The 144,179-nt window shown below is 36.6% G+C and overlaps 1 protein-coding gene across 1 annotated transcript; it reads left to right on the top strand.

Moving 5' to 3' along the window:
- The first annotated feature begins 24,289 nt into the window (after window positions 1–24,289).
- Window positions 24,290–138,131, top strand: ARAP2 (ArfGAP with RhoGAP domain, ankyrin repeat and PH domain 2). Its single transcript, XM_058804342.1, has 33 exons — window positions 24,290–24,339; window positions 28,931–29,851; window positions 36,070–36,140; window positions 37,067–37,146; window positions 41,721–41,803; window positions 42,602–42,958; window positions 45,925–45,994; window positions 51,816–51,936; window positions 54,594–54,775; window positions 80,363–80,478; window positions 81,673–81,872; window positions 82,619–82,704; window positions 83,388–83,570; window positions 85,249–85,423; window positions 86,897–87,031; window positions 90,577–90,721; window positions 92,982–93,084; window positions 93,701–93,899; window positions 95,867–95,930; window positions 103,487–103,650; window positions 105,086–105,298; window positions 106,893–106,998; window positions 108,855–109,002; window positions 109,699–109,767; window positions 112,032–112,106; window positions 113,121–113,238; window positions 117,713–117,841; window positions 123,135–123,274; window positions 128,318–128,400; window positions 129,779–129,814; window positions 130,296–130,359; window positions 134,924–135,055; window positions 137,414–138,131. The coding sequence occupies exons 1-33, from the start codon at window positions 24,290–24,292 to the stop codon at window positions 137,762–137,764; spliced, it is 5,169 nt and encodes a 1,722-aa protein (XP_058660325.1). The 3' UTR covers window positions 137,765–138,131.
- The last annotated feature ends 6,048 nt before the right edge of the window (window positions 138,132–144,179 follow it).

Below are 144,179 nucleotides of genomic sequence, written 5' to 3'. Positions count from 1 at the left end.
CAAATATTAAAATGAATATTATATGTGTTGTGTTAGAAAATAATGCTGTATTAATACTCTTAAGTACTATGTTAAATATAGTTTTAGGTTTTAAAAAATGTTAAAATAGAAACTATGCTATGTAGGATACTTTTTTAAAGGAAGGACTCGCAGCGAGATAGCAGCCACAGGACACCTGAATCTTTCAGAGAAAAAGAATTTATTGTCCTCTTATCAGAAGAAATGAACTTCTTCCCGCCTCAAAGGCGCTGTTAGGATTAGAAGGAAGAAGTTGACGATGCCCAGACAGAATCCTGTGTTTGAATGGAATTTATGCATCATGTATGAAATGTATGAATTTGCAACAGGCTGTTGCTTTTAAGGGTTAATCCTTTGTTAACGTGGGTCCTTTTCTGTGCTCGTGATGCCCAGGAAAAAGTACCCGGACGTCTGTAACTCTTTGTCTTTATTGTCTCATATTGTCCTAATTTAATTTGTCCAAATTATTATTACTCTAATTGTATTACTATTTTTAATAACCATTTTATTACTATTAAACTTTTAAAATTTTAAAAACAAGTGATTGGCGTTTTTCACAATATGAAGCTCACTGCCATAAGCAGGCAGTAACTTCCACGGGTATTTTAACTATTAAAAATGCTGACTTGTATTTCCTCTGGGCACAAATGACTTGGCCCATGTAGAATCCACTGAGGCTGTGAATTGCAATCCAGAGCATCTTCAGGCTTCTGGTGCTCGGGGCTGTGGTGTTTGTTGCGCAGAAAACATCCCAGGCTGTCCTCCCTGGGTCTGGATGTGCATTTCCACAGTTCCTCAGAGTGGGGAAAGGCCAAGAGGCTGCTGGCAAGGGCTTCCTCCCAGGCCTGGGCATCCTCAAGACACCTCAATGTTTGTTGTCTTTTGTTTCCCAGCCCAGGGCTAAGCTGGAGAAAAGGTGGAGAGAGTAGCAAGTGAGACCTCCCATGTTTTGATCCACCCTTGGATTCCAGGTTCTCCCGGTGGGTCTGTGCTGCCTAAGGGAAGGAAACATTGTGAGTACCTGTTTGTTCACCTGTGCAGCTTGGAGGAGAGACTGAGCATGGAATTGCAGGGAAGCTGCGCTTGTGTAGTGGCTGGAGGAGAAGCATATTGCCCCACATGTCTGTATACCTCTGTCCTTACTGTGTGTTTGGCACTCTCTTTTTCTCTGTTCTTCTCCATGCTTCACTCATGTTCCTTTTTATTCTCTGGGGTGCTGCCCGTGCCATTGTTCCTCAGAGGATCCTTGTGTCCCACTCCCTGTTCCTGTTCTTTTTTAAATGCCTCTCTGTTGTGCAGCCCATCCCAGTTTGTTTTTTTGTTTGTTTGTTTGTTTGGGGGGTTTTGTTTGGGTTTTTTTTTGTTTGTTTGGGTGTTTTTCAATTTCATCCTGCACCCTGTTCTTCCTTTTCTTCCTGTGTCCTCTCTGCTTCCGCTCCCTCTTGCTGCCCCTGGCTCGTAACAGTGAGGTTGGGGAGGAGCCTCAACCCTTCTGGGGGCTGCCCCCCCTTTCTTATTGCAGCAGAATCCCTTTCTGGGGGGATGGACGTGTGGAAAGGGCTTGGAGGAAGCGCTGCGCTGCTGTCCGGGGCAGTCGGACTCATTCTGTGCCTTCTTTGGGGGTCAGGGAAAGGGGGTGAAGACTCGGGGCTCTGATGCCATTGGGGGCACCCCAAGGTCCCCGGGAGTGGGAGCCCCACTGTGGTGCAGGAGCAGGTGGGTGGCGAGCGAGGGGCATCACGCTGGGTGCTGTCCCCCAGGGGGACCCAAAGCTGCCACCAAATTCACAGGGAGAGGTGGGTGTAGAATGCTAAAACCTGTCCAGGTATTCGTTTTTATAGGTATTGGTAAAAAATAGGAATTTGTCCCTAAATTCATATGGAAAGAAACCCAGAGCAGCCTCAGGTGTGAGCTGTGAGGATGATGGGGGCTCGGAGCAGTGCCAGCTGTGAGTGTGAGGATGATGGGGGCTCGGAGTAGCCCCAGCTGTGAGTGTGAGGATGATGGGGGCTCAGAGCAGTGCCAGCTGTGAGTGTGAGGATGATGAGGGCTCGGAGCAGCCCCAGGTGTGAGTGTGAGGATGATGGGGGCTCGGAGCAGCCCCAGGTGTGAGTGTGAGGATGATGGGGGTTTGGAGCAGCCCCAGGTGTGAGTGTGAGGATGATGAGGGCTTGGAGCAGCCCCAGGTGTGAGTGTGAGGATGAGGAGGGCTCGGAGCAGCCCCAGGTGTGAGTGTGAGGATGATGAGGGCTCGGAGCAGCCCCAGGTGTGAGTGTGAGGATGATGGGGGGTTCGGAGCAGCCCCAGGTGTGAGTGTGAGGATGATGGGGGTTTGGAGCAGCCCCAGGTGTGAGTGTGAGGATGAGGAGGGCTCGGAGCAGCGCCTGGTGTGAGTGTGAGGATGATGGGGGCTCGGAGCAGTGCCAGATGTGAGTGTGAGGATGATGAGGGGCTGGCTCCTGCCGGGGGGAGGCTGTTTTAGGGGGAGGCTTTGCCTCAGCTCCCTTTTGCATGGAGCTGCTGAGTGGAGAGATTTATGGGGGGCTCCCGGGGCTGTCTCATGGAAGGACTGTGAGAGCTTCTTACAGGGTCTGGGGGAACACCTGGATTCGCGCTTGGATATGTGGAACATCGCTTAAAGGAGGTGCCGAAGGACGAATCTTTGTGCCGGGGAGCAGCAGCCAAACAGGTGAGCCCGTGTGGATTTGGAGCGGGGACTTTTGTCCTTCCCCTTGTGATAAATAGGTATGATTCGTGCTGATAAAAATTGAAACAGTAATTGATATTGATACAGTAATTAATATTTGAGCATAATAAATAGTTAAAAAGTTGTAATGCCAAAGAAGAGAGGGAGAGGAGGGGCTCCACCCCTCCCTTCCCAGCAGATGTTCTCAAGGACCACAGGAAAGAAGCTGAAGATACAGTTGCTAAAAATGAACAAGAACCTGGTTGAGTCCCAGAAAATGCTAATTATAAGGGATTTATTGCCTTGATATGTAGATGCAGTGATACGTTAGTCTTGGCTTACATTGTACTGGCTTGGTGGTAACCCAAAGGTGAATTAAGGGACAAAGAGGAAGAGAAGAGGTCTTCATCCAAAACGACCCCCAAAGACTTGGGCAACCACCAAACTGAGTGGTGGCGCGTGTGTGATAAGGGTGGTAATGAAGGCGGAGATAGAGATATGACGAACCGAAAATGGGAGATGGCATTGACACATGGCATATAAGGGGTGATTTTCACTTGGCAAGCTGGTACATGAAGTGGCAAGGGTTACAGAACTCTGCCCTCCGTACCCCGCGGTTATCTTTTGCTCATGCGCTATTATTGGAACCAAATTATCCCTTATTTTAATAGAATTATATTGTATCCAATTTTATATTTTTTATTTTAACTATTCAATTAAAATTGTTACTACTTTTAATATTGTTTGGCTTTTTTTTTTTTTTTGATGGGATAATTGGGCAAACATAACACCCTTTTCAATTTCATCTTGCCAGTCCCTCCCCGGATCCCCAGGAACAAAAGTGGAGCTTATGAGGACAAAAGGAATTAAGAAGAAGGAAATAGCTTCTCTTCTATTATTGTCTGTGTTTGAACTGAGGGGATCCCTCTTCACTTGTGGTTTTAAGGGTCTTGATTGCAGGAAAACCTGCCTTTTCCAGTCTGTTAGGGGTATCCCAGGGATGACAGGGAATCCCTGCGTTCTATTTTAAGGGGAATGGGAAAAGTATTGTTGTGGTATTATGGGTTTGATTTGAAGGTAGCCACCCCATTTTCATCACCCTAAGGTTTAAATTGAGGGGGTAGCCCTGGTGTCCCTCCTTTTGAAGGGTTTGAATGGAGGTCGAAATCCCCCTTTCCCATCAATTGAAGGCTTTCATTTGAGGAGCACCCCTTCTTTTCTGCTCTCCTAGGGGACGAAATTGAACGGGAGAACACATTTCTTTGCCCTTGTTGAAGTGAGGTGAGCCCCGCCTGCGGCGTCAATTTCGGGGTTCAGTTGCAGGAAGCCGCAGCTCTGGCAGCGTTTGCAGGGCTGCAATGGGGCTGTGCCGCTGCATTCGAGGGCGCTTCTTGTGCCCGTGGCCCGGCCCGGAACGTTCCCGCTCGGGAGCGCTGCTGGCACGGCCTGGGCAGCTACCGGGGCGCACGGGGGATTTGGCGCGGCAGTGGAGGAGCCGCGCCGGTGCGAGCAGTGCGGAGCCGAGGGGAGCCGTGCCGGGCCGGCCAAGGGCGGCAGTGGCGGAGCGAGGGGAGCCGTGCCGGGCCGGCCAAGGGCGGCAGTGGCGGAGCCGAGGGGAGCCGTGCCGGGCCGGCCAAGGGCGGCAGTGGCGGAGCCGAGGGGAGCCGTGCCGGGCCGGCCAAGGGCGGCAGTGGCGGAGCGAGGGGAGCCGTGCCGGGCCGGCCAAGGGCGGCAGTGGCGGAGCGAGGGGAGCCGTGCCGGGCCGGCCAAGGGCGGCAGTGGCGGAGCCGAGGGGAGCCGTGCCGGGCCGGCCAAGGGCGGCAGTGGCGGAGCGAGGGGAGCCGTGCCGGGCCGGCCAAGGGCGGCAGTGGCGGAGCGAGGGGAGCCGTGCCGGGCCGGCCAAGGGCGGCAGAGGCGGCGCGGGCGCTGCTGCCCCGGCCCGGGCGGTGCCGGCCGCTCCGTCCGCTCCGGGCACGGGGCTCGGGCGCCGCCGGTACCCCCGGGCCCGGTGCCGGCCCCGCCGGGCAGGGGCAGCGGGCGGGGGTCTCTGGGCCCGGTGCCGGCCCCGCGTGCCGCAGGAGCCGCTTTCCTGCCGGGAGCCGCGCTCCGTCCGGGGCCGGCAGCGAGCGCGGGGTTCGGCTGCTCAAAGTTCTGGGGTGTCGTGGTTCGGAGGCGCTTTGTAGGCATTTATTGCATAGTTTTGTTCTGTTTGCAGTTGGTGTACGCTGAGGGATACGGTGTTCTTCCTGACTGGTACGGTTCTCGGTGCAGGTGCGGATGATAAAGGCTTGCTTTGGAGTGAGTTTTGTAGTCGGATATTTGTTTTGCCGGGGTATTATGTTTTGAAAGGCGTGCAATGGTTTTTACGGGTCGGAGCGTGAAGTAGCATTTGTGGTGGCTTTTATTAGCGTGAGTGTGTAGTGTTTGTTTTGGTGGGCTTGAGGTAGCGTCGTGTCGTTAATAGCATCAGGTTTTTAAGCTTTATAATTGCATTCGTGTTTATTGTCTTCCAGGAATTTTATTTATTTGGATTGTTTGCTTCTAGTGTATGTTTTATGGTTACGGATCATTTGGGAGACATTGTTTATGGTTACGTTTGTCTTTAGGCTTTGTGTTGGTTTCTAGGTGGTATTTTTATTTTGATAGATTGAGGCACTATGGGTTTATTCAGTTAGGAATAAATTTTTTGTTGTAAATTTAAGTTTATTTGGGTTTTTTTTTTGTGTGTCGTTGATGTATTTGGTTGTTCTTTATTAGTTTTATTTTTGGGAACATGGGTATTTATATGGCAGGTCTTTTAAAGTAGTTTTTATTTGGGTAGGAACTTTACATTTTAGTGGTTGAAATTTTTTCCCATTTCGTTAATTAGTTTGGTTTCTAGAGTTAGTTGTACAGAGTATTGGTTATTCTTTGAGTTAGTGTAGAGGCAGAATTTTGGTTATATTTTTTAATAACGTTCAGGGTCAGTGGCACTGTTTGGAGTTTAGTAAGTTGGTTTGACATTTTTTTAGGGGTTGTTGTGATTTGCTGTGTGGATTTCTATAGGGTTTTCTTTTATTTTGGTTTCATTTTTCCAATGAAAATGTGATGAGAACGGCTAGTGAAAAGAGTGTTGTGTGTTTTTTCGCTGGCAGTTGATGGGCTCGTGGAGGTATGTTGATGTTTTTGGAAGATATTGGTGGGAATTTAATGTTGTTTGTTTTGTCATTTTATTTAGGAATTGGATTTTAAATGTAAAATTATAACTATAACAATAATTACACAAAATCAATATATGTATAGAAATGGGAATAAAAAACTAAAAATTGAAATATCGACCGAATATATAAAAAAAAATTCCATGTAACGTAAATCATTATATGTTATAATAAGGTATGATATTTTTTAATACAAAGTATTATATATGTTTATATATATATAAATATAGATTGTAAGTAGAAACGAAACACCAATCAAAATATAAATATAGAAATGTATGACAAATATATACAGCCATATGTAGCAATAGGAAATATTAATGAATATAGAAAAAAAACCTTGATACAATACATAATACAAGTCATACAATATATACAGTGTTATAATATATTATAGGAAATATATAGAGAGTATTTATAAACACAGTGCATCAATATGTTATCATATAACATTTATCAATTAAAAACATAAATATGAACATCAAAAATATAAATATATTTTTTAACATACTTCAATAAAGATGGTTTTTTATTTCCCAAAATGCAAGAGTTTGACTATAAAAAAAATAAACAAAACAATATAAAGGTAGAAATTGAAGTATAGAAATATGTCATAATTATGTAGAGATATATAAAATATAAAAATCTAACAAAAATGAGTTATAGTGATAGATAGGACAAATACTTCAAAAATTATTTAAATATATTTTAGAATTTTGAATATATTACATATAATGATTCCTATACAGCGTCAAAACACACAATAAATACAAATCTGAATATAATTATACAACATAGAAATGAAAAAATTTCAATGTCATTTAAAAGAAGGAAGGGGTTTGAATTTATTTCTTTAAACACAAATAAAAACTTTGAATTCCTTACAGGAAGGGAAAAGGAATCTTGCGATTTCAATGGGGACCAATAGAGGAATCTTTGGTGCTTGTCCCTGCCCTTGATGGCATGCCATGTCTTTTGATGGCTTTGACTTTGGGCAAGATTTTTTTCTTTTTTTTGTTTTGTTATAAAGTGTCCATTGATATAAGAAGAGAAAAAAAGGAAAATTTGGGAAATTTGGAAATTTAGTCACCATAAGAAAATGGCGCAGCATTATATCAGGGGCAGTGCAAAGGACCAAAACATGCCAAAACTAAGCTCACAGATGTTGCAAAAGCAGGGGAAAAAGACAGAAAGGAAGACAAAACTTTGAGGAGAAGATATGAGGGACATGGCACAGATACTTAAAAAAAAAGGAAAAAATTTTTCCCAAAGTCAAAGCCATCAAAATGCAGGCAGGCCATACGCCATCAAGTGCAGGCACGTGCAGCAAAACTTGCCAAAACTGATCCCCACTGAAGGCCAAAACAGATAAGAAGGACTTACAAACACGCTGGAATGGAGATACCATCAAAGGAATTGCAATTGGAGGAGAAAAAAAGAAAATGTGGGAAATTTCGTGACTCTAAGAAAATGGCCCACGATTATATCACGGGCAGTGCAAAGGACCAAAACATGCCAAAACTAAGCTCACAGATGTTGCAAAAGCAGGGGAAAAAGACAGAAAGGAAGACAAATTTTGAGCGGAAGAGAGTCATGGCATGGATAGTTAAGAAAAATAAATAAAAGAAAAATTTCCAAAAGTCAAAGCCATCAAAATGCAGGCAGGCCATACGCCATCAAGTGCAGGCACATGCAGCAAAACTTGCCAAAACTGATCCCCACTGAAGGCCAAAACAGATAAGAAGGACTTACAAACACGCTGGAATGGAGATACCATCAAAGGAATTGCAATTGGAGGAGAAAAAAAGAAAATGTGGTAAATTTTGTGACTCTAAGAAAATGGCCCAGGATTATATCAGGGGCAGTGCAAAGGACCAAAACATGCCAAAACTAAGCTCACAGATGTTGCAAAAGCAGGGGAAAAAGACAGAAAGGAACACAAAACTTTGAGGAGAAGATATGAGGGACATGGCATAGATACTTAAAAAAAAAGGAAAAAATTTTTCCCAAAGTCACAGCCATCAAAATGCAGGCAGGCCATACGCCATCAAGTGCAGGCACGTGCAGCAAAACTTGCAAAAACTGATCCCCACTGAAGGCCAAAACAGATAAGGAGGACTTACAAACACGCTGGAATGGAGATACCATCAAAGGAATTGCAATTGGAGGAGAAAACAAGAAAATGTGGGAAATTTCGTGACTCTAAGAAAATGGCCCAGGATTATATCAGGGGCAGTGCAAAGGACCAAAACATGCCAAAACTAAGCTCTCAGATGTTTCAAAAGCAGGCGAAAAAGAAAAAAGGCAAGACAAAACTTGGAGGGGAAGAGAGACATGGCATGGATAGTTAAGAAAAATAAATAAGAGAAAGAAAAATTTCCAAAAGTCATAGCCATCAAAATGCAGGCAGGCCATACGCCATCAAGTGCAGGCACATGCAGCAAAACTTGCCAAAACTGATCCCCACTGAAGGCCAAAACAGATAAGAAGGACTTACAAACACGCTGGAATGGAGATACCATCAAAGGAATTGCAATTGGAGGAGAAAAAAAGAAAATGTGGGAAATTTTGTGACTCTAGGAAAATGGCCCAGGATTATTTTAGGGGCAGTGCAAAGGACCAAAACATGCCAAAACTAAGCTCACAGATGTTGCAAAAGCAGGGGAAAAAGACAGAAAGGAAGACAAAACTTTGAGGAGGAGGTATGAGGGACATGGCATGGACTCTTCATAACAAAACCAAAAAAAAGAAAAAAATCTTGCCCGAACTCAAAGCCATCAAAAGGCATGGCATGCCATCAAGGGCAGGGACATGCACCAAGGATTCCTCTAAAATTTTGGCATGTTATTGTTATTTGCAATGAAGCCGATTTCCTCTCACCCTATTGTTTGACATAACTGAAATTCCCAATTTTCTGCTTTTACGAGTTGTATTTCATTTGAATCTATCTCCTTTCCAGAGTGTTTGTAAGCCTTTCTTTTCAGATTTTGAAGATTTTTTTCCTTTCCCGAAAGAAAAATAATGCAATTTCAATGGGGACCCATATAGGAAACCTTGGTGCTTGTCCCTGCCCTTGATGGCATGCAATGCCTTTTGATGGCTTTTACTTTGGGAAAGATTGTTTTCTTTTTTTTGTTTTTTTATGAAGTGTCCATGCCATGTCCCTAATATCTTCCCCCCTAAGTTGTGTCTTCCTCGTTGACTTTTTCGCCTGCTTTTGCAACATATGTGAACTTTGTTTTGGCATGTTATGTTCCTTTGCAATGCAGGTGATTTCCTCAGAGCCTGGATTTTGAAGACATGAAAGCTCCCAATTGTTTGGTTTTTTTTAGATTTTTGCAGTTGTATTTTTTTTAATTCTGTATCTTTTCCAGAGTGTTTGTAAGCCTGTCTTTTTGGATTCACTAGATTCCTTTTTCATTTGTGAAAGGAAATGAAATTTCCTTTCTGGAAAGGAAAAGGAATCTTTTGATTTCAATGGGGACCAATAGAGGAATCTTTGATGCATGTCCCTGGCCTTGATGGCATGCCATGCCTTTTGATGGCTTTGACTGTGGGAAAGGTTGTTTTTTTGTTTTTTTTTTTTTTAAATATCCACGCCATGTCCCTCGTATCTTCCCCTCTAAGTTGTGTCTCCCTCCTTCACTTTTTCTCCTGCTTTTGCAACGTCGGTGAGCTTAGTTGTCGGATGTTCTGATCTCTTGCAATGCAGTTCATTTCCTGACAGTCTGTTTTTTGAAGCCACTCAAACTCCCAATTTTTTGGTTTTTTTTAAGTTTTTTCAGTTGCATTTCATTTGATCCTAACTCCTTTTCAGAGTGTTTGTACGCCCTTCTTTTTCGATTCGCAAGATTCCTTTTCCCCTCCCGATAGTAAATTTCATTTCCTTTTGGGAAGGGAAAAGGAATCTTGCGATTTCAATGGGGACCAATAGAGGAATCTTTGGTGCTTGTCCCTGCCCTTGATGGCATGCCATGCCTTTTGATGGCTTTGACTTGGGGCAAGATTTTTTTCTTTTTTTTGTTTTGTTATGAAGTGTCCATGCCATGTCCCTCATATCTTCTCCTCAAAGTTTTGTCTTCCTTTTTGTCTTTTTCGCCTGCTTTTGCAACATCTGTGAGCTTAGTTTTGGCATGTTTTGGTCTTTTGCACTGCACCTGATATAATCCTGCACCATTTTCTTATGGTGACTAAATTTTCCAAATTTCCCAAATTTTCCTTTTTTTTCTTCTTATATCAATTCCTTTGATGGCCTCTCCATTCCAGTGTCTTTGTCCGTCCTTCTTTTCTGTTTTGGCCTTCAGTGGGGATCAGTTTTCGCAAGTTTTGCTGCATCAGTCTGCACTTTGTGGATTTTGTCCTGCCTGCATTTTGATGGCTTTGACCTTGGGAAAGACATTTTTTTTTTTTTTTTTTGTTTTTTTTTGTTGTTTTAGGATCCATGCCATGTCCCTCATATCTTCCCCTCCTAATTTTGTCTTCCTCCTTGACTTTTTCCCATGCTTTTGCAACATCTGTGAGCTTAGTTTTGGCATGTTATGGTCCTTTGTAATGCAGCTTATTTCCTTACAGCCTATTTTTTTAAGATACTTCAAGTCCCGATTTTCTTTTTTGAGTTTTTTTTTCAATTGCATTTCATTTGATCCTATGTCTTTTCCGGAGTGTTTGTAAGCCTCTCTTTTCAGGTTCAGAAGATTACTTTTCCCTTAGAAAAGAAATACCTGAAAGTATTTTTTCTAATACTTCCTCAGTTTCTAATTGAATTAATAGACTTGGAATATATTTAAAATAAAAATAAGTGAAAAAGATTGGAAATATATTTTTAACCCATTGTTTACACTGGTAGTTTCAAAAAGGAAATACTATTTTAGTGTTTTTCTACGGGGACTTTTACAGTAATGAAGAAATTCTTGATGGTTTATCAGGACTGTGAAATAGAAAACGTATTGGAAATAACAAAGCTTTGTTTGCAGGAGAGGCTGTAAAACCACTTCCCAGTTTCACTGTAAGGTAAAGGTCAAACTTATGGAAAAGTCTCAAAATTACGTTCCCCCCCTCAATTTTGCATTCTCTAAAGAAAACAAAAAAATCCTGAAACAAATTGTACAGCCCTTCAAACTTCCCTAAAATAAAATTTGAAGATAAGAGGGTACTTCAAAACGATGGCATTTTTGTGTGCTGGAAATGTGACTTTTCTAATATGGGCAAGAAAAAATATGGCCTTGTAACCATATACTGTCTAATTGGTTCACATGTAAAGATATTTTTCCCATTCAATTACAAGGTTAATAATGCAAAAAAGTCTTCTTTTGGGGTTTTCCCCTCCCCCATTTATTTTCTAACACTTTGTTTTTCTGGGCTGTTTCTTATATTTGATCACACAGCTTTAGAATAATGAGGTTGTTTATATGCAACTGTCTCCAAACCTCTTTGCTGAGTGTTTTAAGGGATTTTTTCAGGGGAGGAATAGGAGCTTTTTTGAAGAGAATGATTCTTGGAAACCTGAGAAAAGAAGAATTTTTAAAAATCACATAAACCATGAAGCCAACAGGACAGGTATTTTGCTTGGAGCCTAGAAGGAGGCTTTTTAAACTCCAATCTTTTGTTAGTATTATAGACTTTTTAAATCTGTAGGTTAAGACTCAGAAACACAAGCATAGCTAAACATTTTTATCTGTAATCTCTTTCTTTCTCTCTCTTTGCATCATTGAATTATTATGGATAGAATGGTTTGGATTGGGATGAGATGTTCTTTAAGGTTCTTTCCAACTTTCCTTCCTGTCATGGGCAGAGACACCTTCTAGTAGACCTGATTGCTCAAAGCATCATCCAGCCTGGCCTTGAACATTTTCAGGAATGGGGCATGCACAAGTTTTCTGCTTACTTCTCCCTCTTCCTGTGTCTCATTACTTTCTAAGTAAAGAACTTCTTCCTAACATCTATTCTAAATCTCTCTTAATTTAAAACTGATCCCTCTTATTCTAGTACTGTATTGTGATAGCGGCTATGTAAAAAAATCTCTCTTCCTCTTTTTTAAAAGCCCCTTTTAAGAATTAGGAGGATGCAACAAGGCATACCCAGAGCCTTGTCTTCTTCAGCCTGAACAACCCCAACTCTCTCAACCGCTCTTAAAAGGACAGATGCCCTGATCCCTCTGATCATCTTGGGCCTTCCTCTGCACCTGCTCCAACAGGTGCATATCCTTGTGCTGGAGACTCCAGACCTTCATGCAGTACTTCAGGTAAGGACTCAGGGTGGAATAGGGAGGGAGAATCACCTCCCTTGGCTGTTGGATACTCTTCTCTTGAGGTTTAGTGCTGCAGCCTGAGGAGGACCCTATGCCAAGGAAAGTAGATATTCCCTGAAAGAACTGCAGTCTGTTTAGAAGCCAATTTTTGCTGACAGGAACTGCAGACCATGGGAAGGATCCACAGTAGTGAATAGAAAAGAATAAGCAGGAAGAAATATAGAGGGAACTGTTATGGGCAGACTGCTGCCCTTGTTTGCCATTGCCCTGCACTCCACAGGAAGGTGAGGAGGTAAAGGAATTGGGAATGAAGGAGTGAAGTTGAGCATGGAAAATAGAAGGGGTGGAGGAAAGGTCTTGTTTCAACGTTTTGCCTTTGCTTCTCAAGATCCAGATCTATTTAAATTGACAATAAGTTAATTTAATTTGTTCTGTAAATTAAGTCTATTTTGCCCACAATGGGCAAAATAGTTAATTTCTATTTCAAGTAATAATAATAATTAATAGTAATAATTTCAAGTAATTTTCTCTATATCAATGCAGGATTCTTTTCTATCTTATTTTCTTTCCTTTTCCTGTTGAAGAGGGGTTAGTAAGTTACTGGGTTGGCATCTGGTGTTGGGCCAAAATAATCCCACTAAAGTATAGTGTACATAAGACTTTGAACAATTTTGTTTAGTTAATTTTACTTTAAAATTTTTTAAAATCCCTTCACCATTTAGCCCTGTGTGATCCTCCCATCCTCATACAGGTGTTGCTTCCTGTGCAGGATCAAAGTCTAACCACCAAACACTTCTGGCAATGCTCCAGGACCTCCGAGCCCCCCAAGGGTTGCCTCGGTGACTCTGGACATCAGGAATGATGTGCTGAGTTCCCACACTACACTGTTTAGCATTTTAGCCTAAACAGAAATTTTAAAATTACTGTATTCCACAAACCAAATTCTAGCTGAGAAACACTGAGCTGATGTTGACTATTAAAAAGTTACTAAGTGAGAGGAAGAAGTGGCTGTTCTGTAACCACAGGCAAGGATTGCCAGGAGATGCCAATTTACACCATGCACCTTTAAGGGAGGTTATGTAGCAGTGACTTAAAATTTCAGGATATCTGAGCAATTTCTTACTTCAGTGGCTATAAATGATTGGTACTTATGAAATCAAGTTTAATTGGTTATTTACAATTATATACAATGAAACAGACACACAGAATCACTAGAATTGAAGAGACCTTTAAGGTCTCTTAAGGTGTCTCTAACCCATGCCCTACCACCTCAACTAAACCATGGCACCGAGTGCCACATCCAGTCTTTGTTCAAACACATCCAGGGATGGTGACTCCACCACTTCCCCAGGCAGACCATTCCAGTACTTTATCACTCTTTCTGTAAAAAACTTTTTCCTAATATCCAACCTAAACTTCCCTGGGTGCAGCTTGAGACTGTGCCCTCTGGTTCTGTCAGTTGCTGCCTGGAGAAAGAGACCAACCCCACCTGACTGCAAACACCTTTCAGGGAATTGTAGAGAGTGGTAAGGTCACCCCTGAGTCTCCTTTTCTCCAGGCTGAGCACCCCCAGCTCCCTCAGGGGTTCCTCACAGGGTTTGTGTTCCCAGCCCCTCTCCAGCCTCGCTGCCTCCTCTGGATGTGCTCAGGTGTCCCAAGGTCCTTCCCAAACTGAGGGGCCAGAGCTGGACACAGCACTCAGGGTGTGGCCTCACCAGTGCTGAGCACAGGGGCAGGATGACCTCCCTGCTCCTGCTGGCCACGCTGTTCCTGGCACAGGCCAGGATGCCCTTGGCCTTCTTGGCCACCAGGGCTCCCTGCTGGCTCGTGTTCAGCCGGCTGTGAGCCAGAGTCCCCAGACATTTCCTTTTTAAACACAGGATTGTATACCAGATCTCATGACAGCAAATGAGGCAGTAATGGCCACTTAAATTACAGTTGACGCTTCCAGGTTTTTACTCTTCAGCAGTCTTAAAAAGAATGTATATTAGGCTGTCTGATGACCTGATGATCAGCATTTGAAGGTCTCTAAATCAAATTATTCATATAGGAAAATCATTGTTTAAGTTAAAAAAAAAAAATAGGCCCCACATCCTATCTTAATTTCAGTACCAGCGCTGGACTATTATTTTGCTATAAATTCTGTTTCTCCTTGGTTGAAGAGTGGTAATAAATTATGTAGAGGGAATTTCTTAATCTTTGATGCTGTTCACTGAATAATCTTATAATTTAAGGCTTATGTTTATGTACCATATTGAGAGGTATTAGATAATGTAACTATAGTCTTTGGGAACAGTCATGTGGTTTTTATTTGACATAAACTCTTGCCCAAAGAGATACAGTTGGTGCAGTAGTAGCTTTCAGGGCTCTGCATGTCCCCATGGGGTTTCATGGTCCAGATCAGCTGCACCTGGTGAGTGCATATGATTAGTTATGATATACTTTGAAGTTTTCTGAACACTACAGATTGCGAAAGAATATGTTGCTGCAATTAGTATACTATAATTGGAAGACAGGAAGGGTCAATAAAGTAGGCAACACAAGTTATTCAGATGTACTACAGTGTATATCCTCTTAAAATATATGACTGCCTATAATATATAGTATAGAGTACACTCAAGAAAATAATATTGTAATATCACATGTGAATTTAATGCAATATGATAAAGAATTTAGTATAAAGGTAATTTAGATAGAATAAAATTCTATCATACAGTAAATGCTGGAGTCACTTTAATCTTGTACTTTTGTGAAGTTAATTTAGCCTGGATTAGTGACTGAGATGGTGTACTGTGCAGCTCACCAGTTACAATGAGGACGTTGAGGAATAAGCAGACTTGATAAGTACAGTATTACTCAATTCTCCAGTAGTCAAGTTTAACAGTGAAACTATAGTTTGCTCTTTCAGCCTTTACTGCAGAAAATCTGAGCAGAGGAAAAAAAGACACAGGTACAAAGAGACACATGAAACCAGTCCAGGGATATCTGATCAGAACTATCTCTCTAAGATTTGGCCACTGCTGGATCTCAGCCTTGCTGGAAATCCCTGCCTGAAATACATTCTTTAACGGAGAAAGAATCGGGCCCATAGTGGTAGGATGAAGACACAAGCAGTCATGTTATCCACTGCCCATGGACAGGAGTTAATTACTATTAAAACAACAAACTCACAAGAAAAGAGACACGGGTGTCCAGCAACCCTATTTTTACAGTAGGGATTTATGTCCAGGGGGTAATGTAATGCAAAATGAAGAAAAGGAATATCATTTGAATATCATATATGTAAGAAATAATAGTGCGAAATCAATTGTGATAAACATAGAATTATTATGAGATTTTGTTTCTTTCAGGTCTTGTGATGTTATTTATTTATTTATCTATTTATTTCATGTGAAAGAACTAATAACAAAAGACCTGTGCACTCATTCTCAAAGTTTAGTTATCCACTGAAATTTCATTTTTTAAAGAGTGATCTTCAGCAAAGCTTCATCAGCAGGAAAAAAAAACCAAACACAAATTGGAAAAATTAGCTCTGTGCTTGATTTTGTTTTAAAACAATTCCTATTCCTGGGTTACATTCACATTTAACTATATACTCTAAGTACTTAAAAAGTCCTTTTAAAAAAGAGCTTTTTCATCCATATTACATAATAGCCTTGGATACAGGAAGAACAAAATATCAAATTTAGAAAAATAAGGATGAAACCATACATTCAAATTAAATTACCTTTTAGCAGATATTCATGTTCTTTTCAGAGTACTTTAGAAGTGCTGCATGGCTGATAACAAAGGAAGTGGACTTTGTTCTGCTAGGAAAAGATATTAGAGTGTATGGTGCAGATCCAGTAAGTTCTGCCTAAATACTCTGCATATAATTCAAAGTTCAGTATGTGACAATGAATGTATTTTGGTGTGTTTATTGATCTATTCAAATTTGAACATAGGTGCAATCGTTATTCTTCCCATCTCTGGTATTCTAAGGCCCAAGTTAAAAAGCAATAGTAATATAAGAAAAACTAAGCAAATGCTACAGATGCACTGTGCCATAGAATTTTTATCAGATGTTGACGTAAATACTTAATTTAGCATTCTATTACAGTGACCAATACTGGCCACTAACATAATCCCTTTGAAATACATAACTATGAAGTAATTAAAAAAGGTATCTCTGAGTGCAGTCACAGGACTTGACTTTAAGCAATCTTAACGACAAATTAGGTGTTGAACAGACTCACATTAGGAAAAGCAAAACTCTAGAGTTGAGAGGAGAAGGAAATCTGAGCTACCTACGAAGTACAGTGAGAATGAAGGAGAAGATAAAAATATCAGTACATACTCTCAAATCCATAAACTGCGTTATCCTATTCACAGTCTTCTACAGGGAAGAATCTTGGAAATCCATCTGAAAATCTACTCTGCCTGAAATCCTTCTTGAACTGTAAAATGCATAAGTAATAGCCTAATTATAAGCTTTGGGAAAAACTAATTCTTGAAAGAAAAATGCCTTTTTCATGTGATCAGCAATAGTATTTTGTAGTTATTAAACACAGGAAAACTGTAGGCTTTTCTATCCAATATTGAAATAATACTTTAATTGCAATATTAATTAAATTTTAGAAAGGGAGAGGCTGTTGAAACATTACATGAAAGTATCGTTTTTACTTGACAGTGTTTCTTTCTTTAATGAGAAAGTCCCAGTCCATTATAGTGCTGTCCTCAATACTAGAGTTAGACCTTCATTGCCCTTAAGAGATATCTTTGGTGTAAAGAAATGTTTGAAGGAAGTATGACATTTCCTGTACAGAATAAAGTGAAAAAGATAGAACTATCTAGATATAGAATGTTGTGCCAACAATCAGTAGACTTTGTAGCAGAAACTGAGTATTTGAATGAGATTTCCTAAATGTCAATCTAATTCAAAATTGTAGGCAGAATACTTACGCCATCATTTGTTTATCTAAAATAACAAAGGTTACTGGTAGTTTCAGTACCACCTGGTACTACCCAGGTAGTTTGTCTACTTTAAACAGCTGGCATTTTGCCTTTGAGGCTGTAGCTCAATTTGCTATTGCGAAAAGAGACAGAAAACCAAGGAAACTGTTTGTGAAATTGGACGTATACAGTAAAACATCCAAGACTGAGCTTCTAACTTAACCTAGTAACTTTACAAGAAATTATTTATAGACAGATGGGGTATCTTCACTTTGAGTTTTTTATTCAAGTGTTATTTGTATATACAGTAAGCTTCCAGTTTAGCACCTTTGATAGCATCAGAACACTAGGAAGTGAGTCAGCCATCATGAGTTGCTTTCTTTGGTTGGGCAGAGAGCAGCGAGGAAAAGAGGAGAGAAGACAGGAGAGAACAGGTTGTCCAGAGAAGTTACTCCAGAGAACACTATCCCTGGAAATGTTCAAGTCCAGTTTGGATGGAGCTCTCAGCAACCTGGTCTAGTGAAAGGTGTTCCTGTTCCATGGCAAGGGGTTAGGACTAGATGATCTTTGAAGTCTCTTCCAACTCAGACCATTCTACAACTTTGTGATTCTGTGATAATGTGTTTAATCATACCTAAATAACAGTGTGAAATTGTATTTAACTACAAACAATTTCAATTGTGATTGTACTATGGAATATTTTTTCCTCTATAAATAGTTCTGTGATGTCTATTATATTTCATTACTTTCAATGACAAATTTGCTTAAGCAACAAGTAAAATGAAAGAGAGAAGCAAGTGCCTGAAATGGCGACCTTTAAATCTAACAGCATAGTTAAAAGTTTCAAATGTGGTTTTTGTTGAGCTCAAATAAGCCAGTGCTGTGGAGATAAAATCTTAATGATGTGTGATTCCTTACAATTCAATGAACTGTGCAAAAGATAAATATGGAAAAAAAAAAATAGCACTTTGCTATGCAGGAAATTTTCCGAAAGGGATTTGTTTTCAAATAAGTTAAAGAATGCTCCAATAAACTTCTCAAACATGACACAAAGCTATATCAAGGTAACCAAATCTCCTAAATGAGAGAAATAGCAAAGAAATAAAAAAACCTCTGAACATGCCACATACTTTGAAGTGCATATTCAAAAACAACTTGAAAACTTTTAAATATAAATGAGAGACAGAAGAGCTAGAACAAGGTCCCACTTGTAACACAGGTACTCTAAGAAAAAGTATTAAAGCCACTAGATTTAGATTTTCTCATGACAGATTTCTTGGAGAAACCCTATTCAGCAACTAGAAACCTTTCATTTACAGCAGGAGCTTAACTCCCTTGCATTGCTAGAATAAATTGTCTGCTTTCATTTCTAGGCTTTGTAATTCAATAAAGCAGTACTGCAGAAAAGATTCTCAGCTTGTCTGTAGGTTAAAACATGTACCAATTCCTAGGGAAATGGGGGATCACATGCCCATACGGCTGTATCCAGAGGTTTGGGTGCAGGCCTAGGATAGGACTTGGAATGGGTTAGTCCAGGCAAGTGTCTATCCAGTATTGTGTGCTTTGACAAAAGACAGCAGATAAAGGCTTCTTAACTTCCTGGAACCTCATGTTGTCCCAGGGAATGTATTTTGAATTTCTATCTTTGCAGACTTGTGTTGAAAGTGAAGTCAAGTTCAATGTTTCTAATTCACCCATCACCACTACATGAGAGGTTGCTAATTAATTTTACTGTTGGTTTACAAGTAGCTTTGTGATAATTAAGAGTATGTCAATTAATCTAATAACTTCTTGAGAGAATTTTGCATGTGCAGTTGAGTGTTGAATACAATATGTAAGCCAAAATTCATTCGGACTTCATTATCACCAGAATTGGTACAGGAAAAAAAACATCAATACATTGTAAAAGTAATTATTAAACAGTACTATGTGGGATCACTTTTATACATTTGTTTCAAAAGTGATAAATCAATATCAAAATAGCTAAAGGGACTACTTCATGAGTCCATCAGTAATTTTAACAAAAACTTACAGCCATCAAAAGAAGATAGCAAAACTGAATATCATTGTGTTATCATACCTGTGTAAAATTACATTAATAGCTTATAAAATGATAGTCTCAAAATCTATGATATGGTACAGGCAACTGTCTTACAAAGCTTACTGGAAATCAAACTGACTATTAATTACATTAAAATATGGGGTATGGGTTGAACTGGCTTAAAGGTCAGAGTAAAAATGGCGGCTGCTATTCAGTATGACATACAAAAATAACTGACTTATAATGCATTGAGTAAGTGGCTGAGAGGAATCCCAAGGACACATAAACAATTGATAAAAATGCAAAAACTGAATTTAACTCTAGTGCTTATTCTATCTGCAGTCCTATAATTTTTCTGAAGCTTTGTGTCATTTTGTGTTACCCTGAGTGAAATATGTTACCTCATGATAGAACTCTGCCTATGGAAAGTGTAATGCATTATTTAATTTCCAAGGTTATTTTTCCTGATATTTTATCAACAATAATATCAATGTTATACTATAACAATACTAGGGAGGTTCAAATCATAAAAGGCCTAGATACTCACCTGCTGATTGATTGAGGTATAGCTAACATTTCATTTCTTATAATGCTTCATAAACTCCAAAATCTAAATATTTAACCTTCTCAACACCTTGAGGAGACTGGTAGATGAATTTTATTACCTCTCTTTTGAAGAGGAGCAAACGAGCCAATCACAGAAGACCGAGTTCAGAACTTAGACCTTGCTTGGACTGTGTTCAATAAGAATATGTGCATTGTTTGTTTTTTTTTTTTCCCAGGAAAAAGTGAAATAGTCTCATTAAAAGCAATAAACTCTCACAAATAAACTCAGGTCTCTTATGCATTTTTTGGTAGCTTTTTGGTAGACAAACTTCATGTAAATATCAGAGCTATTTGTAAGCCATCCATAAAGGAAGGAGAAGCAGTTGTTTCCCCTATTTTATATTACCAATTGGCTGTTTGTGCAGCTGGATTTGGAGTTCTTAAATAGAATGAACAGGCAGCAAGTAGAATTGATCTCTAGTTTTAAAAATATACATACCTAAAAGTTACAATATTTGAATTTGGAAAATGTCTGATGAGTAGTTTGAATCAGTTTCATTATAAGCTTAATGAACAATTAGAAATGTGGCAAAGATCTATTCTGATGTTTGACAAACCACAAAGAGTGTGGAAATCTGGGATATATTTATATCCTAAGGATTAGCTCCGGTACAGTTTGTGATATTATCCCATCTTTGCTTAAACATAGATTTTCAGGGTTATCCTTATAGACTGATGTTAAAAACAAAACAAATCAGGTCATTATCAATCACTGGGAAACAAGCTTTCAAAAGGGCTTTGTAATGATAAGTATGAGCTGGAAGGTATTCCTAGCATGTTTACTGTAGGGGGATAGAATGCAAGTAAATAAAGATAGTATAGAATGCAATCTTACCACCTAAAGAGTTGCAGCTCAGCTAATTATTAATGATTAGGAGCAGGCCTGACTTTACCAGGCCAGAGCTGTAGCCAATAAGCAGAGTGTTATAAACGAGTGGGTTGGTTGGTTGAGGGGAACTGGAGTCAGCTGGCTGCTGTGAGGACATGGAAGAGTCAGTGCTTGGAGGAGATGCCTGCAAGAAACATCAAGGAGGTATGGAACTGTAGCAATATGGAACCCTTGCAATGTAATGACAACACTTTACTATGAATGACGTTTTTATATGATATTTGTATTTTAGGATTCAAAAGCCCTAATATCTTTTAGAGAATTTAGCGGAAGTCATGCAGCTCCTATTTATAGTTAGTTTATAGACTGAAATTTTGTCTTGATCTACTAAAACACCTGCCTACCGATGACTTATGCATGACAGCAACATAGAAGCTCAAAGGAAGAGGAAATTAACATCAGATAACAATACCTCTGCAGTTTCCAGGCCTATCAGCAGATTTTTCAAAACTCAGTCTTTCTTATCAACAAGTCTTAGAGTAGTACTCTGCCTTATGTCATATCTGAGTTACACCAAAATTAGTAAGATGCAATTTCCTGCTAGATTTTTGTAAGACTTCTTTTTTACTGTAGTCGTAGAAAGCTGCTATTCCATGGTCATCAGAGAACTATATGTTGTAGATAAATTAGAGACTTGAGAGCTTTCTTAAAAGATTCTATGTTATGCTACTTCATTACTAACAGAGTAAAACATTATATATCAAATTATACTTCTTTATTTCTAACAAAGGAAAAAAATACTATATGGGTTTGTGTGGTACCAATAACATAATTTAGACATACAAAACATGCCAAGAAAAGCCCCTAAACCTCTAATAGCACAGCATGACTTAACATGATATTGTGTATATTGCAATTTTTCTGGACGTAATGCAAACAAAAAGAAGTAAGCACAACTGGGTATATGTTTAATGCTAATTTCTCCCATTCCTTGCCCTTTCCCGAGAAATGCACTGAAAAAAATGACCTCAGTGATAATGATGTGATGTGATCCAGTACTGTGGTCAAGGAAACTAAGTCAGTAAAACTCTGGCTGAAACGCAGTGTGTCAGGGTACAGAGTCATGCTGAGCTCTGAGGGAAGATACCACTACTATACAGGTATAAATAAATGTGCTGAGGGCAATCTCTTCCAGTGAGTTCCATGTAAGGATCTGACACCCAATTTTTAAAGACAAATGCTGAGCAGACTGATATCTATAGTCTCTGCCACTGGCCCAGTGACATGGGTAAATCACATGGGTCCCTGGAAGAGGAAGAAAAGTGGGCTTTGTGGAAGGACTTGAGAACTTCTTGACAGAGAAGAGAGATGAGCTCAAGGGTACTAATCAATGACCATACCCTTAGACTTGAGGAGAAAGAAATTCTAGCCCACCACAAACTGCTAATTAACTGAATTTTTGCATGGTGAGGTAAGCCTTGCAAAGGAGGCCAATCTTTTGTTGTTTACAGGGCCTGACTCTTTCAAATAGTTTAAGTTACTGTGGTTAAAATTCCTTTTCAAAGTTAGTGTTCATTGGCATTCCTAATGTTCTAAAAGGAAGCTAGGCTTAGCTGGAAATGTTAGGCAAATTTGTGATCAGATAACTCTGTGAGTCATTAGTTTACAATCCAGAAAGGCTATGACAAAAAAGGGTGTTAGTATACTTACCTGAATCACATCTGTGCACATCTATGGTTTGGAAACATATCAACACCTTAGCAAATAATTGGAAATGACAATTCCTTGTCTGAGATAGATGCTGCAAAAGCATTAATAAAAGGACAAGCAAGATCACAATAAATTTCTTTTGATTGTCAAAAAAGGCAAATCCAAAAATTTCTTGCATATTAAAAATGTAGGAGGTAAAATTAACTGGGTTATTTATTTTTTTGTACACAGATAATTATGTATCTAATAATTAGCACTTGCAGCTGGATGTTTAAAAGTGCTTGGGCACTGGTGGGATTGGTGCTGTAATACTGAAATGCAAACTTCTAATCTGGAAGTTTTGGAGAGTGAAAAAGCTATTTGCATTCAAAATTGTGATCCTGAAACCTCACTTTAGTGCCATGGCACCAACAGTTTTTAACAGTCCCCCTACTAGTAAGGCTGTATTTAATGTGTAGGAAGCAGTCTTAAAAAGAACCCAGATTTACTTGCTCCTAAATTAGCACCTGTATAATTGGCCTCTTTATCTCTGTATATCTTTGCTTCTGTTTTGCTTTGGTAGGGTGAGCGGCAGACCTCAGACTTCAGCTGCAACACTGCAAACCCTCTGAAACCTCCTTGGTTTTAGACAAGACGAGAACCGAAGTGTCAATTAAAGTGTCAAGAGGATGTGTATGTTCGCCAATGAACTACATTAAAGTACTTTCTGTATCACTCAGTGTAATAAAATGCTGGTTTCATCTGAGTGACAGTTTTTCACAGACTGAGTAAGTTCCAAGAACTGGGGAATTCATAGAAATTACTGCAAGCTTAGCATCTTTAGGATTTTTTTTTTTTGTTGGTTTTTTATTTTTTCCCCCCAGCAAGTGCTCGCAGCTGTGTCACTACTGGCAGGCCGTCCTGCTAGCACGCAGCACAAGGAGCGCTGGCCCTCAGCGCGGCTCCGCGCGGTGACAGAGGTGGCGCCGGGCCGCCCTTCGCTCACTGCCCGGGCGGGAAGGGACACTCGCCGCCTGCCCGGCCCGGGCTGGGCAGCACGGGAGGCCCGTGAACTGATGCGCCGGTGCACACAGCACCCCGGGGTCGAAGCCTGCCTGCGGGTTTCCGAGTGACTCCTCCGGAAATATGTGGCCCGGCCAGAACGCCCGGAGCCGGTCGCGGAGGGCGCGCCGCGCCCAGGTGCGGCCCCTCCTGCGGCAGGGAGGGACGGACGGAGGGAGGGAGGGAAGGAGCTTCGCGGGCGCGGCCTGCCGGGGAGCAGCGCGGGGGTGGGGTGGGGTGCGGAGCCAGCTAGGCAGGAAGGAAGGAGAGAAAGCCAGCGAGAAAGTAAGCGAGCGGGGAGCCGGAGGGAGAACTGAAAGTTGAAGGACTCTAAAGCCCTGCGCTTCCTTCTTCTGCCTCCCTGTGCCTGTGGGCTGCTGGCTTTTGGCAGAGGTAAGGCGGGCTCGGCGGCTGCGGGGTTTGGGCGGGCTCTGGCCGCTGCCGGCAGTGATGCTGCCGCTCCGGTGCCGCCGGCAGCGAGCCCCGCGCTGCTGCTGCGCCCGCCCTGGAAAGCTGCCGGAGCGTGCCCGGTGTCTGGGACGGAGCATGTCCCACATGAGCGACACGTACTGAAGCTGGGATCGGAATGGAAATAGTTGTAGGCCGGTAGAAAGTAAGGCGTGTATTGCTGTCTCTTTTCTTTGTACCTTCAATTGTTTCAACTGTTTGTATGTAAATGTCATGCTAAAGAGCAGAGCTTTAGTGTAGTGTGTTTATTGACTCTATGAATCGTTTTTCTGAAGGCAGACGTGAGCAGACCTCATGTTAGCTGCCATTATATACCTGCAAGTTTTATCAGAAAACTTAAAGTCAAAGAAGCTGTAGTATGTATGGATGGAGGATACGAATGAAGGGTACAGCACCCTAGTGTTCCCACTGCAACTTCCCAAAGTTCCAATTCCACCCTGAGTTTGCTTATTCATGGCATGCCGTTCCTTACTCCAGCGACTCTGCAAGTTGTTCCACTGGAATTTCTTGCAGTATGAGGTTTGACTCCGAGGTAACGAAAGTTGCTGAACCTATTTCTAGAAGGTAAGTGCTCTGAAATTAAAAAAAGAAAAGAAAGACAAACAAAGAAACAGTTTGACAGAGGATGTGATTAAAGTTATTTTGTAATTATCCTCTAGGTTGGCCTATGCTTAGTAACTTCCTTGTATTGGTAGAGGCAATAGCTCTATCGCAATTGCTGCAATCAGTATTTTTCTTTTAAGCAATCTATATGCTGATTGTATAATGTCGGTTTTGGGAAAGACCTTTAATCTACAATGTTTTCTATGTTAATCTTGTCAGTTTTTGTGGAGTCAATTGCAACGCGAAGATGAAATTTACTACTTGCACGTTTTGTTCCGCTCCATGGTAAGACCCGTTGCACTGTTTGTTGGGCCTTTTTTTTCTTGTTTGTTTTTTTTGGTTTTTTTTTTTAATGTATTTATTAGGATCTTCATCTAGTATGTTGTTTAGCAGAAGTTGGGAGCAAGCCTGAACTTGCTTGTGTCTGTTGAACTGATTGCTCACAGTGTGATTATATTGGCATGTACTTTTAGAGGTTTGACAGTTTCTTCAGGCTTGTGTCTGTATTGATATTAAGAAAAGGCAAAAAAGCCTAGTCCCACTTGAGTGTTTCTGTGTTCACCTATAACCTACTGTTCACACAATTATTAAAATTTTGGTTGCTTGCTTGCCTCAACAAAGATTTGTCTATCTCCCAGGCAATTTTGTCTTCAAGACTTTTCAACTTGAAAAATCAGAATTAAAGAATTTTAAAATTAGTAGATAGAGCTTTCCAGAATGCTAGACACAGGTGCTTACCCTCCATGTGAGGAACGGTTCTGAGAATTAGAAATGCTATTTTTATTTGATAGCTATTCAGCTGTCAGTTTTAGTAAAAGAAAAGACCTGTTAGGCCACTCTTGAGTTTTTTTGCCACTCCTTGCCTAAGTCTGTTCCATAAGATGGGAAAAGGAAGAAATTAACAATCAGTTTGTACGTAAGTGTGAAAAACATCTTCTGTAAAAGAAAGTTGTATGATTCTGTGAAAGGCTTAAGATGTGCGACACGCGTTACAATTCATCTGCTGCTGAAACTTTTTTCTTAGAAGAAAAGCCCAAATGATTTTCCTTGTGTTGCTTTTTTCACTTAGCAGTTTAGGTGTTTTGTCCATATTTTGATAAAATGGAATAGTCAGGTGTCTTCCAAGAAGTTTGATGTTTTTCTTTTTTTTTTAATAGCCATTATAGCATTTTCCTGCTTTTAGTAACCACGTTGAGAATGGTGATTTTTGTCTTACTTACGCTACTTAAGATAATATATTACAAAAATCAATTTTATTTAAGCAAGTTCAATTTCCCCTTGCATTTTTTTTGTTTGTTTGTTTTTTTGTTGTTTTTTGGGTTGATTTTTTTTTTTTTTTGCTATTTATTTATAAGTAGGAAAGATCTGTTTTGCCTTGCTTCTGAGAGGAGATTTGTTTTATGGAGTGTATGCAGCCATGTGCACTAATGTTGTTTACAAATGCTGAATTTGTGGTGGTATAACTATGGATGTGAAAGCGAATGAATGTATTTGTACAAATGTGTATGTGCCACTCCATTTCTAATACTGTACATTCTTTAGGGTTTATTATAGATTACTTTGCAATCAAACCTAAGGAGGAGATTACATTTTTTTTTAAATTGATAGCAATGATATCAAAATAATGTATTGAATAAGGTGGTCCTTGAGTTCTGCATTCTTGAGTTCAAACCTTATAAAACGTTTTAAGAAATGATTGCGTATTTATGTTCTGGCCTGTGAAACACTCACCAGTGTGTGCAGATTTGTTTAGCTGTTTGTTACATTAATCTTTGTGTAAGTAGTGAAACCAAACCAGGTGTCAGTACAACCCTTTGCTTAGGCCCACAAAATATGTGATCTTAGTGGTATTTAACCAGTGGCATAGCTAGGCCAGATCTATAGCATGTCGTCAGAAATCTTGATGGATGCACTGATAGCTTCTGCCATAGACAACTACAGAAACAGAAAGTACCTTGGGCTTTATCTTGCATCGCTGTTGGCATTTTGTGGTCAAAATGTCTTCTCAGCAAGCAGTTCCTTCCTTCCTCTGCTACATGCTTTGTTCATAAAACGTAATCATTCTTACAGATTTGGACGCAGCTTGTTCTCTGCTAGGTATCCCTTAGCATTGGTGTGTGGTTTATACAAAGATGGGTTAGAGTCCAAACAGCTGATAGCACATGGCTATTTGAGTTCCTGAAGTAACCACGCTGCAGGTGTTCTGGAATAAGGTGTAGGCAAAGCTATTGCATGTAGAAAAAGCAGTATTACGATAGAGAGGAGAGAATGTGGATATAAATATTTTTGTTTATCTATAACAGATATATACTTATTTATAAATATATAGCAGAAGCTAGTCTCCCAGATGCACTTTTTGTTATTATGAAAGATGGAGGGATTGAGAAGATGCTACTGTCTGAACACTAACACCTTAGGGAAAAAGTAGACAAATGTGATCATGAAACCCAGAACTGTCAAGGAAGGTGGAGATGGCTGACATAACCAGCTGCAACTTTACATTCCTTAGACTGATATGCTAGTGCTATAGGGATTTTATATACTTGAATATGTGTGTGCTTTGGTTGTTGTTGTTTTTTTGTGGTTTTGTTTGGTTTTTTCTTTTTTTCCCCCCTTTTGTTTGTAGTCTGTTTGATTGTGTTTTTTAATTACTGGTTATCTGAAGGACTATTTTCTGTCCCACACAGTATTTTTTTCCTTGATAATTAATTTCAGTACTATTTTTTAATCCATTCTGCACTCAGAATGTGAGAATATTTACTCATCTAGTTAAGAGGATATACATTTACATTTTTCAGAGTTTAGAGATGGAGGGAGGCCATACTGTTGAATTTTATCCCTTATGACTAGAGGCTGCCATGAAAATTTTGAGGAACTGCTGAGTTTTCAAATTTTTAAAGGAATGATGGAAGTTTATATAAGCATCTGGGTTAGGATGGGTAAAAGGTAAATACAAAAGTGGATTGTTAATCTGTTCAGATCAATCCAAAGCTTTTTGAATTTAAATGACCTGGGAATCTTTAATTGAGGGTTAACTCTGTAATGAAGTTAATCTCTCTTGAGAGGCTGATATCTGATTGACCTATAGAGTTGTCTGTCTAAAAGGTTTTAATTGTATCAATTTAATATTCAAGATAAGTCACTTCTGAGAATTGTGGGTAGTGATCGAAGCTGATAAAAATATATCCAGAGAAATGAAGCTGGAGACTAGAGAGAATCCAATTATTTATTTTAAATCAAGGAACATTTATAGCAATTGGTACAGTAAAAATGTAGGCAATGTTTTAAGCTTAAATTCTACATCATAAGTGCTGCATTTTTTGTCGTGAAATACTTTGAAGAATTGGGTATTGATGCCTACTACCACAGACAAATTCTGGTCTTAACATTTCTCCGCTTTCTAAATGCTACTTAAATCTTAATGCTCTTCCACTGAAGCTGTTCTTTCTTTTCCAGGCTGCTTAAGGCTAGTACCTGCATGCCAGGACAGCTGTTACAGTCAGCAGATTTCCCCAAGGCCAAATTACTCTTTATACAGAAAGAGAGAGGTGAAAAACCTGTTGAGTGTTGCTGATCTTAAACCTTCTTTGAAGAAATATTTTTTCGGGTTGTTTCAAACACCTTCAGAACAGTAGCATCTGGCTTTTGTAAATTATGAATTTAGATATGGCCCTGAAAGAAAGAATAATTCAAACAGATGAAATCTGCAGTGTAAGAGCTGAGTTGGAAAATACTAAGGAAAAACACATGAACAGCCAGAACCTGCCTATGGGCTCATGCCTGTTCCCTTTGTGGCCAAGGGAAAGCTTCCTTGTCAGAGTTGAGATGCTGGTGCTTTCCTCTATTCCTGCTGACAGTGTGTTTGAAGGGCTGGCTCTACTGTTGAAAACCATGTTATTGAGGATAGTACTTGTTCAGTTGGATTCTCAGTTGGAGAGGGCTTGAATGCACAGTTCACATGGAATGCTCTAGGTCATTTTTCCTTTGTTCCATTGCAGGTGTGTTTTTATGTTAAAAGGATTTTGAGATAAGGGAGTAGAAGCCCTATTTCATAATTGATTTGGGTTAGTGTGGAAATAGGAAAGTTTTAGGCTCCAGCTATGGTCTTGGATAACTCTCCCTGATAGCCAAGTACTGTGTAATAGGAGTGTGTGTGTAGATAAGTGATTCATCTCTTTAACTGTTCATCTTAATGTTTAACTACTAGGAATATGTGTTTTAAGTCTGTATTACTTGTGCTTAGACTTTGATTTTGCTATTTTCTTTATATAGGCTAAGATAAAAGGATGGGTTTACCCTTGTTGAAATTATTGTGTACAAACAATTAAAAAATATTCATGTTCATCTGACAGGAGTCTTTCACAATTTTATTCAAGGTAATTCTGAGGTTCAGGTGAGAATTGTTTTTAATGTCTTTTTTCTTTTCCGTATGTTTGCAGTCTTTAAAAAAAAATCAGTTTGAACTGAAGAAACTTGAAGAGGTGTTGTGAGGAAACAAATATTTTCTGCTGGCTGGTGGACACCAAATTCAAGAGTTTGCTTGCTAGTGAACATGCACGCAACCTGACTATTTCTACTTGACTGTGTGGGGCAATATACGGAATGAAGTCATGTCATCCACAGGCAATGGCTCTGATATTGAAGAATTTTTGGTCAACATTAACCTTGCACAGTATCTTCCTAACTTTAAAAAATATGGCTATAACACAGTGACAGATTGCATGGGAATCAATAACAGCGTGCTTCAGCAAATGGGAGTGTTGCCTACAGGACATCGCAGAAGAATTCTTAAACAGTTAGACAATCTTTTGGAAATTCAAGGAAATTCTCTTTTCCATGAAAATTTAAAACTCAAAGACTTGAAAGGTTTGGAAGAGAAGCAATATTCATCCTCTGATCAGGAGTCTCCTGTAAGCAATTCAGGTGTAGATCAGACTGGCTTGATACCTGTAACATCATCAGTACAACTCCTTAAAAAATCTTACGTCAATAAGGAAAAGTTTGAACTTGCAGAGCAAAACTCAATGGAGGCAAATGATGATAACTTTACAGATTTGGATTTTTCTAGTTTATACCAGAATTCAGACAGCATACTAAAAGCTGTCAGTCAAAATAGAAATACTAACATGAATAATCAGCAGGATGCATCACTGACAGAAGCTGCTGCATACCAAGCTGATGAGCACTTGATTGGCCCTTTGGTGTTCCGTGATCCTCCTTCATTTGTTCGTTCATGTGAGACAAAATGCAAGGAAAACAAACAGCAGAGGTTTGCAGATGAGGGTGATTTATCTAATAGCAAACCAGGTTCTCCATTCTATAAGTTTAAAGGAGAAATGATAGACAATGACTTATATGATTCCTGTGCGCTAAACTGCATGAAAGTATTTCCAAGAGCGACCCGATCTTTTATCTTAAGGCATCGACCTGTACCAGAAATTCCCGAGTCAAGTAAAGTTCAACCTTCATCAAGGTAATTGCTCTTCAGTACTAATGAGAAATTACTATTTTGGTAGAACTTACAGTTTGGGGTTTCTTGATTTTTATTTCCTTATGTCTGTTTTCTTTTTTTTTTTGTGTGAATTTTTTAAATATGCGCTGTAAATGCACTGGATTTGATATGAATGTTGCCGAATTAAGTGAAGAAGGATTAAGCTTCAGTGTACTTTTAAAACAAAAATGATAGTGTAAAGGGAAATTTTAGAACCGTGTGTCCTTATAACCTCCTCAATTTTCTCTGCATCTACATATTCACAGATAAAGCAATCTTTATTGATTTAGGTATAACTCTTACAAACTATAAAACATAAGCAAGAACTTCAAGATGGCTTTTGGGTTAATTTCTGAACTGATAGTCATTTAATTGTTAACTTTGGAGAATGAAGGCAACCATTTATTCATATTATGTGTTGGCTTTTGCTGGTGGTCTCATAACAACAAAACCTTAGCTTTTAATGATGTTTCTACAGTAAAAATATTTCTGAGACATTCCAGCAGGGGAAAACAACAGTAGAAAAAGGAGGAAAAAAGAAGACCATAGCTGTGGATGGTTTTTCAGAGTTTATGCCATCTTTTAATTTGTTTCTGAGTATTCAGGTGATGTGACTGTGTCTTTGTCTTCCTTCAGAATGGTTGAGTTCATAATTTGAAATCAGAAATTACTGAGTGGCACTTATTTCTTGAATAAGCATTAGTTGTTATAGCTTGTCTTGGAAAAATATGATAGCATGTTGAGAAAAATATCTGCTGTTGGGACTTAATTCAAGAGCTATCTTGATAAAGGTATAATTGTTGGAATGTTAAAAATAATAGGCATTGAATATGTAGCAATTAAAATACAATATTGCAGTCTTTAAGCAAAAAAATACCTCCACACAGGTTAATTTGTAATATAGGTGGATCTATTAAGTAAGTTTTAGTTGTCATGCTGGCTAAGTGTCTTAAACAGAAGAAAAATTAATGCAGAGGCATATGCAAAGTTTTTTTTTTTTTGTGTAACTGTATCCAGATCATGAGGTTGCATTTTTTTTTTTTTTCAATTTTTTTTGAACCACAAGCTATGCCTGGAGGGGACATGTCTAAGAATGTTTTTTATTTATCTTGAGTTTTTCGTCTGCATATCTCAGCAGTTAGAAGCATCATCGAGTTTATACATGCTCTAAATGCAGGGATTTCCCAGCATTTATTAGTTTTTAGATTACTGAGCAATGTCAAAATTAATCTTGTAATGCAGTTGTTTGAACAGGTGGAGAGGCAAAGTTTCTTTGCAACAATTAGTGATTTTTTTTTTGTGTGCCTTAAAAACTACTTCATTGGTGTCTTCTAAATGACAAAAAAAATGTCCTCATTGAAAATTAAGTATACCTATCCAGTAAGGTATACTGCTCCAGTGAGGAGCAGATTTATATTAACTTTTGTAGAATGATTATACCTACTTCATGTAATAAAGCTATTCGTGCTGAGACAAAATGGGATTCTTAACCTAAAACATAACTACATACTAAGATTATAATAATCTTGCTGATTTTGAGAAACAGTCATCCAGTTGAGAGAATATATAGTAGTCTTCCCACCGCTGGAGTAAATCCTGCAATTCCGAGTCTGTTAGTGATTGATGTGTGACTGGGTCACTGACTTCATTACCCACCATTTTGGCTTGTGAGATCCAGTATCTTTTATTGGTCCTTATGCTCTAGTTGTAATAATATGGAAGTCCTGAGGGACCAGTCTGTCTGCCAAAGATCAAGGCTAAACAAGAACTTCACAGCAGAAGTGTTAAACATGGCAGAAACTCTCTTGATAACCTTTCTGACAACCTTTTCAAAGGGGTAGAGAACTAATACTAATACAGAGAACTTTAAAATGGCATTGTGCAAACATCTTTAACCTCAGGAAAGATTGTATCTTTGTCACAGAATTGCATAGGCAAACAGCCTCAAACTGGCCTTATTGACAGATGCTGGTTTCATCCTTATTACATTGTATGAGGGCTGTACCATAGCGGCAGAGAAATCCTGCTGAAATCTGGGAAGCTCAGCATTTCCTTCTAGTCATTCATGGATATAAGTCATTAAATTTTTATGCAAGGAATACTTTTCTCATTGCCTCCTGTGTACCTTTAGCACAAAAATTTCTTACAGTGGGTCTCCTTGTGCCCCATAGTAGAGCTGTAACCGTGTCATTTTCTATTACTAATAATGCACTTACATCCCTTCCAATTTTATCTGCTTCCCTGTGCTTCACTTCTGCTCCTGACTCTTGCCTGTGACAAAGCATGCTGGCATCTGGAAAGACACCATAGCATTTTAGAAGTTGAAAATACCTTAGGTTTATTTCTTTTTTTTGAATTTGGCACTACAGTGTGGCAGTACTGTAACACTGGGGGGGTGCAGAATTAAAAAAAAAGGAAAAAGAAGAAAAACGTGAAAATTACACTTTTTTTTTGTAAATAGTGGGGTTATTGTGCAGGTTTTAGTACTGGTTTTTGTTGCTCAGTATTGATGTGTAGTTATACTAGATTATTTTCATGTATACTTTTCCTTATTGTATCACTGTGAGCTCTCTGTTGTTGGAGAATTGTCAACAATCGGTCAAAAGGTGTTTAAAACCACAAAGTGAAAAATACAAAATAATGAAAGTATTGTAATGAATGGAACTAAACACAAATGTGTCTTTAGAACAAGATTAAACATAATTAGTTTTGAAATAGTTTTAGATGCTTTGGATACTTTGGATAATGTCAACTGTCAGTCAGTCTTCTGTGAAATAGTTACCCTTGCATTATTCTGGGAAGGAATTTGTTCAAACAAAAAGCTGAAGCAGATTTATAACATGGTAGATCTGATTTTTTTACAGAGTAATATGCAGATAAAATTTCAGACTGACGAATTACATAATTTTTTAGATGTTTTCTTGGCATCTTTCCATCTTCGTTACTTGTTGTGCAGTAGTGGAGTTGTTCTTATTCCTTAAGAGAAATAAGAAAAGCTAGACCAAAATTCAGAGTAATATCCTGCTTATGGGCGGAGATATAAATAAGTAAAATAGATAATGGTGCTTGGCTGAGCAGGCACCATTTGTTTTCTGCAGTTGGCAGATCCTATAGTTGGAATTTCTTGCTTGGTGCTGATATCCTTTAGACTCCATTTCTCAGCATACAAGTGCTCAAGATTGCTAATGAGGTGCCATGCTGGTGTTGCTGTGTATCTCTACTGTGTTCTGCCGCACAAAATAAATTTTTTAGAAGAGAGAAGCTGCTCTCTCTTTTCCTGTGGGAAGGTGTCATTATTACTTTACCACTGCTAGCAGTCTATGAACCCCAAAGCTTTAACACAGCATGCTAGAGCAGTTTTGATATGTTTGCATTTTGGGAGGGTTAGGTCTTGAGATAGATAGAAAAGAAAACACGTCTTGAATGAGTTTGGAAACAAAAGCTGCTTTCATTTAAAACACTCAGCAGATGAATGCCCAGTAAAGACTTTGGGGCACTGACTGCTTGCACTGACCTCCTTCCCTCACATTTTTGCAAGGTGACAGGAGTATACTGAATGAACCAGCTTGGTGCAAAGTTTTAGCTTTCCAGCCTTTCAGCATTTAGCAAGACCAGTCACTGCCTCATCACATCTTTCATCCTGTTTATACATAATACAGGGCTGCTAGAGAGGTGTGTGCAGCCTGAGCTGCATCCGGTACCTCTTAATATATGAAAACAAGAAGTCCTAATCACCACAGCTGGAACAAAGTCAACATTGAATGATAATTGAGATTATTAGTGTATCTTTGAAAAATATGCACGCTTTGTGATTGGCAGACTGCTTGCGTTAACCTTCCATTAAAGAGCAAAATAAAGAATATTATCGATTTTGGTTGAGGTACTCAATTTTTGAATTGAAAAAATTCAAGAGAAGAGGTATTTGCTTTCTGAAATGGCTAAGAAAAAGTAATGAATTGATACAGTTATAAGATTTTTTTTTTTCAATTTTTTTTCCTCTGACAGATGCCTTCAGTATTTTTCTCTCTTTTAATCCGGGTATTTAATCTGTACAACAACTAGTTTACTTTTCTATTAAGCATTCACAAATTATTATAATTTTATAGCTTGCACTGTTGGGTTTTTATGACACATAATTGTTCAAGCAGATACTCAAAGTGAGCTCATTTCATTCATTTTATATCTTCAGATAGATAGTTTTTAATTTACATGAGTTTGAAATTTGCTTTCCAAAAATGACAAGGAGGTGTATTTTTGAATGCTGGAAAAAAGACTATGGTTGTTTTTTCAGCAGGATTTTGTGCCATGTATACATAAATGTAGGTGCATGATCAAAAAGAATGCACAAGTTCTGAAAAGTATATGGATTTTAAAAAAAGTGTGGATTATTTTGTGTGTGTGATTTTTGTTTGTTTGTTTTTTAAGCTGACTGATTTTTTATTACCTGGTGAATTTATCCATCCACCCTGAAACTAAGCAAATGACTCACTGTTTTACATAAGGGAAGCCTCCATAATCTTAAAGGCTCTTCAAGTCAACGCTGTTTGTCTTTAAGTCTTAATTTAGTTTAATGCTGCTAGTGCACTTCAAAAGATACCAACCTACCAACAAAAAGCTCTGATCTGTGTTGAAATACACTAGGTTAGGTTTTGGGTGTTTTTTAAGCATATTAAGTGCACACAAACACATGAAGTTAGTTTGCTGATGGAGCTTCAAAAGGTGTAACTAGATGAATTTTAGTAAAATGTATGATGAAAGAGACTTTTTAAGTATTTGCCATGTATTTATTGTAATTATGACTCAGGAGAGTAGGCAATTATATATGGGAACTAGGCTATGATCCACTTTTACTGGCCCAACTCACTCTGTGTTTTCTAAACCCAGGATTTTATAAAGTAATCATTGGGGAACTTAGCTTATGTAACCTGGATAACATTTGAAATGTCAAGTAACTTTATAAGCTGTGGCTTCCATCTTGAATTTAATCCAATAAAATTTTTGAGGCAGATTTAGGTGTGGAGTAAAAATTATGTGAAATAGTAGTTCATGAACGCCTGCCTTCTGTCACAAAGAAATATCATTTTGTAGTTAGGAGTAATTCAAGTTGGACTTCATGAGACAGTAGGTCTAAAGTGCTGAATGTAGCTTATCTTAAAATACTAAAATTTCTCAATATGTTGAAAGGGGAAACAAAAGTTAGGAGATTGATAGTTTTAGTAGAAGATAATTGCCTTTGGCTTTAAATGATGGAGGACCCACAGACTGTTAGGAAAACCAATAAGGATCTTACATGGCATTTATAAGCCTCAGAATATTCTATAAGGATGCATGAGAACCTTCAGTACTCTTACTTTAAGCAGAGAAAATGAAAGTAAGAGGAAAAATTGATAATTAAGTTAATGGGAGAATTCAGAGCTTGACTGAAAAGACCTGTAATACCGAGCACTGGACAAGTGAAGGTGGATTAGAAATTTTCTAATTCACACTTTTTTCTTCCTATGTTCTGATAATAAAGCTGTCTTGGCCTGAAATATAAATAGTAGCAATAATATTACACTGTACTTGAAATCACTGAAATACATGGGACCAGCACACCACTAATAAAATAACTTTTCTGCTGTGCATGGAGATGCCTTCTTACCCATGTGCAAAATGTGTAGTTGTCCCTGGCAGTTGCAATGCAATGCCACTTACCTCTTGGTTTTAAAACTTTGTATAGGGAAATAATTCTCTTAAGGCAATCTAAACTTTACAGCAATTTTTTTTTCAGTGTTTGGGAGCGTGTTCTGGCTGGGTTCTCCGGCCTCTTATGAGTTTAATGTTAAAGTAGATTTTCATAGTACATCCTTTTTTAAATACAGCCATTGGTATTTATTGTGAAGGGGAAGGGAAGGAAAAGGTTGAGGAAAACTCTGGGATCTCCATTCTTCATACAATCTGAATGTTTTTAATATCAATTTAGAACAAAAAACCGCCTGAATTTGGGATGTCTGCTAGGATCAGAGAACTATTTAATGTCATAAGGGGAGGAAAACACGTTGTGTGACTTTAAAAAAAAAATCAGAAAATTTCCCAAGATTTAGAATTTATTGTTTTGATATTTGTATAAAATTTTAATTGTTTAACTGCATGAGATGGTTCTGCTTATTATCTGGGGAATTTCAATTAATGTTTTCTTTCTGTGCTTTGTTTTGTTCAAGTTCCCTTCAGAGAAGAAGAAATATGGGCCTTGTAAATATTTCTTGCACTGGGAGGCAAATTTCACAAAACAGTGAGTTAAGCATGCTGATATTTATATCTTGAATAGTACAGAAAAATAAACCTTGAACTTGTTGTCTAAAATAATTATTGCTTACCTATTTTAAGAAATATTGGGCATCTCAAAGGTCTAGAAGAACTGATTTATGTGATAGGAGAGGATTGAATCAGTTCTCCATTTTTACTTACTTTTTGAATATGTCCAAATAAAAAAAAAATAGAAAATCTACTCTTCAAGCCCCATTTATTTTAATATATATATTTAGACTAGTGTTTAAGTTTCTAATATTAGATCCAGATTTTTTTAAGCAGAGTTAATTTCTTGAAAGATATAAGAAATGTATTCCTGACTAATGCTGCTTAAGTTGTTTATAAGCGCTCATAGCTCCTGGAAAGAACAGGAAATTTATTGTATTAAATAGTTTGCTGAAGTGTTTTGAAGTCTTGTGCAGTCAGCTGGAAACTTCTTTCATATTTAAAAAATGTCTTTTTTGAAGTTATGTGTTTATTTTAAGAAATACTTGGTGACAAAATGAAGATGGTGCACAAAAGAGTTGTGTGGTGGTTTACTTTTGGTATTTTTTAAAAGTCAGAATAAAGAGCTTTGGAGCTATTGCTTCTTAGACTAGACCATTGAAGGTTTTTTTATTGTAACTTGATGCAGAGTAGGAAAGAAGAAAATCCCTGTATGCCAGTTATATTCAAATTACATAATAATGTTAATGTCTATGGTGAAAAGAAGGTATCTGGAGTTCATGTAGAAATAGGACATTGTTTCTTGTTCCTCAAAGTTTTTTCTGGGAAAGACAGAGAAATTGCAAGCTGCACAATCTGTTTCCCTTGTTGATTTCATTATGACTGTAGCAGGGCATTTGTGACTCACAGTAGAGCACTGTGTGACTGTATCTATTTATTTATTATTTATTGATTTGCTTTAAGATACATCCATGGAAGAAAAGCCACCCATTATCTCTCCATATGGGGAAACCTTTATTTGTGACAACGCTAAAGATGCTAAAGTAAGTTGAGAAGCCTGAATGTATATAGTCTGTCTTCACTTTAATCTTCATGCTGGGTATTGCATACTGGCTTAATTTTTTTTTTTTTGTGTGCTCTTTTAGTTGCCAGTCCTTGATTTCTGTCATTTTAGGTATATGCAAAGGGTTTATGATATAAATATATGAGGACTAATGTAATGAGTTTTGTTAATCCCAAGAAACACTTTGGATGTTTAGTAGTAATAAGAAGCTGCAGTGTATGTTTTGATTGTTTCTTGGCTCATAATTGAGGTTAAGCTGTTGAAATTTGAAACCGTTAGAATTTACTAAGAATGCTAAAAGTGGCTTTTCTTCTCATCTGAGAATTGCAGATCAAGACTGGGTGTCTCTGCACAGACTTTTGCATATCCTGTGAAAGCAGCTTGCACATTAGGTTAGGTGATATGATGGTCACATTTGGCCATGCCCTTTTTCAGTTCCTGTATATGAAATTCTCAGGACTTTTAAGTTCTTGCATGATTTTGATGCATCCCCTAAACTTGCTGTATACCCCGAAAGTCACTTTTCTGTTAAGATTCTCTGAAGTGAATATTTTTATTGGGGTTGGTAGTTGGTGTGAGTGCCACAGATGACATGTGGACAGACTTCTGAATCACGTGCAGGGAGATATGGGAGGTAGGTTAGCTTAGTGAGGCATCTGCCCAATGCCATTAGTTTCCAGCTCCTGCTTCTGTCTCAGCAGGAGACAGACCAGAAATTGTTGATTCTGTGATTGCTTATACTTTTTCCAGCCAGTCTCAAGCCACAGAATTAAAGATAACAGAAAATTCTTCTGCCCTGGTCTTCAGTCTAATGGTTCATTTGTAAACTATTGTAAACTATTGACTAAAATAAAAACTACTCAAATGGATGTCTAGGATTTTTCTTTCTCCCATTCTAATTTCTTTAGAATTGATCAATAAAAGTAAATGGTTCAAATTTTGTCTTCCAATGAGAGTTAGGAAGACAAAATTTGAATCTCCTATTACTTTTATAGGAATAAAAGTAGTCTCTTTTTGATGCATACTTTGTTTTGGATGTATACTATGCTTTTTTTGTTCTTGTTGACCTTTTAACACAGTACACATAAAATCATACCTTGCCTTTCCTAGTTGTTCTTGTTATGCACACGCAAAGCTGACCTTTGAGCGTTCATTTTCTTTCCTTGAATGCAATGCCTTGTCTGTGCTAGTTGTTGTCTGTGCTAATGTCTTTAAAAATTCAAAATTTACCTCTTGTAATTGTTTCAATGGTCTAAGCTGATTTTGTAGCAGTTTCCTAGGTCTCTTGTTGCTTATTAGCATTATTCTGTACATTTCATTGAAATGGTTGTTTATGAAAAAGCATATCCAGAAAGGTTGTCGGCACTCTTTCTTATCTTACAAAGGCACAAAGTACAAAAATACCATGCTGTTAAACTGGGTTAACTGCTTGAAACTAAATTGCTATTTTGCTGGTTCTAGAATCATGATTAATGCAGTGTATTATGACATCCTTTACCTGAGCTGAAGATTTGGATTTTAATATCACTTCCACGTATGTGAACAGTTTCTTACATTATGTTTATCACATGCCTGTTGGAAACATCATAGCTGATTTTAGTTCCATTAGCACTTAATTGTGGCAAAGGTCATAAAGAAGAACTATGTAACAAACATCTTGAGATACATTTCACTTTCAGATTTTTTTCAGCAGAAGCAAATAACCTAGGAACACATAAGAATATTTAGATAACACTGTAAAGTGTCTGAGATTTTAGAGCTTGTTGCTGCTGCTTCAGGTTAAGTCGTGAGAGTGTAGTTTGTCCATATGAATAAAAGGTGTCAGGCTATTATACTTAAGACTGAAATTTGTTCTAAGGCCTTGTAAGGTGGCCATCACCCTTCCTTCTCTTTCATTGGTGTAAAGAAAAGGCTTCTGTAGGCTTTTGTGAAGGGAGTGACTGTATAAATAGGTAATGAGTCACTACCGACTGGAAGTAAGTGAGCATAAGAGAACAGGGGAATGAAGGTTATAAAGAAAATATACCTTTGGTTTGGGTCAGGAAGAAAGATAAGTATAAAGAGAAACTTCTGAAAGGCAACCTGAAGAAGGAACTGGGTTTTTTAAAATGCTGATTTAAAAACAACACAAAAATTCAAGTGTTTTAGCAACATTTTGTTGTTGTGTCTAACTAAAGGAGTCAAGTATATTAGAATTCCTCCAGAGGAAGACTGAATTCTAATGAGTTTAGGCCTCATGAGTGACATACTGGCTTTATGTCTTGCTGTAGACAGACTAAATTAAACATGCAGTCTGAGCTCAGTAAATTGTGTGAGCTGGGTATTGGGATACTGTGGAAGGCTGGCTGCATTGCATTTCATGAGAAAATGCTTTGTGTAATACCTCAGACACTTGAAGGAGGTGGGGATTTTATCTTGTATTGAGCCCGAGCATCTTGCAGGATATTTCTGTAAACAGGACAATGCAAATGCTTGGGTTTTCATTTGTTTGAAATAGATTTTTGTGAGCAAATAGAACTTCCTTTACCCACAACTTGTCTTCATTTGTGGACTTTTACATTTTAAATTCTTCTGACAATAGAAATGCATTTCTTAGTTATTGCTTGGAAGTTATCTGACTCTCTGAATTCACTTGCTCAAGCACTGAAGATTATGGAGTGAGCAGAAGCAGGACATCAAACTGTTACTGTAGTGGTTCTTGACAGGCAGGAAGAGGTACTGTCATGTAGCTTCAGTGGGTATGGATTTCAGTTGTATCCTCATAAACAAATGAAGATAAAGGACACTGACTGTTTTTACTCTGAGGATGTTTCATGCACCATGATATTAGCCTCTTAACTATTGTGCAGAAGTGTGGGCCTTTCCCCTTCTTTTGGGAGATTCCAGGCAATGGAAATACTTGATAAACAGCTGATAATTGCTTTTGAGTTTTCTATTTAATTTGTCTACAAAGTACATTGATGCTTTTTGCTTAGTTTTTTTATAGGGTTTGTTTGGTTGCTTTTATTGATGTGTTGGGGAGTTTGTGTTGTTTTTTTGTTGGTTTTTCTTTTTTTTTTTTTTTTAGCCCCTTTAGCTACAGTGCAGTACTGGAATGTGTGGGTGGTTAGGTTTTAGTGGGTTTTTATTTTTATAATGGGTCTGGTTGGCAGAGGAAGACAGACATTCACCTAGATTTATCCTAGCATCAGACTGATTTCTACACTTTTGCTGCACACTTCCTCTGCTTTGAACTATGTCTTTTTTTAGTCTTGCCTTTCCATGTTACCAAGGTACAGTCCTCAAGTACAAGATTACTTTCTGCTACTCAGAAAACAAATGGCAATGTTGTGAAAGCTTATCCACTTTGTTTCTGCCATTGTTCAGCTTCATTACATACACATAAAAGCTTAAATGAGTTGATTAAAACACTTCTTCCAGAAAGCATGAAGATGTTAAATTTAGGGGTTTTTTTTTTAGGAAGAAAGACATACTGAAAAGCCTAGTAGTGCAATATGATTGTCAGGTTAAGTTTAGGAAGTGTGAAATAAAATGTTCACGAGCAGTGTTAACCTTGACATTTTGTACACTGCAAGCAGTTTGCAAAGCAGTGTGATAAAGATTTCTAAGCAAAAGTTAATAGATGAGCCTTTTAGGAAGAAGTTCTTGGCAAGAAATAACCCAAAAAACCCTAATGACATATATTCAGTGTGTCTGGGTTCAGTTTTGCTTTAGGATTTTGATTTTGCCATTGAGTGTTCTGTGAAGGCTGTACATTTATTTCAGGAAGAAATATTGTTATGAAAGATAGGCTAGCAGTGGCAAATTATAAATGGTACTTAAGCTGCATGGAACTTGTGACTCTTGAGCTTAAAAAATATTCAGTTGTGGTTTAACCCCAGCTAGAATTGGAACACAGCTGCTTGCTTGCTCCCACTGCAGTGTGGAGACCTGGAAAACAAGTGACCTCTTAGATGGTGGAATAAGGCCAGCTTAATAATTACTACAAAGCATAAATGTAATTATAATACTAATGCTGATAGTAACTCTAGTGGAAAGGAGAGAGCATGAGGCTCTGTGCTATGGATCATCCCTTTGGCCAGTTTGGCTCAGCTGGCCTGGCCATGCACCCTCCTGGCTTCCTGTTCCTGTGCTCAGTGGCAGAGCATGGGAAACTAAAGTCCTTGACTTGGAGTAAGCTGTACCCAGCGACACCAGTGTGTTATCAACGTTATTCTCATTCAAATGCAAAACGTAGCTATGTACTATCAGAAAATAAACTCTATCCCTGCCAAAACCAGGATGTCAGTGGTGCCTTTAGGAAAATCAGAGCAGTGGTATTTCTATACACTGAATCTCTTTATGTGATTTGTTTGTATCAGGTTTTTTTGGCCATGCTTAAATGTTGGAAATAACATTTCTTAGAATACAAAAATCAGCTTTCAAGTGCATGTTTGAAAATGGGGGAAAGAACAGTGCTGCTAGCTAGGCTGTTTGTGTGTGATTTATATCTACAGTAATTTAAATATCACTTTTTCAGTTACAAATGTTTGTTACAATATATTTCTTTTCTAGGAACTTCATGGAAATGATTTCCTGGCTTGTGAAAATAAATTGGATCTAGGAATGAATGAAGAATATTCTTCTAAGAATCTATGGTATTAAATAAGAATTACGAGAAACTCAAAGTGTAAAGAAGAAAATGCTATTTACTGATGTCACAAGTCGATCTTGTGGGCACAACCATGACTATATATTTTTTGCTTCTGTTTGAGGCTTTACCCCATCCTATATAAGGCAAATCTGGGCACTGTGGCTTTTCTGAGACTATTTAAACTAGGTTTCAGAATCTCTTGTGAATTTGGAGAGTGTCCCTGTTTTCCCCAGTCAGAATAAGTAAGACCAAGTTGCATTTTTGTATGTCTCATAGCTAGGTGTGTCTGACTGCTTGCATAATTTACTTTGTCATTAGAGAAAAACCAACTCATCCAAACAAGCACAAAACTAAAACACATTCACCACTCCTGTCCCGAGATGGTGGCCAGTGGCTTGATGCAGTGGGAGCTAATGTGCTTCTCAGTTTCCAGTCTGCACCAGGCTCCTGTTGAGTTGGGAGAGGGAAGAGAGAGGTGATACTGAAAGTTGTCAAAAGTATTCAGAAGAGCAAAGCTAGTTTTCTGAGGAAGGAGAATTTACTTTTAAATTTCTGTTCAGGCTTCCAAAGGAGTGTTATCTTGGCACTATTCCTGTCGAATGGAGAAAGTAGGATTCAGGGTGGTCATAGTTATAAGATAGGGTGTGTTTAGCAGGTCTGTGGTTCACTGTGATTATACAAGTTATAAACATAATATACTTTACCAGTATTTGTTCTAATTACTAATTTTATATTACTCATTTTATATACTTGTGCATTGTAGTTACACATTTTAAGAGTAAAATTCACTTTTTCTTTCCAGTTACTTGAGTAATCAGAAGGAGAGGACAAAAGAAATTGCAAAAAATGAATCCTTGTCTCAGGAAGACCCATCATTAACACCAGAAGAATCTGAAAGTGAATCTCTATATTCTACTGTGGAACAACATACTTTGTCTTTAAAAAAAAGGAAAAGTAAAACCAAAACACAATCACCATCTTGCAGTAAGATACAAAGTGGAGATTCTGATCGCTTGGCCAGTGAGCAAATGAATTTTTGGCAATTTGGTGGAGATCAGACTTTGATTGGAAATGAATCAATAACACCATATGCTTGCTTTTATGGACCATCAGTAAAGAAGGTTAAAGCAGGATGGCTGGATAAATTATCCCCTCAAGGGTACGGTATTTGCAGTAGTTATTGTGTAACTGCGACAGTGTATGCTTGCAGGAGAGATATTAAGTTCGTATTTAGTCACTGCTTAATGTTTGTAGTGGAAGGGGAAAGGGTATTGTTTTCATTGAAAGAGCACCAAGCTTTTGTGAATTTAAAAGTTTTTAGTGAAGTTACCTATTCTAAAGTTTTTTTATGAGATGTACTCCGGGAAGATATTTTTCTTAAAATTGTTGATCTCTACTCATGAGCTATAGTGGAAAAATACAGAATGAAGTTGTGCCAGCATTTCCAGTTACTAGATTTTTGCTGATCTTTTGTGGTCCACAAAGTAAGTGAAAAAAAACTCTGGTTCTGAAATACTACTTTACTAATTTAGCTGTGGATTATAATTTAATAATTAGTGTGACTGGAAGCTCTGTTGCTTTCTGTCTGTGTTATTTGAGCTTTGAGTTTAGAATTCAACTGGGCTGAATTCCTCCTATTTAATTTAATTCTTGTGCCTAAAATTTGATGGTAGAAATTTGAGCTCAATTCTCAAGATTACAAATAATGAAGAGAAGGAACCACAATAGAAAATAAATTCTCTCTGTCACATTTGGGAGTTAGATGACAACAACAATAACAACAACAACATATCTTATATTTGATTTCTGTTATAAGTTCTTTGTTTTATTGTAGCTGATTTTAAACTCCAGCTATCATTAGACTGTTTTTCACTAAAGAATGCTTTGTTAGCGGATCTTCCATCATAAATACTTGCTAACTCTCATAAGTTGTTCTGACTTCCTCCTTTTAAATTGTAGTTTTCAGTTTCTATTTTTCTTATAACCTATGTTCTTATGAATTCTGTGAATCCTTTTTTATAATCGAAAGTGGCACAATTTTACTTTTTAAGTCTGTTTCTGATCTTCACTAGGACTTAGCATCTAGAAATTAAACCTGTTGTACTTGTTAATGCTATAATACATCTACTGCATTTCTATTCAAGCCTTAATAGCTCTGCATTCCTTGTTATTAGGACAGTATACTGAGCTGTGCTGAAAAATATTAAAGTTTTTGGCCTTTCCTTTGATTATTTTTTGCCATAATAATCGTCAGCAATATAATTCAGTATATATAATATATAATTATTTAAAGTGGGAAATTTATGTTATTATGCTATTGTTTTGGAATAAAATATTATTTGAACTCACTAGAAGAAGCTCTGTTGTATAGCAATTTCCATTTTTCTGTGTTCCTTTCTAGGGAATTGATTTGACATTATAAAATTTAAAAATTTTTTTTGTGTTGATACACTTGATACTTTGTTGAAGGTGACTACTAAGATGGAATAAAAGGTTTAATAAAACTTTTTTACCATCACAGAATTTCAGTGTGCTCAAAACTATTTTCTTTCCTTTTTAAATTATTTTGAAAGTTTTGTCCACATTTATGGATTGCCATTATTCACCTTTACTAAAGACTCAAAGGATAATTACCCACAGAGTGTTTCCACATTTCTTTTTTTTTTTTTCAGAATTATTGGGATATTGAACTCTTGGAAAGCTGCAGTTAGCTGTAACTCTTGTTCTATTTTATTTACAGGATTTTTTTAACACTTTTGGCAGTTAGCTAGCAGAATCATGAAAAGTATAATTCTTGATTCCAGCTGGCTTGTCTTGCTCCATTTGAAGGGATAGAGTTGAGAACAAGTTATGAAAACTTCAAGGAAGTGCCATGGGAAAAATTTATTATTTGGAAAAGATAATGAGTTAACCACAAAATTAGTGGTGATTAGTACTGAGTAGAAGAGTGGCATGGTCATTAGCCTTGATGCAGTGACAGTCCACAGCTACATTTCAAGGACTTTGTCTCAGGGGTGGTTCAGTGAATGATACATTTTTGTTTCTTTTACTTACAATACCATTTCTCAAGTATCCGAAGAATTAAAAAAACTCAGCCGAATTCTAAAAGAATTTTTTTTTCAAACTATTGAAGCGCTGTCTTATTTTATTCTCATTCTTTTTGTAAAGCTCCAAGTTACACCCAGAAGTTTGTGATTCCTTGGGAAAAAGAATATGTACTGTTTTCTTAAATTGATAGAAATCATGCAATTAAAGTATGGGCTCTCTTTTTTTAGTTAATTCACTATAAATTCTACAGCCTTTCAGTTTGCTCACATTGTATGTGGTACTTAGGTTCACTCGTGCCTGTATAATCTTGAAGTTTATTGACATTTTAATGCAAAATAGATGGTACATTGGCCTTTCCAGGTTATGAAAAATGATGATTTATTGTAGTCATATAATGCAAGTTAATTAAGCCAGAGCTGCTATTTGATTAAAGTTTTGATAAGCTATCACAGTCTACTAATCCTAAAGCAGAGCACTCATTTAAAAGAAAAGGAAATAATGTTTGGAAAATACATTAGTGGGGTCTTGTTCTTGCCTAATTAACTTATTTAATAGATTTTAGAATGGAGACGTTTTTAGATGATAACTAACAAGCTGTGAACATTTTTAGCGAGTGTAATGGACTACTTCAGGTTAATGTAAAAATATATTTTTAGAAGGTCTTTATAGAGTGTGAGTTAATGGCACACTGAAAGTTTCCCATTAATGATGTCCAGTTGATAACAGACATTGAAAATTAAATTTCATGTTGTACTTGTTGGGAGATGTGGTGTGCTGCTATCCAATCATTGGCCAGAAAACAGAGTCCTGGGGAGCTGTGTTGACGTGGAATGGCTGGAGGTAGCATACCAGCAAACAGAGATGTCCTTGTCATAAGCACAACAGTGAGATGGCCATTTGAGGTTCTCAGCTTTCATTTTTGGAAAGTGTCTTAATAGAGCTTGTGGTGACTAAAGTTATGCTTTATGTTCCGAATATTCATTTAAACAGAAATATGACCTCTCTATAATTTGTGATTGAGACATTCTTAAAAACTGTGTTAGCTGTATATTGATTGTGTTAATTTTTGATTTGCAGCAAACGTGTGTTTCAGAAGCGCTGGGTTAAATTTGATGGAGAGAGCATTTCTTATTACAACAATGAAAAGGTAAGAGATGTGTTTTGGTCATGTTTGGAACTAAATGCATCTGTGTAATACTCAAAGTACTGTAATTAGAATCTGAGGAATTAGAAATGAATAGCCATCCTAGGTTAATTTTCAATTCTAAAATACTAGGGTGAGATGTAATTAAGTATTTTAAGGTGTCCATGTCTTCATGTATTGTTCATCCTTGTATTTTCTAGAAGGGCTTGTATTACTCACCTTTCCAGGTAGATATCATCAGATTTGTTTTTACTTTAGTGAGAGACTGGCACTGCTGCTGTTTTTGGAACAGAACAGGATCATGCTAAACACTTTCAAGTAGATGTTATTTGATGGTTTTTGAAGAGTGCCTTGTCATGCGAGCCTAGCATGCTGGAGATTGTGAGAGCACCATTAAAAGTAGCATGGAAGACCACTTAAACAAAACCAACCCAAACCTATACACTTGTTGACTCTTTGATTAAAAATGTCTTTTTTCTATTTGTCTTTTGTGCATAATTGTGTGTCATGGAACTAGGTTAGGTTTGAATGGGAATGTTCAAAACCAGTTCTACAATGTATATGGCTGGTTTTGTTTCTGTACTGAGGATTGAATCCTGCTGAAACGTTTGCAGACACGTGAGCTGCTTTGATTAACGTAGTTCACTTCTTATATGTGCTACAAAAATGCATTTGTAAATCATAGTTTTCAGCAGAGTGTATTCCTTGTAATTCTCTTAGAGTTCCATGGGATTACCCTTCAGAACACTACAAAATCCTTTTTCTTTTGCTCTGTGATTTAATAATTAATATTTCTTCTTGGAAGTAGTGAAGACCTTCTTAGACTTAAAAGTGATAGATGATTTTACAATATGCATGTTAAGGGAAGTTGCAGTTCCCTTCCCTGTGCATGTGTGTTATTTTATTTAAAGGCCATTTCCTGTTGAAGATGCATATTACATTAGGAAGAAAATACAATTTCAGGTAAAAGTTCTGAAACAGTGTGCTGATTGGTGGTAAGAGATCTATAGATGCCTTATGATGGGGTGAGGATGTAAGAGCTGAAGTAGGATGAGACTGAGGGGCTGGGGAACTAAGAAAAAGCTCAAAGATATTTACATCAGTCTTTTTGCTTACTGATTGCAAATTTGAAACAATCTGTTTTTACTTGCTTACTTGGCTTCACTTACAATAGAAGACTTGATTTTGTAGGTAAAGGGAACAATAGAATAAGGAGAATAATGTTTACATTCCAGTGACAAAAAATGGTACCCCTTTGCAGTATTGATCCCACAACTTCAGAGGAGCAGAAAAGCAGGGTTGATCATGAAGAATGACTTGAGAAAAAATAGAGAAATGGGATTTGCCTAACACTGTCTGTAGCATAATTAGGGAAAGAAATGCTAATAAAGAACTTAGTCTTTTATCTGCACTGGGAATTTATTTTTATTTTTTTTCTTCCTTTTGAAAGTCACTGGAAGTGTTACTTGGAGGTCAGTTATGCTAGAATAGCATTTGTTATATGTCTGTTTGTCATAAGAGATTCCTGAAGTATTCTCTTCTGCTGAATTGAATGTTTAGTGTGTCACACGAGGCATAGGAAGCCACCGACACTGCATCCTCTGTTTAAAAGGTCTGTGTGGTAGGTTAGGCTATCAGCAGCTTGGCAAACACTTGTGTGGAAGCCTCTTTGTCTCACTTTTTCTGGAACCTGAGTCCAAGCCTCACTCTGGGTATTGAAGGAGAGGCTGCTTGGTCTCTGTGTATAGTTTGACCACATTTGTGTGTCTGACTTGCTAACTTGGTGAGTCACATACGTGAAGAAATGTTATATCTGAGAACTGCAAGGCCTGAAGCAAAATTCTGGGCACCGAGGATTTGGTGAAACTCAAAATAGTTTGCAGGTAGGAGGAAAACATAGTTGGGTACCAGTATTTCTTAGTGCCCAATAGGATTGTGCTGAACGAGCAGCGGTGTCACTCAAGAAAACGAGTTTTTGGTGTAGTGGTCTCTGCTGGATCACTGTCTCCACACCTAGGGTGTTCATATTTCATGTAAGATGGATATCAGCCTTTTGCTGCTGTTGCTTGTGTGTTGTTACCTTGACATTATAAACAATTATTTGCAGACCCATCAAGACCTGTGTGCAGCTTGAGCCCCTTGCAAGGTCTTGCATGTCCCCCTTCCTACTACATAGCTGGCCATTTATGTATTTAAATGGGGAAGTTGTTTTAATTTTAGAACTTAATGGCAAGTTCTATCTATTCTAATCTGTGTTTGTCTGAGGACGTTCCTACACAGACAAGAAATTATACTTTCAGTTTCATGTATATAGAAGAAATTCGTGTAATAAAGAAATTATACTTTTGGTTTCATGTATCAATTAAAAGTAGTTCTCAGAAGGAAACCAATCCATACTTGATATTTTTCTTATTATTACAAGCAGAGAAGGTTAGACTCAGTGGAATGGAACTGTTTATTTTACCCAGAAACACTACTGATATTCAATAGCTCTATTTGTCATTCAAATTAGGAGCTAGAGTGAGGTTCTCAAGAAGGGGAAGTGTACTACATGGCTAATGAAGAGTGAAATAACCAGAGACTATAGGAGGAAGACACAGAGAATATTATTCCTGAAAATGCCCATATGAATACTTCTTTGAATGATTTAAACACCAATTTTATACATATTTTTCTGACCTTGTTTTAATTGTCTATCAACTTCTGCTTGATAGAGATCTCTTCTTTACTTTGTATACTTTGTATCTGCATACATGAAAAAAATGATTCAGCTTTTAACAAACAGCATCTGACCTAGGGAAAGTTTTGGGTTGAATCTGTGTTTCTCTCATTTCTTCTGTGTTCCTGGTCCTGAGAAAGCTGATGCAATCAGAGCAACATCCCATGTGGCTTCATCTCAAAAGAGTGTCGTTTACTGAGGAGGGGAAGGTAGAATTTGAGTTGTTTTTTCAGCTACCCTATATGCACAAGTTTTGCTTAAAATTTCTTCCTACTTTAGGCAGAAATCTGGTGTTTTACCACACACTTTACAGTAAGGCAGAAACTTCTGGTTACGTTGAAAGTTTTTATTTAAAACAGCTTACCATCCCTGACAATTATATTAGTGATTTAGGAAAAAGATTTCACACTTCAAGTGGAGAACTTCAACATTTTGTTGTGTCACAGTACAAGTGAACATTACAAAGGGCGAAATTCACTGCAAAACAGATGAATCACTGTCATTCTTGAAATACTTCTGTTGTAGAAGTAAAACCAAAGTAGTCAAAAATGGTATTTTCCATGATCCGTTAGCTCATCTCTGAATCACGACCATCAAGGAGTGATATGGTGGGGCTTTATTTGAAAATTAAATTTTCTGCCAAACAGCTGATACAAAAAACCCAAACATTTTGCTTTTCCCTGCTGGAAATTTTTTTGTCAGAGAATTCTTAGCAGCTTTAAAACTAGTTTACACCACTCAGTAACAGAATAAATAGCTGTGAAGTTCTTGGCTGTGTTTGTTTTGGTTTGTTTTCTATATTCTTAAATAATTCACCTAATTTCTAGTCTGGAGTATTTCAAAGAGAGTTATTGTATCTTGATCTACAAGAGCTTTTTAACAGGCATTTTTTTGCACATGAAAGAAAAGCTGCTGCACAAGAAAAATAGATTGAGAAATTATTATGGTTTAAACTGTATTTGAAAATATGTATGCCTTGGAGAACAAAGCTTTAAAAAGGATTATGGATGATTGTTTAAATAGCAAAGCAAAACTATGCTCAGCTTAAAAGGAAATTGACTTTTTTTTAGCAAATGAAATAAAATAGTTGTAACTTCCAGCAGTCTGTTATTCTCTCGCAGTAGTACCGAATACAGCCAGTAGATGCCTGCAAACACCATAACATATTTATAACTGAACGCCTACAGAAACAGTAGATGTAAAAATTTTGTTTTACCAGGGAAGGATGAGTAGTTAACTTATATCCAACCTCATTAACATATGTTAAAATCACTCTTTTAACAAATATAGCCATAATGAAAATAGCTATGCAATTCTATCTATGGTCATTTTGACTATTCCTTGTGTGTAACTGTAATAACATGCTTGCTTCTGCTATGTTTCAATATTTCTGTTTATTCATCACTAAACTACCTTTGCTGACATGTATTAGTACCACGAAGTGAAACATTAGTATATTAAACTCAGTAAACAAAAAATGATCCAGTGTATCCTTTCTGCTTCACATTTACAATGTTCCTTGAGTGCTTGTATGAAGTCTGTTATAATAATTTATACTTTTGGAGGGAAGTTATTACGGAGCAATTTCTTTATGGGAAGCTTACTCTGACTATTACTGCATCTGAATCATAAATTTTATCAGGATATCTGACTTGTCTTGGTCAGAAAATGAATTTATGAAAGTGTAGTGGAGACAAGAGCAGCATTAACTCTGGAATCCAGAAATAATGCAGATGTATTTCTGAAGTGCACGTCTGCTTCAGCTTTCCCTCCTGTCAACCCCCACCCCAAACCCTTAGGGTAATTAGTTTAAAAGGTGAGCTAATTGAAGGAAGTACTTGTAGCAGTCCCTTTTTCCCATCTTGCATTTGTGTTCCATTCAGTTGTCCTAATACCTAGTTGGTAATCTAAAAAGATTGGGAAAATTTGTGGTGACCCCAAATTATTGTGGTTTAACCTCAGCCAGCAATCATGCCCCACACTCACTCTTCTCACAGGTAGGATGGGGAGATAATCAGAAGAATAAACATGGGAACTTGTGGGTTGAGATAGACACACTATAGGAGGTAAAGGAAAAGCTGTGCACAAGCAAACCAAGGAGTTCATCCACCACTTCTCATGGGCAGGAAGGTGTTTGGCCATCCCCAGCAGAGCAGGACTCTATTCTGCTTAATGGTTACTTGAGAAGACAAACTCCATCACTGTGAACATCCCCCAGCTTTATGTCCTGAACGTGCTGCCCTGTGGTGTGGATGTCCCTCAGGTCTGCCGGGCTCAGCTGTCCAGGCTGTATCACCTCCCATCTTCTCGTGCTCCTCCAGCCTGCTCAGGGGTGGGGTGGGATGAGGAGCAGAAAAGGCTTTGATTCTGTCTCAGCACTGCCCAGCAACAGCTGAAGCATCCCTGTGTTGTTGTGAACCCTATTTCTATCATCAAGCACAGCTCCATGCTAGCTACTCTGAAGGGAATTTAGCTGTATCCCAGCCAAAACCAGCCCACACATATAGCAGAAAAGCATATACCTGACCCAAGCTAGAGCATTCTTGTTAGCACTGACAGGACAGTGTATTTTTCCAGTGTGGTGCCCTTGTTTGTGTTCAAATTTAGGGATAAAATCAGTGAATTTGTTTCTTGTTGGCTACCCACTGAAGTGGCAAGGTGCAGGGGGGAGCAGCAAGACTGTTTGGAATTATCTGCCTGGAGGAAGTATAATATTTTTCCCATGTCTGATTCTATCATACAAGTATAATAATTATATATTTTCAAATAATTTTTCTTTGAGATAGTAAATGTAATTTACTTTGGCATAAAATTGTAAATTAAAGTCTTATGTTTTGCAATATTAATGTAATGAGATAATTTATGGAGCTGAATCTTAGATATGCACAATCTATCTCATCATGGGATTTTATTCTATTAGTAGAAGGTAGTAGATGTTCATAGATCCAGAACAGTGAAGTTGGTGATAGGTAAGTAGTGGAGGTGTTCACTTACTCAGTTATATTAAGTGTGGTGAACTCCCTAAACATCATGACAAGTAGTGTTACATCAGAGGAATTTAAAATTCTCTGAGAATGAAATATTTTGACTGCCTTTTTATTACAGGAAGTGTTCTCAAAAGGAATAATACTGCTCTCTGCAATAGCAACAGTAAGAGCTCATGGGGAGAATAAGTTTGAAGTTGTCACATCCCATAGGACTTTTGTTTTCCGTGTGGATAAGGAAGGTAAGTAGAAAATGTGTGTTTCTAGAAATTGTCAAAAAGCCATGTAATCACTGTTGATAAATTCTGTTTGCAAAATATAGCTTGTTTTATTATGAGAAATATTTCTGGAGTTGGTTTAAGCTCATAAAGTGAAACTGGAGATAACTCTGAACCTTGTTAGAACAGTGGAAATTGCTGGGCAATGGCTTTTTCAAATATCAAAATGAGAAGACTGTTTTCCTGACTCTTCTGCCTCCTCCCCCATCCTTCCCAAAGATTAATTTGTCTGAACATTTCTCAAGTCTCACTAGCAGCTCTTACAGCCTGTGTGCTCTCAGACATCTCTGAGTTACCACTTGATAAGAAATTGACAAAGAGACAATGAATGATGCTTGGGATGTGTTGCTGTGATCGAAGGAAATCCAAAGTTTTCTGTCTTAAACAGTATTTTCAGCCAGGTATTGATAGAGATTACAAATGTAAATTGTAGCAAGGAAGTTAGTATGCCTTCTAATTGAATGCTTTATCAACCTACAGCTGTAATATGTGGAATCAATATCAGTGCACGTATGATTTATTTATGGAAACAGTCAAATAAAAAGGAATGCCTAGAAAAAAGGAGTTGTGCAATATGTATTTACAGAAGTACATGCCAGAGCCATTATAGCTCTGGGGCCTCTCAGCATTTCCATTATCAAATCCCATTTTTATGGGTTATAGTTGGTAGTAAACATTTGCTGCAGGCTGTAACCGGAGTGCAGCATCAATGAACAAATCCTTCTTATCAGGTTTGGCTCAAATAATTTTAGTCATTTTTATGCTCTTAGCTGAGTTTAAAAATATATATTTCTTTATTATTTTTGCATTTCTCTTCTATATTTATTTTAATTTTTTTTTCATAAATTATAATATAGCCATCTTGGTGCAATATGTTTTGGGGGTCTGCAATTTTTTTTCTAGGCCTTTGCCTTGGATACTATAGAAGTGTTAAAAACTTATGCTGACTTGTAAAATATATTCAGAGTGACCACTTGTTATACATGGAATTCCATTTTCATACAGTGTATAACCATCTTTGGACATAGTAAGATGTCTGTAAAGCTGTTCACTTTAGGTTAGAGATGCCTGTTGTGTAAGGAATGTGGTCCAGAACTGGATGATGTATTCCCAGTAAAATATATAAATAACCCTCCTTGATTTTTGTTGTGTGCTAAAAACAAAACTGTTACTTGATGCTATTACTTCTGTGAATTTGTGTTTAGGAATTGCTCTGGGACTATTCAAAGGGGACTTAACTTCTTTCAAAGATTTTGAATTTGAGACCTTTACATATATTTTGAGATATCAGAAATGCATTACTTTTGGATGGATTTAAATATCTAGAGGAAAAAGCACTATATGTAATGGTTCGGAAGGTTTAGGGGCTTTTGGGGGCAAAAGGGATAGCAGTGAATTAGAGTATAACTTGCTCAGATGCAGTGAGATTTTGTTTCGCCAGAGTGAAATACCATTAAAAAAAGACACTTCTAGAGTAATTTGATGCCCTTAGCTATACTAAAATACTTTGAAAATATTACTGGAGTATTTCAAGACAGCATATATGTATTTTAAACCAAATTTTTTACAGGAACACTTGGATCACATTCCCTGTGCTAATTTGTCAGGCTGCTGTCTTCCTTTTCTACACAGTATTTTATGACACCTAAATTTGTGTATTTGTTGCTGTATGTTGCACATACACCGTTTATGGAGTAAGCAGGTTATTATTTCAGTGGTGCCCCCTACAGTCTTCCAAGCTAATTTTGCCAGCTTCATACATGCTGTGAATAGAACTTCCAATCCCTCCCTTCCCCCCTCTACATCTCCCCTGCCCCCAATATATTTTGTGATCTGGCTCTTTCAGAGCAAACAGTTGAAATATTCATGATATTCCAATCGCATAAGGCAAACCTAATTCATTTGGACTACTCAGCATTAAAGTATATTGATCTTAGTCCAGTCAAATGTCTGAACACAATGAATGAGACTGAGAGAAACTTTATTACTTCACCTCCTTGTGTTCATGTATTTGTAAGATGTTACATTAATAATGCATGCAAAGATGCTCAAACACACGTTTTCTTAATTACTCAGTACCCTTGACAATGTCAAGCTTAAACACCACACCTTAATGGAATAGATTGTAAGTTACCAAGCATTTTTTTCTTGAAAGCATGGTCAAGCATGGAATAGCAGTGGTGCTGATTTGCCTCTTCAGTGGCAGATCATATTTAGGCTCTCTGGTTTCTGCTTACACAACTTGTAATGCTGTAGTTCTTTCCCATTGATCTGGCTTCCAGAAGGTGCCAGATCATGCCACCTGTCTGTCACCTCAATCTTTAAGCTGTCTGGAATAAAGTGTCTCAGAACTAGCAGTCATGATTTTAGGAATCTCGATCATCGGTTTGTTTGGGTTGGTTGTTGGGAGTTAATTGGATGTCTGTCCTTCTAACACCTCCACTGATACAGATTCTCATTATTTTTATTTACACCTCCTTGTCAACATGGATGTTCTCTCTTATTTGGCATTGCTGTACCATCAACCAACATAGCAACAATGTTGGGAAAACCAGTGTGCAGAGAAGAATGAAACTACTGCTTAACTAACTGTCTTTGACTAACTTTTTTTTCTTGTTTAGAAGAAAGAAATGACTGGGTTAATACGATGCTCAATGCCTTGAAATTGATGTCTGATAATAACTCTCAGTCTCGAACTTCTGTCACCCCTGAGAAAAGTGGATATCTTGAACTGAAAGGATACAAAACCAAAATCTTTATTCTGCTTCAGGGGAGTACTGTATGGATCTGCAAAAATGAGCAGGTAAATTTTTCATGTGCTTTTTTGTGAATGAAAGCTTATAAAAATGGTTTTAACTAGTGAGTTGGAAATTGATGGCTCTTTGTGAATAGGTGCATTTCAATATAAATGCATATCTCCTTATATGTAGTGCTTTATTGCTGAAGTTCTCAGAAGGCTTCACAAAGCAGGCAAAGAATCATTATGTCTGTTGTACAATAGAAAAAAAAAGAATATATAGTGAGGTGAAGTGAAAAGCTCTGAATGTCAAAACATGTTAGTGTCAGGGCTGGGATTAATTCACTCTCAAAATGTGGGCCATAAGCACTCAACTTAATCAGAAGGCTTATTTTGTGCAGTGGTTTCAGTGTTTTATAATACACTGCCCTGGAAAGTGTACTATAAAACACTGAATACCTCGTGGTATTTAACTGATACTTCAGGGAAATGTTCAGAAATGATGTTCTTTTTGTTTCCAAGAATAGAGACTGGCCAGATTCTGTTGTGCACTGCAATACTTTAAACAAATTCAGTATTAAAAATGTGAAGTAGGCCTGTCTTTTCAACTTCCAAAATCTAGGGCGTTTTGTTTTGGGCATGACTATATGATAATATAAAGTGGAATTCTCTAGGGTGCCGTAGGCAGGGAATAAATGGGGATACTTGGGTTCAATGAATAATTGTGTGAACTAGTGGAAGAAAGATCTATTGACATTAAATGGCAGGTGCTATTTTTTTGTGAGGCAATTCACTACCCTCAAGTAGCTGGAACCTGGGATGGCATTGGGGGAGGTGTTTTTACATTCTTGCCTTGTTTTTTCAAAGTTGTCTATGGGCAAATCCCTGTCTCAAATGTCTCTCTTGGAGTTGATCTCACTTCCTCTCCTGTTACTCTCTCTGTGAAATTATTTAGGTGTGCTTGAGGGTCCACTTAATGTTTGATACAAAATCTTATCATTCTTTCCCAGGCTATGGCAGGAAATTAGAGACTGAGGAAGACCTGTTTTTCTTTCTACTTCCTGTACTTCAAGGAAGTTTTAGTTGTTAGGTACATTATTTGAGGTCAGTCAACTGCCAACAAATCAAGAATGTTGTAATTGGGTTTGCATGGCAAACCTGAGGAGGGAAGAGCAGCAGAGACAAAGTGTGATGAACTGACTACAACCCCCCATTCCCCATCCCCCTAAGTTGCTGAGTGGGGAGGAGGTAGCGAAAATCAGGAGCAAAGTTAAGACCATTAAGAAGGGAGGGGTGAGGGAAAGGTATTTTAAGATTTCATTTTATTTCTCATTATCCTGCTCTGGTTGGATGGGTAATAGAAAATAAAGATTAAACTAATTTGCCCAAGTTGAATCTGCTTTGCCAGTGACAGTAATTGGTGAGTGATCTCACCTTGTCCTTATGTTGTCCCTCAATACTTCTCCTACATTTTCTCTCTCCTGTCCAGTTGAGGGAGAGGGGGAGTGATAGAGAAACTTTGATGGCCATCTTCCATCCAGGGTCAACCCACCACAGACATGATACAGTTCATGAATTTCTGCTGTTCTGTAATTATAAAAAACCTCCATAAATTATTTAGATATGTAATATGATACTAAAAGTGTATTTGCTGTGTGTCATTTGAATTTAAACCCACAGCATGTGTTTTGCTGAATGATCATCAGGGAGAAAAATTGGTCTTCATAGCTGAACACAGTACTCTTTATATAGACTGAAATCTTTAGGCCTGATTATTGTAATGAATAGGTGACCTGTCAGTTTATTTAAGTTCACAGCTCATGTTTAAGGAGGAGCAAAACCAAGATGCAAACACCACCCCTCCTTTCTGAGATCTTATATTTACTGAAGTGCTCTTGCACTTCAAATGAAGTTGACTGACTTCATAGTTGTTGCTTGTGGGACTCACACCATGAGAGTGCTCAGTGTTACTCTTCTGTCATGGCACTTCCAGGTATTTTATCTGTGAGGGTCCATGGAAAGCATTCTCATCCATGAAAATCTTTTTGTAGATGTTCATTGTTAACAAGGCACTTTTCTTTTCAGGACTTATGCTTTTTGGATCTTATGCCCCTGAATATTTTTGAGTGGTCCCTGTGAATGTTCTGAGCTTTTTTGATTGAGGAGTAAAGATATCCAGACTTGTGAAGGCATTTGTCCTCCAGAGTGATAGGTCATTTGAAATTAGTTATGTCCGTCTTGAGTACTGCAGTACCAGGCATCAAATTTTTGCTTTTTCCCTTTGTTCTTACTCTGCTTGAATATAACTGTTGGGAGCATCTCTCTTGCCTCCAGTTGTGCTTTGAACTTCCTCTGTTTACATGGGGCATTCTCAGCTCTGCCTATGTGCTGAGTCAGTTTTTCTGACTGTATGTTGATACAAAACAGAGCCATTTACTCCTGAAGGGTTCTTGATTGCTCTTTTCTGCATTTTCAGAGTGCACATTATATGATTCAGATACCCTAAGACTGCTCCTCTCCCCCAAATCTGTTTCTACAGATTTTTAAAATATTTTTGTGTGTGTGTGTGCATGTGTGTTGGTTCTATTGCTTGTGCTGTTGTGTGGCAGGTTGTATCTGCTCTGCCCTTTCAACATCATGCATTTCAGAATTACTTTATGTGATCATGAAAGCACATCCTTATACAGCCCTTTTCCTAGTTATATATTCCCTTCTAATACATGGATGCTCTGCAAAGATCACTGACTGCAGTGCAGCAGAAGGCAAACCAAAATCAAGCCCTGAAACAGAATGGTTAGAAGTGCTGCCAGCCTGTTAACTCCTCCTGTGTGTATGAATATTGTAAATAATAGTGCAAAACTATCTTCTTTTCAAAGCCGACTTATCTAACCCCCAGAAAATTAAAATGATCCTAAGATATTTCTTTGCAGATTCTGCATTTGAACAGTATCCTTTCTTCATGCAGTTTCTGGATGCTTGTGAATCAAAAGAAATACCTTCTGTCTCTGGGCTTTCAAAGTCTGCAATTCTTTGACTACCTCTGGTGTTTCAATTTCCAGTCGGAAAACAGAATGATTTTTACTGCAGTACTGAAGAAAACTGTCACAATACAGCACCGATCCATTAGAGGGCGCTGTTGATCCAGAAATCCTTCCCTGCCTCAAGTTTGCAGTTGAGCCGGTAATTATTAGGCAAATCTGTCCAGGGATGTCCTCAAATCCTGTTCATATTGGAATTCACATCCATACTAGGCTCCTGGAGAGCCTTAGAGGGGTTTATTATAACTGCAGTGCTAAAAGACACCTATTTAGACTTCTTACAATGTTGAAATGAGATTGGATCGAGCTTATTCATTGATTTCTAATAAACTTGATAGAGGAGAGTCTGCTGTTACTTTAAAAAAAAAACTATTCAGTGTTAAAAGTGGAGAAGATCCTAAGCCAAATGCCAAATTGTAACTTTACCGCCATGAACTTTGTGAAGTTCAGATTGAGATCAGAACATCATGTCTCAGGCCTCTTTCTAGTTAAAAAGTGATTGGTTTAGCTTGAACTTGTGGCAGTGATATAGTGCTAGTACGAAGCCATCAATTTCTTTGACTCATGTAGTGTAAATTTCTTAAACTTCCTCTCTTGAGCAGAAGTGAAAAGTAAATCGTACTGGATCAATTTGTTCAACCTGCAGCTTGCTGAAATTCCCATTTCTCTTTCATTCGTGCTTAAATAAAAAAACGAAGTCTGATCATTCACGGCAGTTCAAACATTGGCTGCAGTTCAAAATGTCAGTCTGCAGTGGCAGTGCCAATCTTCCCTTGGTTACCATCAGAAGGAGTCTGACAAATGCTTGTCTGGTCTGTTTGAATATATCTCCTTTGTAAGGCTATATTTAAGATTTATTGGTATCTAACATCAGGGAGGGCCTAGGTGTCATGGTGTTTGTGCTAGAATTTGGCTTTGAAAAGAGAAATCAGGATAATCTTGTTACTGCTTTGGGGTGATTAGATGTATTTAGCTGGGATATTTGAGGAAACTTAGCCAAATAGAAAGATGGGGGCTGGTATGGCTCTGTGCCATAATAATTTGTGACATGCTTTCTCCGTGCCTGACTCCAAGTTCAAGCTACAGTGGTGATGAGTATTCTCTCTGTTATGTATAAGCAATAATATACATTAATTATTAAAAACCACTTGTTTCATTTTGGCTCAATGTTCCTATTGATTTCAGAGGGTGTTTTGTTTAGAGAAAGATTTAAATGATGTGCTCTGTGGCAGATGGAAATGTTTATTCATGTTGAATGAACCAGTAAGGGTGCATAGTAATTTTAATTTCTTCTGTAATGCTAATGGTGCATTTAAAGCAAAACTGGACAATACTAAAGGATGTATTAGGAGAAATGATATTAAATAGGCAGAAAATGGCAAAGGGAGGGATAATGTAGAGACCTATACAAAGATAGCTGAAAGGACAAGCCAAAGCTGATGCTTGAGATTGGCATTGTGAAACAGAGGAAGTGATGTGAATGTCAGTGGAAGGAAGCAGAAGGGATGTGTGCATGAATCTCTGTCTGCATAAGAGCAGAGATATGTCCTTATCTCTATTAAGAAATACAGGCTTAAAGGGGAGCATTTTTCAGCAACCTGATCTAGTGAAAAAGATGCCCCTGTTTCAGGGGGATTGCATTAGATAATCTTTAAAGGTCCTCTCTTACCCAAACTATTCTGTGATACTATGAAATACATATAGACATACATACAATACCAGAGACGTTGAGATTGAGGTTCAGGGGCAGACTTGGAAGTCTTTTGGTATACAACAATGGGAATTTATAATGGTACTCTGGAAAAGGAATTGTTTATTGGAAAATGTTCTGGTTTTACTTGGAGAAAATGGTATCCTGATTAATAATCAAGCACATAATGAGTGAGAGAGAAATCCTTTTTAAAAAAAAAATATCGCTAAAGAACAGTCAAAAGTGTTTAACAATGGAAGGTTACCAAAAAAGAACACTTAAATGAAGTCCTGAAGATGAGCAATGATGACTGGTTGTCATGCTAAAGCATCATGAGAAATTCTTTTCAATGTATGTAGATTCTTTGGTGTATTGTCATGGTTATATTTGTGAATATAATGAGTACAAGGTGATGGAAACAGCAATACAAGAAAAAATTGGGGAGAGGAGTTGTATGCAAGTTGAGCAGCAAGGAAAATACTTACAAGTTTTGACATCTAATGAGGAACCCTGAGAGAAGCAACCGAGTTCTGAAAAGGATGCTAGGGAAAAAGATAGGGGGGAGTAAAGGCAGCAAAAGGAAGCAGGAGGAGGAACGAGACCATTTGGATGGCTGATAGAGAAGGAGGGAGAAGTGCCTGGTGTGTATGGGGTGTGGCAGTGGAAGGAGGAATTACTGAGAATGAGACAACAAGAAGTGCAATCCTTGTAATTGTGTTTCTCCTGTTGCCCATTCTCATCCCACATCCCCATCACCCTTGCCCCAAGAGCATCTGTGCTTTTAGAGATTTTTATGATGAAAAACTGCTGTTTGTAATAACTGAGAAACTCTAAAGAAACTGTGATGTACTTGATTGCTAGTGCAGACCATGATCAAACATGGCTACAAACATGGTTACAACTGAGCTTGTCCTGGAACACCTTAAATAGGTGGAGGTAACTGAAAAACAAAGGAACATTTGCTATTTGTTTTTTGATTCATTCCGGCTTTGCTCTTCTTCATAACAATACAAATCTGTAGCAAATGTTAAAAAGCAAAAACAGAACAACCCAAAAATGTACCAAGTACATTGCAGGGGGAAAGAGTAATATGAAGTATTTTAAGGCAAAATACACTGATACATTGGTGACTTGTAGTGGAATTGAATGATCCAGCGTCTTTTAAATATAGTGATTTGCATCAAGCTGTAGTTGAAATGATAGATTAAGGTCACATCCCTAATTTTCTAGCAGTTCCTTGCAAAAAATTCTTTCTGATTTTCCACACTCAAAAATATAGCAACGATCAATTGCTGTGCATGACATAAGAAACAACTGAACAGGAAATAACTTGAATGGTGTAAGAAAGCTTTAAATCTTTTTTCTTGCTTGTTATAATACAAAATTAATGATTACAAGAAATCATGTTGAGTGGGGAAAAGGTTTGTTGTTTTTATGACAATTCTTCAGTTTTAAACTAATTGCATCCCTACTTCAAAAAAGATTAAAAAATAGATTTAAAATAATATGCTGCTGAAGTGGCTCAATCAGAGAAGACAAATGTGTCAATGACCACCTTTATAGGGAAGATCTGCATTTTACATTCAAAAATAATTTTTTGTGTTGTTGTTCTAGGTTGTGGATATTAGAGAACACAGAGAAGGGCATAAACAGGACTTCTTAACACTAACTCTTACTTTTTTTTAATAGTTCTTCTACATGCAGCTAAACTTTGGCTCTGAGGATTTTTCCTGCTCATTTTTTTTTATGCTAGATCTTGTTGAGATGTAAGTACACCTAAAGTAGTCATGAAACATGGTAAAAAGTGTAATGCTTCCACAATGATAAAAAGCTTCCTGAAAATCTGATTTGGAGTAAAGTTGTCAGTTTCCAGTAATGCTCCATCAAGCTTTATGGATGACTAATACATATATAGCCAGCTACCTTAATCACTTAGAAATTAACAGTGAATAAAAGTGGGATTTGTTTGAATATCATGAAGATTTTAGACAGTGGCAGAGCACATGCATAAGCAGTAGAAGAACATTTCAGGTCTACTTGCCATAAGGCTGTTACACAATTAATGCAATGTTGGGGAAATCCATTTACTTCTAAGAGTACTGAAATTTCCTAAGATCATTGTCCATCACTAGATATGTTGCTTGTTTTTAAGAACTGTTAGCTTGGCTTCAGCTCCCAAGGTAGAAGAAAGTATTGGGTCAAAAGCCCTAAATAGAGGAACCAGAGCATAGTTATGGGAACTTCCTTTTATAATTGTAGACTGGCTTTGCCTTTATCTTTTTATTTTAAATCAGATGAGAAAGTTATTTCTGCATTCAGTTAATCCAAAAGGTTGTATAATCAGCATATATCTGTATATATACACACTTAAATAACAAAGTCTTCTTTTTTGTATTTGTGTGCAAGAAGAAGGTTTGAGGTGACAATGAAACTGAAAAAGAAAGTGTTTTTCAAGAACATTTGGATCTCTCTTCTCTCAATAGTTTGATATACTGTTGAATTAAATGCAGCTAGAACACTGTTTGATTTCTGTTTAATTGTAAACATATTAGTCAGCCCTCATAGGAAACATACTGAAAAACTAGTCAGTAGCTTTGCTTTGCATTTCTCTTTTAAAGTGAAGACAACGTAAAACAAATTTTCCCCATCCCTCTATTATTTCTATGCATTTGCTGCATTTGGTTTAGTTTACTGATTACTTTCTTTCCTCAGCCTTTTTTTTCCTATACTTTATTTCAAATATTAAACTAATTAGGATAGCTAAAATACTAAATACTTACATAAAATTACATGACTGTTACAGCAGTGAACACCAGAGCATTTCTGAGGCAGTGTAGACAACAAATCTTCACAGAAATATTTGTTCCACAAACTTAGGTGCAAACACCTGGTAAGATCCTCCTAGAATCATCATAAAATGGTTTATGTTTGAAGGGACCTCAAGGGTAATCTAGTTCCAGCCTCCCTGCCATGGACAGGGATGCCACCCTCTAGACCAGGGTGCTCAAAGACCCAACCAACCAACATGGCCTTGCATGGCCTTGAAGGCTTCCAGGGATGGGGCATCCACAGCTTCCCTGGGAACCCTGTTCCAGCACCTCACCACTTTCACAATAAAGAATTTCTTTCTAATATCTAATGTAAACCTACTCTCTTTCAGTTTGGATCCATTCCCCCTTGTTCTGTCACTACATGCTGTTGTAAAAAGTCCTTCTCCATCCCTTTTGAGGCTGCAGATAGTGTCACCCTACAGCCTTCTTCAGGCTGAGCAAACTCAATTCTCCCAGCCTTTCCTCATGGGAGAGGTGCTCCATTTCTCTAACCAGCTTGGTGGCCCTCCTCTAACAGGTCCATGTCCTTGCTGTGCTGTGCCCCCGGAGCTGGCTGCAGCCCTGCAGGTGGGGTCTCACCAGGGCAGAGCAGAGCAGAGGGGCAGAATCCCCTCCCTCCCCTGCTGCCCACGGGGCTCTGGGTGCAGCCCAGGACACCTTTGGCTCTCTGGGCTGTGAGTGCCCATGGCTGGGCCATGTCCAGCCTCTCACCCACCAGCATCACCAAATCCTCCCTGGCAGGGCTGCTCTGGGTCTGTTCATCCCCCAGCCTCTGTGGATACTGGGGGTTGTCCTGACCCAGGTGTAGCAGCCTGCACTTGATCTCATTAAACCTCATAGGATTACTGAATGCCCACTTCTCAAGTTTGTCCAGACCCCTCTGGAGACACTCCTGTCTCTTGGGAGTTTCGACTGCACCACTCAACTTGATGTCATCCTCAAATTTGATGAGGGTGCATTTGATCCCCTAATCTGTGTCAATAATGAAGATATTAAATATCACTGGTCCCAGCGCAGACCCCTGAGGGGCACCAGTTGCCATTGATGTCTGGTGGGTGTCTGAGCCATTGACCAGTACCCTCTCAATGTGACTTTCCAACCAATTGCTTATCTGCTGAACAGTCCGCTCATCAAATCAGGGTCTCTGCAGTTTAGAGAAGAGAGGTTGTGGGGGACTGTATCAAATGCTTTACAGAAACTCAGAAAAATGACATCTGTGACATTTCTCATGTCCACCAATGTAGTCATTCCATCATGGAACGCCACTAGGTAACTTAGGCAAGACTTTCCCTTGAGGAAGGGAAGCTGGCTGTCTCAAGTCTCAGTCTTCTCCTCATCTGTTGTCACCAGACTTCCTTGATAGCATATGTGAATTCGATGCCATAATTAGTTAAACATACCATAGTATGCTACTGCAAATTTTTTTTAGTATATAAATTCTGTTACAAATTTTCCAGGTTTGAAATCTGTTACAACTCAAGTAGATGTGGTTTCTGAATTCAGTCTATACTTCCTGTGGCAGAAGTCAGACAAGTAATGTCACAGAAGGATGTTTTTCTTTTTTGGTACGTTGCCTAACATGAACTAAGTTGTATGGATATCCTTCTGTGCAAGGTAACAGGTGGGGTTATTCTTTTGTCCAGACTGAAGGGGAAAACAAATATTTTTGAAGACCAGGATTTGCCTAATCTATAACAAGTATCATTCAGATGAGCATTGGCAGTCACTCTATGATGATTAAAATTTTCTCCTTGGTTGCAAATCTGAATAAAATGTGTGCACCTGCAGGAGACCAAAGTACATGTCTGCAATTCAAGCCTTGTAGCTGACACTGTAACGTTTAGAACTCCAAGCACTTACAAACAAGTGATTGATCATAATGCATTTAGCTTGCAATAGCTGATCATGCAGGAAATGCAGAGTGTTCATAAAGAAAACAGTTTTGGCATTCATGGATTTCTGTAGTTATTCAGTGGTGATTTTTGAGATTGGGTGGTTTTACTTCAATCTCTGTTGGAGATCATCAGAGTAAGGACCGTTATAACCTTTTCAAAATACCCAGAATTTGTAGTACCCCTCCCTTTTTTCCTCTTCATACTTTTTCAGCTTCCACCCCTTTTTGTACAAAATGCTTAATTCAACAATAGACACTTGCTCCAAAACTGTTCTATTCTTCACAGCATGGACTTGAAATGGGAACAGTAGCTTTCATGGCAGTGCAGAGAGAGTAGGTTAGAGTTGCTATTGGACTACTAAAATAATTAGGCCATTGGAGTTTTTATTAGTTATGCAAAGTGAATGGTTTAAAATAAGAATTATAGAGATGATCCTTAAAATACTAAGATCCTTAATATCATTGTAGCTCAAGTGACATTTTAATATTTTTGGGCCATAAATATTTTATTTTTCTTTGTCTGTGCTGATTTCTTTATGTTGTTTGGTGCAGTATGGTATTGTTTAGGTAATAAACATTATTTTTGATACTCCACTATCCTATATCTACAAATTTTCTTCTAAATAAATGAACCATTCTTATAGCAAAGGAAGAGAATTTATGATTTACAGCTTAGTGTGAATGTGGGGAATACCCCAGTGTGCCTTCTCAGCAATAATTACTGTCCCTAGTTAATAAATTGCTAGGCCAACAAATTTGAACTTAATCAATTCAGACTGAATTCTTACTACATGAAACACTTCAATGCCGTGGTTATTAAATTAAATTCTCTCTAAGATATTTTGCATACAAAGTAACATCTTTTTAGGGATGGCATGTTTAAATCTCATTCATTAAAAACAACATCTTAGATATATTTCCAAAAAACTTCACTCAAAAGTTACTTCCATCTCAGCATGTGGGTTAGGACCTCTCAGAGATCCATCAGAATGACTGATTGATATCTAATGCAGGTGAAAAATCTTACATGCACTGAGGGGTTGTTACCTTCACTTAGGATGGAAGGTTGTCAAAGCATTTGGCTGTGGGCATCCAGCAAACCATTTGAACAGGCCTGGACAATGGTTGAAAGAAAAATATATTGAGCAAAATACATGAAAAGCTATGATTCAGGAAATAAATGTAGAAATAATCTTGCTTGTATTGTGAGTCATGCCTAGTGATGTACACTAGTATGTTTTGTTTTCAAGCAACTTTTATTTGGTTTGCCTTGTTTTCCTTGGTTCTTTTTTTCCTCTTGGTAGACCTTTTCATTGTACCTCTGTGGCATTCTCAATAAAATTACTTTGAAAAAAAAGCTGACCCAAATAATACAATGGGTGAGGAGTGTGTTTTACTCATGGAGATAAACACTTTCATTGTTGACTTTGCTTATCCTTTTGGGGATTCTGGTATGCAGTATTTAATTATTACATTACATAGATTTTATGTCCATTTCTTGTTTAAGGTGGGTTAGGCTATTAAAAATAGTAAAAAAAAAAAAAAAATCTCCTGCTGCTGTCTGTGGATATGTCTCTATTTCAGTTATCACAAAATTGTCTTGTACCAGCCAATGTTTCCAAACCGTAGAGGGTTCTATGCTCTGCAGGCAGAGGGGAATCTATATCCACTTCATTTGCCCACATTTATCCTTGTCTGTGGTTTAAGACCAGGATGCAGACCTGTGTTAGAGATATGAGAGTGAGGTTTAAAAAAGATTTGAAGCAGAGTGGCTGCATTGGTATAATAAATACGGCTTTGTGTCCTGCTTCCTGGTTCACAATCAGCCTGTCTGGCACTTACTTGAGAGGCTCTGCAGGATGTTGTATGTATGATGCTTTTTCCAGCCAAGGGCTGTTATTCCTTGCCATGGGGTCATAAAGAAGTTCAAAGGCAGATAAAATGACAGCAGTCAGCAACAGCAGCTCAGTTCCTGCAACACAGGAGTAATTGCAGCCCATTATTATAATTGGCTGTCTCTTCTTTCCCCTGAAGGAACTGAGCAGCTGCCAGTTTAGTGGGCTGCAAGAAAACTGATGAGACGGGAGATGGGGGTCATAACAAAAGTTGAGAAACCGATCAAGGCAAAATTCATTAGTCCTGAGTAGCTGTAAGAGAGGAGAAGGAGACAGTGCTGTGACTGGTCATCACCAATGCCCATGTGGGAGGTGGAGTCTGACTTCCAGGTTGGTTTGTTTCATCTTGCACTTCTCTTTTTTTTTTTCACAAAGAAAGGCAAGGTTGATTCTACAATCTTTCATCTTATTTTATACAAAACAAACCAACCACAGAGCAGAAGGCAGGAACCTCTTTATAGGACTTTGCTAGAAAGGGTTGATTTCAGCCTTAATGAGTGCATCAGTTAGTTTTTCATGTGTGCTGCAGCTAAAAGGGGGATGACCTACAACTTGTTTAATTTAACAGCAATGTGTTGATGTTGACAGTAATGATCCTTAGGTACTTGCTTATGGTAAATACGTACAATTAGCAATGTGAAATGTGTCTTTGTTGGTGTTCTCAGCAATAAATGCTAATGTAGAAATGGTAGCATGACATTTAGGAATGAAAGGGTTACATCTGCACACACTGTGTAGATGTAACTTTTATGTTTCAGAAGGAACAAACTGTTTCTTCATCCATCTCTCATTGATGAGGTATGGAATATCAGAAACATATTTCTTAATACGTACAAGTGGGGATGTAGGGGAATTTTACAGGGAGAAGAAAAAGTAAAGGTTAATAGAGTGCACTGTAGATACAAAGCCAGAGGATGTTATCACAGTTCTGTCTGATTCTGTGGTGCTCTTCAGGTCTTCTATTTGTGCAGGTCTTTTATCCTCACACCTAAATTTCATTCTCCTTTACTGCATGTAGATCTATTTTAAAATGAACCTGAAGAGGTGTGTGCAGATTTTGTTGTAGCTGCTTGTCTTTTTAAATAGAAAAGTTAAAGATGCATTGCATTTTTAGTATTTATGGTGCTGTATCAGGAAAGCTGTTTCTTGTAGGATCTATGTACAGATACCTGGGGTGAATTTCCATCTCTTTGAATGTCAGTTGGAGCTTTGCCATTCATGTCAATTGCCAGTTTTTCACTTTAGTGCAGTATTTTGTTTCATTCCTGAATTCTTCTTCATCCTGGTTTCTTAAATGACACATTCATGCTGAGAAAATATACCTCCTTGTAAGTTCGGTGTGTTTCCAGATTGCAGCTGCCCATTCCTACTAATACAGAAGGATTTTTTGGTAAATTTCCTGTTCTTAAAAATCATTGTAGCATGTTACAACCCTCCTCACCCACAAATGGTACAAAATGCTGCTGCTGGGTTTCTGAATATCCTAAATTGGAGTGATTTTGTAATTTTAGTTCTATTTTTACTGTTTGTGACATTCTCTTTATATGTTATCTTGATCGAGTCATTGCAATTTTGATGCAACTTTTGTGTGCTGAGATGCATCTGCATGGTTTTAGTTCTGAGCCGGAACAGCATTTTTATCCCTGTGCTTCCCCATGGCATGAAGTGGGTTCAGATTGCTGCTCTCTAGGTCGGGATGTTGCTGTATGAGCAGCCTGTAAATCAGTGCTTCCCTGTTTGCTTTGGTCACTTTCCATTACTAAATTGCCACTACAGGTGCTGCTCTTCACTAACCACTGATTTGTAAAAGGCATCTTGACTAATCTGAACATAGCAATGTGTGTTTCAGAAATTATTATTTTTTTAATCACTGTGTGATTTGAAGGTTATTCTAGCACAGCGTTTGGGAAAGAAAGAAGTTGTAGTCTAGGCCTGTTGCCCCTACCCAAGAATGTGCTCTGAGGCACGAGTTAACATTGCTGTTGACAAGTTCTGTTTTTTCAGTTTCTCATTAAATTCAGGTGAGTGAGATTTATTTCTTGCTTGTAAGGATTTGGGCATGAGAGAGAGACTGGAGAAGTGAAACGAATGTAGAAGACAGGTGGAATCAGTATGCTACAAAGGAGCCACGTATCTGTAGCTTATTGTAGGTCCTTAAAGACCTTCCTGTATTTTTCAGTGGGTGGCAACAGGAAGTTTAATGAAACAAGCAGAAGATAAATGTGTAAATGGAGATAATTTGTTAAGATTTTATTTTTAGTGTTCTTTCTATTAACTAGCTGTCTAGATAGTAATGCAGAGTGTAAAGTTCATTTGAAAGATGTATGTGGAGGGCTCTTTTGTAAGGATTTTGGTTGCTTTCTAACTTCTAATCTGTTGAAGTACATTTTTTTAGAGAATAGTTGTTCCATATTTTTACAATAGTTTGTCCTTTTCTGTTAGATATTAGCCTTTGCTTCTCATTATGAAGAAAATAATTTCATTGAAAGCTTGAATTTACTTTGTTTTTACATAAGGTGCTTTTAACTAAAAATTTGTGATGGGAGGTGATATTCATTAAAAAATTAGATTACATTCATTATGACAAAGGCATTGTGTTCGTTTGGAAGGGTATACTAATTCTACACACAGTCCTGAAACATGAATGTAGTGCAGATATTTTAGAGCTGGATCCTTCTTTAGCTGTCATAGTTGCCCATCTTAGCTTTGATAATTGTAAAATCAAAATTAAAAAAAATAATCACTAAAATCAAATAGCAGTGGCTTTTACATGGACTCATAATAAAACTTATTTACAATGGATTTACTAGGAATTCAGTAGTCTCTATACATATTTAGCACTTCAGCCACTTCAGTATTTTTAAGTAGTGAGAAGTAGACTGCTTATTTGTAAACTGTACTAATTCTTGAAACTCTCTTTTAAATATTTACTTTTATATTTTTTATGCGACATCACTACCTTCATGGCATAAAGCCTAGGCAAGTATGAAAGTGAATCGCTGCTAAGCAGTAGCTGTATGTGTGTCCAAGTGATTTTGCTTTACAAAAATTCAAAACAGTTTCTCTGCATTTATCTGCTATTTTCATCTTTGTTTGTCACATAGAAAGATATTAGTATGAGTGAATCTATAGCCAGCAGAAGAAAATATTTATAAATAAAAACAAGGAAACCAATCCCTCAAACAAACAAAACTCCAAGCCCACCCCACTCTGTTTTTGGCTGAACCAAATGCAAGGAGGATGTCTAAGCAGGAGACATAATGCTGAAATGACTGAGTTAGGAAAGATTCAGCTTAAAAAAGCTGTGGTGCAGCGTTGCTGTTGTCATGGCATCAGCCCTCCCTTGGTCCAGGCACAGAAGAATGTGTGGCAAAACTGTTGGTGCTGCTGTCCCTTCACTGTTTTAGAGTAAGCGTTACAGAAGTGGGAAGAATTCACAAATCATAATATGGTCTCCTTAGGTTGCTGTTTCTAGGCATTAATGGTAAGTTTATACTTTACGTTGGCTTCTAGAAAAAGTTTGAACCTCCATGAAGTCTGACACATTCTTCAAAGTTAATGAATATGTGTGCACGCTCTCAAAATTTAGATCTTCTACTAAATATTTATTTCTGTATTTCCGAAGGAAAAACATTATCTTTTTGGTTCAAGTAGTCCAAAAATGTCTGAATTTCAAATTTTAAACAAATCTGAAATTTTATGGCATTTGATGTTTCTTTCCTGCAAAGGTGAGAAATAAATAGATGAGAGTTTATGGTGTGTGGCCAAAGGCTTTTGTGAGGGTCTGTACCCTCCTTGGCTTATTCTTTCCTTTTAAATTTAAGATCATAATGTCAGCTGTTAAAGTGAAGTGAAACATTTTTCTTCATGGCTCTCTACGCAGAAGGTGTCTAAAATCTCCCAAGCTGGAAAAAGCGGTTAGCACAGTCTAGAGCTCTGCATGTTTCATGTAATTCATTCATTTATTCTTATAAGGTCTGTGGGTATGCGTGTGTTTTCAATATACACCATCTCAGAAGAGAAATTCAGTTTGATGGGATCAGAAATTTAAACTGCTTTTTTTATCAACATCAGCTGGAAAGTCCCATAGGGATCCAGTCATGAGAAAATGGAGTATGTTTGGATTATATTCAGATAGCCATAAATACATTTTTTTAGATGTGAAAATGTCTATAATAATTAGTGCTCTTTTTATGGTGCTCCAAAAACTTTTGAAACTTCTAAAAAATATTAATTTCCCTTTGTTATTATTTTGAGCCATGCAGATTAATTGGAAATTAAAAAGGTCTGTGAGTAAAAATAAAGCTTTGGAAAATTTCTCCATCAGGAAATGCTATTTTTGTTTGTGGTTATTGAAACATCATGAATTATGTTAGTTATTAAATATTTTTACTTGTGAAATACCACATCATAGAATTAAATTTCAGTTTATTGAAGAAGGAGGTAGTAAATAAATAAGAAGTCTTGATATTTACTGTGAGGACTGTTTGTCTTAACACCTTGCTGTTTATAGTCAGTAAGTAAAAGCACTGTGCTCGGTCATTGATACTTCTTTTGTTAATATCAAATTTGTTTATCACCATGGGCAAATTTTGGAGGAAAGCAGACTCTCCATTATTTGGAGGCTTTTTTGGTTCATTAGGGAATTTTGCCAGTGGGGATGTCATAACAGTTTTCTCCCTTGTCTAGTGACTACTGTACTAAAAGACCAGTCAAAAAGTTTGTTATTTTTGCATGACAGTGGTTGTAGATTTTAAGGTATTGCAAAAATGGTCACGATCTGTCCATCCTGTAAGACTTCAAACACTTTTTCATCAGTTTTTCTGGATTATGAATACACAACAAGATCTTTGGAGTGTGTGTAAAGCTTTGGCAAGAAGATTATGTAGATATGAATTCAGAAAATTACAGCTATATGTGGTATCTTAAAATTCACAGATCCTTCTGGTCTCCAGAGAACAGTCTTGCTAAATCTAAGAAGTCTTCCATTTGTGAAGCGCTTCCAAAGAAGAGTCCAGATGGCTACTTTAAACTGTAATAGTAATATCTATGTTTAAAAATGTCCTTGTATGAACAGGAGTTTCTCTGGGTGCTTATTGCAGGGAAGTGTTTAAAATAGTGTGTGAATTTGAGATGGTGACTATAGGGATAGCTGTTTCAGCTAAATGGAAAAAAAAGTTGGAAGGGCTCAAATGCTAAAATTGAGGAAAATTGAGGCATTTCCACATAATTTTAGAATTTGCATATATTAAACTGGTATCCCTTTGGGATGAAAAAGATGTGAATTGAGTAGCAAGAAATGGGCTCTAAAATGGAATGAGTTTCTGTGTGTCAGAAGTTGTGCATCTTAAGGAACATGATTGCCTCTTTAAAGAAGAGGCGATGTTATGAATAGCTGTTGGAAATAAAGTAACGGTGAAAGCCTTGAATGTAGGCTGTACTTGCTCCTGACAGGCGTTGACTTTTATTTACATGTTTATTTAGCTGTGCCATCTTTATGTCATCTCTTTATTTTTCATGAAGCAGCAAGGTGCTGATTTCTGAGTGAGCTCCAAGCTGCAGAGGAGCCCTGCTGGAAGGGAGTTACTGTAGTTGTTCAAACTGGAACTTTGCCTACGCTTCTCTTATGAGTGTGTGCTGGGGGAGAGGGGGACATAACACAGGAAGCAGGTTTGTCTGTCTTGCTTGGCTACCTGTCAGGGTATTTGGGAAGACAGCAAGGAGGGTTTTGTGTGCAGTATTAGCAGCTTGCTTTTGATGCTTGGTTTTGTGTGCCTCAGATGTGACATCTTGCTTTCCTAGTATGTTGAGTGACAAGAAAAAGAAAACATATGTCTGAAGAATGGAATATGGTCTGAATCACATTTTCTGTGTGAAAGTGAAAGCTGAGCTCTGAATTGTGGAATAGTTGAAGAATTCAGGTCCTTTAGTATATTTCTAAAGCAGGAATGTGAATGATCTTTAAGTCAAGAAATCTACTTTCCACTAATAACTTTAAATTGCTTTGTGTCAAAATGTACATCTTTATGTAGAATTCAGGTTCTTAGATTGAACTTGCATATGTTGTTTCTGAAGTACATAATTTGCATACATACAAATTATTTGAAATGGCATGGTTGAAGCATGGATTGTTTCTTCCCTTTTAGCATGTTTCAGCACAAGTGAGAAACGTATATATATTTGGAATTATGATCTTTACTCTCTGTTGTCTTATTCTCTCTTTGTTTTTGAGGATTAAGAAATAGAAGCTTTTAATTGATATATTTGTGTTTGTGGCTGGTGACTTTGCACATCCCTTTACAGATTGCATCATCTTGCCTCAGTTCACTGTGACCATACTGTAAAGCCTTTTCTTATGGGACTGGGTAGTAAAGATGTGGGGAAATGTGGACTCTATGTTCTCTGTTCTGAGCTACTTTCCTTAAGTCTTGCTAAGACCTGAAGATTCATTGGCTGCTATTATGTTGAAATTGATCGAAGCCAAGGATCTTTCTAGAGTAAAAGCTTACTTGGGGTTACATGGGGAGACAAATGCTCCTCTGTTGTTTAAACCTAATTTTTTTGAAGAACTCAGCCAAAAACCTTTGGTAACATTACCTCAGTTACAAACTTTTGTCCCCCTCTACTCATGGGAAAACTGGTCTTAGAAATAAGACCTTAATTTCACTTCATTATAATATTGTGTAGTAGATACTATAATGTATTATTTCCTTCCACAGGATCACTGCCTCTTTCAGTGCATTGTCTATTTAGTAATTGTTTGATAATTTCAATTTCTTTTCATGGTATAGCCCATGCCTTTTTTGTAGCACACTGTTGATCTTGTTGAAAAGTGCTTACATTAAAATTATTCCTTCACGGATAAAGGAATGTTCTTTGAGGAGCAGTGAGGACTTTATTTTTCATCGGTTCCTGTAAGTTAAAGGAAGATGATTTTCTCCTCCATGTGACCACACAGTTCTGAGAAACAGAATGAAGGATTCAAATATCCATATATTTAGCATTCTCTGTTTTTCTAGTCTTTTATGGGTGATTGGGAGGGAATAGTTCTCTGTCAAACTATACCTGCTCAAAATACTGCTTTCATAGGTCTTGGCTGGAGTTCCAATTGCTCAGCAGTTCTGCAAATCAAACCCTAGAGCATAAAGTCAGATACTAGGAAATGAAAAACGTATAGTGAAATGACTGTATGCTAAGGCTTTGATTTACACTGAGCAGAAACTGGAAAAGGCAAAGATAAGAGCTAACTCTCCAATATAGTATTCAGTCACTTCAATTATGTGGTCCTCCTCATCTTTTTTTTGTATTTTGCAGCCTATAAAGGAAGGGAGCTTTCATCTTCATGTGTCCTAGATCCATCCAATACAACAAACGAGGCATGGGCCTGATGGTGCATAATCAAGCAATATAAAATTGTATTGATAGTGCAAAATACATACATATAACTGCTGAAGTGAGGATTCTGAATTGCTCCTGTAGTAAGTGAATAGAGAGATCTCTAACTTAAATGAGAAGTGCCATCTAAGGTTGTAACTACCTTAGAGTGTTCATCAGGAATGCGTTTTTTAAAGTAATCTCTTAGTTATTCCCACTTCTTATGTACTGGCTTTTATCATAGAGCCATCTCAAAGTGCAGGTATTACATTTTTTAATAAAATAATGATGTGGAATGATACAGAGAAGGATGTATTCCAGCAGTATATCCAAAAGACTGCAGGCAAGCTTACTACGTGGCACTTACTAGAGCTAGTCCAAGTGGCCCTTCTTGTCATTTGCTGTCTCCCTTCTTTGTAACCACTAAAATTTTGGATGCCAGGTTGTCATTACCATTTTTTTTTCAAAAGTAGCATGAATCATTATTTTTATTTTCTAATGGGAAAAAGAATTTTTTAGTTAACTGAAGAACTTAAAACTGATGATGTGACTACCTCACGTAGCATAACAGATGAGCACCCAGCTACAGAGCTAACATGCACAGAACACTGGAATTTTAGCATCTCCTTGCTCATCAGGGCTTGAGTTAGCAACCTTCATGTTCTTTTAACATTATTTTTTGAGTGTGTAATTATATACTGTATGCTTCACTGTGGTTGTATTTTGGGACCTCATTAGAAGACGGTAAGACAGAGTACTTACATGGGTTTTGAATTACAGTCCACAATGTGTAACTGTCACTGGAAATCTATATTAAAAGGTTTTGGGCTGTGATGAGGGATGTAGAGAAGCCTGATGAAAAATAAATGGGGGTCTAAGCTCAGTACATATATAAGGAGAGGAAACCAATATAAACTTGTGTAAACTTAATATCATCAAAGCAATTTGCATTACTAGTCACTCTTTCTTAAAGTCTTTAATATATAAAAAGGTCTTAATTTTTTTTATTAATATGGAAGCCAGTTTTTTCCCATATTTCTGTTGCAGAAATTAGCCCTCCTTAATAGCTGGAAAGGCTGAAGTGTAATGCCTCCAAATAATAAGGAGAGGAAAGAAACTATGCATACTTCATTTGAATGATTCTAGTTCTGGCTTTTTCTCTCTCTGGAATAATTTGGTTGTTTGGAAGAAATCAAATATCATGGGGTAAGAATGAAGGAAAAGACTAAATCTAAATTGCTAAATTGTTAAGGGAATGTTCAGATCTTGCAGGAGTAGTGTGGCTGTCACAAACTTCGTGGTAACTTCCCCAGGGTAAATCTAAAGAGCTGTTGCAAATTAAGTGGTAAATTCAAGGAACCATGTAAGGTCCTGTTTTGGAACTCTGATCAGAGATACTGTGATTAAAGGTCAAGATTGTTCTGAGTATGGGCAGGAGGACAAGAGTAGTTTTAGAAATATGAATAATCTTTTTATAAATTAGTGTTAGGGTGGTATGAAAGATAGCTGTTAAAAAGGAAACAAAAAAATGTGCATTTATAAACACATACATACACGTTTGTGTGTGTAAATATATCTTTATATGCAATATAATGTTCTCCATTTGTTACTTCTTATCACTGTTGGATATCTATCTGTCTGTCTGCATGCACACTATTAAATATTGCATGTCTTCAAGATTTGACAGCCAAAGACAAAAAAAGCAAATGCACCTTGATTTCATAATACACAGGAAGGAAACTGATGTGCAGTGAGAATACTCAATTGATGTAGAATTTCCAAAAGTGTTGTGTTCCCAACATCTATCAGTGCTATTTCTGTACTTCAGAGTTCTGTACTTCTGTATTCTTTTTATTTCAAAATAAGCTACAAACACGCATTTATATATTAGGATATATACTTATGTATGTATATGTATGTGTGAGTGTGTAGGAACATAGTCTCTTGAACTCATGTAAGCAATTTTCCTTTTTCTCTGCTGTTGCTTTTATCCAGTTAGTCCTCTACCAAAAAAGAAGGAGATAAAAATATGGATTGATATTTCTAATATGAAAGTAGTAGTTAGCTAACCTTTTATTTTTGGTATTTATTTTATTTCAGTATTTTAAGTTAGTTAACTTTTTATTTTTATGTTAGGAGTATGGGTAAAGTTATAATTGTGGCTGCATTTTTTTGGTTTAATTTCTCTGAGATGTTTTCCTGATGCAAAGATTTTTTTAAATCAACTTCATACATTGGAGAGCTAATGTTAGATCCATGAAAGACAGTGCATGCAAAGACATAGAACTCCTGTGTTCAGATGAATTTTGGTCTGACTAAACCAACAAGAATGCCAGCCCTAGTGTACTGGAACAAAACCAAGTGGAAGGGAAAAAATAGAAAGAAAAATAATTTTCCTTTATAGGTAGCAGAAGAGAATATTTATAGGTATATAAATATACCTATAGGTATGAAGAGACATTTATAGGTAGCAGAAGAGAATTTTTAGAAGTGCCATTTTTTGGAGCAAGTGTGTTCACTGAGAGTCAAAAGGTTCAGGCTCTGATTAGAAATTTATTTACGACTTGTAGGCAGAAAGGTGCCCAAGTCTGTCTTTTTAAGACAACATACTGAAAGTTAGGCATCCAGCAGCTCTGAAAATTTCACTTGTTCAGATATAGTTGCATGATTTTATACATATATACTTCAGTGTTCCTTAGCCTTGGTGTTTATTTCTGTGTCTGTAAAATGGTGGTGGTATGTTAGAAAAGGTATGAGACTAATTTTGAATCTTCATGAATTTCATCCAAAATAGAATTGAAGAAATGTTAGCAAAGCCTGTCATGGGACAGCTTTTGCCTATGAAAAGATAATGCATAATAAAGAGGACAGTTTTGTACACTGAGAGGCTCTTATAGATACACGTTAAAGGTATATTTAAAAATAAAAGTTAAATAATTTCATTATTTATATACAGATGACTGGTTTTCATAGGTTATGTCTTTTTCAGACAGGGATGATAATGACAGCAACAATTCCATATTATAATAATACACCCTTCAGGAAGGAACAACAGCTAATCAGAAAGCCAGTACTCACCCTGATATTTTTAGCTTTCAGTTAACTGTGCTGTTTAGTGAATACTTTGGTTCTATTATTATATCTATGGAGAATTTTTTGGTTTTTTTTTAAAGCTCTTACTGTCAACTCATTTTTCAGCTTTTCTTAGAATTCATGCAGATAGTATAACTATAGACATTTAAGTTGTATCTATATTTAAATTAAAAAAAAAAAACCAAACAAACCCAACCCTCATCTTTCTCTGTGCATTTTTGAATCTTAAACTTTTCTGCCTTTGTCAGAAATCATAGTGCAGTTCAGTGTATCTGAAACAATGAGCTTTCAGTGGGTAGAAGCAAGACAATTCTTATTCTGAAAAGATACTGCTTGCTTTTGCTGTCGATACTTTTTGTATAGTTCTTGAATAGCCCAATTGTCCTTCTGTGCACTCAAAGTGAATGAATTCATCTTTCAAAGTGGAGCACTTCTTTCTTCTCTGTACCAATTCCCACTTCTGTTTCTGAAGTAGAGAAGAAGACTGCACTCCTGAAAGCATACAATTCTGAGCGCTGAAATTAAATTCTGCTGTACCTGTCACTCACAAAGCCCGGTTTATGCCAAATGTTGTGCAGTTACCCTAAGGAGTTTGTTTGGACCATTATGGAAATAACTTCACTCTAATTCACCAATGAAATTGCTTAATTTGCCACCATATTCTGTTCTGAAAAGTAGATTCAAGTTTCTTAACGTTTCTGACCTTCCTCACACTGGAATTCAGCATTGTAAGTTCTCATGCCCTTGCTGAATGTAAAGCATAATGAGTTATTCTTTCTTTAATGGGGTTGTTCAGACACACAAGTGCAAATTTTGACAGGTTTGTGCAGCACCTAAAGGTAAAGACTTTCAAATTAATGTACTTTGTTTCTAGAGTGCTTTCTTGGTTCTGTATTGTTAAATGAAGTACTACAAATTTTGGTGTCTGTTTTCACAGACGTAAATATTTGTGTGATCTTCACGAGGCAGGTTGCTTCCATGCAGTTTGCTCTGTTTTGCTCCAAGGAAAGGAGGTGCAACCAGCTGTTTGAAGGCATAAGAAACAGTCTGAAAGGAATATAGAATAAATATTTTCAAGAAGAAACATTATGGGATAAGAAGTTAATGAAATTTAGTTAGCGTTTCTTTCCTTTTATGTTATGTAATGAAATTCTCAGTTGTCAGGCAAAAAATTGAAAATTCTCAGTTATCATAATATTAATAATATATAATATTCATATACAAAAGGAATTCCTTTTTTTACAACCAGTATTTGGGAAATTTATGAAGTAAAATCCTACAGAGACCTCAAAGCATGTTGTTGTTGTTGGGCTTTTAATTCTTTGAGAATGTGTCTGTCAGTGGCTAGTAAGTATAATCTTTGCTGCAGCTGTTTGTTTAGGGACTTTTAAGTACATAGATTGCTGGAAGCATTTTTGGGAAGATGAGCATATACATTTTCTTATTTGCATTATTTTTATGACTGTCCCCAGTAGGAAGTGCCTAAAGGGAAGCTACTCTACAAGGGAACTTTGATCATTCTTAGTAAGGTAGTTATAATTTTGGTTGTCTTTGTTCATCATTTACCTTCAGTGAACTTTATTCTGGACCTAGAAGTGTATTGAACACCTTTTAACCATGGCTTCTGGTGGTTTTTCAGCTGTTATTTAATAAACAAAGAATGCATTGCACTGTGCAGGTTCAAGGATGGGCTTATTACCTCTCATTAAAAAATCAGGATTTCTTAAGGCAAATTATTTTAAATAATTTGAAATACTTGAATCAACAAATGAAACTTGCAACCAGTTTACATCTCAGAAGCATAAACCGTTTAATTCTACAGAGGTAATGGTTTTGAGTTGTTTTGGTAAGGTTTTTTTTTTTTTTCATTTCACTGACAGAAATTCAAGTTTTGTATTTTTCTTTCCTTAGCCTTTTGTTTTTCACTATTTCATGCTCCTCTTTTTCTCACTGGTGATGTGAAGTTAAGAATGCTTCACTGCTACAGAGGATGCTGTCAAGTTCACACTCAAAGGAGGTTTTTCTGCCCACTCTTTTCCCATACAGGGTGAATTAGGGACTGTGTAGGCTTAACAGAAGTCTCTGCTCTCTTCTGAGGCAGGTGTGTCAGTATGAAACCCCTTGATTTATACACAAAGAGAGTGGGGGCTGAAGATGAGGGGAGAGAATAAAAATGCTAGGTTACAGAATAGGAGGGTGGAAGAAAAGGGGAAGTATTTAAAATCATTTCTATTTTTTGTCTATTTTCTAAAACAAATTATTTGAGGAGTAGCTAACATAGATTACTTATTGAAACGCTTCTACATTTTATAAAGATTTGTGTTGAAATTCACACCTAGTTCCCCACTGCTACTGTCAAAAATAATGGCATGTAAAAAAAACCCCAAAAATTCTTAATAAGAAGTCTGGCAAGGAAACATTAGCTAACTTATCTCAAAGTATATTTAAATTGTAGGAATTCTGTCATTCTAAAAATCTCATCTTTTAGTGGATGTTATTATGCTTTTTGGGGCCTTCTTCTATTCAATGCCTCGTGTGATACAATTGATACTTCTGCTTGTGCATGGACACACGCATATATGTGGCTTTTCTTGGATTTAGCCTTAGCAATCCTGGATACAATGATAGTTTTATTTGCTCATGCTTGAAATAGGGAAATAAAATTAGAAGAGTTTTGTGAAGGAAGTTCTCCATACTTCTTAGTGCTCAAAAATTTGTGAATCTTACAAACAGAAACTTGCGAGTGATGCAGGTTTAAATATGTATTGACTAGAAAAACAATCCTCTCTTCAGAGGCAGGCAGCTCTGAGTCTTTTACCCTTCAGTGCTTTTATTTTTATTAGTCTGTACCCAACTACTTGTTATGTGAGAGGTAACAGGGAACATGCAAATGGTAAGATATATGAATTTGGCTCTTTGCTTGGGTGATACAGCTTGGTTTTGGTTCTGATTTGTTTACTATTCTCAAGAAGTATGCTAATATTTCCAGAAATTACACTTGTGGAAGTGACTGCCTTGAGATCAACATGTAAATAAATTTAAAGGAGGAAATGCAGATGGTACTCCAAATAGATAAGAAATAATGTATGCATTCATCTGATTTTCCAAAATCCATACAGTTTGAGAGGCCCTCACAGGAGCTCAGTGTGAGCTCACATTTTATTTCACAATTCTGCCAATACAAAAGTTTTTTTTTTAGTGCATTTTTCCATGTATAAAAAAACCCCAAACAATTTCACTTGTTTCACGTGTTCACTTAAGATAAAAATACTTTCTTATTATTGAATCACAACTAGCTCTTTGTCTATTTTAGCTGCTGCATAGGATCTTTTTTCAAAGACATGTTTAGTTCATGTTCTACATCAGAAGCATGAGGAATCAATGGTTTAAGAAAGAATTTTACACACATTTAGTTTGTTAAAACGCTCAGTCTTAAAGCAAGAAAAACTGCTGTCAGTTAGAAGGATTTAGATTTCTAAAGATTATTTAGACACTAAATCATGATTTAAGCTAGATCCTTCCAGAATTTTGCATTTACCTTTTCATGCAATCTAGTGTTTAACATTTTTTTTTATTCTTTCCTTTATTAATAGTTTGATCATGCATTTTTACTCTTACCAACGATCAAGTAAGGTCATTATAGCAGTTGAAAACTTTTTGGTTGGACAAAATTTAGTGGAGGTTTGTTTATCCATTAAAAAATTAGAAGTGGCTTATATACTATGGCAAAGATGTCTGATACTGATCTCGTTTTGTTTGGACCATGACGAAATAATTTTTCTTTACATGTTTTATTCTTGAATGATAACCTTCTAAACATTTATTATCTTTTTTCTAGGACTTTAAGACAGGATTTGGTATCACTTTAATCCCTATGAATGTGGCAAATGTAAAACAAGTGGATCGGGCTGCAAAGCAATCTTTTGAAATAATTACTCCTTATAAAAGCTTTAGGTAAGAAGTTGAGTATTTACTTTACAAAATATGCAATTAACTAAGGCACTAAAGAAAAGCTGATTTCATACTGCAGTGCTGTAGCTAGGTTGGATGAAAAGGTAATGTTTTTATTAAGGATGTTCAGCAGTGTTTAGAAAAATGGGAGGATGTTCTTTGATTTGTTTAGTTGTGTGCTTCATCTCTTAGTTCCTGACTAGGCATATTATGTCCACAGGTTTGTACTTTTATGTAACCTTCTTTGTTCATTCTCTGCCAGGGCAAAAGGAAAAAAAAGAGAAATTAATTCCTCCACTTTCACAAATTGACTTCATCCTAAAGAATAATAAACTTCAATAGTGAAGTAATGCTGCATCCATTTAGTCGTATGCATTTTATTTGAAAAGAAGCTTTCATTTGCTATCCCTTGTAGAAATCCTAGGTTGAAAGTAGTTGAATGTTTTACTTTGACTGATTGCTGAGACTTGTAATGATTTTTAAGGGAATGAAAGTACATGCTAATAAAAGCCTTTTGTTAAGTGTTGTAGTGTTTCTTAACTGAAATGTTGTAACGAAGTAGGAAATTTCTTTGTTCTCCTGGGATTGTTAAATGTTAGGAAATACTTTCACTCTCAGTCAGCTAGCAGGTAAATTAGTCTTGATCAGCAATTTGAATCTGTTGCTAGTTGGTAGATAGTTCTTTGATTTTTTTCTTAAGACAAGACTGTGTTGATTTTTTTTTTATTATTTAATTTTTATAAAGATAAATTTAAATGAAAAGCAAGTATTTTTTTAATTCTCAGTAATTTTTTTTAATTCTCAGTAGTTTTTTCAATTCCCAGTCTTTTTTTAATTCTCATTTAATTCTCCATGTTTCCTGATGTCATTCTATGCTTTTGTTAAAGTTCAGTGTTTAAGTTTGGTAATGGGTAACATAAAAAGATTGAAATTAATTCAGGCATGTTACATGAATGTTACAAAAGCTACATACCTTATACTAGTAGTGGTTTTGTTGAAAACAATGCTAAAACAGAGCAAGTTTCATTGAATTCAAAAATACAAAATAATACATTCTATCTTAGGATTTATATCTGTGTGGAGGAAGATTTTTGACTGTGATTTTGGGTGTAAATATAATAAATAAAGAGGCCACAGACCATGTTTAATTGGGCTTTCAAATAAAGATCAATAACACAGAAAAGTCAATTGTTTCAGCTTTACAGCAGAGTCAGAAGGAGAGAAACAAGACTGGATTGAAGCACTCCAGCAATCAATAGCAGAAACTCTATCTGATTATGAAGTAGCTGAGAAGATTTGGTTCAATGAGTCCAACAGGAGCTGCGCTGACTGTAAAGCTCCCGGTCCTGACTGGGCATCCATCAATCTCTGTGTTGTCATTTGTAAGAAGTGTGCAGGTAGAGTAATTAATGACAAGCTGTGTGGGTTCCACAAAATGTCATATTTGCATATCTATGTATGTCCTTGAATTGACATTATTTTTTGATTTTTTTTTTTTTTATTTTTGAAGTGTTACTCTCATAGAAGTTTTGAGAAACAAAACGTGAGCATAACTTTTCTTTTTAGTACCAAGGTCAGCCTTATTCTAAAGCACTTCCATGCATAAATGACATGTCTGTAGTGATTGAATTCTCTCAGGTGAATCATCCTTCACAATTAGTGGAAATTAAGACATGCTAACACTTCATGGGAAAGAAATGGCTTTCGCAAGGCTAGATGCCAAAGAATAACAATTTTCAGTGTATAAATTTTGGGTATTAATTTTTTTACATCTGCACATATTTTACTGCCAATAGGGATAGCTTTTTCAGATACTGCTCAAAATACAGTTGTCATGTTTTATATTGAAATGCTTAAGGTGTAGATTCAAGGAAATAATTTATAATTCTAGGCTTTCTTTCAAATCAAGCTATCCCAGAAACAGTCTACATGAGACAGCCTATTTTTTTATTCATTACTATCAAATGAAATTAACTTTTTTTAAAAAAATATATTTTTTTATTTAAATTATTCAAATGTCAAACCCCACCTTTTTTAAAAACAGCAAGTAGAATAAATCTGCCTTCATGACTTTTTTTTTTATCTAAGCAGAAGAGAAGCCCTGTTTAAGTGCATTAGTTAAGTAATGCTGTTGGATTTTCAGGACAACACAGGTCTTTAGGACCAAGAGATTCCAAGGTCCGGAGTCTAAAAATGGATGCAAGCATTTGGAGCAATGAACTTATTGAGGTATGTTGTGATATTCTAACTCTTTTTTCCATCTTGAAGCCTAGTGTATGAAAGGGAGGTATTTGCTGCTTTACTGTTAAGGAAACTGAACATACAGCTGCTAAACAATATGGTGTTACAGTAGACTTGATGCTTTTGATGTTACTGTGCATCATGTACCTCTCAGGAATTCCAAATATTTGTTTTGCCAACAAAATGTAGTTTCTCTTAGTATTTCTCCAAGTACCTAATATTTCAGGGGAAAAAGAAATCAAATGCTTTTGGAGAGCACTCAAGATGAAGAAAGTGGAAAAGAGAGGAAACTTGTCACTACCAGTTTTGCTGCTTGGGATGTTAAAAAAGGGTGGTGGTAAATAGTGGTCCTGACAGAGAGGGTTGGAGCCATCAGTGTTTTCTTTAAAACACATGCTACTCTTCTCTGAACTTGAACTAATATTTTCTAATATATAATGAAGTATTGTAACTGAAGCTTGGCTGCTATTGATGGTAAATGATGGCTGCTGGCTTTATTATTCATTTGTAGATGACCATAGGCAGTGACTGAGAGAGGCTGCTGTCTCCTGAAGGAAATTTTCTTTTTTTAGTAACTTTCTTCTTCAACTTTTAGCAGCTGAGAACTGTTCAGAGGCTAGCTTCATATCCTTCATACTAATTTGCTGATTTATTCCCTGCATCTCATCCAGATCTTTATCATCATTGGAAATAAGAGGGCAAACAGTTTTTGGGCTGGAAATCTTCCTCCAGATGAAGAATTGCATATTGATGACCCTGCAGAAAAAAGATTAGCATTCATTACACAAAAATACAAAGAGGGAAAATTCAGGAAAACGCCTTTCCACTACAAAACCAAGGAGCAGCTGAATAAGGTAACACAGCGTGGTTAAGCCAATACCATGTTTTGGATTGTATTGTATCTGTCTGCAATTTGGTCATCTTGTTAAACTGGTAAGAAATTAATTCAGTGTCCTGAGTGACATTCTGACACAGTTGAATAAGGGTTATTTCGGAGCCTTTGCAGTAGTCATTGCATAACTACCTAGTTTATTATTTTTCCTGTTGGTTTATTTGATGAAGGTTATTGTAGTTCTTCCTATGTTTTCCTGAGCCATCAAAATTTGGATCTTTATTTTAATGTAACCATAGTCTAGGGATGCAAATTTCCACTTCATTTCTTTGGATTACTTCCTTCTGTGTTTCGTCTGACATCTAACATTCAAATATAGTAGATGATTCATTGTCATTAATGGTGAAAATAACTGATGCACACTTACATAGTAGCTTATTGGAAATGTAAAAGCTTAAATTAATGATGGAAAATGTATGTTCTCTACTTTTACAAAAATAATAAGTTCTTTAAAGTTGTAAAATAGAGAACTTCAATTTTCAATGTCTCTGTAGAAATGATGTCCATTTCACTGATTTCTAAGATCTGATGGCTTGAGTAGTGATTTTTCAGGGTTACTGAATACAGAACAGTTTTAATGCATTCTGCAATTCAGTGCTCTCAATTGCATGAATCAAATTGTCTCAAAGGATATACAGAGATTGTGGGGTTTGTTTTTTGTGGGGAAGGATATATGTCAAATAATCATTTAAATATTGGATAAAGTTATCAACTTCTCTGCAGAGACATGAAATTACAATGTAATAAGGCATTAATTGTAAAGTAATTCTAGAACTTTTACTGAACTGTCTTTGTTATCTTGTGCGTCCTGGGTGTTTATGTGTTTATTAGAACAGCTAAATTTTATAGGAGTAATCTTCCTATTTTGAGTGACTTTTGCCTTAATCATTTAAGAAAAACTCATTCATTAACTAAATAACTTAAGTAAATATTAAGTCATTTAAATTTTAATGGAATAAGTTGCTCTGTGTAACTATTTTTGGTTTTATGGTTTTGGACAAATCTTGTAAAAAAAAGTTTAAGTTTATTATGTTTGTCTGTGTATTCAAAAAATAAAAGGAGACTCATGATTTAGGATGTGGTGAGCTGTTTAAATTTCAAGGAAGATGAACAGGTATCAAGATACAGGTTAATAAAAAGAGTGAAAAAAAATTAATATATATTAATTAACTTAATGTGTCTTATAATACATCTTAATAAAAAGAGTAGTTTGCTTTATTGACTGATGGGAGTTTTTAAAAATCTACCTAGGAATTTCAAAATGAGTCCCAGCAACAGAGTTTGAGAATCTAATCTCATCTCTTTTGTTGAACTTCTGAGGTCTGAAATAGTAAGAGTTTTTATTTAGTAGTTTGATGCAAATAAACAGCAAGCTTCCTCTCCAATTGTATTTACTCATGTTATCTTTCCAAAGTGCAATTTGTGAAAGCAATGTTTTGCTGGGTTTGGGCTGATATTTTGGGATATTTTTGTTGCTGAATTCTTCTAGATTCGGCCAATACTTCATGGTTTCTGGTACTTCTCAGTGTTCATGGTACAGCTATATCAGAGTTGAAAGGATTTGAGTCTAGGTTGCACGTATTTGTTGCCAGTAACTTTCTAATTTAAACAGACTTCCTGTGTCCCCTCTCTCTGATAAGGCCCTGTGTGCTGCTGTAGTCAAGCAAGATGTGCTCGAAACTCTGATGTTGCTCTTCAGTGGGGCTGATGCCATGTGTGCCACTGGAGACCCTGTTAACAGCACCCCATACTTACTGGCCAAGAAAGCTGGACAAAGACTGCAGATGGAATTCCTGTACCATAATAAGTTCTCAGGTATGATGCATTTTGTTCTTTTGATCTAATTTTTTATTATGACAAAGAGAAGGAAATAATTCAGAAGCAGAATTGGCTTTGCTGTGAAGAATAGTGGTATATCAGAGAAGCAGTTGTGATGGCATTAACTATATTTTATTAGAGCACAATTTCACTTGCGTGCAGTTTTGCTGTTTTGCTCAGACATCATGTTTAGGACTTAGACAACACAGTGATAAGTCATAGATCTCATACCCTTAGTTATACCACAGAAAAAACCCATCATCTTCTTGCCAATATTAACAGTCTTTTACCAGAAAAAAAATGGGTACACAAACATATGTCTAAAGAATTAATCTAGTGCTTTTTCTTCTCCTTAAAGGATATTTAAATTGATATCCACTCCTACTGCACACAGACCTAGCTGTTTTTTTCACAAACTCTCTTCCCAAAATAAAACTCATCTCTTGAACCTGCAGTAAGATCTATCCTAGAAACCTCCTTTTCCCATCACAGCTTCTGTTGCAGCTTGGAGCAAATGATAAACTTTGGCTTGGAAGTGAACAGTTCTGTTTGCAGTGTGTGGCTGCTATGAGGCTCTTGAAAACAGAAAGCTGCTCTTAACAGTAAATGTATTGAGGTGCATGGATGTAACTGAGCTTTTCTTTTAAAAGCGCTGGGCAGTGTCTGAAACCATCAGGGGCTGAAAGTTCACATACTGATCTACACTGAAAAAATAAAAATATGTGGATGTAGTCCTGGACCAGCTTTCTCTTGGCTTGTGTCACTCTGCAAAGTGACAATGATTCACATTCAGGCTGAGCAAAAAAAGGATTAGTGGGAAACACAGGAATGAATCAAAGCTTCCAAGGGCAGACACAGTGTCTAAATTTCTGCCTGAGTACTGCTCAGGCCAGTGCCATGCACTGGGTCATAGGATGTGGAGCTCAGTCAGGTGCAGACATGTGGTGATTTCTTTGCTACCTATGGTCCCAAGTGGTCCTAAGGTTATGGAGAGAGAAGTTTACTTGTCTTTTCTACTTTTTTTTTTCTCCAGCCAAGGTAGCACCATCATGTTCTTATCTTTAGGGGAGGGGAGACAGTGTCTGTTGATGATGATTCCCAGAATTGTTGTCTGTCTGCTGCTGGAGTTGCTGGTAAACTCTATATAATCCCCCAAGAGAAGCAATCTCCTTCTGTAGTATGTTACACAACGGATGAAAATCAAAGTTCAGAACATCAGGAAACAGTATTTTATATTACCTTGGCAAGCAGTGGATGACAATGGCGACATTGTAACAAATGTGAACCAGGTTTTTTAATGAACCTTTTTTCTTATTATAAAAATAAAACCAGGAAGTTTTATCAGTGTTGTAGTAAAGATACTGCAGATCAACTGCATATTTGCAGACATGCATTTAGATATGTGGAAAAATGGCTTTAACTGATATAAATGAAGACCTGTATAGTTTTTACTCCTTTGTCTTTGAGCAGATTTCCCAAACTATGATCGTTGTTGTGAAAGTGGCTTCTCTGAAGATTCTTCACATTCCACCTTTCTTTGTGAATTCTTGTACCAAGTTTCTTCTAATGCGGCTAAGCTTCCTTCAGAGAAGAAATTAAAAGAAGGTATTTAACTTTCAATTTATGTATTTGAATAACACATGAATATGTATGATTTGGATTAATTTTATTATTTTTAACTTCTTGCACTACTTTTTTTGAGATGAAATGTCTTTGATAAGAAATGTCCTCTTTTGATTCAGTAGACCTCTTTCAGATAAAGAAAATACTGTTTGTCTTGATCTCTTCATTCAATAGTTGACAGAGGAAGAAAACTGAAGTTCTGAAAAATTGTTCAGTAAACACAGTAATTGATAAATAAGAAACAAACAGAAACACTTCTTGCTTTAATTATATTTAGATTAGTGCCAAGAATTAATTTTCATCTAAAATGATTCTATTACTGGAGTCATTTACAAGTAGCACTGAATTTTTAGTAGGGTGTTTCTCAAGCTCACGAATTTACAAAATCTTCCAAGTGGAAATGAGCATCTACAATGACTCTATGACAACTTGAGCTTTGTGGGGGGGATAATGCATGTATATCACAGTAGATATACACGGCCCCCTGTGCATATCAGTTTACTGTTTTTCTTTTTTTTTCTGAGAGAGGGAGGTATTATCAGGTAATTTTTCCCTTTTCTTCCCATTTGTCTTCCTATATTTTTCTTGCATCTAAACAAATAACACGGATTTTTAAAATCTGTTATGATTTATTATTGAATTTATTACTTCTAAAATCCGTACATGCCATCCTGCACTAGTGTATACATATTTTTGTATGATTGTGTCCATTTTCTCATGGCATATGCCTTTAATATTCTTAATGGATATTAAAAGTATGCTAAAGCATAGAAATTCTGTTTAAATATGCTTTTGAAGAATCTGTATGTTAACGTGGCTCCAAATTCTTGAAAGCATTGGGTGGTGACTGTGCTAATGCCTGATCACAGGCATGTCCTAGCAACTTGGCAATTCTTGACAAACAGGCCTGTTTTGACAGAGGACTGCTGCTGGATAGGACTTTATCTGGGATTGCTCTGAAATTGCGTGGAGCATATTTGGGAAACAATGTATTAACTGAAAAGCTCATTACTACTTGCTCCAAGTTCAAGCCTGATCTTCTGTGCTGTGGATATCTGTATATATTCATAAAGAAGTTTATTAAAAAAACCCAGAAGTCAGTGCTTAGTCAAGTGGAGAGCAGATACAAGGCAATCTCTTCTGACACAATGCCATATTAGAAGTGGCACATTTCCAAATACCTGTATAGATTGAAGATTTGGCTGAAAGTGCTCACAGAATGGCTTCTGTAGCATTTTGGGGGGGAGATGTACTGCGACTGAGCATTGTTAGTAGGATTTCTTAAAATTTATAAGGAAAGCCCCCAGATAAGAAATTTTGACTGTCTTCCATTTCAAGTCTTCTGTGGACAGAAATGAAGCTGCTTTGAAAGTTTGTAGTCTGTTATTTACCATTGCACTTACTACTTGAGGGAGCGTACAATAAATGGAAAGGAACCAGATTTCTCTGAGGTCAGGTTTTGTTCTCTGAAATTGTGATTGTGTCTTGAAGATGGTAGGTGTTCTACTGTTTGTTTTTTTGGGCGTGGGCATTTGTTTACTTTGTTTTTGTATTGCTGTTCAATTACCCATGGGTTTGTCAGGACTGATATTTCTGGGATGGGCTCTTTACAGATACATAGGAGATAGTTTCCCTGACCTTTTGTTCAACGAGACACAAGGGAGGGAGATGTAATGACGTACTTTAAAAAACAAAAAAAACCCTGCAACTTTGAATGAGAAACTGCTCTTACCTTAGTGCTCTAATCTATCTCTGCCATGTTTAAAAAGCAGTATGACATAAGTACTTCTTGCTACTCAAAATACAAAATATATAATCTTTCTTTTTCTCTTCTTTCACTACGTCCAGAACTGTTTCTAAATCTCACTAACATGAAGTAATATTCATATTGCAAATTATTGTGAATAAGTGGACATACTATTTTTCATTCTCTTTAGGAAGTAATTTGAGGGTTGGAGTACTAATGGGGGAGAAAATTTCAGTTCCTTCCTCTGCCTGTAGATATTCAAATAAGGTCATGTTACCTCAAAAATCTGACCTAACTATCTAGTTGTAGAGAAGGGAACTCCTGCTGAAGCAGTTCTGACTTGCCATGAGTTAATTGAGGCCTTTGCAGCCCAGGGGGAGCACCATTTTCTCCCAGCATTTAGACAAATTTCGGGCCTTTTTTTTTTTTATGCTGTATGTGGATAGGGCTCCAGATCAGAATCCTGTGAAGCTGTTTAATCATTAGAATTAAGTTCTTCTTCCGTGTTAGGAATCTCTGAGGCAGGGGACAGTCTTGTCTTCAGCATCAAGGGCTGAAAATTTAAGTGCTTTCTTGTCACAGAAAACTGTTATCCCTTTGTAGACTGGGCCCTAATGGTAAAGGGACACTTAAGAAATCATTCAGTGCTGTGAATTAACCAAGGTTTTGTCCCAACCAGGTGGAACACCTGGAAGTACAGCCTCGTTTTTCATTATGTGTGTCTCAGTACAGGGGAGAGCCAGCTCTGTGTGTACTTCTCATTACAGCAGCATCAGTGTTTTCAGCAGGGGTGCGTGCATTTTGAGGAGAGTTGTTGTTAATTAACAGCTGTTGATATCAGCGGGAGGAGAGCTCAAATGTTGGTGCTATTCTGATGGAGTGGATCAAAAAGTAAAGCTTAGAGGTTTAGGGGCTCAAGTTTGATTTTTGCTTTTGTTTCTAGTGTAAAAGGTTTTTTGGATCCCTTTAAAAAGCTTCGATATTCCAAAATTGTCCTTGAGAGTTTAATAGTTTAATGAATATTGAAGTAGTGAGCTGTTTTACAGAATAGGTTTTGGAAGATGAGGGAGGAAAAGCTGGGGGACAAAAAGCCCTGAACATTCAAAACCTTAAAATTTGGTGCTCAGCTCTCATAAATGAATACGTTACCAAGCCATTTATTTTATGTTTATTTTAGTACTTAACATTTGTATTTAGACAGAATATAGATAGCACTAGATAGCAAATAGCATGATATAAAGAAATATTAATAAGTAGTACAAAATATTTATAAAACTTATATAAACCATATAGAAAACAACAGAAAAAGCATGAAATATCAGATAAAATAGTTAATATTTTCAGATTACAACTGGGTTTTGTTGTTTGATTTTTCTGGGTTTTTTTTGCCAGATCTGTTTTACCAAATTCTCAGAAGTACTTTGCCAGCTGTATAGGAATTTTTAGACAGTGGAAAATAAGAAAAGTATTTTCTTCTATGATCTATTTGTCTGCAGCAGTGGAAACAGATGGACCTCAGATTTTGTTCTAAGAAATAGACATAAGCTAGAATGAATTTATGACTATTTTCAGTAGCAAATAGACATTACTATGTTGTGTCATGTGTTGTATTCATATTTTAGGACATAAGAGGAAGTAAACATTTAGTTGTAATTAAAAATACCAAATAATTCAGTGAAGTTGCTCTGCAGCCTTTTTTCTCCATCTTGTATTTACCTATTAAAAAAAAAAAAAAAAACTTAATGAAGAAAATCTGACCTTTCTATTTTTTTAATAACAGATTGCAACAAAAGATGGTGCACTTTGGAAAGTGGCTTTCTGAGCTACTATGAAAATGATAAAACTACCACTCCTAATGGTATGATTGACATCAATGAAGTTATCTGTCTCGTAGTACACAAGTCAGACTTCTTTTTAAATAGAGGGTAAGCTCCTGAATTCATATTTCAGTAAACAAACTGTTCATTTTTTCCTGAATTTTGAATAGGCAATTTTGAAAAATAGCTGGTTTTTTCTGACTTCAAGAAATTAGTGCTATGTCATATTTAGGGATTTTTTTATAGTGATAGAATGAAAATATTAGGGTAATTTAAAAGGGCATCTTAAATTAGATGTGTATGTTTCTTTTTAAATCTGTAATGAATATTCTCAGTGCTTGAAAGGTTGCATGATGATAAATTGAACAATTAATACTCATTTTTCTTTCTAGTATTGACCTCTGCCTCAAGCCAAAATTCTCGCTTTGCTTCTTCCTTCTAATGCAGCAGACTAGAGCTCTCCACAATGCTTCTGGATTTGGTCACAGAGGCATTGGTTTTTGAAATCCATTCTTAGTTCTGTAGCTGAGGACAACAGTGGAACTGATGAACATTTTTAACTGGAAGAAACCAGCTTTTCTTTCTTTTTTTTGGGGGGGGGGGGGGTAGGGTGGGGAAGATCTTGTTTTTTTTTTTTATAACTCTCTCACATCCCATTTGTTCGTGGAAAACATCACATAGGGAGTGACCTAAATCTGATTACAGTGATACTCAATTTCTTTAGTGCAACATTTTTGTTTAAAATATGCTTTGTATTTGTCTAACAGATTCCTTAGCACATTATTTTTGAATCTGTGTATATGCACCTAAAAAAAAAATAACTTTCTATAGTATAATACTGTAATTCTTTTAGTTACAAAACAAAATTGTCTGCAAAGAAGTCATAGTCTATTCAGTAAGCTCCTGAAAAAGATAATGGGAATAAAGGACTTAGACTGCTAGAGGGGAGAGAGATCCTGAAACATGGTGATGTCTCAATATGCCATCAAATACAGAGAAGTGACCTTCACTATTCTGCAGTAGCTCTGTGGTACCCAGAAAAAAGAAAAAAAAATCACTTTTTTCTTCTGTGTTCAAATCTAACCTATTGTTTATTGCATTTCCAGATGGTTCAATTTTAGGTTAATAACTAAATTAAAAAACATGTTGGCTGAATACTTCACTGTTTGGAAATAACTAACTTCCTGTTGTGCTTTACTTGAGATTGAGGAGTTTTATGAGAAACTTTACTTAGATTTGACATTTCATGTAGTGCAACAGCGGGTCCTTAAAAATGTCTGTTCTGTTAGTCAGAACTGTGTGTTTATATAATTTTCCAAGTGGCTATTGAAAATTATAGAAGTGATTCATGCTCAGTTCTCCACATTTAGACAAATCTCAGTCTTCAGCATTGAAAGGAAAAAACATACTCCATCTATTTGGCATCTAACAAGAGGTCACAGGCAAAATCATACTATAAATTGCTGAACCATAATTTTTGAGTTAAAGAGTGACTGACCCAAACTTCAGCACCATATTTACTTTCCAAATTCCACACCAATTTAAACTGATTTGCGTTTTCTTCTTATTTGTCCATTAAAAATTGAATAAACAGGGTTCATCTGCTGAAATAGTGGTATAATTTTTAAAAGGAAAGATACCCAAGAACCTTCCTTAGGGAAACTTTTAAGAGTTTCTTAAGCTACAGCAACTTCAAAGTATTCCTACTCTTGCTGGTGATGGCAGGTGATACACAGTGACCATGCATTTCCCCCCAGCAGATTCAGGCTGCCTGACAGGAAAAGCCTCTTCAGTTAAAAGGGCGGGTGAAGGGCAGGAGCAGGTTGGTGACAAGAATAATACTCTCCATCCTTGGCTGTTTTCAAGGCTTCTCATTGTGATAATCCCTCTTTGAGCACGAGCTGAGACCAAATGACATCTAAAAGTCCCTATGAAACAACATTTCAACTTGTTTACAACTTCCCATTCAACTGGTTGTTCAGCTTATATTAAACATACAAAAAAATCTTTTGAATGCATCACAAAAATGTGCTTGATCAAATAACATGAGCTTGCGAAAGCAAAAAATTCCCTATGCATTTTTAATGACTATATGTAAACATTTTTTATGCATTTTGGAATTATTCAAAAAGCTGTTACACCATAGTCTTTAAACATGTATTATTGACCTGCCAAGTACTTTGATCCTGATATATTGTAAAGTGCTTTATTATTAGCTAGGCCCTGCCTGTAATATTGGAGGAGAAATGCAGATGGGTTCCATTCCATCTGTATGAAAGAATGAAAAAATAGTGAAATAAAATGACACTAGTATGTCTGCTCTTTTGGAGACTAAATACAGCTCTGTTTCTTCTCTTACTTTCTTTAGGGACATCTTTACATTTGAAATATACTTACTGTCAGAGCGTGTTTTTCTGTTTGGAGCTGAAACTGCACATTCACAAAGAAAATGGGCTTCAGCAATAGCTAAGGTAATACTGATAATTATCTTTTTCAGTTAGGCCAGGAGCCTTTGCACAAATAATAAAGTGCCATTGTTAGCTTAAAACCTTTGAGAAGCCATTATTGATGAATACTGATCTCTCCTGCGTGTAAAGGTTTCTTGTGCAGCAGGAAGAAATAACTTTTGTGATTTAATGTTTGAAACAAGGTAATAAAATGTGAAAGGAATTGAAGCAGCATTTGAATGCCGACCTTAAGAATATATTAAACGTGCTCTAATATAAAGACATATACTGTATGAGTATATTTCAGCTAAGTTTTTTATGGTTGCAGTTCTATTAAATTTATTTGCTGAAATGAAATTCATAAGGCAATACCATATTTTATACTGTTCCAAATGTTAATAATCACATTACTAATTAAATCAATTGTAGAGTGTGAATGGAAAAAATGTTAAACTTGATTTTGCATTTGAAATTTAGTGTATCTATGGGCATATGAGTGTGGGTTTTACATCTCAAAGTTTGAGGTTTTTTTTACTGGGACCTTAATCCTGGAGTCCTGTAGATTTGCAATATTTTGATTTTGTTTTTTAGGGGCAGAGGGTTTTTTTCTTCATCTGACTCACCCCATTTTCTTTGGTAGCATTTTGTTCCCCCGGTGGCAGAATCATTGTTAGAGCGGGACTGTGACCTTATTGGGCAGCTGTACTACAAAGATTGCCACAACCTGGATCAGTGGAGAAAAGGCTGGTTTGCTATAGAGAAGTCGAGCCTTTATTTTTGTCTTGAAATGGAGGATGCTGAAGAAGATTCCATATATCTAAGGAGGTTGCAAGAACTAAGTAAGAACATCTAGTATTCAGAAAGTGTTCTGTGGGATTAATTCACTGTTAAGGACATTTCTATTACATTTCAAAGTAATAAATATTGGGAAGCTCAGTAAGTATTCCTTCACATGAGTCAGATGTTCTTCCAACTCTTATCTAAATATGGGGTTGGTTAATTTCTGTCTTGGGGTTTTTTTTCCTACATTTTGGCACATGCCAGAGAAATTTTTCACAGCTTTAAAATGAATGATGACAGTTTTCGTTCCAGTTGCAGCAGTATCTTTCTTACAAGAGTACAGAATTGAATAATAATATATAACCTTTTGGGATTATTGTCTCATATTTTTGACAGGGCAGAAATACTCACTGCAGAACACATTCTTGAGATGATTGACAGGTCTAGTTTTAAAATACTCAAACATACTGGAAAATTATAATTCTCTTGGAAAACTTCACAGACTAATAGACTTTTTTCCAATACTAAAAATATTATTTGCTCAATATCATGATGTGGAGAGATAAGAATGTTTGTATACATGGTCTTCTATGACCAATTTTATATCATTGTTTGTAATTATGCTCTGAATCCTCTTTTAAGCATATCTGCCCTACTTGTTTTTATATTGAACAAGGCAATATGTTACAAAGAAAAATACATATAATTTGAGGTTTCTAATAAAGTAGCATAGAGAAGATAGTTTAGCTCTTTATTGATGATACTCTTTATGAATGCTGGCAGATTGTGGACTGTTTTGCAGGAGCTTGCCTAAATGCCATTGGGTTTTCCACTGTTTCTTTACTGCCACGTTATATTTGGTGTAAATAACATCATGAAGGTGGTTTTTAATCAGCAATGTTTTTATGCCTCTAGATGTCTTTCAACTTGTGAATACTTTTGATCCTAATTCAGAATTAAAAGATTAGGCATAAGGAGAACTGTTCCTGATATTTTTTTTGATGATGCAACTGTAATTGCCTCTGCCAGAATCATAAGAGCATGCAAAATCTGTGTATATTATATCTCATGTATGAGAATGAAAGACTTTTGACTTGCAGTTGAGAATTTGTTTCGCTTGGGGTTTTTAATATTAGTTGTATTTCTAGGAAATATTATATATCCATATTCTTTTCTTTGATTTCTGCTCTCTCCAGAATATATCTGCTCCACTGTTAATACTGATAATAATGATTTGTGAAATGAAACTTGAAAACTAATGAATCATTTTTGGAAGTATAGTGACTTACCTTCTTGATATTTGATTCACTAAATATAGACGAAGCTAGGAGTTTGTGTGACACAAAAACATCATATAACATGCAATGTGTTTATTGGTTTTCAGTGGTATTTAGGACTTTACTCTCTCTGGGAATTAGTTCAAATAAGGTGTGCATTACATATGACACACACTTTGAGAAATTAAGTTTTCAGAATTTCAAATTAGTAAGCAGGTTACATTTAATTTACTGGTTTTAGTATAGTGCACAGTATAGTTTTTAAGCAGTGCAACTGAAAGCTATCCAGATGTATTTGATGTGTTATGTACAATGTGAGTGTTTTACAGGGTGCTTTTTTTAGCAGGGATAACATAAGGCATAAAGAAGGGTGGAAATGATCTTCAAGTTAATGATTTCCAAAATCCAGCTTACTTCGGAATCATTATGTCTTCTACAACTTGTATTTACAAGTTGAGTACAATAAAACACTGTAGCATATTTTCACCTTAAAATGTATGTTTAAACTTTCTTGATAATGTTTTGTGTTAGTTTTTCTTTTAAATGTAAATGTGGTGTGGTATTTTGTGGTGTTTTGTTACTATTATCGGCAGCATTCTTTATTTGCAAAGTTTAGGAATTCCATGCTCCTTTTGCCACTGGAGATCATTTTGAAAAAAAGATCTGTCTGTATGTGCATGCATGTATGTGTTTGTCTATAAATATGTGTCTGTGAAGGTCATATGAATGTGTATGTGTTTTGTTTTCAGCAACCAGCAGTGTGATGCAAAATGGAGAGAGAATAGATGTCCTGCTGCTCGTTGAAAAAGGAAGGTAAGGTTCCGATCTGAAAAATATTTAATCTGTTTTTGTAGTCATATCTTAGAATTATTGTTGATAGGTTCTGGAGTTTTTTAAAAACTTAGGGTTGCTAGTAAGAGAGTAAATTTGCAGAGGTTTTAAAGGAGGGAATATCTTTGTGCATTAATTATATTTCATGTCTGTGTCACAAAATGTTAACAAGCACTACTTAACTAAAAACTGTTTTCCCACTGAGAAAATTATTCCCAGATTAGTCTGCCAATAATGATTTCTTCAAAAGGATCTAACTCTTTTTACCTTGTAAAAAAGGAGTACCTCTTCGGTGCTTTTACTGTAAACTACTTGATTTTTTTAATCATTCTTATGTCTCAGGATTCTGTATCTCAAGCTGCCTAGATCAGGTTTGAGAGGATATGAATGCGTCCTCTGGTTAATCTTATTGTAATATCTGATCTGTTAACAGTATACTGTCTAGGAAAAAACATACTTACAAAGCAAACACGATCCATATCTGCTTCCAAGGAGGTAATATTTGGCAGAGATGACTGTATCGTATTTATATGATAGAGGTGGTTGGAACTTGAGGTGAGGTATGTATTTCTGCCTCAAATATGTGTACAAATTCAAAGATGGAAGTACAAATTGTGGAAGATAATTCTTAGTTTTTAGTAGGTTGAGGCTTTTTTAATTTCCATGATAGGTTATTGGGCAGGAGTCTGTCTTAAGTGGTGCAGTATTTATGCAGTATTTTGAACAGCCAATAATAGGTTGATAAATGGAGGGTGTTTCTTTCTTTGGCAAACAAAAAAACTTCATGGACACCTTTGACATCTATTCAAAGTTGGAATAGCTTGTCAGAAATGCATTGTAACTTGTGTGTTAGAATTTTAACTCTTTCTAGGATATGGTATAAGTTTCATAACTGAGTAGGGCTATGCAGGTTAGAAGGCAACACTTTTTCTTGTCTTTTTGGGGCAGTTCTGTTTTGAGTTGGGTTTTTGTTTGTTTGTTTGTTAATTTGATTTGTTTTGGTTTGTGTTTGTTTGGTTTTTTTTTCAAAAAAACATATTGAAAGATGCAGCGTTAAGTAAGCTATATACACCAAACCCGGAACCTGAGGTATCCTAGTCAAGGTGCCGTCTAAAGATGGATATAAACCATGCATATAATTTCATAGGTATTAATGCTGAGCAAAACTTAGCTCCAAGTCAGGTTTTATTATTTATTTCATTAGATTATTTCTTTCAAGTGAGCGTAGGTTTTCCCTGAACCACTCTAGTAGTTTAAGGGAAATTCTGGACTATTTGAAAATAATTTCAGCAGGGACACTGGCTGATTTAAGGTGGACATGAATATATTTAATTTTTCTTCACTGCCCTAAAAATTTAAATGCACAGTCTTCACATTATCTTAAACATTGAAAGCTATATGGGTGTATTGGCTATGGCATGGTGATTGTTTGTTAGGATATTGCTTCAAAACTATCCAAGTGTGCAGTGCAGTTGTATGAGATGGCATCTTAAAGTGATAAGCAATTTAATGTGTGTGTGGAAGATGATTAAATATAAAATCACCCTTGTCTTTAGACTCAATTACTGTAAGCGGAAATAAAGCTGCTAATCCTCTTTGTGCCCCTTCAAGCTCTAGATAAATTAATATCCTCGAGATGTCATCAGCATCAGCTAAATGAAATGTCAGTCTCTAGATTTTCCTATTCTGTCTGTTATTTTGTATCAGTGCTCGTCTAATGTCAACTTTGGCACAGATTGATCGCTTGGAAGAGATTCTGTGTAGATGACTTCCTTGTTAATTTGTTAGTCACTTAAATGCAGGATAAATTATAAAATAAATAAAGAGTAGTACTGAAAGAATTTAGCTAAACAAGTAAGATTTTTCCGGAATCAGGAAAAGCTTAGGAGAAAAAAACAACCCAACAACCATAAACCAAACCAAAAAAGCCCCCATCCTTTGCATAAAAAAATAAATGTGGTGAATTTCTTAAAGTGTTTTGTTAAATTTTACTAGAAATTTTTATGAAAATTCCTTGAAGGATTTTTCTACTGACTTTCCATTTCTTACAAATACTTATGCCCTTTGTTTCAAGTCTCAATCTTTGGACTCATTAATTAGGGAAAGTCACACATTTACATGTATTATATCTTTCTGTTTCACACCTTTTCTTTTAATTACTGTAGGTAAAAGAATTACTTCAGTTGTTACAAATGGACTTCTCACTTAGGAATGATTGCATACGCAAGTAAACATTTTCACAAATGATAAAAACTTCAAGTCTTATTGCTAAAATTATTACCATGTAATAAATCTAGGAATTCTTGATTCTTAAAAAGATAATAAATTTGGGATAAAAAAAAAATGTAACATTAATCTGATACATATCTACTCAGAAGAAGAATTTACAATTAATTTTGGGACATAACATACATAGTACTTTAGAGCTTGTATAAAATACAAGAATTCAGAGACAGTACTACCAAAAAAGGCATGTGAGAGTTTCCCAAAATGTCTTAGATATTAATACAATCCACTCTACCTTTTATTTTTTTTGCTGCCTCTTCCTTTACGCTGCTTTCTGCTTGGCACCCTGCTGTTCATTTATTCTCTGTATGGCATGTTCAGCTGATGATGCCTATCAGCTCAGAAATAAGAGGTGGCAATCATACCAGGTAATAACATATCATCAGAGGCTGAACCACACTAAAAGATTTCTGAAACCACAAGACTGCTTCTCTTTTGAAGTATCTTGTCTTTTTTGAAGCTCAATGGAAATTTTCACAATAATTCTAGATTACTTAATTTTATATTATTTTTTTTTTTCAGATCTTATACATGTTAATGCTTGTGTTTGTCTATCTTCACTAAAATAAATTACATAACACCCTTTTATTAACACCGACTGGAATTTTATTACATTCTAGTGTCTATTGGAGCATATTGTCTAGACTGCTAGAACAGTATCTAACTCAGCTGGAAATCTTGACTTCTCACACCACTGTGGTGTATAGTTTTACACCCTAATCAGATGGCCATTTGCCTCTTCTTGCTTTCACTTTCATAGCTGAAATATTCCAGTTTCGTAGTTGAAATGCTTCTTGACTTCTTGCTAGAAGTGGCAAACCATTTTAAGGTTTTCTGTGTTTGAGGCTTCCCTTTGTCACAGAGGTGTCCTCTGATTTGATCCATATTCAGTTTGGATTTTTTCCCTTGATCTCTGTATTTTTAAAATGCTTGTAGTGCCTGGTGATACTTGACCTCATGTTGCTATCAATAATATGCTGTCCAAACAGAAGTTGCATGGCATAGTAGTGAAGCAGCTACTCCTGTGTAGTTCAGCAGAGGCCAACAGAGGGATCTGCATGATGAAAAGAAGGAAGTTGTTTGAAAACATCTGTATACAGTAGTTTTTAAATATATCTTCTATATGTAGAATTTAATGCAAAATCTCTAATGCTAAGTTTTAAAGAAGCAGTTATACAGGTAGTTCAGTTTCAAACATTTCTTACATTTTTCTGAAATAATTTAAGCTCTCTCTTAGGTGTCAGTGAATGTTTTCAGACCATAATGTAATCCAGATGGTGCTTTTTTCCCCCCTGTTATGCTTGTGATGTAGTTAGCTCTTTCTTATTATGGATAATAAACCTGCCCTACATACTGGCACAATTTCTTTAGGCTGATGGTTCATTCAATGCTTTCTTCTTAACCCTTTGATGATAGCAGTAAGTTTTCTCATAAAATGCAGTTATGGAGACAAAATTCTAAAATCCAGAATTAATATAAACTTAAGAGTCAGATGAAAGGACTTGTGCTTCCAATATGATGTGCTGGATGTAAGACCTTTTGAAGGGTCCCTTGATTAAATATTGCTTGAAAAAAAACATTTTAATGGAATATCTATGCTTCAGTTGCAGTTTGATTTTGCCAAACAATTTCATATCAATATTTACTTTCTTAGTACCTATGTTTTCAGACAGGTAAATTATTAGACTCTTGTGGGAATTGCCAGAGGGCACTAAATTGTGCCAATGTCTGTTTCACACTCTCCCTGCCCACCTTACCCAAAATCTCCTGTTAGCACTGCTTTCCCATTGCACAGCTGTGCAACAAAGCTTATAGACATAGCTGAAGCTGGGGGACTTTGCAGGATGGGTTAAAGAGAAGCCTTTGCACTCTTGTGGGTGGAGTGTGGTCACATTTGTTTGTCTGACTGCCGGGGCAGAAGGATGTGCTGGTAGTCAACAATAAAGCTGTGTAGGTAATGGTAGCTTCCTTAATGTTGAGACTCATTGATCTGCTGCAGTCCTTGTGCCAACTCAATTCTCTCAATTCACTAGGGCAGAAATCTACATTGGCACGCTGCCTTGCTTGTTCGAGTACTTAAATTATTAATTTCTTGGCTATGGACTGTATGTGTTTCACACAACATAGCAAAACTTCTGCCATTTTTCATCATATTGTCATTTTTGCTAACTATTTGTTATGAAATGTGAGATCTTTATCAATTTTTAGAACTGAAAAATAGCACATATGTAAACATACTGTAGAAGGCAGTGCATTTGTATTGAAGGAATGCATTTTGCTTGAGTCTGTGGAAAATGGTAATCTGCATGGTAGATCTTCATAAACATTATAGTATAAATTCTTTCAAGCATGGTTACTTCTATAAACTCTTTAAATTCCTCAGTTTTGTGCTACATGGGACATCACTATATTTCAGCCTGTGTTTATGCTTAGTCTTAAGCCTTGGATTTAATATTACTTTATATTTTGATAATGACAATTAGTTCAGTGAAAAATGCATGTATTTATTATTAATTCTGTCTGAAAACTCTGTGAAAGAGATGAACACAGAGGTTAAATCTGTAAAGTTATCTCCATTGTTTCACAAACTTCTGTGGAAGAATTCTGCTGTTCTTGAGGAGAGTTCTACTCTTCTGCTGGAAATTATTTCCCCTTTCTTTTTTATTACTTCCAGGTTCAAGGAGGTAAAAAAATAATTTCCAATTAGGGAAAAAAAATACATTTTCCCCAAAGGACTAAACTGAGAAGGACTGCTTTAAGCATCTTATTTCTAAATTATTTTGTGTTTGTCTGATTTAAATTTATTCCAGGTGTGTTCTCTCAGCCAAAAATTATTGAGGTTTGAGATGAGCTTTTAAAGCCACTTCCATGGGAAATTGACTGAGTTATGAAATGTGTCTGGCACTAGTTTAATATTTTTTTCCCTTCTTTGCTCTTGTGGTATTGTAGTGAAAATGTGTCTCTGATTTATCTTACTTTTGATGCCGCCACTCTGGAGATTTTTGACTGGGCAAGTATTATTTTTTCAAAAATACTTAGTTACCTTCTATGAACAATCTAGGTTCCATGATAGCAGTATGTTTTTCATATTTGTATTTCTTACCAGCAACTTCTCTTTCATGCCTGTTTTGGTCCCTTGGGAATACAACTTAATCAAAAACAACCTTTTCTTTGCTAATTATTAAGTACCCTCTTCCTCTGTTACTGAATTGAGCTCAACAGCTTCTGAAATTTTAGAAAACAATGAGAACATCATCACTTTGTACTTCTGAAATCTTTTTTCTAATGTGATGCATTGAGGGGAAGATGGAAAGATCCATAAAATACAAGGTGATCTTTTCCACATAGTTTAGGTATTTCATATATCACAACAATTGATTGACAGGCACATGATTAGACTTTCGTATCTCTATGAAAAATGCTGATAAGTTCATGTGACCTTTGAAGTTGAGTACGGTATTTTTTCTCTCCTCCTCTGGTATCAATTCATTGATATGCAGCAGAGTTGCCCTTTTCTTGTTTTGAAGTAATAATATTTTCACTTTACAGTATGTGCTTCCTGTATAGATCATAATTCTTTGGATAAAAAAAAAAAATCTGTTGAGACTTCCATTTATCCTTTTGCATAATACGGTAATGTGAGTCCTGCTGTTCTGCAGGGGAAATAAACACCCACTAATATGCATATATATGTACATTTCTTCTGTTGGAAAGCACCGTAAATCTTTTATAAATCATTGTCCTAACCTCTTCTGATCTGTGAATAATAGTAGGAAATGAGTAGAGTATCTTGCACTGTCAAACTTTTTTCTACTCCTAACCTTTTACTTTCCTTATGTATGTGTGGCAGTAGCAATACCAGAAAACGTAGTGATGTATTCTTTACTAGGCATTGATTGAGAACTACCTGTTTTGACAAGTCTTAAGGAAACTTTGGACAGCACTGAATTAGGCTCACTCATTTTGCTGCAAAAATAGGAGAGGTTTTTGAAAATAATTTTTTTTTTCTCAGTGGAAGAGAGAGGCTGTGTTTCTGCTATACAGGCATATGTGGTAGTTAGTATGGCTTTTGAAGTCATGAAGTAAAGACTTCCTAGAGAGGTGGTTCAGTGGAATGAAATATTTTAGTGTCATCTACTCTGCTGCTGTAAGACTCGGTCTGTATGGTGGATCCTGACAAAAGTTAGGATCCTGGTTGTGTAATACATTGGCTGCATCCCCACTTCCTACCAAGACAGGAGTGCTAGAATGGAAACATTTATAAAAGGAAAATTGAAATATATTAACAAAAAGAAATGAAATTAAGTATTCCCTCATCATATAAGATGCTTCCCCCTCCAAAAATGAAATAATCAAAATAAATGTATTTTCTATTTACATGAAACTGTTTTTATAGAAGTTCAGTAGAGCATTTTGACTTATCCTAATTTGCAAATAAATGGTCATTAGAGAAAATTGATTCCTTAAATGTCTTTAGTAGGACATAAGACAACATATGTACAAAAATTTACTTACTGTTTTAACACTTTAAACAGCTGTTTATTACACACATGCATATGGTTGGACATACCCCCTTAAACTTTTCAATTTTGATATTTGCTTTTAGAAGCTATCTTGTCAGGGTGGCACACAGGAGATTAATGTAGCTTGCTTAAATTAAAGAAGGCGTCTGAGCTTTGAGATACAGGCAAAGTGTTGCATTAACTTATTCCACCTCAACTCGTAGCTTTTGCATATATGTTCCTGAGCTTTGTGGTAGTGGGTGATCATTTTGATCCTTGTGTAAGGAGGCAAGTTCAGTATGTCTCAGCTACTCTGTAGAAGAGGTTGGTGGGTGTCTGGGGTGTTTTGGGGTGTGAATACAAAAGAAGGAAAGCTTTTTACAGTGTTGAAAGTTGTCTCTAAATTTGTTTCCTTCTTAGCCGTGGCTTGGACGTATGAATGGATAATGTAGGAGCAAGTCTGAAGAACAGTAATTAAAATGTTGGCAGGTGCTTTCAAAGGGCTTGTGACAGTGTTTGAGGATCTTCTTTCATTTTTTATAGCACTGGTAATACAAATGAATTTGGAAGAAAAAAAAGATGCTGTAACAATAGACCATGATCACAGCTTTATGTGGCAAAAGGTGCCTTGATGTCTTACTCCAAGTATATCTATTTTTTTCCTTTTCTGAACATCTGCTTGTTGCCATGGTGCAATAACATCATTTTTTAATTTCTTTCCTGAGCTCAAAATATTTTTATAATTTTCAGAACGCTATACATCCATGGCCATACAAAGCAGGATTTCATGGTCTGGTATACTGCAATTGAAAAAGCAGCAGGTACAGATGGTAATGCACTACAAGATCAGCAGCTCAGCAAAAATGATGTCCCTATTATAGTGAACAGCTGCATAGCGTTTGTTACACAGTATGGTAAGTAGAGTGGATTTTATTCAAGCTAAGATCATTTGTATAATACAGAAGCGCCCCCAGCACCAGGTCCTATTGAATGAGTTTATATATTACTTAAAGTAAAGTGCCCCTCATTAGCCCTGACATTCTTTAATGAGATGGTGCAATATACTACCACACAGCTGAGAATGGCTCTTTTGGGGAAATACAGCTTGGTAAATGCCCTTTATGGACACTTTTCTATTTTAGATTTTGCATTGTTTGCCTTATGAAACTTAGCCTCTGGGTCCACTGCCCCACTGCAGACAACTCAGCCCAGAAAATAAACTCTGCAAACCTGGAAAAGCTGTGATCTGAACACGTCTGAGAAGCTGGCATTAACTGTGGGGTTGAGTTCAGTCTTAGGGTGCTGTTTTTTCAGTGAAATAACCTGAGGATTAGTAGGTTACCATTTATTTCAGTAAATTTGGCCAGGATAACTTTCCCTGGCGTTAGGTTATATGCAGATGATGTTTGTGTCCCTTTACTACTGCAAATTCATGAGTTTTCTGGTGAGATTGCTACATGCATATCAACCCTGTCTTAGGTATAAATGTGTCTGTAACCTCTGTCAGTATGAGAGCACCTAATTTCTATTTGAGTCATTGAAGTTTAACTAAATAACCTTTGGACTGGGGACACTGCTCTATTGTAAATAGTTGTATTGGGGTTGCACCTAGTGCCTTTTGCTAAATTATTTTTAATTATTAGCAACAGAACTCAAGTTTTGAAAAAGAAAATTCTTGACTACAGTAACATATGCAGTGATTAAAGGTAGTCATGACTTCATTTTAAGCTATATGTTTTCTTTTTAATTTTACTTTAGTGGGTGGTTTTTTTTTTGCATGTAAGAATGGTAGCTGACTGATGTCTTCAAGAACATGAGAAAAATCAGAAAAAAGGGTATTTTCTGCTACTTGAGGCTTTTAAGAATAAAATATTTCAGGTTGGATGAATGCAGTAATACTTTGAGTCTTAAGATGAGTTCATCCATAGAATAATAAAATAAAAGGAGTTTTCTCATGAAAGCAGCTGTATTTTATGTGCAATATAATATCTATCATCAAAAATTCTTCTATTTACTGTGCATTTTGAAAGTGCTGTTTTAGGAGGCCCTGAAGAGATTTGGGGATTTGAAATGCCTGTCGAATACTCTTGAAATAGTGATCCCAGACTTGCTTACTATTATGATGAGTATTCTTGCAAAGAGGTCTAGTTGGGTAGAAGGAGACTTGGCAGTGTTTTCACTAAGAAAGGGAGTATGAGTGAAAGATCAGAAAGATACTGTTAGGAAATGCAACCACATATAATTGTTTGGCATCCACATATAATTTTTACATAATCATGTCTGGAATTTTTGAAAGAATACTTAATTTTACGTTCATTTATTTTTCTCTCCTGTATTTTTGTGCCTTAGGTTTAGGTAGCAAACAAATCTATCTTAAGAATGGCGATTCGTCCAATGTGGCTGAACTGCTGGAAAGCTTCAAAAAAGATGCAAGAAGTGTTAAACTAAGAGCAGGAAAACATCAACTTGAAGATGTGACAGATGTACTGAAAAGTTTTCTTTCTCAAATAGATGATGCACTACTGACTAAAGAACTTTATCCATTCTGGATCTCTGCATTAGGTAAGGTATTTAATAATATTCCATACAATAAAGGTTATATGTACATTTTCAGTATCAAGTTTGAGGGACTTGTTAATTTACTTACCCTGTGTCAACCCATGTTATTTCATAACTGGCAAAACAGTGTAGTGAGGAAAAAAATATTTGGGGCATGGCTGCAATAGACACATGTTAATAAGAGATGATTTTTAGAATGTCCTTTAAAATGTTAGTTTCTATATTGCAGTATTTGCAAGCTGCAAGAAACAAGTGGTTTCCCTGCCAAACTGTGCTATAAAATTGCAGGCACAGCAGTAAGAGATGCAAGGGAAATGCTGACAGAATGTTAGTTTCTATCTGAATGCATAGGAGTCACATAGGATATTTCTGTGTGGCACATTTTGTCTTTATAAAGAGATATTAAAGCATATTCCTCTTTGATTTTATGTAAGTTCAAATATATGGATGTTGCTTTAATACGAGCCACTAGACTTTCAAGAAATTAAAATATTATCAATATTAGACATTTTCGACCTTTAAACTCAATTTCAGAGACTAGAGGAAAAAGTATTAAGAGTTTATTCACTTACCACATGATTAATTGCATCAGAAAACAGAAGTTCTGAGGCAGTTTAGATTTGTCAGCTCTTTTTAATGGTGTTACAGTGATTCCCCTTCCTAATCTGTACACATGGCTAAAATTCTACTTCAGCTTTACAACAGAAAATCCTGTCCTGTTAAGTGATACAGAAGGTACTTCTTGGAAGACTAAAATATTTAAGGAAATGGAGAAGAAGGCCTTTAAACTGTTGTTTTGTTATTTACTTTTTCTGCCAATTACGAAAGAAATCAAAACACAGTGAGTAGTTAGTGAAGAGCACCATCAATCAGTCAGAAGATTTCTGTGCTTTCTTTTCAGAAACTTGAGAGAAGCAAGGGACTGAGAGGGAAAAGCTAACTAATTAAATGCACTCTACATTAACTTTGTATATGCCCTGAGCATAATGGGGCAGCACAGGAAGGCAGACTTAAGGTAGAAAACGGTGGTTGTGTTTCAGATGCTGTCATTCCCAAATCTGGAATTCCTGCCATTGGCCTTGCCATTGTTCAGCTATATGTAACTTATTTACCAGCCCTTTCCCTTGTTCTCCTGTAATCAGTCTTACATATGCTTAGATGCTCAAACTACTTTGTGCTCTCAGACACTTTTCCAGTAAATATTTAAAATACAAAAAGGTCTTTTCCTTTCTCTTTGCTGGGAACTCTTATAAATACATTTGCACTTGTGCATATGGAGTTGCACTCACACATGTACATCCTACAGATTAAATATACTTTGAGAGAAAATGCAATTGCTGTTCTGGCCGTAATCTTAAACAGTGGCAAATGGTGCTTGAATGTAGAACTGTCTCTCTTTATTGGTATTTCCCTGAACTGGTGTACAATAGTAGACATTTTTAATAATATATTTTCAGCATTGCCTTTATGAAGAAGAGGTTGATTTGGTAAATAGTAATTTTAAAAGACTAGAAGCTGCTGATATAGTTAATGAGAACTGCTGTTGGTTTTTAGTGTGCATTGTTATTAATGCTCAATGATTATTATTTCCTGGCAGATACGCAGAATGAAAAGGAGCGTGTGAGGAAGTACAGAGCTTTTATTCAGAGTCTTCCGCCAGTCAATAGAGCAACTTTGGCTGCTTTAATTGAACATCTTTACAGGTCATTGCAAATAAAGCATTGTAGCAGAGAAATTATTGTAATGTGTTCTCAGTATAACTCTACAATATATGAAATGTGGCTTGTTTCATTCACCAGTAATCACAAAAGCTTATCTAGTTGCAGCAATTAATTGCATTTGAATTCCTTTAATTGATAATGTGTTTTTTCTTTGGTTGTATTTTTAGCTGTAGGTATCTATAAAAATCAATGGATTGGAGCAGGCTTACAGGGAGAGAGGGCTGCCAGTGTATGTGTCCAAGTAGGGTAATTTTTGATGTAGCTTCTTTATGCAATTTCATTTTACTCCAGTCTACTAGTCTTCCAGAGAATTGTTGCAAATGGTTCTTGAAATTAAAATATTTTTTTTTCAGTGAAAATGTCCTTCTCCACAATCTGTTTTGCACATAATAACTTTGAGAATTACCTACCCTTCCTGTTTTTCATCAGTGCTTCATTTAACTGAGGTAGCAGTAGAGAATATCCAAAATACAAACTTGTTTAAGCACCAAAGGTCATGACTTATTCCTAGATCAAATAAGGGGCAGAAAATTTGTAAAAAATATTTGACAGGATGATTCTGAGGTGTCAAGGTTAGATAGTACTGGTCTATGTTATATCATCTATTGAACAAGTCAAATTATATTTTTGGTGAATTGCAGTGAGTATAGAATAGGTAGAAACTTCTCTTTACAGAATGCTGTGTTCAGAAATTATGGTACATAGCCAGGTACATTGCCAATGTAATTTAAAAATATTTATGTGATTATGAAATTGATCGGTGCCATTATTTGGATAAAGACTGTGCTACATATTGTGTTTAAGAAGTTTCTAAGCATGTCCAATTAGAGATACTAATATGATGTTGCATCTGTTCTGAAAGTAGTATGAATTCATGCATTTAATGGCCAAAATTCTGTGGTAGTTTAAAGTGTTTGCCTCTAAAAAAAGATATGTTATGTGAACAACAGGAGTAATATGAAAACTTTACTATAGGGATAGGAACTAAGAAGGACCTAATTTCTTTCCACATTTTTTTTTGATCTTTGATCTCAAGTTTGTAGGATATACTTATATTACATAATACAGTGAAACTGTGTTTGGCATTGATTTGGCCTCACCTGGAGCTCTGTGTGCAGTTCTGGGGTCTGCAGTTAAAGGATGTTAAGGTGTTTGAATGTGTCCAGAGGAAGGAAGGCAGCAATGCTGGTCAGAGGGCTGGAAGGAATCACCTGTGGGGAGTGGCTGAGGACTCTGGGCTTTTCTGCTTCAGAGAAAAGCAGGCTGAAGTGTGGCCTCATTGCTCTGTGCAGCTTCCTGAGGAGGGGAAGGGGAGAGGGAGGTGCTGATCTCTTCTCCCTGGTATCTGGTGATAGGGTGAATCATGGAAATTATTCAAAACTGCATCCAGAGACGTACCAACTTGTTGTTAGGGAGGATTTCTTACTAAAAGGGTGGTCAAACATTGTAACAGGCTTTTTAGAGGGATGGTGGATGACCCAAGCCTGTCAGTGCAGTTGGACAGTGCCCGTAGCAGCATGCTTTAGCTTTTGGTCAGCCCTTAAGCAATCCAGCAGTTGGACTAGATGATCAGGTATTCTAACTCAGGTATTCTATTCTGGTTTTATTGTTTTCTAGTCTAAGTAGTTTTGATATCACTTGAAATGCAGCTAGAAAGTTTTCATTTCTGTAATGAGAAATAAATAGTATAAAAAATATTAAATAAATAATAGTACATGTTTTCATTGCATTTAATGTAGTAACCTTTTTTTAAAGTGCTCTCCATATTCTGTAAAGGAGCCTCAGACAATCAAAGGAACAATGAAACTATCTAGATATGTTTATTTTTCGTTCAACAGAGTGCAGAAGTGTTCTGAAATTAACCACATGAACCCTCAGAATTTAGCCGTGGTGTTTTCCTCATGCTTATTTCAAACTAAAGGCCAAACCAGTGAAGAAGTCAATGTAATTGAAGATCTAATTAAAAATTATGTACAACTTTTTCATGTACGTATCTTTATATGCATCCTAACTGCTCAGATGTTAGAGATTCAAAAATATAAAAATCTGCTTTAAAATGGTCTTCCTACTAGTTCAACAATCTGAGAATTTACAGGGTTTTTGAACTCTTAATTCAGTGGATGTTTTTCTTGTCCTGCTTTAAATTTTATTTCCCAATTAGTTTAACCTGTGTAGGAAGGACTATTTATGGGATGCTGTGAGCTACTGTTGTCCAAAATGATGCTCATTCTCCTTGCTAGCAAAAGCTTACTAACTTTAGGATTTTTTTTTAATTATGACTATTAAAAATACTGTTTCTAATCAGATTTTATAGGCCTGATCAGAACTGAAGCATAGAAGGATTTTGTGTTCTTAGTCTCTGAACTGTGATTGCAATTTGTTTTGTTTGAAATAATGTTAAATCCGATTGGATAGAAAAGCTACTACTAGCAGCAATTCATATTAGCCATTTTGATTTGGAGTTGACTGTGCCGCTGTAACATTGTTCTGCAGTTTTTCATTGATTCCTCTCTATTTCAATATGTATTCCATGAAATTTATAATAATGAGTTCCATCAATGAAGAGCTGTTTCTGACTGATAGAATATTTTGCATGCCTGCTTCTATGAGAACATGATTGGCGATATTGGCAATTGTTGCCGTAACTGTTATTAATCACTCCAAAATTATTTATTTTTACAGATACATGAAGACCAAGTCAAACAAATGGACATAGAAAACAGTTTTATTACAAAATGGAAAGACACTCAGGTAAGTTAGGCATGGATAAAAGGGAGTGAGGCCTTAACATCTCTGTACATAGGTGTGGCTGCTCTACTGTTCATCACTGAGACAGCATCACCCCAGGCACTGCACAGATGCAAAGTCACGCTTGAACCAGGTGGGAGATAAAGTGGCTCAGCTCACCTTCTTCCTCTCCTCATCAGTTCTCCACAGCAGTGTGCCAGTTAGGGTTAAAAAACAGGCTTCCAGTTAGGGTTAAAAGTAATGATGTGGTGCAATTGAGTGATGTAACAACAGTGCTGTAATCATGTAAGTGTCATGGGTAATTGGAAGCTTAGGCCTCAAGCAGCTACAATTAAGAATTATAAGAATTCTTTACATTTAATGACTGAGAGTCTGACATCATTGTATCAAAATGTGTGCATATAAGTGGGAAAATCAGTGATGTAGATCCTTAATACTTTGGAATATGCAGGCTGCCTCAGTACTATTATCTCTGGTTATGCAGAATGTTCAGAGAACAACGGAACTGAATTTCTGCTGAACTCCTCAAAGTTCACATGTCTGAAATGTCACTGAAGTTCTGTTCCAGGTGGCACTTCATTAGTCGCTTTTCATTTTCTGTCCACCATATACTTATGCCAGCTGTTGCAGTAATTTACATCACATTTTCTATCCATACGGTTGTTTATGTGAGCCCAGTGGAAATCATGTGTCAGCTTCATTCTTATTTCCAACCTTTTTCTGTAATATCATCTGAAAAGCAAATTTTATAACTAAATGAGCCTTTTTGAGTCTGTGCCACTATAATTAGGCAGCTTTCTTCAAAGTAGCTTTGTAATGCTTTTCCTCACAAATGTTTCCATTAGTTTTCTATTCTCAAAGACTAAACTAACTTAAAAGTTGCTGGATTTCAGAACGTGAATGTTCTTTAAAATTCAGCACTGCCAGTTATTTTTTCTATAGAAATGTAATCTTAGCTTCTGTAAATTGGTCAAAATGTATCCCAAAGCTGAACTGTTTATATATATATATGTGTGTGTGTGTGTGTGTGAATATATGTATGTTTCTATATATTTTTCTTTATCTTTTCCTCTGTTTGTAGTAGTATACAAATAAGTAGCATCACTATCAATACCATTCTCACAAAGGAAGACAAAAGTTATCTTAGTGTTAATTTGATTATGAATTCTTTGTATTTGCCTATTAATAGAATGATACGCCTTGTGGTAGTTCCTGTTTCTGCCTTAATTTTTCTTCCTGTGCTCTGATAATCACTTATTTTTTAGGAAATATTTTTTGGTGGTGGACTGAGATGAACTGCAATCTTTTGAAGATGCCTATGACTATACTAAAAGGGAATTAGAGCAGGCAAAATGTGAGACATTTTTAACTTTAGAAAAATAAAGTAATTTCTCATCCATGAAAATAATTTTATTGCCATAGATGAGCAAACCTAGTTAAAATGGAAAATACTACATATCCCTTCTCATAAATCATTCTTTTTGTCGTGATCATAAAGTGTTGGATTTACTGCCTTTCTAATTTCTTTCTGAGCTTTTTGTTTTTAGACATTCTTAAATAACATTTGTTAGTCTTGAGCATATGAAATTTATATATGTCATAAATTTGCTTTATCTGATTATTCCACATTAGCATTGTGTGCAGAGTCTAGCCTTTTTTCCAACAAATTTGAAGAGCTATATTTAACAGTGGTTGATATCAGGAGCATTTGTTTTAATTCCTTCTTTAATTAGGTAATGACAAGTTTTCATTGTGATTAAGAACCATAAATACACTATTTGTAGTAATGGATTTTTATTTTTTTGGTATGTACATATGACTGCATGGCTGAAATAGTCTGTTATTTGTAATTTTTCATCTCACTTTTAACTAAGTCTTTTTGGGGTTACAGTCCTTTTTCATTGTTTTAAATTCTATTAATCTGTTTTGATTCTGAAGTGAACCTGACTAACCTCCAAATCAGAGTTATGGGTGTGGCAGTTTAAGATACTGAGATATGCTCATGTCTTAGACTTTGTAGTCTTAAAGGTAAATTTAAAATTTCCACTTATGCCATGTTGCCCTTAGTTTTCCTGCACTTGGATGTATATTTGTAAATTAATGTTAATTTTGTTTGATGTGATTCAGTTGGATTTATTCAGGGTTTAGATTTTTCTCCTGAATCTGTGAATCGGTATTTTTTTTCCTTACACTAGTTAAATAATTGTATTCTCCTCGCTAAAAATGTTTATTTTTAACAATCAAATTTTTTAATTCTTTCTTTTTAGGTTTCCCAGGCTGGAGATTTGCTTATTGAAGTTTATGTGGAAAGAAAGGAGCCAGACTGCAGTATTATAATCAGGGTTAGTGTATAAAAATGATACAGTAATTTTTATGATGCACTTTTTCTTGAAGAATATCACATTTATTTTAATGCATGTTTTTGTATAAGTACACAATGGAAGTATGAACTTTTGTTTATCCCTGTTCTTTTAAATATTTTAAGAATTTGGTGTGTTGCCTTAATTACGTGAAGACTGATTATTATGCATTTTTGCATTTTTGAGAGAAATTTTGAGAAAAATGATACAATTTTAAAGCAGAGGTGTCCTGCTTTAGTTCTGCTGTAGTATGCAACAGTGTAAATTCTCCCAGCTCTACATGTGCAGCACATGAGAGCATTAACAAATACACAATGAATGTTGGTTCTATTTAGAAGTTACTAGCATTAAAGTGACATTCCACCTTTCTTTTTGTCTGTGGCTTTCTTCTTTCTTTGAGTGTTAAGAAACTAAAGCTTGTTACTAACTATAATAGAGATTTTTGAGCTTTCTATTTAATAGTGTATTTAAACACCTGCCTCTCCATGTAGTGGTGTTCTGTTATTTTTATTACACCTCTCTGGTTTTGTTTCCTTTTTGTTCTGCTCAGCATATGACACTATGTTTGTACATATATGGGGTATGTGATATACATAGATGGACATATACAGATAAAAAATGCTTTTTAAAATAGGAATAAAAATAGGAATACACATCGCTAAGATAAAAAAAATGGTGCTTCTCTAATATTTATCTTCCCACCCCCAGGAAAATATATGAAAGCTTTTTTTTTTTTTTTTCCAATTTTTTCTGGGGTAGAGAAAATGAATTTAAAGCTAACAAGTTAATAGTCATCTTAAAAATATAACTTCTATCTCATGGAAAAGAATAAGGAAAGCCTGCTGGAATCTGATGGATATTTTGTGGGTTTCCAGCTCAATTTTTTCCCCCTTTTTTGTTTTCCCTTAGGGAAATTGCAGGAAGGAAGACTTTGAAAAAATGTATCAGAAATCAGTAATTGAAATGTATTATAAACTGACTCACTTTGTATTACAGGTATCACCTTTGATGGAAGCAGAGGAATTAACTAATGATGTTTTAGGAATCAAAAACATTATTCCCAGCAAAGATGATATCTGGGCTGCTTTTGAAGTACTTGAAAATGGAGAATTAGGTTAGTGACTCTTAAATGTATGTGTGTCAATCAGCTTTTATTATTTTATTTTTTCAATACTTAATATCATCAAAAGTTTATTTAAAGACTTCATGAAAACAAACGAAAAATAGCCTTCATGCCAATGTTTTACATTTTGTTGTTGTGGCATCTGCATGACTTCTTTCTTCACTTTGCCAGAAATGATGTGATGAATTGTTTTAAACTACTTATAAATTATGGGCTGAGAAGGTGTTCTTTATATTACAGTGCTTTGCAGTTCATTAATCATCAGCTACAGAAAAGTAGGTCTTACCAGTAAGTCATATTGGAAAACCCTATTTTCTTAAGAATGTCAGCACTTGATTTTATAAGCAATAATGCTTTCCAAAAAATTAAATGAGAAAATACATGTCATACTTAGGGGAAAGGATCTTTTCTATTTTGCTAATTCAAATGTTTAATGTACATAGGTGAATAAAGGAGGCATAAAGTATGTAACTCTTTACACACTTTAAAGTGTGTTTTTGGCAAGTGGCATTACGGTGTATGGAGCAGAATCTTGAATAATTTGTTTGAAATATGGTTCTGTTGCCAGCAAAAGCAAATGTCACATGGCCACAATATTCATGAATGATAAAGAGGCTTTAACATTGGGAATACTTCATACATGCTGGAACGTGTTTAAAATGCTGGAGAATTTACTTGATAGAGATAACTAAAATGATGTAAAGTAGTAGGGATTTTGTCAATTAAAACACATTTTGATGAATATTCCCTGAGGTAATCTTAGGGAATTTTTTAAGAATACATGGAAACAAATATGTAACATCTATTTGCATTTCCTAGTAAGTTTCTGATCTTAACTGTTTCCATGTTGCAGAGGAGGACTGTGAACTTGTTTATTTCTATAGTGAAGATACCTGTTTTCAAGTCAAGAAAAAAAAAAAAGAAAGTGGACAAAATAAGATTACTAAATATTGTTCTAATATTTTTGTTTGTTTTGTTGTATTTGATTTTCAGATGTGCTTACAATAATTCTTTCAGTTTTACTAATATTACTTATGTCCTCAGTCTTGACCCTGGCAGTATTAGGATGGAAGTTTATTCTCCCTTTCAACTGAAAATCAATTATCCTGAGCCTTCTTCATATCTTACAGTCTGCTGGTGGTGCTGTACAGAGATGTAATACAGAGTTAGTTTCCAGATTCATAGATGTGGATGACAACTGACAAAGAATGCTAGCATCTCTTATCTTTAGAAGAGTCCTGATAATTCCTGCAAGTGCAGTAGAAATCATATTTCTTTAGACGGAATAACAGAAAAACATTTGAATTATATTTTCTTAAACTTGGTATATCGACACAGGAACATGCAAACCAAACTAGATATGGCCAAGAGAACATTAAAGTAAATAAACAGATAGACCCCACAACAGCTTCTTCATGCATTTAGGTGCAGCAACTAATGTTTTAGTGGGGTGTGGAAATGTTGTCTGAACTAATGACTATAGAAGACAAACAAAACTAAGCTAAGAGTGAGACATAGGGCCCTACATAACACAATAAATATGGGCAGGACATTAGAGTATATCCTACTGAAAGAAGAGTTTCCAACACAAAGTGAAATGGCACACCAGTGTTTTAAATCCAAAACAACCAACCAAAAAGCAAACTAAATTAGGTCCTAATTCATCACGTGACTCCTGTCAGCAGAGACTGTGTTGATGAAATGTTTTCTTCATGGATCCCTTTCTGGAAGAATCAGTGCATCAAAATGTGTATTGCTGTTTCAAAATAAAAACAATTTTGTAGTAAAGAGACACTCAGGTAGAGACACTCCTGTGATCCTGCGGCTGAACCTGACAGGTTTGCAGAGGACAAGAGCACAGAGAAAGTTACTTCTAGAAAATGTTTGGTCCGAATGTGACACTGAAGAACTGAAAGACTACTTGAGTCTTTGCTCCTGCAGGTTGATTCTACTAGTGTCATTTGACAAACACCATGAGGCATTTACAAATTAGTTCAGATAGTGACACATAATGACAGAAAAAAGTTTGCATATTTCTTTCAAATGTGCATCAGTAATCATGGTGTCTTTCTGATAAAAATTAATTTTCTGCATCTGCATTTTTTCCTGGTGCAGTCTGCTACCTGTCCAGTGCATGGTGGTATGCTGCTTTCTACACTGAACCCTGAATTTTTTTTACTTTTTAAGTTTTTATTTTATTTTTTAATATATACTGTCAGGAAAACAACCCCTGAGAAAGCAAGAAAATTAGAATAATATTTTATAGAAAGTCAGTTTTTAGTAATAGTTAATGTTGTTTAAAGTGAAAATTACTGGTTTAGAACATTTACTAGCATATGATGACCTAAGTGAAAGAAAGGGTAATCAAATGTATGTGTTGACTGCTTGCTGTTCAAAATACTAGAATTGCAGTATTAAAAATCAGCTAAATTATTTGCATATAGAAAAGTTGCAATAATTGATGATTTTATCAAGCCTAATGCAAAATATTTAATACCATATGCTTTTACAAAATAGGGTGTATATAATTTTTTTAATAATAAGTGATTGATGGATAGTTTGTAAATGAGGTGTGTTACCAGTAAAATAGTTAATGGTTTTCAGCATGATGATTTATGTACCATGTAATCCATGATGACAGATGGTCTTAAATGTAACTATAAATAAAACAGTAGGTGTTTACTGTGGGAGTGCTGGTGTTCTAGGAAGATGTGGTGATTTGCCAGTCTCTTGCCTCTGATTTTAAAGTTCTTCTTAAAGTGGATTTTCTCTCTTGTACAAAGGCATCAAGTGTTTAAGCTTTATCTCGTTAGAGTCCAAAGTTTCCCAAAAATTCAGAAGTTTTACCATTTAAAACAAAAGGGCCAGAAGAAGTAGTGATAATGAAATAGGGGTTGAGCTGCTATCTACAAAATGGTATTCTTGTTAGGCTGCTTTGGTGTCATATCTGAATAATGAAATATTTGTATGGGTGGTATCACAGCTTTACAGGTAGCATAGGTAATTTTGCATCCCAAAACAGCAGTGGTTTTTTCTGTCATTAAAGTGTGTTATTTGTGGCTTCTGCTTTCTGAGGCTCTAGTATTCAGGTGTTCTAGAAAATGCCTTCTGCTAGACTGTAGTGCTGGAGAGTCCCCAAGCAGCTGTTGACATTTCATATTCATCTACCATAGCAGGAATGAAAAATGAGATTATGGCTGCATACTTTGCCCTTCAGTACTCAAGGGACATGGCTAGACTGTGTGACCCAACATGACTGTGTCGTAGGGGTGTGACTTTTCAGGAGCCATACCCATCTCTTCTCAAGACCTGACCCAGATCAATTGGTATGCAAATGGGAACACAGATCTATTGGAAAAATCTCTCTTTGGAGATAAAATGACATTTGAGCCCACAAAGCCATTGTTAAGGCTTTTGTGGGTTCATGAATTACAGCAGGTGCTTGCTGCTGAGCAGGTGAAAGCCTTCAGGGATGTGAGTGTGTCTTCTCCCACTCACATCAGTGTTGCATCAGGCTGTGCTGTTCATGTGACACTCAGATTTCTGCTGGATCTGGTAATGCAGATTTAGGGACAATTTGCAAGATCTTTTCTGCCTTCATTTGGTAGGTGAACTGGGGTTTGTATGGAGTACTGGCTGGGCTTTCTTATCACTGCAGTTTTTCAATTCTGTGTAGGTCTCAGAGTTTCTCTTCTAGGATGGATGATGCCTATCAAAAATGTGTGTTTGAGCATCTGAAGTTTTGCAGTGCACACATACAGTCTAGTCATGCCTTCAGTGGTAGTTTAATCTTGCAGTACTTTTTGTACAAGATTGAAATACACAGGGCAAGTTTGGATATTCCCTAGCCACTGCAACAGGGAGATCTAGTAAGACCACATGCTTTTCCCCTCTAGTAAAAAGAATCTAATGAAACCAGGAATCTGTTTCAGTCTGCTTTGATCAATAACAGACAGTATAATCCATACCAGTTGGAGGCATTTTTTTTCACTGTGATCGCTCCAAATTCTTTGGTTCTTTGAATGCAGAGAATCGGTAGTTATGGTGTTTCATTTTCATACTGAGCATAGGCCAATAAGGCACAGTATAGTTGGAGGTCTCAGTTCTGTTTGATCATATTTAGGCATGTCCTGTAATTGGTCCTAACTTTTGTATTTAGTTTGAAAGCAATGCTTTTGTGTCTTTACATTAAAAATTTAACATTAAAAAAGAGTCACTGAACATTTGGCTACTGTTTGTTTAGTTTTATGTTCATTACCTGTGCAAACACTGCCAGCAAAGGTATAGTCAGTAAAGTGCCTAATTGTCTTATTTTTGAAAGCAGTATTTTTCTTCTATAGTTCAAAGTCAATGAGACCTTGTTGTTTACAGACAAATGTAACTTGTGAGTGCCTCCAATATTGTTGGGTTTTCTCTTTTATTTTAATTCTAGTTTTTTATGTTTTGTTTCTTTGGCATTTTTCAGAACGTCCTCTGCATTATACAGAGAATGTGCTAGAACAAGTTCTTCACTGGAGTTCACTACCAGAGCCTGGCACTGCATATCTAATAATAAAGAGATTTCTAACAACAGACATGGTGAATCTCTGCAGTGGTATGTAATTTTTTTAAAATTTAGTTATTTTACATGGAAATATGAGGATGGCAATTGTTTTCATTGGAGCAAAGTGTCCCAGTACAACTGAATTACTGCTACTTCATTAAAATTGCAGATTTACAGAGGGTTGTGGTGACTCCCTATGGAAACACAGAGATTATGGATGTTTGTTTCTACAAATTATAAGCTCTCCCATTGAAATATAAAAGTGTACAGAAATTCTGCAGTCAGTTCACACTTTGTGAGCTTCTGCTGTGAAGCTTGAAACTGGTCTTATCTAGGTCATACTGTGGGAATATATTTATATAACTATGGTATGCTAATAGAAATTTCTATTAACTAATTTGATGCCTCCAAACTACAAAGCTAATTTCACGGAATCAGAATATTCTGAGTTGGAAGGAGCCCAGAAGGATCATCAAAGTCCAGCTCCTTGCCTTACATGGGACAGCCCCATGAATAACACCTGTGCCTGAGAGTGTTGTTCAGACACTTCTTGAACTCTCAGTCAGGTGCTGTGACCACTTCCCTGCGGAGCCTTTTCCATTGCCCAGCCACCCTCTGGGGGAGGCTTTCCTGATATCCAACCCGAGCTTCCATTATGGAACTTAAGATCATTTTGTTATCCTGACACTGGTCACCGCAGAGAGGAGATCAGCGTCTGCCCCTCTGCTTCCCCTCACAGAGAAGCTTTTGACTGCAATGAGGCCTCCCCTCAGTCTCCTCCAGGCTGAGCAGACCAAGTGACCTCAGCCACTCTTTATACTTGAGGGCTTCCCCTCAAGGCCCTTCACCATCTTTGTTGCCCTCCTTTAGACACTCCCTAATAGCTTTATAGCCTTCTTATATTGTGGTGCCCAAAACTGCCCCCAGCACTGGAGGTGAGGCCGCCCCAGTGCAGAGCAGAGCAGGACAATCCCCTCCCTTGCCCAGCTGGTGATGCTGTGCCTCATACACCCCAGCTAGGATAGGGTTGGCACACATGGCTGCTGACTCACATTCAACTTTCTGTTGACCAGGACCCCAAGATCCCTTTCTGTGGCATCGCTTTCCAACATCTCATTCCCCAGTCTGTCTGTACATCCAGGGTTACCCCATCCCAGGTGACGTTCTCATTTGAATGACATACTCAAGCAACTAAATAATTTGGAGGGTATGTGGCCTTTAGAAGGGACCTAACACTTAAAATACAGATGAAGTATGTAGTGAAAATATACAGTTTAAACATTGCCCCAGTCTATTTTTTTTTTCCACATAACACCTGGCTTTAAAAGTCTCCTGTGTAGTATGTATTATCTGCTTTGCGAGAAGTGGAAGCTTGGGAGTTCAAAAATTATATCCTGTTTTCAAGCAGTTGAAATCCTGTGTGCTATCACTGTATAATGTGTGATGGTAACACATGATGGCTGGTTTAATCTTCATCTTATTTTATCTAATGACTCATTCAAATATATCTGTCTTTTCCTCTCTTTCTCATATATGGAAATGTTAAACTTTCCATTCTATATATCTCATCTTGATTTCAAGAAGTAAAATTTATGCTAATATGCTTATTCTTCTGAAAGTAATGGCCTTCTTCCTCCATGCTTTATTCCTGTAAAAGTATATTTCACAAATGTGAACGAACCTGAACAAGTGTGCTGTTCATGACTTTTATGGTAGGGTTTCACTGTCAATAAATGTGTGATAGCAGATCATGAATGGAGAGAATTGGCCTACTTCATTAAAAGCTAGATATATGAACTCCCATCACCTCACTAGGTATGTGTTGAGATCAGGAGAGGGAATGGGTCACAAGGGTTGTGTGAATCACTGCTCTAAGAAACACATAAAGATTAGGCTGGTGTCAGTTTATAAAATGTAGTAAAGGAGAGATCTGCTGCTATTTGCACTCCTTCGTATCTCCTAGATTTTGCATCCTTTTGTTCCCCCAGCTTATTACAGTAATGGTTTGCATCAATTCCATTCAGTTTGATGTTACTGTAGACACACTGTCTTTTGACTGTTTACATTTAGTGATTTTCTAATGTTTGTTTTAAAATAATTAAAACTTTACCAAATAAATTATGTTGGTTTTCTCAGTGGTTTGAAAAGGAAAATTTCTGCCATATTACAGGCTTACAGTGTTGATGTCTGCAAACTCCATGTGGCCGAGTAGTCTTGTGAATCCATCACTACATAGTGTCACAATGAGAAAATGTGCACAATGAAGTTACTGGGGAAGAGATGTTCCCAGTGTTTAGGGTAAAAGGTACTTAAGGTTATGGTGGGGCTCTCCATCTCAAAGTGCGCAGGAAATAACTGCTGGCTCGAAGGAAGAAGGGGAGACCTCAATCTTTTCTGTCTCTTACACTCTATATGTGGATAACTCCTTGTCACTGAATAATAGGGCTGGGGCCAGATGTCCAACCACTATGATTTGAAGTATGTTTTTAAGAGTGGATTCAGCCCATACGAATGGGTGACTGGGTGGATGGCTGTCCTCCTACTTTGCAGTAAAATTAATAGGACTTTGATAATTTAATGTTTATAATTTAATTCCATGAATATTCCTTGCTTTCCTGATTTATGTAATAATCTTAAAGACTAATTATTATATTCCAGACTATATTTTTCCTGTTAATATTACTTGAGACATTTTCATTCTCAGAAGCTTTCTCCCTTTTCTTCCTGAGTCGATAATGTTGTTTGAAATAATGTTGGTTCAATAGTGAGCATAAGAAACAGCTCTTTCAGCTTCCTTTCATTTTGGCAGCTTATCACAGTCTTCTCTGTCAGTGCAACTTTTCCCATGCTCCTTATACATAGTACATTCCTGATTTTGATACTTATTCTCATCTTGTCCATTTTAAACTATTTTGTCATGTTCTGCAACTGAGATGAGCTCAGTTGTTCAGAGCAGGGTGCTGATAATTCCAAGGTTGTGGGTTGGATCCCTGGGTAGGGCATTCACCCAAGAGCTGGATTCTGTGATCCTGGTGGGTCCCTCCCAACTCAGACTATTCTGTGATTCGATAATCCAAACCTTACACTAAATTCTAAATGTTTGTTTTCTCTTGTATAGAAACCAATTTTCCTTTTCAGGGAAAAAACAGTTAGTTTATTTGTATTGATATGTTTCAGCAAATTTGTGGTGAGTTTTCTATTTTATTACAGTTTTTAGTTGCTAGTTCCTGACAATTAATTCCATAGCTTTTCATGCTTGCTGTAGGAGCACTCTTTCAAGTGCTACTCAGTAGGGCAAGATGTGCACTGTATTTTGGTATAATAGATACTCAAGGACAGCTTAACTCTATTTCAAGACCCCTTCTCCTTATGTAAAAATTTCTCATATTAAAGTTTTATTTGTTAGAAAACCAGATATTTTTTATTTGTTAAATTTGCTATAAATTCTGTTTATATACGTCCTTGAAATTTTTCCAGTACCGTGTTGTATAATGTGAGTGGTAAGTATTGATTTCTGAGAACAGGGGCTATTATTCAGAGATATTCTTTGAAATGCAAGCTTCTAAACCATAGGTGGATCGATCCTCCATGGATTAAGTGTACTTACTTCCTAGCTGCAAAGTTCTGTGAAGTTTAGCATATTTTGTAAAGTTTGTGTCTGTAAAATACATTCTGATTAGGACACATCCCTATTGTCTTAGTTTTATTTAATGAAATGCTGGCTTCTAAAGTATATGGAATATCATCAGTTTAGAGAATTATTTTCTTCCTCCTTCAGGCTATTCTAATATCTTTGTAAGTATCAAGTGTTTGACAGATTTGCTGCCATAGGAGTGCTGTGAAGTTTAGAATGAGTTTTTGTCATGTTGCAAGCTGTGTGCAGAAATGTAAAGTCTTCCAGCTTGGTAAAGATGTGGAAGTATCCTGCTACTCTCATTTTGTATAGTTCAAAAAAAAAATTAAAAATAGAAAAAAGTGGTTATGATTGTGTGGATAAGGATTCATATTCTATTCTGAATGTGAAATAAATATTCTTATCGGCAAAAAGAGAATCAGGTTTTTTTAACTGATATATTTGCACTTATAACTGAGGACTTCTAAGTAATTTCTGATTTTAATTGTTGGAGTGTATTGATTCTAGGTTTAGATTCTTATTTTTTGATATTTTACCATGTACTGCTTCTTAATAATAGAGTTTTGATATCAGATGCTCAAAGTCTAAGTGGTATTTTAATGAAAAAAGCCAATTGAGTACTCAGGTAAGAATGAGCTTTTCAATACACATTACACCCCTTTTACATCAAAGTTTTATTTCTTATCCTGAAAGTAATGTAGTACAAAAGCTAGTGGTATTATTCTGTGACTCCTAAACAAGTTGGTTCAGTATTTCCTAAGTAAATGAATAAACTTACAGGAGGTACCTACACTTAGCTAAAAATAATAGGTGGTGAAAGCCAAAATATGGCATAAGTAGTATGCTTTTAGTGTTTGGGGGTAATTATTAGCCGTGTTAATCTGGCTCCCTCTTCAAGGTGGAAAGGTATTGAGTGGGGTGGAGGAGAAGGCTGCATCTGCCCACCTGCTCTCTTCTCATGTCTGCTGTCTGCTTCCAGCACTGTTTACCTCAGGGAGAAAAGCATACTTCAGAATTCTGCTGAATTCTGTGTTCTGTTATTAAGACAGTAGGAATTACTGTATTTTCCTTTGTTTTTCCTCACTTTAACTATTAAAGTGCCATTTTAGTTTGAGTTCCACTTCATGTGCATGAGTCATAGCAGCATGGCAATGACTGTAATTATTGTTCAGAAGTTTTTGCTGGGGAAGAGTACTTACTGGGAAAAGCTGACAAAGTGGAAAAATATATGGATATTGAGCAGAACAGGAAACCTGAAAATAGCTAAATCTAATTTTTATGGAAATGTTTTGCCTCTCAAGCACAGAGATTAAAAGTATCCATGCCATACTCTTGGTATTAACTACACGTTATATGCTGAAAACATTCTTTGAATTAGAGTTTGTTGGTAGATTCTTTGCATATTATCATACAAGTGAAAGAGAAAAGACTTTTTTCCCACCAGTAATTAAAATAATAATGGTGTGAATATTTAAGAATGAATGTAGAATGTATGAATGTAGAATACATTAATATGCAATATGTATTGAAATGTAATATTTAGTGTATATAATATAATTAATACAATTATTTATGTATATATATAGCATAATACTAAATCAATTTTACCAATGTAATTTTAGTTTTTTGATATGCAGTAATACTTAAAATCTATGAGCTTCCACTGTTGTAAAATCCTCTAACAAAATGTTTTTTTTTTTTTCTTGGTAGAGAAAAATGAGAAAGGTACTGTGAAAGCAGGCAATCTGAAGTACAAGGAAGAGCCATCAAAACTACTGTCTGGAAACAAATTCCAAGACCGTTACTTTGTGTTACGGGAAGGAAACTTGTTTCTCTATAAGGATATGAAGGTACAGCAGACAAACTTTGCATTAAGCTTTCTTCTTTGTTTGAACGAGAAAAGATCAACAAACAGATCAACATTTCTCATATGAAATGGCAACTTCTAGAATCTGGGTTGATGTCTAAGATTTTTGTCTTGCTGTTTCACAGATGTCTTAGTATAAGGAGTTTCTGTGGGTTCATCATTTAGCTATTGTAGTTATGCATTACTATAAGCTTAAAAAATTAAAAAGAGAACAATTTTTGGGTGCTTTGTGCTGACATTAAATTATTTGAAAACCTGCCATAGAAAGCTGCAGCAGAAGTAATATGGAACTTAAAGGAGTGCATGCCATTTTTTTCTTGATATTTCACACAAAACCCTTAAAAATTCAAACAACAGGGTTCTTATGCAGACACATCTTATGATAGAAGAGATTATAGGAAACAATAACTCTCAATACACTAGGAAAATATTTCCCTGCTTCCCAACAACATTTTTCAGATGTATTCTCAGTCCTCTAAAACCTAGTATGGATAATTAGGTTATGTATACTTCAGAATTCCATAGAAGTGAATTTAGTCATGACTAATAGCAGGAAGGGTTCAGTTTTAAATATTTCATGGGATTTTTCTTAAAATAGTGGGTTTGAGTGTATGCAGCTTGTGTGTAAGTATAAAGCCAAATAATATTAATAAAGAAATATGTTTTAGTTCCAATTATTTCTGGTTTAAAAAAAAAATCAAAGTTTCAAGTGGTTTTATTTTTGCTGACTGCTGTTTTTTTCCCACCCAAAAAATACAGATATATATTGCTGACCTTCCTAAAGTACTTTTTTTAAGACATATCCCTTGCTCACGTAAGCTAATGCACTGTATCTTCTTGTGAAGCTGTGGATACAATCTTAATTAGAATGACCCCAGAATGTCACAAATAATGTCTTACAATTTAGAGCTAAAACTCAAATTGGCACATATGTGAGAATAAATTAATATGCCCATAAAACCTTAATTAGTATATTGGAAAGAATTTATTACAGGATTGTTTTACCACTTTATTATCTCCTCTTTTAAGCCATTCTAATTTATAAAAAAATTTAATTCCTCAACTCAGGAGGCGCTTTGAACACTTATTTTTAATTTTTTATTTTTAAATGCAAATGGCAATACCCTTCTGATCAAATAGTATATGAGTTTGTTTTAAATTTTTTGAGAGATATTAATCTACCATGAATAATCTTGGTTTAATTTTAGTCATATTTAGGAATGAATAGTAGGAACGCTTGACATTGCAGATGGAAAATTGTAGTTAATAAGGCCACATGTACTAATTAATTTATAAATTCTCATTAATAGCAAATTAAATTTGTATATGCAGGTGGAGATACATTCTGTTCAGTGTTTCTCTTGTTCAAGAGCAATTATCAAAAACATTGAAAGTTTCCATTAATACTGTATGCTAAATTGCTATATTGTGTTAATTGACTGAAATAATTTACCCCTTTAATGTTCTGTTGCTAAGAGATAAGCTCACAGACAAAAAAAATGGCTCCCTTAAGGTGCATTATTTTGAGAAGTATGCAGTTGTTTAAGTTAATAGTATGTTCTGCAGGGGTATTTTTTTATCCTGGCAGTACCCTTCTTTTGAGCAGGAAGTTACACAAGAATACCAACCATAAAACTGTTGTGTGTTTTGTTGTTTTTTAAGTTCTCTTAAGTGCCTCTTTTTTCCCACATTGGAGTGTTAGAAATTGAAAGCTACAGAATGGGAAATTGAGAATCTAGGGACAGTAAACACTAGGGAGTAGCTTTGTGTACTGGATTATAAGATTTATTGTTTGGTACAGTTTTTTCTACATTGAAAGCTAAAACACTTGACCTGAAAGTACTGAAGGAATGCTTTTGTGTTGTGTTAAATATTTTTCTCTGTAATAGTGTGCATCTATTGTTTCCTTTCAGCACTTCATCTTCCAGTAACATTCAGTTCTCACACCTGTGGGTCTATGTCTTCTGTAGATTGACTAGAGGTAGTTCAAGAAGGAGCAAGCAAGGAACCTCAGGAGATCCTTGTCCATCTTCCTGTGCACAGCAGGGATAGCAGCTGAGGTCAGGACATGTTGTGCATGGCTTTAATCTATTAAAGTCTTCAAAAACCCTGAGGACAGATAGCACAACCTTTCTGGGCAGCCTGTTGCAGTACCTGACTGTCCTCACGGGGGAAAGTTTCTCTGTCCTTAGATGTAGTCTTCTCACAATACAAAATGCCTCACTCAGTCTGCTTCAAACTTTCCCTGTAGGCACTGGGGGCGGCTGTTAGTTCAGCCTCTCCTCCAGGGAAAGTGCTCCAGCCCCCAGATGGCCTGGTGGGCCCCTGCTGAGCCCTCTCCAGATTACTGATTCTCTTTTTTGTCTCAAGGATCCAAAAGATGCAGTCACACAAATAATAAGGAAAGGAGGAGAATCACTCTCCTCCACCTCCTCACTGTGCTTCTGCTAGCTCAGGAAAGGGAGAGCACCTTTGCTGTTAGGATACTCTGCTGGTTTATGCCCAGCTTGGCACCTGCCAGCACGCTCTGGTCCCTATCAGCTGAACCGCCTCCCACTTCGGTCATTCAAAGAGTTTTTTCCTTCACCTGTGCAAGAGTTTGTGTATATCATTGTTAAATTTAATGAGATTCCTGTTCAATTTCTTTGTCCTGTGAAAGTCCCAATACTGGTGTTCTCCAGAAACCAGGTGGATTCCTTCTATCTCACTGGGCTGCCCTTCCTGAAGAGATAAGGAGGAACAAAGCCCTGCCTTCCCTATTCCCTGTCCCATAAAAGTCAGGATATGTTATCCAGAGACTTCTTGTTGTTCAAAGACATAATTTGCTTTTTTTTTCATCCTGATTTAGCGGCCCTAGTGGCCTAATGGATGAATGGCCTAATGGACATGCCCCAGTGGCAATGTCTAAAACAGGGATTGTGAGTTTGAGTCAGTCAGCAAAGCTTCACCAAGGCCAAGTCCTGTCTGACCAACTTAGTGGTCTTCTATGATAAATTGACTATGTCAGTGGACAAGGGAAGAGTTGCAGGTGCCATTTGTCTGAAATTCTGTAAGGCCTTTGACATGGTCCCTCACAATATTCTTTTCTCTAAATTGGAGAGGGATGGAATTGATGGAGTGGACTGTTAGATGGATAAGAAAGTGGTTGGATGGTCACATCCAGAGGGTAGTGATCAATGACTCAGAGTCCTGATGGACATCAGTGACATGTGGTGTCATTTAGAAGTCCTTGCTGGGATTAGTGCTACTTAATATATTCATTAGTGACACAGAAAGGGGAATTGAGTGCTTCTTCAGCAGATGACACCAAGCTGGGGGTATGGTTGATACACCTGGGGAACTGGATGACATCCAGAAGGGCCTGGACAAGCATGAAAAGTAAGCCCATGGGAATCTCAGCAGGTTTAACATGATCAAGTGCAAGGGGTTGCACCTTGTTTGGGTCAACTCATGATATCAGCCCTGTCTGGGGGAACAGACCCAGAGCAGCCCTGCCAGGGAGGATTTGGTGATGCTGGTGGGTGAGAGGCTGGACATGGCCCAGCCATGGGCACTCACAGCCCAGAGAGCCAAAGGTGTCCTGGGCTGCACCCAGAGCCCCGTGGGCAGCAGGGGAGGGAGGGGATTCTGCCCCTCTGCTCTGCTCTGCCCTGGTGAGACCCCACCTGCAGGGCTGCAGCCAGCTCCGGGGGCACAGCACAGCAAGGACATGGACCTGGGAGGCTACCAGGTCAATTAGAGGGATATTCTTCCCCTGTACTCAGCACTGGTGAGGCCTCACCTGGAGTGTTGCGTCCAGTTCTGGGCCCCTCACTTTAGGAGGGACATTGAGGTGCTTGAGCGTGTCCAAAGGAGAGCAACGAGGCTGGTGAGGGGCTTGGAGCACAAGCCATATGAAGAGCTACTGAGGGAGCTGGGGTTGTTCAGCCTGGAGAAAAGGAGACTCAGGGGTGACCTTATCACTCTCTTCAACTTCCTGAAGGGTGGCTGTGGTGAGCTGGGGGTCGGTCTCTTTCTCCGGGCAACAACAGACAGAACAAGAGGACACAGTCTCAAGCTGCACCAAGGGAGATACAGGCTAGAATTAAGGAGGAAGTATTTTACAGAAAGAGTGGTCAAATACTGGAATCATCTACCCAGGGAGGTGGTAGAGTCACCATCCCTCAAAGAGTTTATAAAAAGACTGGGTGTCGCACTTGGTGCCATGATCTATTTCTAGTGTTAGAACATGGGTTGGACTCGATCTTAAAGGTCTCTTCCAACCTAGAATTTCTGTGATTCTGTGATATGGAGCACCATGTCTGTGAAGGAAGACTGAGAGGCCGGGCTTTGGTCATCCTGGAAAAGAAACCTATTTGTGGCCTTCTAGTACCTGAAAGGAGCCTAGGAGAAAGATGGAAACAAATATTTTAGAAGAGTGCAATGCAGAAGAACAACAGGAATGCCTTCAAACTGAGAGTAGGTTTAGATTGAGTATTACGAAACATTCTTTACTGTGAGGGTGGTGAGACACTGGAACAGGTTACCCAGAAAAGCTGGGGATCCCATATCACTGGAAATGTTCAAGGTCAGGCTTGATAGGGCTCAGAGCAACCTGGTCTAGTGAAAGATGTTCCTGTTCATGGAAGGGGGGTTGGAACTGGATAGTCTTTTAACCCAAACTATTCTCTGATTTGTGAAAAATTTTCACCATTCCATAGAAGAGGTTATTTAACAGAGAGCAATCCCATTTCCCATCTTCCTGTCTCAAAGAGTTTGTGTTCATATATAGCACCACATCTTCATTATTCTGATTATGTTACAGTTTTGTGATTTCTTGTGAACTTTAAATTCTTAATCAGTCTGCTTCCGGTAAAAGTGACTGGTACACTTCGTTAGTGGCAAAGAAAGAGATAAAATATTTTAATGATTTGCTAGAAAAGAGGGGTGCACTCCATGAAAGAAACCGAACTGTGAAATCAGTCATGTGGCATTTTCTCTTTGGCACATTCCTCATACAATAATTAGAATCTTACTTTATTTGCAGGCTAGCAAACCTGAAAAAGTGTTGCCTGTCAGTTCTCTGAAGCTTTATCTTGGAGTGAAAAAGAAAATGAAGCCACCAACAAAGTAAGAATAGAAAAGAAAATAACACAGTGTAAAAAGTATTGTAGTATCATCAATAAAGGGTAGCATAGAACATTGTGGAGCAAAGAAAAGTCAAGAAGCCTATAGCAGTATACTGAATTAAATTATCCCCTGTAATATTATTTGTTCTTTTCCTGTATTTGTTTTCATGTTCCATGTTAACTAATCTGTGCTAGTAAATTACTTTATTGATTAGCTCTTTGTAATCTAAAGTGCATTTGTTATCTCTTGTGGATATGGTCGCTCCTGGCTCACTTAGTTTTGTGCTATATGTCCTGCATGTCATTGGTGGACAGACTTTCCTTGCACCAAGTAAAAAGAGAGAAGAGAAAACCAGTTAGTCATGGCCCTTACTGGCAGTTCCTGTTCAGCAGAGGATTTTCCTTTTTCAGGATCTTTGTTATTTTGATGTTTCTGCTAGCTGAAGACTACAGTGCCCTTTACAAACATCAGTGACTATCTCTCAGGAAAAGAGCATTGGGAAATGACACCTGTTTTTCTCAGATGTTTGCAGTTCTTGTTCAGTCACAGCTTTGAGATACTGAGACAATGCACATAGGATCTTATCCCAGAGGGAGTCTATGCTGGCTGTTGCCTTTAAACAGATTTGCTTGAACTTTTCCTTTGCAGTTGACAAATGAAAACACCCCAAAAAAGTCTGTGAATTTCAAAGCTTAGCCATGTTAAAGAAATCATTGATGGGTTTGTGTTTTTTTTCCATTTTTTTTTTTTATTCAAGTGCAGAATGAGTAGGAGATTAGTCCAAAATAGGAGTAAAAAGATTATGTAAATGTGTCTTCACAGGTTTTTTTACTTGAGGTTTATTTTTAGTGTACTTTCAAAAGAAGAGTTTACCTAGTCCCTTCTGGATCTCCAGAAGTGTCTGTTTGTTTCACCTCAGAGGCTTCATTGTGCACCCACTTCTTTTTCATTTTCCTAGTAATTATTAAATCCCTATAAAATCATGTGATTCCTTTTGTTTACAGTACAAGCATAGCTCTTTTCTCTCTGTGACTTCTACACTGTAGTGGCCTCTTTACCTGACAGTTTTATTTCCAGCTCCTTTTAAAAAGCACAGCCACAGCAAAACAGTGGCAACTAGTCAGCTGTCATCTGCAGTGCTTTGCTATAACCCTTTGTCTAAAACAGAAAGGTCATTAACTGTGAATCAGTTGTAAGAAAATTAGCAAAATCCATCCTCAAACCCACAACTTTATTCTGGATTTGCAGTACACATTTACATTTTGCAACTTTTTTTTTTTTTAACTTAAGAGGACTATATAAAGGTAATTAATCTCTGCTGTTTGAGGAATATGTCCCTGTTTATGGAAGTAACTTTTGAAAATCTTCTTTCTTTCAGCTGGGGACTTGCAGTATTTTCTGAAAAACACCAGTGGTAGGTAAACATGAAACGCACACTTAGTTTAATTTCTCTGTCTAATATTTGTTGAAATATTGAATTGCAAAATAAGAGTATTTGAAAACTAATCGGCATTATTTTGCTTTCATGTCAATTTTTTTTTTTTTTTTAAGTAAAGGAACTTTCTTAGTTGGTATGTTTGGTTCATGTTTTGGGTTTAAATGTCTGGCTTCCTTCTGTGACCAGAGAGCAAACAATAGTGATAAAGTTAGAATGATATATTTTAATCCTGTGCACATGCTTAAAATGAAGCACAGGCATTGTCATCAAAGTAGGTGAAGTGATAATTTGAAGTATTTATATATGCCTATTTTTTCTGGGAGTGTTAATAATAAATATAGATAGCATGGATGAATTTAAGCACTATTTGATGTAGTTTAGAAGCCTGTTCTTTAATATGTTTAACTGTAACTGGCATCTCCATTGCTTTTAATATTAATTGTGTATTGTGTTCTAGGTATATATGTTGTGATGGACAAGATGTGCAGATGGAGTGGATGATCAGCATTTTTATGGCACAGGTACTAATCTGATCAGAAAATGTAACTTATTCTGCTGTTATAAAAATTCCATTAAATATGTATGTGTTATATATAAGGTTCAGTGCCAAAGTTTCTGGAATACTTCATGTAATTAAAGTGCCAAAAGATGTGTCTTAGTCCATGAAGACTATGAGTGCTCTGAGTGTAATAACATTAGATTCTGACATCATCTCTCCATTCCACCCTACTGTGTTGCAGAGAAGCTTCGTAAAGAAGGACAATTATTTTCTTTCCAGAAAGCTCGTGGGTGAAATTTTGGCCACTGACCTAAAGGGTGTGTCTGTGTGCCACAGTACCTAAGTGCTATTTCTCTGCTCACTAGTTTGGATGCTGCTAAAGTAGTGATGAAAGAGGGGTGTAATGTTAAAATCATAGTGGTGTGAACTAGCCCAGTTAAAGAGCTGTGCTAATATGGCAGGTTTTCTCTGGTATCCAAGTTTGTTTTGTTAACACTGACAATTCATTGTGTTGGGTAGGTTTTATCCTGAATTAAGTACTCTTCTGCTTGATATGAGATTGTAAGAAGAGTGTATGTTTGAGTGGCATACAACACATCCTCGGAAATGGAGTTTAATGTTTGCATTGGAGAAGTGGAAATAAGCGAGATGGGAAGAATTTACCCTGACAGGAGAGTGGAACATAGTTTAAGGTTTTAACAGGATTTTGTCTGTGTCAGATTTTTCTTTTTCCCATGATGTTCAAGGAGCTTTGCAGGATATCACTGTGCATAAACATTGCTAGATTTATGGTTACCTGGGAGCTTTGTGTTGCATAAAATAGGCTGAGCACAAGACTGTTGAAATACAGACTTAGTGACTTCCTAAAACAGAATCTGACTTTAATAGATAGTAGTGCTAGAAGTATAATGCATGCCTTGAAAGTAAGACTTACAAATTCTTGTCTTATTCAGCTCTCTTAACTGAAATGACAGTTGTTGTTTCTATGGAAACAGCTGGCATATATCTCATGGGCATAACATGAGCAGTGTCACAGCAAATAGGCTCAGAGGTTATTGATATAGGAAACTTTGAAGTAACTCATGCAAGGTTGGTAACTGTTGAAGTCCTTTTGACATAAAATCACAATGAAGGACAGTCTTACAATTCTACTCAGGCAGATGTACAATGTTCCTTTGACAATATAGATAAAAAAATGGGAGCCATTGCTCACTGTCCATGATAAATTTTCCTAACAGAAAAAAAGATAAAATCACTTAATGTACATTTAAAAACATGCTATGAATTCATAACGTTAATTTTAGAACTTTATTATAATGAATGAACAGTGCAATGAATTAGCAGTACTACATTGAAAGGGTTTTTTGGTTTGGATTGATTTTTTGTGAAAATTCTTGGGTTTTTTTTACAAGTGTTCTGGACTTCAGTAAAGTTGTCAGTCTATAGAGTACATGAGAAGTTACGTGCTAATGATGCAGATGCAGATTTAGTATATTGTTCTTACTGCAATCTACTACTTCATTACAGAGAAAATTTCCTTAAGAATGCAATGCCTCATATTGGTAAAATTTGCTGTAATATCTCTAAAAAGTCTTGTATCATACAGCAGCAGATAATTATTACCACATTATCCCATTTCTAAACCAGAAAACTGTAAATGTCAACTGAGATTATTTCTAGTTAGAATTTTCAAGTTGAGACCATCTTTAGGGAAGTCAGCTTGTTTTTTTACTGTATATGTTGTTCACGGTATTTGAACATACATGTTAGAGAAATTGCAGGCATCACATCTTCTTTGTCAGTGGAATAACTTAGACTAGAAATTGAAAAATACTGTAAAATTGGTTTTGAAGTGTTAAGAGATTGAATGATTTTGTACGATTAAGAGGGACATAAACAAATATTACTGCATTCCTCAGTGCTTGAGCAGACTCAAGTTCTATTAGTAATTAATATCAGTAAGATAACAGTACTATTACTGTTTTTTTCCTGGTGTCAGATAATGTTTATTTCTGTAGTATAAATAGTGCAGAGTATATGAATAGCAAAGTGTATGTACCGCTGTAATGTAGGTACAAGAGTACTTTGATACAGGCCATCAAGTTAACCCAGAGGTTATTAATCTTCCATTTCAAACTGGTACATACTAAGTGTTTGAAGTAGGACCAATGTTTCTTTCAGTTCTATGCAAAACCATCCTGAAAAGCAAGATTCTTGAATTCTATAATAGTTCTGTACAAAATCTCTTAAGAGCACGCATAGCATTCAGTTGGAAGTAATTAATTTGTATGAAGATGGACACAATAGTTTACTTCCAGTTTCCTTGTCTTTGATCAGCTGGAGGCACATTATACTATCATGAGGTGCAGTTGAACAGAGAGGTCAAAGCTATGAATAAATACATTTTTTATGTGGCCTAATACGTTGCTAGTATTTCTGATATACTTTCTCAGTTCAATTTTAAGAAATGTTACAGGCACAAAAGGGAAATCAGGCTGCTTAGCTGACAGGGATGGTTTCCTTACGCTTGCTGGGATTTAAGGCAGATAGTTTTCTTCAGAAGCTGATTAAAGTTTCTCCATCATTTTCTGGGTTGTGTTTGTTTGTTTTATCTTGATCCACAATAAACTGTTTTGGTTGGCGAGAGCTGCTCTTTCAGATAATAATTTCTCATTTCATTGAAAGAAAATGTTCTTAATGGAGAGAACTCATCACAGACTTTTACATCACTCTGGTCACACCATGTGTGAGAATTTTGTACTCCATCTAGATATGAGTCTATAAAATACTTTTTCTAACTTTGGGACAAGACTTTCAATTTCTAGTCAGCCATCCTGAGTCAGTAATCACTGATTTTGATGGGTTTTATTGGTAGTCCTCTTTTTACTTGCTGACCATGTGCAACTATGATCATAGCTCTTCATAGATCACAACTGTTTTTTTTAAATATGATCTTCAAGAGACTTGCTTCATGGATTTGCAGTCCTGGCTTGCCAGTTTCCTTCGAAGTTTTGCTGATTTAGCTGTAGGCCTTGGTTATTCTCTTTGGTAACAGAATCTCATGTTGATGATTTTTTCAGTAAAATCATCTTGAAATACCTTGTCCTCAAATCTGTCTTTATGGTTTTTATTAGCATTACTTGAGGAATGTGAGCTCATGTGCTAAAATGGGAAATGTTCAGTAAGTAATATATGGTTTTTTACTTTCCTTCTCTTCCCAGTCTAGTTTTTAACTCAGAGTGAAACTTCACATTTTTCCCCAAAACTGACCTATTTCAGTTGAGCTAAAGCAAAGACTACTGTTGAAACCAGATCTGCATATTGGTAGATTGTGTTTTGGATAACACATGTTGTTATCATATGTTAAGCAATTATTTTCTCTAAATTATTAATACAAATTTTCACAGAATCACAGAATCAATTAGTTTGGAAAAGACCTTTGAGATTATTGAGTCAAAGCTATGACCTAACACCAGCTTGTCAATCAGACCATGGCACTGAGTGACACGCATAGTCTTTTCTTTAAACACCTCCAGGCGTGCTGACTGGTGACATTCCAATGTCTAATCCCCATTTTTGGGAAGAAACTCTTCCCAATATCCAATGTAAACCTTCCCTGGTGCAGTTTGAGGCTATTTCCTCTCACCCTGTTGCTGGTTGCCTGGGAGAAGAAGCCCATCCCCTCCTGGCTCCAGCCTCCTTTCAGGCAATTGCCGAGACCGGTCCGTTCCCCCTGAGCCTCCTTTTCTCCACCTGAGCACCCCCAGATCCCTCAGCTGCTCCCCACAAGCCTTGTGCTCCAGACTCTTCCCCAGCTCCATGTTCCTTCTCTGGACATGCTCCAGCCCCTCAGTGTCTTTCTTGCAATCAGGGGCCCAGAACTGGACACAGGATTTGAGGTGTGGCCTCCCCAGTGCTGGGTACGGGGGGACAATCCCTGCCCTGCTCCTGCTGGCCACACTGTTGCTGACACAGGCCTGGATGCCATTGGCCTCCTTGGCCACCTGGGCACACTCTGGCTCATTTCCAGCAGCTGTAGATCAGCACTCCCAGCTCCTTTTCCACTGGGCCACGTTCCAGCCGCTCTGCCCCAGCCTGTAGCGCTGCCTGGGCTTGTTGTGGCCCAAGTGTTGTACCCTGCGCTTTGGTCTTGAACCTCAACAAGAAACACATTTTGAAACGCTTGCACATTGAGGTAATTTTATCTTATTTCTGAAACTTTTGTTGGGACTCATGGAAGTGTGCTTCTGTGAAATTTTGAAATTGTGAAACAAGTCAAAATTTATGTCGTGTTTGATGATGTTTTCTATTTTTTTTTACAATAATGAGAATAATATTAAGGAAGGAGGATGTTTGATACATGACAATTATATAGAGACATTTTGGTTCTTTTCACTCAACATTGTGCAGCACTTATGAAAACTTAACATAGTTTTAAGCATCATAGTGTTTTTCCCTTTCTCCCACAATAGGAGGGCATGGTGTGGTGCAGTATATTGCTTTTTCCAAGGGTGTTTTGCATACCAAAGAATCTTCTGTATTTATGAAATTGTACATGGAAAATAAGGAAACATTTTTTTCTTCAGCATGCAGATATATGGCCACCTGTTGGGAAAGCAAGAAAACAATCCATAACTAAAAGTCCAAAGATCAGAGGCTTACCACTAATTCCCATTCATCAGGAGAAGAACACTTGTAAAATCAGAGGGATTACAGAGGTAAGTGGGGTTTAAACTTGATATAGAACTTTTAACCACAATGCTGTAATAAGTAGTCCAGTAATATTGAACTCCCTGGAGCTGGATAAATATAGAATGCAGATGTTGTTATTGCCAATGCCTCTTCCAGTATTTTGCCTGACTGCAGCAGTGAATTACTGTTGAGAAAACACCTTGGTCCTTTGACTGCAGTACTATCATTTCTTGCACATTTTAGAACATTTTGAAAGGAGAGGCTAATATGGGATGTGTTATCACCACTAACAGAGATGGTGGTTCAGGTACAGAATGGTAAAATTGGCTATTTCCATAGTAAGCCAACAGCAAAAGGCAGGCATGGTGCTTTATGTAAAAGACAACTCCATCTTGTGTTACACTTTCTTCCAGAAAGAATTTCTGCTCTGCCTAACTACAAGAGTGTAAAGCCATGTGAATATAAGTATTTTGTAATTTGTTTATAAATTTGTTTATAAATTTGTCTTTTTTAACCTTCTCTCAGGAAGTATTTTTGCAATTTTTAATAAGTTCTTTCTGATGCTTGTATTTTCAAACCTCTTTGATGAAAGTAATCAGGTTAACACAATGCATAATGAAAAATAAAAACTAATGCTTTTTTACATGGAAGGCTAAAACTGGAATGAACAGTAACATAGTGGTAGAAAGTATATATATGATACCATTTTTTAAGAAGAAATATTATACCCCAGTGGAGTCAGTTCAAAAAAAATGTACCATTGGGAGACCATGCCTTCAGTCTTTCCATGAATTTGAATACTCTTCCAAGAATATCTCAGTTTTAAAACATTAGAAAGTAATACCAGGAACAAGTATTTCTGAAAAATGCTGGTTTATGGAAAATGGAGGTCTATTTACAGATCAATGTGTAAACTTGTAGTAGAAATGTCATCAATTTATACAGGCAGGAAAAGAGACTGACAGTTTTCCAAACAGTGAAAAAAGTGATATCTGAGAGGGAAAGATGACTGAGGGGGAGAAAAACCCAAACCACTATAAGCTCAAAGATACCCAAAAACTGAGTTAAATATTAATATTTTTTACTAAAATGTCTATATTGAATGACTGATTTTTCCTCATCATTGGAAGCAGTTTTATTGAGGGTTAGGAAGACAAATGTGTAATACGAGGTTTGAAAGGAATCCTAATAACAAATAGAACCAAAACATTTTGGTTATTTCTATATCTCTTGTTACACATGTGGACAGTGCATTTGAAATATGCATATTTCTCATATAGAATTATTTAATTGAAATAGAAATGTATTGCTGTGTATCTGCAGTAAGTATTTGATTTTATTTCAAAATACAAAAAGGCTGAAGAATGAGGAAAAACCTTTTCTTTCAAGCACGATCAAATAGCATACTGACTCAGAATAGGTCATACAAGAAAGGCCCAAACCATTCTAAATTCTGTGTATCTAAACTAGCTTCTCCCTAGTGTTTGAGTAGTTTTTAATGTTTGTTTTAACATTTAGGAGGTATTAAGATTCCAAAGAACTAGTTGCTCATATGCTGTGGATGAATAACTCCATAAAAAATGCAGTCAAACTGAACAAGTTCCACACAGGAAATACACAAAGACCCACAGTCTCTCTCAGCTTTCTTCACGTTCTGATTGTCAAGAAAGATGGCACACATGAAAAAAGTACTCCAGGACCTGATTTTCCTTTAGAACTACCCGGGTTTTTCAGAAAAGGAATGTTCTACCTACTGCTGCACCACCTGAATAGCCAGAATACAATAAAGCAAATTTAGATGCAGCATCTGGTTTACCTTTAATTTTCTACAGCTTAAGAACTTGAAAACAGCCCACCAATGTCAATTGGAAAAGAAGCCAGTCTTTATGACATATCAGTTAGTATTTAACAGCTGCTGAAAGTTTAGATGTGATTGTTGAAAACTGTCTCTCGTATATTGATGTTGCTCAGTCGTTATATTATCAAAACTGTAATATACACAATTGTATTAATTCCACCAAGGAGTTCTAGGTCTTTATGAGTGTAGGGATCTGCTGTAAAATGCTAAAACTTACTCTACTGTGGTAGAATGAAAAATCAAATTATGATTATATGAAAATAAATCTTCATGTCCTTATTGGCATGGTGCATGATTTATGTAAATTTCAGAAGTATAGCTAATTGAGAATTTGCTCACTAAAAATGATTACTAAATAATAATATGACAATTGTGGTAATTTAAAACTAACTTTGCTGTCTCAGCTCTTGGGTAAAATTAACTTTTTTTCTTTAAAACTTATATGAAACTAATGAGCAAAAATTGCAATCTAAACATTTTTTAATATGATGTGAATGAACTTATTTCTCTTTGCTTGTTTGGTAAGAATATAGAACTACAAGCTGGAAAATCAAGATTTGGTGAACATCATGATAATGAATTTCTGGAAGAAAGACAAAACTTGAAAGAAAAAGCATCTATTGTGGCACAATGTTTGGAAAGAAAAGAGGAGAAAGGGCGAAATCATGCTAAAACACATCGAAACTTGATTTCTGCGGATGATGCAGGCTCAGGGATGACTGAATTACACCAAATGCCACATAAGACATTGAGGAAAAATAAAAACAAAACAAACAAAACTACTTTGGAACTAGATAGTAAATTGCCATCAGATGTGATTCAAGAACTAAATACAGTGCTGCAGAAGAACAGAGCACTTCATGAAACCTCCAGCTGATTTCCTGAGCCTGAAGTGTAATACTTATATGTATATTCTTGTGTTATACATGTATATATATATATATTTGTGTATTTTCTGTTCAAAATAGTCTGCTTTGATGTGTCTAGTTTGTACAGTGCAGAGGAAATAAGGAAATATAATTTGTTTATGTGCAGCTATTGGTTTTGTATATGTGTATACCCCATGTTAAAATTGACCACTGAACTGGGAGAACTGATTATGTAAAACTCCTGAAGTTTGGAGGTTTTTCTGTGCAGTGCAAGGACACCAGATTTTGGTCTATTTTGTTGTTATTTGTTTCAGATTTTGTTTGATACAAGGATTCTAAGGACTGTCAAAAGCTTTTGCTGTTTATACTCTGTACCACTTTGTAAATACTGGGGAGATATTTTAAAAGACAAGATATTCTGAAATTCATGCTATAAATTGGCCTGCAATATTTTTAATTGTCTAACACCATAAAATCAGTAATATCTGATTTTAAATTGGTTTGTTTTTTTTTTTTTTTTTTGTTTGATTTTCTTAATTTGTGGTTTTGATTTTAGTTTTTAAGGAGAAAATAAGTATTTGCTTCCACAGAATTGTCCTCTGACAAGGCATCATGTGAAGAAATCAAAAGAGAGAGGAATGTAGTAGATGAGACAATGTATTAATTCTTGTATTTTGAAACTGTGTCTCTAGGGTGTACATCTGATTATTACATCTAAGTAATGAGACTATTGAGGAGGACAAAAAAAGTCTTCAAAGCAACTTCTAATGGGTACGTGAAATGGAAGAATTGCACTATCTCAGTGGGCTGAAGTACTTTTCTAAACAGGCCTTGCTCAGCTCAGGGTAACAAAGGCAGGCTTTTCTATTGCTCTTTGGATAGAGCTTGCTTGGTGCTAACAAAGTTGCTGACCTCCCATAAATATTTAGTATTTAAATGAGATATTAATTCCTTTAAGAAAAAATGGTGCCCACAAAAACAAATCAGAACAGTACCAAGACACCAAGTGTTAAGGAGGGCCAAATCCTAAACAGAAGAAGCAATTTACCCCTCTCTTTACTGTAAGGACAAAGGTAATAATATTCTTTTTGCAGGGACTAGCAAATGCTTGCCCTACAACTTTACCACTGCTCTTCTGAGTTTGAGGGCTGGTCCAAGGGTTGAGAGAACAGCCTTGCTTGCTGCCTTCTGAATATGTAGGTAGCAGTCCCTGAAGATAGTCATGTAGCACAGTACAGCTACTTTGAATTATAGCCCCAGAGTTCCTTAAATATAAAATTCAGCATTGCTTTTCAAAACAAAACCTATTCAAGGAATGAAATTATTTTAAGTTGTTTTGTAGATTTTATCTTCACTTATCCTTTGGGACTGGTGGTCTGACTTTGTTCCATAGCACCTGGAGGGGCGGAAGGCACTGCTGTGCTGAGGCTGTTTCAGGTGTTGTAGATGCTGTCTGGTTTAGCAGCACGACTGACAGACGTGAGCTCTCATGAGCTCACAAGGCACTTTGCTTCAAGGGAGGCATTAATAAGGGCTTCTGCTTGTTTTTGCTGCTGTCCCTTTTGTGGTCTGACTAGTCAGACTGCCACAGATTTTCACCAGCCTTTTAAGATCTTACTGATGCCTTTAGTGTTTGATTGCAATTGGCCAGATCTCTTAGAGTAGGAGAGAGGAAGCACAGAAGCGGTATGCTCATTTACTCCCTCTTCTATTTTTGGTAGTCACAGGTGCCCTAACATTTCTCACATCATTTACTTCTATTCCTGATTACATTGAGCAGCTTAATTGGAAAAATAATTTGTTTGATTGAAGAAATTATACAAGTGACTCAAATAATGTATCTGGCAACTCTGCTAGGAAGCACAGAGAAAATGAGATCAAACTCAAATATTTTATAGTAGTATTTATTACTCTGGAATGTAGCACTGACAAAGCAAGTCTAGTCTTTCAGACTTTGCACTTACCTTATTTGACCAGTTGTTAAAACTGAAACAAGTTTGTAGATTTTAATTTTCCCAGTGCACTCTTGACTGTTTTGCTACCTTCACTTTGTAATTGAATCTCTTCTAATCATTGAGGCTCTGCCTCAAATAAGCATATCAGCCTGAACTCAAATTTTATTATTAAAGCTGGGGTTTAATGTCAATAAATGCATTCTTAAATGCTGATTTGAACTGCGGACTAATGTCAGCAGGAGAAATTGCTTTATTTTCTGTCAGGTTGGACTTGAATGTACTATTTACAGTTGTACTTTTATTTGCAGATATTTCTCAGTATTGAGTTATGGTTCTTATATTGTTCATCTTTTTATTGGGACCTTAAGGATGATATTCACTTCACTGCTGAAATGATGCTTCATGCATCATTTAAGCCACTACACTTAATGGGATAAATGGGGCAGTGGAAGGGTTTGTGCATTGGAGTGAATATATCCACAAAGAAAATGGTTTGTGTGTTTTTATTGGTTCTGAGGACTACAGAAACTTTTGTTCTATTTCAAAACCATGTCACAGGTAAAATTTCTGTATAACTGCTGCTAACAGGCCATAAAAATCAAGAAGATGTTTAATAAAATGTGTTTAAATTTGGCATCGTATGTATTCATACACAAACACATTTATGCACATTCACAGAGGCACACTGAATGATGACAGTGTTACAAGTAAAGATTATTTGGGGAAGTCGAAATTAAATTTTAAAGTAATTATTTTAAATAAGTGTCAAAGTGTTGAACAAAACATCTAGCACATTATTGTTGCACTACACATTTCAGACTGATCTAAGACCTGCAGAATAAATGTTGTTTGTTGCAATATCTTTGTGGCTGCTAATTTTTGTTGTTCCTGTGCCATGTTGAGAACTGGTAAAGTGTAATTTTCAGAGAATTGTAATTGAATAAATGCTATTTCTCAGAACTAGGTGATGGATTTTTTCAGAAAAAAAAAGCAGTAAGAATGTTTAAAAAAATAATCTGTGTCTGCCCATATGAAAGCTCTTGAATAATGTGGTAAGAGCTTACTTTTCCATCTGCAAAATGAAGTTAAATGGGAGACTGGTATTTTATGTATGAGCCTATAACAGTTAGAAGACTAAGATTAATATCTTAATAAATCTTAATAAATCTCAGGTTCATCATTGCCTTGTTAAACTTCTATAATCATGATAGGTAGGTGCAAAGTTGACGTGTAGCCATTGTTTTTGTTGTTAACGTAATGCCTGTGTTCTGTGTGTGTGTTTTTTCACATTTATTAGGATGGGTGAGGGAAGCAAGTGAAAACCTGACAAGAAATATGAACTAGATTCTTCATTTTCTTTTTCTTTACTGAGCTGGATATTGTCTGCTATTAGAGTTTTTCTTCAAAACAGATCTCTTTCTGAGGTACTATTTTGGGATGCCAGTTCAAAAGAGCAGTTTGACTAATAGGTTTTGTGCCTCAGCAGAGACTGCCTCAATGTGGGACCAGTTTCACCAGCTGGGATCTACAGAGTGTATTCATGCTTTACTGTGTTACTGGGGTTGAGATGCAATTTTTGCATTAAAAGGTTTTGCAAATGTTATCCGAGAATCTGTCCAGTGGGGAAAGCATATCCCCAAAGATTTCTTCAGTTAATGGGGAAGGCTTGGCCATATCATTGACTTTTGTTTCTTCCTTGGGAAGAGCTCTGGGCTGTTGTGCCTAAGGCGAGTTGTTAGGGTGCCTCCAGCTCTGCCTGCCAGAGGCACCCCTGAGGTGCCTCTTGCTGTCATGTATCGGGGTAGTTTTAGACTGCTCTGGAGATACAGGGTTTATCTGAGAGTAAAAGTTACAGGAATTTTATTTCACTGCAACGATTTTTTTTCTCCCCTGATGCAGTGCTGACACAGTTTGTGTTCCTATGAGTGCAGCCAGGTTTCCACCCTCTCCACAGTTCAAATTCCAGATTAAGAAGTCTAAGAAAAAATTTACATGCTCTGCTGGGGATGGGGTTGATACCTGTAGGAGTAAGGAAGAAAGAGGTGCATCTCTCACTGGCTATGACACTTTGTTATAGGCTACCCTGTTATGTCACCTCTCTGATTTTTATATCCTGCTTTCCAGTACAGTCTGTTTCATTGGGAGAATCAGCTATCAGACTTTACTTGAATTTGAACTAGAACAGCTTCAGTTCTGCTGGAGTCCAAATGGAAACAAACAAACAAAAAAGTACTGACTTGAGTCTCTGTTTGGAGCATGGAATGCTCTAAAATATTTTGATTTGGGCTACTTCAGAGAAATTTTTGTATTCAGTAAGTTACATTGGGACTGAACTGTATAGAAACAGACTACCCTGATAGATGGATTGAGTGTATTCCAAGAGGAATTGTTTGCAAGAATATGTACTATCTTGCAAAACTGAGCAAGATGTGGCAAGACTGCCTGGGAAGGGTAAGGATTCTCCAATACAGTATTCCTGCTTCTGAACTGCTGGAGAGATTCTCTGTGCTGTTAAAAAAGGATGTATTTGTCAAACTCACTGTTTCTTGCGATTAGACTGTTCTATGTAGAAAGGCAGAAAACCTTGCAAAATTTTTTCAGTGATTCACAGTCAGTTTGGAGATTACACTGCTTTACTTGTGGCTCTGCTGAAAATGGGATCCATCTGCAACTCAGTTAAGGGGGAAACCAATCCTGCTCTTTTTTTTTAGTTCTTACCACTGCTGCAACTTAATGGTTTAGTTATTGTCTTTGCTGAAATTTCTTTGAGAATATTCCTATTATGCTTTGCCATTCATTTTTTGCTACAAATCCATTATGATCTGTTGTACTGATGAGGAAGGAGGATGTGGATGTTAATGCCAAACAGACAACTGTATCTTCCTGCTTACCTGTACTTTCATGCAGTTCAGAATTTTGCTTAGTCTACCTGACCTCACTTGAGCTCTGCCTCTTTTTGCTCTAGACCCTGTTCTGCATCTTAGACTCTGGAATATCCTAATCTTTAAGGTATCTTATATACACTCTCCCACTCTGGTCTAATGTATGGTTCAAACTCTCTGGTTAGATCCCATGGCATCTCTGAATATCTTTTTTGCCTCTGTTTGCAGATAGTTTGTGCATTACGGTCAAGACCATCATGTCAAGGTTGCCTTAACCTTTTTCTTAAGTTCTGTTAGTGCTGTTCTCAGTGCCACCATAAAGAAATGGATTTCGCTGAAGTAACTGAGAGAGAGAGAAAGAGATTCAGATGTTGCCTAATGGGTATTCCAAAGTTCTGTGACCCATTCCTGTAAATGCCTCTGAAAATCTTCTACATTTGTATTCCTCAGACAATCAGAAGGCAAACTAAAGCAAATGTACTCTCTTTGCCTTTTTAAATTATTTCATTTCAGTTCCTTAATGATCCTATAATAATGGTTTGTGCCTGGTAATAACACAGTTTCTTGCAAGTTATACCTTTGGCTACATAAATTGTTTTCTTTCAGAATTTAATTAACATTGGTTTGTCCAGTACTGCAGCCAGTTTAAGAACTAATAGGTTAAGGTTTACTCTATGTATGAGTTTTATTACATTGCTTTCTCCCAATCCACATTTAAAATATGTTTCATTTAAAAGCAAATAATTTCTTTGTATTTGACTATATTGGCTTTATATATCTATTTAAATTACAGCATGATTGAAATTTCATTTCTTCAAAGAGGTTGTAGCCATTAGCCTTTAGTTTATTGTGTCCAGCACTTACATTTGCTTTCAGATTGCCTCTTTTTCCCACTGTTTACTCATTCATCCTACATATTGGGACTGTTAAAGCTCATTAGATGATAAATATTTTAAACTGCATATGATAATTCTGTGGTCTTCCCAGGCTGTTACAGGTAGAACATTTTTCATGTGAGAATCCTTATAGAAACCAGAGGAAATCAGGTTTCGTGAGAGATAACAGAACTTTGATGTAGGAGTATGTGTCTTTGAGTCTTGGTTAAATCACTGAGTAGAACAAGAGTACACTTTGTCCATAATGTGGAGACAGTAGGATTGGTTCCCTTTTGTCACTTCTTGATTTCATATAGAGCTGTTTGGTCAGGTAAATGAGTTTTCAAAATATTTGCATAGGATCTGTTCTAAGAAATAGAAAACAGAAAATGAGATATGAAACATCTCTAAACTAGCAATAAATCTAACCATTACTTTCAGAAAGTTTCCGGGTTTACTCAATAAAAAGCAAATGCATTTTCACTGTTTTCTTCCTTCCAGATTTTAGAGAAAAGTTCTCACTAGCTTGAACTTTCTATGAATTTTCAGTATTAGTAACCAAGTCTAATGTAGAAAGTGTATTTTTCAAAACATAAATCCTGATACAAAAAAGGTACTAGAGGTAATTTTTTTAAGTGACCTTGTATAAAGGTTTGCTTTCTTTTATGCTAGCTATATCATAGCATAGCAGCATTAACTTGTTTAGTTCTC

This window comes from Ammospiza caudacuta, chromosome 4 (assembly GCF_027887145.1).
Source record: "Ammospiza caudacuta isolate bAmmCau1 chromosome 4, bAmmCau1.pri, whole genome shotgun sequence".
Taxonomy (NCBI): Eukaryota; Metazoa; Chordata; class Aves; order Passeriformes; family Passerellidae; genus Ammospiza; species Ammospiza caudacuta.
The sequence above is the reverse complement of the archived record's forward strand: the minus strand, read 5'-3'. Positions and strand labels throughout refer to the sequence as shown.

What these genes read in the sequence shown, in the direction of transcription:
- ARAP2 (XM_058804342.1), top strand. Translation starts at nt 24,290, where the DNA reads ATGAGGTTTGACTCCGAGGTAACGAAAGTTGCTGAACCTATTTCTAGA. An exon ending in GCTGAACCTATTTCTAGAAG is followed by an intron (nt 24,340 to 28,930) that starts GTAAGTGCTCTG and finishes TTGCTAGTGAAC; the next exon opens with ATGCACGCAACCTGACTATT. An exon ending in ATTCTGGATCTCTGCATTAG is followed by an intron (nt 105,299 to 106,892) that starts GTAAGGTATTTA and finishes ATTTCCTGGCAG; the next exon opens with ATACGCAGAATGAAAAGGAG.